We start from the raw sequence: 144,179 nt of genomic DNA on the forward strand, positions 1-144,179 counted from the left end.
GCCAATTAGATGCTCCAGTCTCTGTAGCAGGATGTGATGGTTAATAGTGTCGAAGGCAGCACTAAGATCTAATAAAACAAGTACAGAAGTCACACAGCTGATTGGCGACTAATTTCTCGAGGATCTCAGAGAGAAAGGGAAGGTTGGATATAGGTCTGTAGTTGGCTAGAACCTCTGGATCAAGACTGGGCTTTTTAAGAAGAGGTTTAATGACAGCTACTTTAAAAGACTGGTACATAACCTGCTGATAAAGACATGTTAATCATATCTAATACAGGAGTGCTAACTATAGGTAACACTTCTTTAAGTAACCTAGTTGGAATAGAGTCTAGGTAATAAGTAGAGGGCTTTGATGCTGAAATAGTAGAGGTTAATTTGTTAAGGTCAACTGTAGAATAGCAGTCCAATAATATATCGGGTCGTACAGTTTCTAAGGTTCCTGGGTTTGAAGAAAAATTGGTGCCAAGCGAGTTGATTTTGTCTCTAATAGTTATGATTTTATCATTAAAGAAGGTCATGAAGTCGTTAATACTGATGGTTATAGGAATACATGGCTCAATAGAGCTGTGGCTCTCTGTCTAAATCTAAATCTAGGATTGTTCTTATTCTCCTCTATCAAAGATGAGTAATAGGCTGCTCTGGCATTACGGAGGGCTTTCCTATATGTTTTTAGACTTTCATGCCAAACTAAGTGAGATTCCTCCAATTTAGTGGAGCGCCATTTACTTTCTAATTTTCGTGATATTTGTTTTAAATCACGGGTTTGTGAGTTATACCACGGAGTTTACTTCCTCTGTTTTATTATCTTCTTTTTTAAAGGAGCAACAGAGTCGAGTGTTGTTCGTAGTGAGCCTGCAACACTGTCAACAGGGTGATCAATTTCAGAGAGACAAACGTTAGTGCAGGACTCTTGAATATTAGGATAAGGCATTAAAGTAAATGCAGATGGAATCGCTTCCTTAAATTAGTTATAGCACTATCAGATAAACATCTAGTGTAGACACTTTTACCCAGAGCTGAGTAGTCCTGTAATATAAATTCAAAAGTTATTAAATAATGGTCTGATAAAATAGTATTCTGTGGAAAGACTATTAAGTCATTGATTTCCACAACATAAGCCAAAACAAGGTCGAGGGTGTGATGGAAACAGTGAGTAGGTTCATGTATACTCTGACTAAAACCAATCGAATCTAATAGAGAGATAAACGCAATACTAAGGCTATTATTATCAACGTCGACGTGAATATTAAAATCTCCCACAATGATTACTTATCAGATTTAAGGACTAAATTTGATAGAAACTCTGAGAATTCAGATAGAAATTCAGGGTACAGAGTAGTGGTAATAACAGCTGTGATACAGTGATATATATTACTGATGATGTTTTTATGGCTACAAATGTTATAATTTATAAACTAATGATAGTTTATATGAGTAATAGTGATAATAGCAGCAGGAAGCGTCGTGCAGGACCACGGCAGCAGGCACCACCACGATCAGTAGTTGTCGTTCAGTGGACAAGTGGATTACCAAATGCAGTCTGAAACCCTAATGCCCCGAGCTAATCAGTGTCCATACTGGACACTTTTTCTCCATGTCCCCAGAATAAATTGGAAGAGGCGACAGATTCTTAAATAAATCACCAATGGGCTCCTTCCTTTTGGATTGACTTTGGTAATCCACTTGAATGGACTTTACTATGAGAGGAGCTGGTACAGGGGCCAGTAGGTTGCTGCTGCTTTGTTTTCTGTGTAGGGACTCTTCTCATGCTGCTGCAGAGGTTTGCTGTTATCATGAGCAGTATTAGTGGTTAAAAAGACGTTTTAATGCCTTCACAGTACTGCTCCGAGCTAATCAGTGTTAGCCACATTCGACTGTTAGCGACTTCTGGATTTCTCCGTTAATAGCTGTTACACTGAATAAATTGTCTCGATGACTTATTTAATGAGTATTTGCCAAAAAAGGCTCTGGGATGATTTTACGGCAGAATTTCATTTTAGGTGCACATGCCTTTAATCAAGTTTGTTGAATGTAATCTGTAACTTGACTGTTGGGCGGAGTCATGCATAAAACCACAAGGTGGTAATTTTAGTTTGAACTAGCGAGCGTTCCCTCTCTTTGAGTCAGATGACTATACTAGCTGGATCAAATGTGGCCCCCATAAAGAAGACACTGTATTTGGTGAATATGAAAGTGTTTGGAGGTGCTCTGAGAGGAGATAGCAGAAAATAACATGCAGAAAGAGAAACATCACGCATCAATTTGACATAATTTATTAGCTCAGCTGTTCAGTCGTGATCTTTTTAACAATTCAAATACAGTAACGTATAAAAAGAGTTTCAACAGGAACTTTATCAAAATATACGACTTCAAATGCCCAGATACCAGTTATAAATATTACAAACATACTTTACTGTTAGAGGTGGTTAAAAATGTGAATGTAGAAGTAACGTTCACACATATTTGGCAGGTGATTCAATGTTCAGTGCTACACAGACCTGAGATCATCCCTCCACCCTTTAGATAAGAACCACAGAGAGCATGCAGCTTCACCCCCTCTGTTCTACACTGTGCACAGGGGTCCTCAAGATCACATAATAACACATCTTAAAGGAAAACTAAAGATTATTACAGCTTCGGTCTTCTTTCCTTCCTTTCATTTATCAACACTTTATTCAAGTCAAAGCTGACATCTGGGAACATAATGACATCACACAGAGAAGTCAGACAGGTTGGAAACAAACCTACACTGCATCCAGATGATCTCAACCAAGATCTCAGCTAGTAACTTGCACACTGCACTAAGGGCCCGTCCACATGGAGGAACGTTTTCCTGTAACCCCACAACTTTAGTCTGGTTTTGGCCGACCATCCACTCGCAGAGTGAGAAGATTTGAAAACTCCCCCCATGGTGTCACATAACAACAACAGTGCTGCTGCGTGAGAGGAGAGAGACGGACCCAGAGACTGTTTACTGAACTGGACTCTGAGCCACATGCATCGGAATGAATTAGGCCGACCACAGATTTCTCCCTTTTCCCTGATGCTCTGAATAAGGAGCTAAACTGCTCTCTAGTCTCTTTTTCTAAATCCAGTTCTTAGAAGGTGTGAAAAGTCTCTAAATGTAGTGAGAAAGTGGCGCCTGTGAATGCTTTGGGACGGGGAAGGGGCTCCCAGCAGCACCCTCTGCTCAGTGAGGACACTAACTGCACAGTAATCGGTCCAAAACAGCACAAAAGTCTCCACTAACACCAGAAACAGTGACACATTTCTCTCTAGGATGGAGGAGGATTTGGGAAGCCTCCAGATTTGGAGAAAAACTGGATTCTCCACAGCGTCGCCCCGTCTCTTCTTCTTCTCTGTTGTTGTTGTATTTCTGTGGCAGTTACAGCTCCACATCCAGACCTGGCATGTGTACTACAGTGTTTTTAGTCGGTTTACCTGGTTTCCTTTGGACGCAGATATTTCTTGAGCCGAGTCCGTGTGAAAAGTACAAAAAAGGTTGTTTTCGATCGTGTGGACGTACCCTTAATGAGTGCAGTGTATGATGATGGACAACACAACACACACAAACCCAAACAAAGTTGTAATGAATATGTGCAGTGACAGGTATGTGGTTACAGTAGTGCAGTACACCGATCTGTTTCAGAGTACTGTACAAACAGAGGCTAGTATGGCTTACATAAAAGAACAAACTTTGCCTCCAGCTCCCCAAAGCAATTTCAGTCAGAAGCAACTGGACTTGGTTATTTGTCTAGGTAGACGTTTCACCTCTCATCCAAGAGGCTTCATCAGTTCATGTACGCATCTGACCAGGCTGGGACTGGTCCAACTAACTGGTGTGGAGATCCAGGTATTTAACCTCCCACAAGGCCGATGATGTCACTGAAACCCTTTGTTCTCCAAGTGCCAACGACCGTCGTTAGAGTGACAGTGAGAGGTTACCGCGATCTCTTGCTTTTGACTGAAATTGCTTTGGGGATAACGACAACATTCAAAGGCTTTTGCCTCCAACATTTCTGTCAACTTTAACAAACGCATCTTCACTTCTCCACATGATTTAAAGGCACAATGAGCAGGATTGTCCCTGTGTGTAATGCAGAGAGCCTGCCCTCTGCCTGGATTTACTTTAGGACACTCAACTTTTAGAGAAATGCAACAGTGCTCAATCATGTAACTGGTGATCAGACTTATCACAGTATTGAGGTGGTGTGAGAGTCCCGTACAGTCAACAGTAAACATCCTGCCTCTATCACTGACACAGGAAAGTTTTAAACTTAGTGAGTTAGTGAGCGGCTTGCTCCATAACTGCTTATCTCATCCGTGGAAGCCTCCATGTTGTTTACGCTCAACAGTATCTTCTCATTTCCTCACTTAAATCCACCTCAAAACTAACGCTGATTGGTTCTGTTGCTGGTAAAATTTCTCTAAATTCTCTCTGCTGCACGTTACCAGACTGATCTGAGAGTAAGTTACAATGGAGCTCAGAGATCAGGATGGTCTCTCGAGGCTAAGGTTAAGACAATCACCGGCACACACATGCCCGGTGGACAAGAATGGTCACGTGATACAGTATGTGTTTTCAGATGTGTTAATATGGACGGAGATTATAACAAAGCTATAACACTTGTGAGGACAGAGAACCTTTTTGTTTTGAAATGCTGTTTTAGAATAAAAACGTTGTAGGTTGGATGGAGCCTTGTTTTGCTGTGTTTAGAACATGGGTGTGTGAACCCCCCAGCCACAGCGTGCAGGCTGTGAGGGCTGGACTCTTTAAAAAAATCATTAGCATGCATCCGAGAGGAAGCTACTAAAGGCCAAACACAAATATAACCAGGCAAAACACTGAGCGGACAAAGCTTGTGAGTCTGGTGTAGTCAGTTCGCTGAAGGAGAGGACGGGGAAGAAGAGTAACCGGGGGCGTACACTTCTGATGTCGTTGAGCTGGGGAGGAGCGGCCGACTTTAGTGTTGTGTTTACACACTGCAGCGGACAATTCCTGCTCATTCGGCCTTTTAGGGAAACTTCCAAGAAAAAAACTGTTAAAAACAATCCCAGTTTGTAGGTTATAGGTTACTGTAGCTTTTACTTCTGCAGTCACATTTACTCAGTAAATGAGCTGAAGAGCGGACGCCTCCGCCTGTCTGCTTGTAACTCAGTTCAATCTTTCGTACTTTATGATTATCATATATTATCAACAAAGTTAATGATTTATTAATTAGCATTAAACAAAACAACATCTTTCATAAAATTCTACCACTGTGGCAGGGCAGTATAAAGGTGTGCTATAGTAATAACCATGTCTGGGCTGAAGACAGAGACATTCAAGCACCAGAGGCAGTTGGTGACCTTTGACCCGTGACTTCCTCAGCTTATGGGAAATTATGTTCATAAAGCCCAGTTCAGACCAAAGTTTTGCAACAAAACTGTTTTAGAACATCGCAGGTGAAAGTTGCAGCAGTCTGAACTGACCCGTCCCGTCTGGACTCAAACCGGACGATTTTTGTGACTTGTCAAATATCCAGCGGCTGGTTTTAGAACGTAACACATGTCACCTGTTTCAACAGCCAATCAGGTCTGAGCAAAGTCCACTGATCAAGTCCACTGGTCAAGTCACTTGGAGACTGTCAGCTGGTTGAAAAGGCCGTTATGGAGAGAGGCTCAACGTGTGTGTGTGTGTGTGCGTACGTGCGTGCGTGTGTGAGAGAGAGAGAGAGAGATTTATAAGGAGAGCTGCGCAGTAATCCAGAACAAAGCAGTGAATCAGGGAAATAAAACGGTATTTTCTCTGTTTCATCTCTATAGAAATGCAGCTGTAGAGAGTATCTCACTGCCTCTGTCCTCATTTGTATTTTATAATGCTGCAAATTATATCCAGCTACAAAAACAAGCCTGAAGTTAGAACGAAGTACAGAGAGGCGTTTCTGTGGAGATGATACACCGTCTCTCCTCGTCTCACTGGTGTGAACGAACAGGTTTCAGAACGTTGCAGACCTGCATGTTGAAAGTCGTTTTGTAGTAGTGTTTCAACTATTCTCGTTGGAAATCTTTGTTCTGAACTGGGCTTTAAAGGCTGTTAAAAGTGGAATTAAAACAACGATATTACATTGTTTAGCTGTTAAAATGCCCCATCCCTTTCTGGACAAACAGAGTCATTAATGAGAGCAGATTTAGTGGCCATGTGTTTCCCTCACTTCTCTCTACCGTATACCTACGTTTATCACTCGGAGACGGCAGTCCTCAGATGTCTCTAAAGGCACAGAGCTGCACTCCCTCACGGCTGTAGAGGGCCAGCAGGGCTGGGTCTCTGAGCACGCTCAGCTCATGCTGTCTGTCAGCTGACTGCGAGAAGTCATCAGGGCCTTCTCCACAGCCTCCTTCCTGGGGGTGACTGGGGTAACCCGGGTGGACCATGAGCTCTGCTGTGACCACAGGCTGATTGGAGCCAGCTGCGCTGCTGGAGGTATTGCCTGAGGATGGCCCTGCAGCCAAGGCGTGGCTGAGGGCCCTCTGCAGGTTGGGAACGGACATGTTCTGGCCCAAGGTGGTGAGTCCCAGGTACACATCAGGCCACCTGTGGACATGGAAAAGTTTTAGACCCTGATTTGTTTTCACCAGCCATAGACCAGGAGGGATCTGCAGAGAAGTAATCCATCCCCTCAGTACAGCAGCGGCCTGAAAAAGATTTCATATCATTTAATTATCAATAAAACAGTTAATAAAACATGTACCAATATATAACATGGAACTAATGACGAATATCTGAGGGTTCATATTTATATGAACAGAACTCATCACGACGTGTTTAAAGAGGCTCAGTCCAGGTTGTAAGTTTTATGGCCAGTACCTTGTTTTGAATGCTAACACTTACAGTATATGCTGTGGTATATGATAAAAGTATTTCTGCCAATGACAGTAACAGAATTCATATGTTTATTAAAAAGGCTGCTTCTATCATTGGTTTGAGTCCTGCCTCATTAGAAAATGTCTGAGCTGAATCGGGAGGAGAGTACAGCTAGAAGCCCTTCCTCTCTTTTAAAGAAGAAGAAGAAGAATTCCTTTTATTTATCCCGCAAGGGAAATTAAATTTTTTCACTCTGTTATAATTATTATTCAGGTTACACACATACAGGCCCGAAATACACACATGCACAAACAGGACCTATATACATGCAGTTTATTGGAGAGAGTGCATCTGATTTAAGGTGAAAAAAAAGACAAAAACAGAAAAACTCCAACATGGATCCCTCCATCTCTCCCAACAACCCACGTCAGACACGATCACAATGACCAACCAAGTAACCGAATAACATGTAACAGTGGATAGGTAAAATTATCAAAAAAACAAAACAAAGCAAACAAACACAACTAATAGCAAAAATGAATAAAGTAAATCGAGAAAGAGAAAAACAACAACAAAAAAATGTAAAAATATAGAATAGAAAAAAAAATCTAAAAATAAGGGGCGGGGGTCACTTCAGCATCATCAGCAGTAACAGTAAGACTGTTACTTATAAGAGCCAGCAGTGGGTCCCAGGTTTGGTGGAATGCTGTCAGAGATCCCCTCTGTGAAAACCTTAGCTTCTCTAACCTTAGACATTGTAAAATTTCACATATTCAACTATAATGAGTTGGTTTCCAAGTTTGTGTTAAGAGCCTGTTTGAGGGTTTGAAATATATCCTACCAAAATTCAGCAAGCTTCAGGCACGTCCAGAACATGTGTGCGTGGTCAGCTGGGGACTGCTTACAGCGGTTACAAGCATCACTGTGACTGGGGTATATCTTAGCCAGTTTAGCGTTGGTGAATGGGCTCTATAGAGCAGCTTCCACTGTAATAGGCCGTGCCTGGCACAAATCAAGGATGAGTGGACCAGTTTCAGAATGTCCCTCCACTGGACCTCAGTAATGTCTACCCCCAAATCCTTTTCCCATGCATTTCTAGGTGATACAGTGGGGACTGGGCTCAGAAGATCAATCTTATTATAAATGACAGATATCAGTCATTTGTGTTGTACGTTGAGAGACAGGAACTGGTCCATCTCAGCTTCAGAATCAGAATCAGAAATACTTTAACAATCCCAGGGGGAAGTACTCCACACAGCTGTGGGGGCACAGGCTTTAAGCGCCCTGGGAAATACGCCATCGGGGCCTGCAGCTTTGCGAAAGTGGAGTTTCGTCAGCTGTCTTCTCACCAGGTCAGGCATGAAGGACACTGTAGAGGTGTCCGTTGGTGGAGGACTGAGGTCATCAGGTTGTGGAGGACATGATGTAGAGCAGTTAGCGTAACAGGTTACAGTCCGGGGTGGGACATTGCAACCCAAGCAAAAATGTATGTAGTCCGTGATGTATTCAAAGAGCCCATCGATGTCCTCCCTGTGCGGCTCACAAAGTGCAGGCCAGTCAGTCACTTCAAAGCAGTCCTGCAGTGTCTTATAAGCCTCATCAGACCACCGCCTCACAGTCCTTGTGGTCGTAGGCTTCCTCTTCACCAGAGGAACATGGCAGGGTTTGAGGTGAACCAGGTTATGATCGGACCTGCCCAGAGGGGGGAGAGAAGAGGAGATGTATGCATCCTTAATTTTAGCATACATCAGGTCCAGTGACCTCTCCTCTCTGGTAGGACAGCTCATGTAGGCTACTGTTGGAAGGGCGGCAGAACTCTATCCAAGTTGATTTAGTTAAAGTCTCCCGACATGATGATGAGGGCACTGGGGTGTTGTGTCTGGAGTCACCGTCTGGAGATGGTGGTGTGTATGGCAGAGGCAGATGTCGGGTTTGCAGAGGGAGGGATGTACAGAACAATGTGATGACATGCGGGATCTCTCTAGGCAGATGGTATGGACGGAGTCCAATGGCCAGCAGGTCAACATCCGGGCTACAGAGCTGTTCTTTAATGTTGATATGACCAGGATTACACCATCTGCTGTTTACTAGAACGGAAAGCCCCCCTTCTTTCCGCTTACCGCTCTCGGTGCAGTCCCGGTCAGCCCGTGGTGTGGAAGCAATCCACGGAGACGTTCTGGTCCGTAATGTCCCTGTGCAGCCATGTCTCCGTGAAACACATGAGACTGCACTCAAGGTACTCTAGCTGGCCCCGCATTAGCGCTGTCAGTTCATCCATTTTGTTATACAGAGACTGTACATTACCCATAACAACAGAGGGGAGACATGGCTCACATCTTCTCTCCATTAGCCCGTTGCGTCGCTCTCTGCGTCCCTGGTGTGTTTTTCTCCAGAGTTCGGGTCGAATCTCAGCTGGTCTGGCCTCTATGCCGGCCGGCATTAGGGTTATCGGCTGTTCTCTGGGATAAACAAAGACAGCGTGTCCCGGTGGAAGCGGCATTGATAAAAACAGCACGAAAAGAAACACGAAAACTAGCGAAAGTAACCTCATTGTGGAAGGCAGAACTTCACAGAAGTTAGGGTGAAGAAACAGAACGAACAAAAAGAGAATGAAAGTTAAAAAAAAGCAAACTCAAAGACCAAAGCAGCAACAGGCAGCGTGCAACTTTCGCACATGCGCACTAAGGGGGGCAGTTCGTAAAATGCGGGAATTACTTTCGGATAAAATGATTTGAAGGATTGAAATTTGAAGGTACCAAAAAAAGTGTATATTAGGAAGGCTGTATTTGTCCGACATAAATGCAAAGGATGAAAAAACACCTTCGTCATACAGGTCAATAAGCTTTCTGCGGCCCTTATCTGACCGTATGTGGAATGCAGGGTCGGTGCAGGAAGGGAAAAACACATAGTTATTCAAAACTGGGGCAAGGATCGAAGCCCTTTGCAAGCCATACTGCTTCCTGAAATGGATCCAGATTTTAGTGGTATTGGAAACAACCGGATTAGGTGAGACCTTATGAGCAGTTATGGGGAGCTGTGAACAAATCGTAGAGTGCAAAGAGCAGGAGAAAGATGTTATCTCAGTATGAGCCAAGGGCGGGCAGGCGTCTGCAACTTCACCGCAGAGCCAATATAAAAGTTTATTAATGTTGCAAGCCCTGGAGTAGTGGCTGAAATTAGGGAGTGCTAGTCCCCCTTCAGGTTTAGGGAGTTGAAGAATATGTTTTTTGATACGGGCTGGTTTATTTTGCCAGATAAAGGCTTTAAGTTGTTGGTCTAGGTAAGTGAAAACTGATTTATTAAGAAAAATTAGGAGATGTTGAATAAGATACAGGAACTTTGATAAGATTAAAAGTCTGACTTGCATCCAATAGCAGCTGGAAGTTCTTTTGAAAAAGGTCCCTGACGGAGCTGGTGACAAACACCCCCAAATACTTGAACCCCTTATCAGCTGTTTTAAAGGGTTGTGGGAGTGATATCGCCAAGTTGTTGACAAAGAATAACTCACTTTTCTGAATATTCAACTTATACCCTGATAGATGCCAAAACTGATCCAGGACTGATAAAACTGGGGGGAGAGAGGATGTGGAGTTTGAAATAAATAAGAGGAGGTCATCAGAGTTTGTAGACCAGGCCAAAACGAATGATGCCTTCAAACTCTCTAATCCAGATGGCTAAAGGCTCGATGGCTATGTTGAACAACAAGGGTGAGAGTGGACAGCCCTGCTGGGTCCCACATTTGAGGGGGAAATATGCTAAACAGACACTGTTAGTCTTTACAGATGCAGGGGGGGTTACATACAGAAGCTTAACCCAAGAAATAAAATTAGAATCAAAGCCAAATTTCTCCAAAATGAAAAATAGAAAGCCCCACTCTACCCGGTCGAAGGCTTTCAGAGCCACTACGACCTCGGGAGTGTCCGACCCAGGTGAGAATATGATGTTGAGCAGCCTTCTGATGTTGAAGAATGGATGTCTACCTAATATGAAGCCTGTCTGGTCTTGTGAAATTATCGATGACATCACGCTTTGGAGGTGGAGGGTGAGGACCTTAGCAAGGATCTTACAATGTATGTTTAAAAGTGAGACAGGCTGCCACATGAAGTAGTACTCCTTCTCGTTCTTCAGGAGTAATGAAACAGATGCCTCATACAAAGTCGCTGGCAGTCTCCCTTCAGTAAAGGAGACATTGAACATTCTCACAAGGATGGGAGCTAATAGCATTGAGTACGCCTTAAAGAACTCGACTGTAAAACCATCGGGACCAGGAGATTTCCTGTTCTGCATAGACTTGATCACTTCATGCACCTCCAACAGAGAGAGGGGTCTGAGTTCCCTAGAGATATTTATATCAATCTGAGGCTACGTTAAATGGTTTAAGGGGTTAGGGGTTGCTGCAGTAATTGGGCTGCATTCAGAAGTATATAGGGCGGTGTAGAAATCAGAGAAAGACATATTGATAATCACTGGATCAGAAGTGTGGCTACCGTCTGGTAGTTGAATTATAGAGATTAGTCTGGAAGCACTAGCTGCGTGGGCCTGCTGTGCCAGGAGTCTCCCTGCCTTATCTCCCTGCTTAAAAAACTTTTGTTTGAATTGTCGCAGCTGTCTCTCAACTTCGTGTTTCATTAAGAGGCTGTGTTCCGAATGTAGTAGTAGCCGTTTCTTATATAGCTCTTCTCATTTGAGAAATATAAGATATCACTTGTCCTCGAACAGTAGCTTTAAGTGCTTCCCACAGAGTGCCGCTGCTGACCAGGAGTGTCATTAAACTCTATGTAAGAGCGGATTTGAGTCAGGGGCACTCTTCATGAGGTAAAGGTTTGAATCCATGTAGACCGTACGGCCTCAGACAGGGGCGCTCTTCATGAGGTAAATGTTTGTCGTTTATTCAGTTTGTTTCCAAAGTTGAAGTTTCCCACTGCTGTTGGAGCAGCAGAGAATTGCACAGGTTCTTCAGTACAGGTAAAAGTAGAAAAGGTTCACTTATTATGACAGCTCCCATTCAAGCGTGCGCATTCTGGAGGGAGACACCACCACAGTAATGGCGGCGCCGCTAGATGGAGAAACACACAAACGGCTCGCCGGATTCTTCTATATGTTGTATTTTTATTGCATGTATATTGCATATACTACTACTTTACTGGCCTGGTTTCCTACTTGCTTGTAATTGTCCCTTTATTAACTGATCATTTGAAGTCATTGTTTTTAGTGATATCCTCTTGGAACACTGGAGCGGCAGTTTGTTTTGTATGTGCTGTCTTCTGTTATTTGTCACTGTGCAGGGCGACTGGGCTAGTTTCCCCTCTGGGGATTAATAAAGTGACCTGATCTGATCTAATTTAATAGGATTTATATATCTAGACCTCTGTGTGCTACATATGTATAGGATAAAACAATTCCTGATACAAGCGTTATGATTTAATATAATTTGATATATTGTGATACTGTAAGCAAGGTGATATATTGCAATTTTTTAAATCTAATTGTAGGAGAACACACCAACATAAGCATACGTTGTTAAAATGGAGTGGAAGAGTCTGAGGCCTATGATACATTACAACACTGCTATCTAGCAACTGGGGCTTTAAATAACACAAAATGAACCACTGTCTGCCACAAATGTGTATTAATATTAAATCGATAAAGGGTTTCTGAGAATTGATACAGTATAACAAAACACAATATCACGATACTATAGTATATCAATATTTTCTTACACCCCTAAAAGCAGAGCTGTGGCCTCTGACTTCCTCCATCACAGTTCAACATAAATGCACCTGCTACAATTGTGCCTGCTCACCAGTGTGCAGGACTATCAATGAAAAAATAACAAGGTAGAAGCACAATTTCACAGATGTTCTGTGTTGTATCAGTAATCCGACATGGCCAGGCAGCTGTCTTTACACACAAACATTACGTGTGGCTGAGGCTAAATAGCATTGGTTATTATTAATGCATTACATTTAGCTGCAAGACACCAACAGCAGTGATATCATCATCACATGTTGGCAAGTTAATCAACTTTTAAGGTAATTATGCTCATAGCTCTCAGCTCACTGTAGAAAACACACGTCTGAAGCACCACACTTTTGGTCTTCATAAACGGTCTATGCGGTGAAAGTGGATGCATGGATATCCACCTGGCCCCAGACCAGAGAGAATGAACCTTTTTTCAGACTAGTGAAACCCCTGTAAGCAAGATATTCTTTTAACACACACAAACACCTGATTCCATAGCGTGCGAAGACAGGGATTGAGTCCAGAGCATCCTTCTCCACCTGTGTGTAGAATCTTTGGAGGTGTGCTGGCAGTGTTGGGCAGCTGTGTAAACCTGGCTCCACTGGAACACGAGTATATGGAATCTTGAGATCGGACAGGACCTGGGCAAACACCTCCCGCACCTCTGCAACACACAGCAATCCAACATCATTACTGCCAATGTTGCTCCAAAGACTTAAAAGTGAAATTCTGGCGTATAATCATCCCAGGCTCATTTTCGGCAAATACACTCATCAAATTAGCCATTGATACATTTTTTTTTCGTGAAACAACTATTAACGGAGATATTCCGGAGAGTCGCTAACAGTCGTTAACAGCCGGATGTGGCTAACACTGATTAGCTTGGGGTATGGTGAACACATTAAAACGTCTTTTTTTAACCACTAATACTGCTGAAAATAACAGCAAACCTCTGCAGCAGCATGAGGAGAGTCCCTACAGAGAAAACAAAGCACCAACAACGTAGTTAGTGAACCCAGAGTTTATTAAAGAGTGTTTTAAAGACTTACCTACTGGCCCCTGTACCAGCTCCTCTCATAGTAAAGTCCATTCAAGTGGATTACCAAAGTAAATCCCAAAGCAAAGAGTCCATTCATGATTTATTTCAGCAAAACACGTAAACGTTGTGGTTTGTGGCAGTTTGGTGAGATAGAAGTTAATAATAGATGTAAAAGGTTTGGAAAAGTCCCAGACAGAAAATTTCCCTGCAGCACTGAAATGTCACACAAGACGGTTGAGAAGTCTGTTGCCCGAAGGGGCTACAGGTAGAGGTAGAATTACACATAGCATCAGCCTCGGTGTGAAGGCATATTTGTGGTGTGCCTGTGGGTACTGTGAGCCCAAGGGCACCGAAGAAGAATGTTTATGCTGCCAACAGAGTGACATTTATCACTGTGGCCTGGAATCATTTAATACTGCAACACACAGTGTGACTGCTCTGGAGGATTCCCCATCCCTCATCAACCACACCGTACTGGACACTGTTTTCCATGTCCCCAGAATAAATTGGAAGAGACGACAGATTCTTAAATAAATCATCGATGGGCTCCTTCCTTTTGGATTGACTTTGGTAATCCACTTGAATGGACTTTACTATGAGAGGAGCTGGTACAGGGGCCAGTAGGTAAGTCTTTAAAACACTCTTTTAATAAACTCTGGGTTCACTAACTACGTTGTTGCTGCTTTGTTTTCTGTGTAGGGACTCTCCTCATGCTGCTGCAAAGGTTTGCTGTTATCATGAGCAGTATTAGTGGTTAAAAAGACGTTTTAATGCCTTCACAGTACTGCCCCAAGCTAATCAGTGTTAGCCACATTCGACTGTTAGAGACTCCTGGATTTTTCCGTTAATAGTTGTTACACTGAATAAATTGTCTCGATGACTTATTTAATGAGTGTATTTGCAAAAAAAAGGCTCTGGGATGATTTTACGGCAGAATTTCATTTTAGGTGCACATGCCTTTAATCAAGTTTGTTGAATGTAATCTGTAACTTGACTGTTGGGCGGAGTCATGCATAAAACCACAAGGCGTTCCCTCTCTTTGAGTCAGATGAATATACTAGCTGGATCAAATGTGGCCCTCATAAAGAAGACACTGTAGTTTATTTTTGGTGTTGTTGGGCAAAAACTCCATAATGATGGAGGAGGGAAAGCTGCAGGAAGATGTCTTACTCTTGATTCTGGAGTTTTGTTTTTTGCTTTTGATCTACTGCAGTTCCAGGAGCTGTCTCACCAACCACCACGGTTCGTTTTTAGCTATGAGCAGCTCATCGGCTGTGGTACATCAGTGTCCATCAACAGCATCAATAAACAAACTAGCAAATCTATTCTGCAGACTCAAAACTTGTGAATGCTGGGTACTATAGACTGGACAGATGCTACACATAGAAACAAAGTTGAGACGGCACCTATCATATAGAAACCATCATGTTCTCCGTGACCTGCCTGTTAACATTCTGACATTCCTTTATTTGGTTCTGATGTCACTTATTGAGAAATGTGTAGCTTGTTGATGTCATGTACCCGTCAGTGGATGAGTGTACAATAGCAGTTACACTTTATGTTTTCCCTTGAAATTACCTGGCAGTACATGGACGTGTTGGTGTCCGTCCATGTGCTGGGGGAGGTGACCTGTCAGTTCCTTGAACAGCCTGACTTGGGCCCTCAACTCTAGCTCCACCTGGGAAGGAAAGAACACACCTGGAAGGTACTGTAATGAAGAAACACTACTTCCTCTTCTTCTCTTGGTATATGGCTGCTAGTTCTTTTTTGAAGTGCGGTTGTTAGCATGCATAGAGTCATCTGCTGTAGGTAAATCATTTTTCATTTTAATAACATTAGATAGTTATGAGTTACTTTGCTCAATGTGTTCTTCAACTTTAGCAAACAACTGAATGCATGACTCTGAATAGGGATAAGTAAGAAAATGAAGTGACATTAGTATCATTGTTCCAGTAATTGATTTTAAGCCAATAATTATGTTTGATAATGCAGAGCAGAATGACAGAATGATGGCAAATGGACTCCTGGATCCTGTCGAATCCTGGCTTCTGTGGTGAGGAATTTTAGCCTCTGTATAAGGAACGCCTGCTCTAACCACTGAGCTACATCCCCATATTGAAATTTAATGATACACAATTACGTTGTCAAAATTGACAACAGGCAAAGTAACGCAAACCTCTCCAAAAATGTTATCTAAAATACCTGGAGGGATGTAATTTGCAGTTTTGGTTTCCTAATCAAACCTACATACGTCAGTGTTTCCTCTACATAGACTAATGTGTGCAAAATGAAGGATTTTTTTTCAACGTGATTTTTAAATATAAATATCGTTACGTTTATTCATCTGACACGCACGCACGCGCACACACACACACACGCGCACACACGCGCACACACACACACACACACGCACACACACGCACACACACGCTCTCTAACTTCTGGTTAAAATCTGAGCTAGGGATGTAACGATGCATCTTGAGACGGTTAAAATCGATTCAAATTGGTTGAGATGAAAATTAAATCAGATGGCGCTATCTACTTTTGACTTTGTTTGTTGACGTTCTCCGTCAGTCTTTCAAGATGCTGCAGCCGCAGCAGGTTGCTCCGATCTGTTTTATCGGAGGTTCTAACTCAGTTTTGTCCTTAGAAGTGAAAGAAATTGTGTATCTTCATCCACTGATTTCCTGTCCTACGCGCTGTCAGTGACACAGGCTGGCAGCGGTGCAGAGCAAGTTATTACGTAGATCATTTCAGGAATAGCTCCGTATGCTACAGAGGCTAGTCTGTGTGTGCAGGTGAAGAGAGAAGGCGGATGAACTCAGAGCAGACAGCTGTAGCCGCTAATGGTCTGGGCAGAGAAGAAATCCGCAGTTAAGTTGTTCAGTTATAGTAAAGGTTTCATATGTCCCGACACTGGTTTCTTTCTGTAAACAGCGCCTCTGCTAACAGAATGGTATTCATCAAGTGTACGAGAACATGAAAAACCTGAGTTCTCTGTGCTCATGTTAACACCATATCCTGAATATGATCATAAGCCTCATAAACTGGCTATTCATGTCCATGTAAAGCTCTTTGTGAATGTGCAGAGATCTCAGCTTCTGAAAATATAGATATGTTGATATAACTTAAAAAAAACATGTCAATTCCACACTACAAAAAAAACGAATCACACAGTAAGCATACATTTGTTGATGACTGTAACGGTGAACTTGCATGGGTGCAGCATAAAGCGGGAGATGGTGTTTTCCTGTGCAAAGTGTGCAGTACATGTTGGTTTGATGTGGTCATCATTCCTGCCTGGGCCTGACATTCACGTGCCAAATAATGTTTTTGTGCATTAAAGAGACTTAGACTTAGCAAGACGAGAGAGGTATAAAAAAAAAATACAGTATAGGATAAACAATAAATTCTTAGCTAAATAAATACAGAAAATAAAAAAACAATATCCTCTTAGTCAAAAGAGTTGTTTTAAAAAATATGTTTTTTTTCCTCTTCTCCTGATTGAAATTGGCGATAGTTTGGGAGACAGATGGTTCATCCAATCAGCTGCCAGGTTCCAATGAGGACGAGTCAGGTTAAATGCTCTCAGCACTCATCTGTCTGAGGCCTCTACCTTAGTGCTGCTGTGCGTTTCATCTTTCTTCATATTAAACAAGCAAGTTAACAGTTTTAATAGGTTTTATACATGTTGAGCCAGTATATCTCCTCTTTCATCTTTGAACAGTTGATGGTGTATTTGCAGATTCTATGAAATAAACTGTTTTCTATTTGTATTCATTCTGTTGCATTTCTTTATGGGAAAACATTAACATATTTATTAAATCTAGATGGATTACATGCAGTTGGATAAGAGATGTATAGGCTCATATGCATGCAGGCAACATGACTAGATGATCCTGCAGTGTACCTGCTTCATGCTGAGCTGACCTCTCTCCAGGGCCTGACGAAAGCCCATCTTTCCATGGAAGAAGCAGCGCTGGTTTATCAGCGTGGAGGCCTGCTGCAGGCTCTGACACACTGGGATGCCCTCTGTCAGGTTGGCATGGAGGCCCATGGGGATGTTGTGCCTGACAAGAACAGAGAAACTCCCGTCAGATCATGTGATGTTGGCTGAAAATGTCTTACAAGTTCCAAGTAGAATTGATTCCATCATTACCAGTAGGGCTCAGTGACAAAAATTTCACATCACGATACATTTCATTTAATTTCACGATATAACATTCGTTTTTTTTTGTAAATCAAATTAATGAGTAGTGAGTAGCATGTAAAATCACCACATAGAAAGGCTCATTTCCTATTACATTGTGATTTATATACTTATAAAGAGATATTCATGTTAGATTTAGGGCTAGACCCGAATATTTCAATATTCTTCCATTTGGTAGGTGTTAGATTTTCATTTTTAGTATTCGGATAGGCCTATTTTTTTATTAATATATATATATATATATATATATATATATATATATATATATAATACTGTACTATATATAGTATTTATACACTGGAGATCAAAGTTAGAGGACAAAGTATAAATTCTTGATTTATTCTCAAATAATGTTTTTTTTTTTATTGTCATATGGTTATTCATGTCCATGGAAAGGCACTCACTGGTCCTCATTTATCAAACGAACGTACGTACGACCATTTCCACGCAAACTCCGGCATTTATCAATTTGGACGTGAGCGGGAGCTACGATCAATTCTCACGGCTGGTCTGAGATTGTGTACGCAAATTTGAGCCTGTGTATTTGCGGTGCAGCACAGCAAAATCCGGCTGAAAATAATAAACAAACCTCAGCTGTCATTAAGCATAAGCAGTCACATATTAGGAACAGATCAAAACGGATTCTTAGAACGAATAAAAAAAAATTAAAATTGAAGCAATTGATTGTACTCATGTGCGTCTGAAGGCACCATCCATGAATGATTCCGCATTCATCAATCACAAAAACTACCACTCGATAAACGTACAGGTGATTTGTGATGCCAAGCTGTCGCTTTTAAACGTGGTGGCCAGGTGACCAGGGGGGGGACCTACGATTCTTTTATGTTTCAAAACAGCTCGGCTCCAGCCCCCCGCGACCCCGACAGGGACAAGCGGTTGAAGATGTATGAATGAAAAGGAAAGCGCACTGCAGAGCCAAAGTCATCTCCTCGGTCAGTGGCTACCCTCGATAAATTGCATTAAATCAAACAAGGTATCAGATGATTAACATTTTGGTATGGTTCTTCTAGGTGACAAAGGTTATCCTCTAACGGAATACCTAATAACCCCGCTGGCAAACCCCGCTACAGAGCAGGAGCGCAAGTTCAGCAGTGCGCACACACTCACACGGGTCACAGTGGAGCGCTGCTTCGGGTTGACTGCCTCCGTTATTCTTTTCCATACAGCGTTTTTATGGGCCCCTTTTATTCCACTCTTAAGACTGCCAAAAAGCCCATCTTTATTTTGCTCCATCTCGGATGTTAGGATGCCGATCGCTGTGTCGGAAAAGTTTCTTTTTGTACCAGCGTTCTTCCTCTCCATGATTAACCTCAGTGGGCGAGGCCTCTGAACCAGGAATATTTAAGGGGGTAACATGTTAAAGACGATTGAAATCAGCTGCTGCATTTATCAAGGCCCGCTCATTCGTACGCTTAGATTGGTCGGATACCAATGTTTCATAAATCACACGTGGGTCCTGTCATACGACCAATTCTGCGCTCAGAACTGCGCCCGTTTTCACGCAAGATTGATAAATGAGGGCCACTGTGTGTATTTAATGTGTGGATTGTGTGTATAGCTGCTGATTATTTGTACTCTGAAACTGTGCCGAGTGTGTTTGCATTTGGATACAAACACACAAACCATCAGGACTTTGACCTTTGGTGCTTTATTTCAATGAGGCTGTTCTTTACCTTAACCTACTGTAAATGGCTTGTTAAATTAGGCTTTTAGGGTTCCACTTCTCCCAAGGTTTCTCAGTCCTCCCGTAATGTCATCCAAAGGTTTTCACCCTGGGTTGCAACCATGGCTAAGAGATCATGGGCGTGCGTGAGCTTTGGCCAGAATGTCCAATACTTCCAGGAATAAGGCGAGAACAGTGAGAAATGTTATTTCCCTGGTGTTTATCCCCACACGTGTTTTTGTATTTCTGTATCTATTTTTATTGATTGGGAAGAATAAAGTTAAAAAAAAAAAAAAGAAGTTATTTTTCTTGTTAGGATGATATATTTTTTTGCTAAGCTAATTTCTTTTAGCCCATTAATGGTAATTCCCCTTATGTGTTAGCATTGAGCTCACGTCTGTATCAGTTTATGGCTTGTAAAACCGTAGTTCTGGCTTTTTTACCCTCTTGATACTACGTCCCATCACACAGCAGCTCTGAGGCATTTGTCTTTTGCGAGCAGACGGATGTGACAAGGAGGCGCCCTCAAACAACACAAAGTCAATGGAGAGCGGTGTGGGCGGAGCTTTCTGTCTCTGTGGCTCCAGTGCTCACAGAACCATGATTTCAGGCCCACCCACAAAATCCTGAACCCAAAAATCCCTGATCCAACTTCATAATTCAGTATTACATGAATTACAGTCTTTTCACATGTTGAGGCAATCATTTTCCAACATGTAGAATGTGTTTTGAAACTTATCTCTGAATTACCTTGACACGAACATTAATAAAACTTTTTTTTGAGTACCTTTGCAGAGTCATGTCAGTGCACAATCCACATAGTAAAGGTCTATTCTCATTTCAGCTCAAAAAATAATAATACATTTTTCTGCCGTACAAACAAGCCTTTGCTCCTTTCGTTCCGGGTGCTAACAACATGTCCCATTTACTGTTGATTTCACAGCTACAGCTAAACTATAAATTGTATTTGGAGCAGAGCGAGAGGGGTCTCAATGTGGCATCACGCTATAGATGTTTGACCAGTTATGTGAAGGCGGGAGTATGAAAAAATACCCTCTTAACAAGCAGTGGACACGGAGCCAGGTCCGTCCCCACTGGCTGTTACGAATGTCTTTAAATGTTTCCTTTACAACAGCATCTAATATGCACGACCCTACCTTTTAGCCAGATCCGCTGCCTCTTTGGCAGCAGAGGCGTTAACCAGCAGTGACACATTAGAAATGCCTCCGGCCTGGAAGCAGTCAACTATCCCCTGGTTTCTCCTGGGACAGTAGCCGAAATCATCTCCCGTCACCACCAGCATCATTCTGGGCTGTGGCATTATTGCTGGTCTCTGTGGAGACACACAGGAGACAGATCAGCACTCATCACATGATCCAAACTGCTCGTTGGTTAGGACAGTGCCTTCCATCTGAGTGTTGTTTGATAAAGAGTGCTGTATTAATGCAGTCCATTTACCATTCCATTCATCACTACAGCAACCAGCCAGTCAGACACACACATCCAACAAACAACGCTTTAGTTTAGCCACAGTAAGCTAGTAAATTCCTTATTTGTCTTATTTTTGACCATTTCTTTATTTGATGATGTTGTTGTTCTTCTCACTCCATAAACATACCACAGTATGGAATTTAATTTGAGTATTTTCAGGTCTGGATAAGTATGGTAAGTAAGTATATAATATACCTACCACAGTCCAAAGACATGCAGGTGTTAGGTTAATTGATGACTATGTGCCCTGTAATAGACTGGCGTCCTGTCCAGGGTGGACCCCGCCTCAAGCCCAATGTCAGCTGGGATCGGCTCCAGCCCCCCAACAACCCCGACGGGGACAAGAGGTTGAAGATTGATAAATTAATATATACAAATCAAAACAAGTTTACTAACGCAACACAGCCGACCTGTAGATGGTATGAAACTAATCAAGCTAGCTGTAGAATGATGTCGGGTTACCATGGTTACTGTTTGCCTGCGGTTCTCATTTATTATATTATAATACTATAACTTTTTATACGTATAACCATACGTGTCGTGTAAAGACTTGTGTTTCCTTCTGTAGTTCCTGGTTAATTGTCCATCTCTACTGTTCCTGTCTGTAGAGTTACAGGTTCAGTTATTCATTTCACTCTTTTAGCATTTAGCTTGAATAAAATGCTAAAATGTCTCAGTTTAGAGTTCATTCATATGAGCTAAAATACATAGGTAAAAATGTCTTGTAGTTACTTGAGAACATAATTGCATACCTTAGTCAGAATTTAACATACTTGTTAAAGTTGGATTTTATAACCATTTATTTACATAACAAGCATCTAACAATTAGAATTCAGATGTTTAATATTGACTGAAAAATCCTCTGAGAAGTCTCGAATTTAGAAATGGAAAATGTGTAGGAACCCTGGCTTTTTATATCACTCCAGACTGCCAATTGCATTATTATAGAGATGAAAAAATCATACATTATCCTTTATGGGTTCACTGTTTTGGTGACCGAAGTAGTGGCCTGCTTTGAAGCATGAATAACAATATAAAACTATTTTTCATGACTACTCATAGTAATTATTTGAAGAGATGATGGTTAAGCCTAAATTTTATACTCTATTACTGCACTATAGTTCTGTTTACGTCTGCTCATTACACACATGTATCATGTCTGACCTCATCTGAATCCGATCACTGTCCACTTATATCTTTTCTGCACTACAGTTCTGTTCATACCTGTTTTAACAGTCTATGTGCATGTTTACATTGTTTACATCATATACACCCGTTCACATGTCTTTCTACATCTCACGCCGACGATGTTCTCCGTATCTAACCTCGTTATCTGCTGCTCTGTGTGCCCTGAATTGCCCCCCGGGGACAAATAAGTTTTTTGAATTGAATTGAATTGAATTGAATTGAATTCAGGGGACAGATTAACAAGTGGGTCCTTGAATGCCAGACTGAGCCGGCACGTATTTGGTGAAGGTGGTTTTCAGCCATGGGTAAATAGAGTAACCACCTAGAAATTAAACAGTACTAAATCCACAATAGCTCAGCTAAATCTTAAAGGGAACATATCAGAGCAAACTAAACGTTCGCAGGCAGAACATAATACATCTGGCGAGAGTCAGGTTACTAACGTTCAGCCCCGTTGGGAAATGTCTAGATCAGTGGTTCTTAAACTTTGTACATGACGTACCGCCTCAGAAAATATCAGGCTCTCTCAAGTCCAACCACTAAGATCAATGTTTAAATACAGCAGCGTAGGCCGACACTATTCAGCCACAGGCAGGAAGCTTTATTCCTAATCAGAAGATTATTTATTGTTGACTGTCTTCAGCCACAGCCACGCTGTAGGAAGAACATCAGAACTGACATGTCAGTGTTTTCAAACCAGTCATTTGACTTCTGCTCACGGCAGTTTAGCTCGTAACCACGTAGCAGGCTGTAACTGAAACTAAAATATGACAGCAAATACTTAACTTATTTTAAATTATATTTCAAGGATCCTAAAAGTTTAAAGATGTAGAATCTTTATTAAAAGTTATATTTAAAAACAAACAAACAAATAATACACCCTAGGGGTGTTTTGAGGGGTACAGAATGAAAGTAATTATTTTCCATAAAAAATATTTAGTCTGAATTAATATATATTTTTTTTTTTGACAGATTTGACAATGACTTTTTGTCCCGTTCTGTTTCCATTTCCATTTCCAGCCACAGCCCGAGGTATTTGTATGAGTCCACAGCCTCCACCTCAGCTCCCTCTAGCAGGACTGGTCGCGGTCTTGGTGTGGACCTCCCAAAATCAATGAGCAGCTCCTTGGTCTTGGAGGTGTTGAGCTGTAGGTGGTTAGTGTGGCACAAGAGAGCAGAGAGAAGTCCCCCACCAGACTCCGATACTCCTCCTCTCTGTCACCCATGATGCATCCCACGATGGCTGTGTCATCGGCGTACTTCTGTATGTGACACAGCTCCGAGTTGTAGCAGGAGTCCGAGCTGTACAGGGTGAAGAGAAGAGGGGCCAGCACTGTGCCCTGAGGGGCTCCAGTGCTGCTGACCACAGTGTCAGACGAGGTGTCCTTCAGCCTGAGGTACTGTGGCCTGTCCATTAGATAGTCTCTGACCCGGTCCACCGAATAGGGGTCCACTACCATCTTGTTCAGTTTGTCCTGAAGTATAGGGGGCTGGATGGTATTAAAGGCACTGGAGAAGTCCAAGAAGAGAATCCTTGCTGTGTCGCTTCCCTTATCCAGAAGGGAGTGGACTCGGTGCAGCATGTAGGATGGCATCCTCCACACCAACATCTGGGCTAGGGCTGGTTAAACCTGTTGAAGAAGTCATTTAGCTCGCTGGCCCTCTCCATTGTCCCCCCTGTAGCTCTGGTCTTTGTGTTGTGATCTGTGATGTTCCTCACACCTTACCAGACCTCCCTCATGTTGTTCTCCTTCAGCTTCTGCGCCACCTTTCTCCTGTAGCTGTCCTTAGCTTCCCTCACAGTGTTTCACCTCCTGCTGTGCTGCCTTCATGGCCTCCCTGTCCCTGCTCCTGAAGGCAGCCTCCTTCTTGTTGAGGACAGCCTTCTTACCAATGGCTTGTTATTAGGGTAACAGTGGGCAGTCTTGACAGGGGAGACTGTTCAGGTACTCAGGCAGACAATGTGTCATCGCCTTTATGTCCTCATCGTGCAGGTCGATCAGCACATCCCAGACTGTGGTGTTGTAACAGTCTCTCAGGGCACTTTCCATCTCCTTTGATTTTTCCGCTCGCTTTTGTGTCTCTGTCAGCACGGATAGCTTGTCGCTCTTGTTAGGCAGCGAGTTCACATTCCCCATGATTATGGAGGGAATCGATGGCTTGTAGCGCCTCCGATTCTCCGCTCGCCCCATGGTCTCCTCCTCAGCTCCGCCGGGACGGGGTGTCGTATCCCTGCTCGTCCCTTTATGTGCAGAGCCAGTAGTTCCTCTTAAGTAATTGAAAAAAATTGGCTCTTGGTTGCATTTTAAAGTTAGACATATCCATAGGATATATATAAAACACACAATCTCTTCACAAGAGGAGCAAAAAAGTAGAAAGAAAGAGGTCAAAAGAGGGGGTAAAGGAGCTAAAAACCGGGGAGCTACTGGAAAGGCAGTAGTCTCCTACAGCGCCAGTAAATGTATAGGATGAGTGGTTCCCCTGTATGATTCATCACTGACATGGAGCAGGCTGATCGCTGACACACTCGGCAATAAACCTGGCAACCCGACTGCTGGAATCAGTTTGTTGTTGTGACTTCGATCTTGAGACACTAGATGGTGGTGTTCTGCTCATTCTCCATATTAAGTATTTTCTTATATATTATATTTAATAATTAATGTTTTATTGTTTTATTTTGGAGACTCCTTCAAGTACCACCAGCGAGAGCTCGAGTACCACCAGAGGTTCAAGAACAACATTTTGAGAACCATTGGTCTAGATAATTTCAGCCTTACATAAAGCTAAAGCCTGTAAACATGTTCCAGTACAAACAACAAACACAGGTATGAACCATATGTCCCCTTTGAAACATCTTCTCCAGTTTGACCCTCCGTGCACACCGGACCAGCATTTCCCCACCGAAAACGCACTCCGGAAGGGCAGGACGTGAAAACGCTCTCCGGTTAGGGCTGGACCTGAAAACGCTCTCCGGTTAGGGCTGGGCGTAAAAACGCTCTCCGGTTAGGGCTGGACGTGAAAACGCTCTCCGGTTAGGGCTGGACGTGAAAACGCTCTCCGGTTAGGGCTGGACGTGAAAACGCTCTCCGGTTGGGGCTGGACGTGAAAACGCTCTCCGGTTAGGGCTGGACGTGAAAACGCTCTCCGGTTAGGGCTGGACGTGAAAACGCTCTCCGGTTAGGGCTGGACGTGAAAACGCTCTCCGGTTGGGGCTGGACGTGAAAACGCTCTCCGGTTAGGGCTGGACGTGAAAACGCTCTCCGGTTAGGGCTGGACGTAAAAACGCCGGCCCTGTGTCTCGGTGCGGACGAGGAAACCCTGCTGTTGAGCGTCACTGGGACGACCCACTTTACGCTACAGACAGGTTAGCTCCGCCTAGAAGAATATTATTCTATTTAACGAAGTCAAATAAATGTCAATCTTACCCATTGTACAACACACTTTTGTCCATGTGTGAACGAACACACGAGCGCGGTGGAGACAAACCGGGCTCCGGACGAGCAGACGGTGTAGCCTGGACTCCAGAGCTCACTTTATTACCACACGACGCCTCTGCTGCCTCTCACCCAGCACCAACTTCAAAATAAGACGCCAGCCGTTCTTTCCAATGGATACCGAACCACAGATCTGTATACTATCAATAAGTCAGGGAGTGTTGTCTTTACCTACTCTGTCAAGTCTCCTGGGATAACTTTTGTTATGGTTTGTCACTGTAAATAAAACTGAATTGAATATACTGAGGGGTCAAATGAGTGTATAATGATTTATACAGAAATACAGCTTTACTTAAAACACCTCTTGTATATTATTATATTTCAGAACATATTTATTTTGCCCTCGGTTAAGGTGACCGGATTTCTAAGACAAAATCCGGGGACATTTTTGGTTCAGAGGCGTAAAAACCTCCAAAACATGACCAATATGAAGTCAGTTGGATAAACATTCATTTGATATTTAGAATAAAAAACTATTATGCATTTAAACCATTTCATTGAATTATGTCAAACCACCTGTGCAACTTAAAGACTAATATTCATCATGCATCACAAGGATTGTTTTTGAAGAATATAGACTTTTATGATTTTTTAATTTACAAATCTTAAATCTATTCTGCTTCCTTCTCTTCTGACCTGGAGACGTCAAACCACTTTGGCTCTGGCCTGTGAGTAGTAGGGTGCGCAACTACACGTGTCGTCGGATTAGCATTCACGGTTTTTTCATTTTCCCCTATATTCCATCTTCGGATCTTTCAGTGCCAGTGAAAACCGGGGACATTTCCGGGGACAGTAGAAGCTGGGGACGGGTCACTGAAGCAGGGGACGTGTTTCAGATTTTACTCCCAAATGCTATACTAACACAGCTAACGGTGTTGAATAAATGCTCGGCGTATTGGTTGTTAATATTCTAAGTGAAAAATCCCACTTTGTAGTGAATACCGTACATTTGACGAAGCTTTTCAGAGCTTTTATTATGAAAAGATCGTCACGGAAGCAGTTTTTTTCCCCACAGAAGGTGATCCTCTTGTCTGGAAGTGGAAAGCCCGGCTACTGTCGGAGAGTAGCTTCTTCTTATAAACGCAGGAAGAACTATAACGGTAACCACGTCTGGGATATGTAGAACTGTTCACCGGAACTTTAACCACACTTCCAAACTTCTCAAATAAAAAAAAAAATCAGATTTTATAACCATTTCCTAGCTGTACCGTGCAATGTACCCACACCAAGAAGAGTTTATCTGAACATACCTTCCACAGTGAGCAGCCTGAATGCTGTGCTCAGTAGTTACTGTGTTATGTCACAGTGCGTGGAGCAGGTGTGGCCTTCCTCAGGAGCTCTCATGCTGTGACGCCTGACTGACACCTTCTTTCCACAGGATCCAGGACCTGGAGCCAGGACTCCCAGGCTGCTGCCACCACTGAAAAGTCACAGTGGCCTTTGTTTTAACATACAGCACTTGAAGGGTGCAGTTTGGGTCTTTATGTGAAAAGGTGAAATACAGCAGCTCTTTCTTGAAATATTTATTAATTCCTGTTAACAAAAGTAAAAAAAAAAAAAAAAAGATTCCCACATGACAGGATTGCGGGTGACTGTGTGGTGTGTTGGGCAGCAGGCCAATGTTTGTGGTTATTTGGTTTAATGCAAATTAATTTAGCATCACTCGGCGTACATCGCTGGAGGTATGGCAGATTGTTCTGAGGCGGTCATCCCTGTGTTCCCCGGTCACATAAGCCTCTGCTGATTTCATTCAGCATTTTGTCAGGGTTAGATGTTATGGGGAGGGTCAGGGTTAAGGGGTAGTGTTAGGGTCTACATAAGCCTATTTGCTGGGGAATTCGTCATTGAGTGTGAAAAAAAGGACCAGGACACATGGAACCCTTAGAAAAAGGTCACATACAAAGCAGGAAACATAGGTACGCTCCCATTTTGAGCAGGGGGCTTTCTAGAGGGTAGCCTGGAGTGGGTTTTAGACAGGTGTGACACTGTAGCAGGTGAAGGAATTATCATATGAAAACTTACAAAACATGTCACATTACCTTGTCAGCAAGGGAGCAAAGTAAAGCTCTAAAGTTTTCAAAGTTTTGGTGAGGTTAAAACTGGCATGGCCATTTCCAAAGGAGTCCCAAAAACCCCCCAGGAGAGATGAGCTAAGAATGGACAGCTGGGGCACAGATTTAAGCCTCTAATTGCTGTCTGTGGTTCTAAACATGGGTCTGAACATATATGCAACTGAAATCTTTTTTAAACACGTTTATTTCCAATTAAGTACCAAAGACTGTATTGTCATTTTGCGGTACTGCGAGTAGACTGAGAGTAAACAAGAGACCACAACACTTAAACATTGAAGTCATTAAAGTCGAATTCCGGCGCAAAGTCATCCCAAGCATCAATGGGCTCCATCCTTTGGGATTGACTTTGGTAATCCACTTGAATGGACTTTACTATGAGAGGAGCTGGTACAGGGGCCAGTAGGTAAGTCTTTAAAACACTCTTTTAATAAACTCTGGGTTCACTAACTAAGTTGTTGGTGCTTTTTTTCTGTGTAGGGACTCTTCTCATGCTGCTGCAGAGGTTTGCTGTTATTTTGAGCAGTGTTAGTGGTTAAAAAAGACATTTCAATGCCTTCACCGTACTGCCCCGAGCTAATCAGTGTTAGCCACATCCGGCTGTTAGCAACTCTCCCAGATTGTACTGTTAATAGTTGAAAAAAAAAAAAAAAAACCTGTCTCGATTGCTTATTTGATTAATGTAAGTGCCGAAATAGACCCTGGGATGATTTTTGCGCCGGAATTGCCCTTTAAGTTTGAATACTCCACTGCTCATGCTGTAATGCTTGTGTTCACAAACCATAAAGTACCAGAAGCCTAACAATACTTGATATCTTACAGGAATACAAACATGCTTTTATACAAAAATGCAATACAAATGGCAAATAAGATGGTCACCAACTGCAGTGGCTAATATATTTTTTTTATAATTAGGATTCCTTGTTTCCCTGGCACAAGAGGGAAAAAAATAAAAACAAAAAGGTATCCGCCCAAAACGTCGACCGGTTCATCCTTAATTCTTACACTGGCTCTCAGCGTTGTTCGGAATTGGTACTAGTTAAAACTATTGGTGTGCCTTTGGGCCCAATAAGCTGATTTAGACTCCTTTCACTTTTACTTATTTTGGTTAATTCTCTGTCCTCTACCTCATTACTTCTTACTGCCATATTTTCAGTTTTATGTTTGGCATGTTGTAAACTACTTGGGTGAAGTGCTCTGTAAATAAGGGTCATCATTAGATTTGGTATAATAAGGGTTTAGGTTTCAAATTTAGCCCTAACTACTGTGTGGTTCTCCCTAGGAAATGGTGATAATGCTGTTTTCATGTGGTCATTTATTTATTCAAAATGAAGTCATGATTGCAGCAGTAAGTGTGTGCTTTGACTTGACACTAGGTTTTTACCCAGGTTCAAAAGGATGTCATGGGTAATAGGGGTCTTCTAGGGTTTGTTACCGTTGTGAAAAAGACATCCATCAGCCATTTGAGACAGAGTTGGCCCAGCAGCACTTCCTGCTAACTAGAGGCAGGTACAAGAGGCCACTGAAGAAAGGGATTGGAATTTAAACATATCACCATCTAAGTGATGGAAAAATCTATGGAAATAAATGCAGATTGGAAAATGACTACAGTTCATTTTTAATTGTCCAAATAACTTTTGTCGACAGTCCTGCCGGCTTCTAGTTATGGTCCTTCATCCACTGCTCAGTCCACTGAACTATCTGCTCCAGGTTGCGCTCCAAGTCCTCAGGAGAGTTGCTGGGTAGCTGGTGGACAATCTCCTTGCTGTAGGCCTCCATAGCCTCCTCGTAGATGGTCTGGAAGATCTCACACTGAACGTTGTCCTGCAGCTTCTTCCCTGTGTAACCCCTGTCAGGCACACAGAGGACAGAGTCAGACAGGAGGAGGGAGACTGACTGCAACAGCTGTGCTAATGAGACACAGCTGGGGTTCAAAACGGTTCCCACTTATGCTGCATGCTTAATGTCTCACTGACTTTGTCGGTATACAACATTGGTATTGAATGATAGTTGATACTATGGAGGAGATGCGTGGCCAAGACAGGCCACTGTTTGAAATAAGACAAACAATTATAATGGTTTCAAAAACAACAACAATAAAGCGTTAGCTTTAAACCAAGGGAGGACTTCGCCATGGCAACTAACATCACTACCAAGAAGGCCCGTTTTTATCCTAATTCTGTCCAAAAGTCGGCCATTTTCCCCCGCTTGTGATTTTGACAAAGGTGAACCAGAAAATAAAGCTGTATTCAGAACATCTGTTTGTTGGTGGAGCTCCACCTACTGTACCAGAGGAAGAGTTACTCCATCATTTTACCATTCAACCCCCTTTCATGTATATGTGGGGAACTTTAATAATCTCATCATTCCCTTAACTGGGGTAAGGCCATTTTTATTTACTTATGTGCAACCGTGTGTTAGGATGCATGTCATATTTAAGTGTTATATAGCAGTAGATCCGCAGTGGTAATAGAGCCCCAACAGTGACACACCACTATAACCTACATATGCCACTGAAACTGGGTGGACTACCATTGGACACTTTTTGATCTTTGTGCCCACGAAAAGTTTGAACTGTTCAGAGCTCTAAACCAAAATCTGAAATCATGCATGGTTAGCTGGTCTACAGTCAGATACATTCACTTAGGTTTATGAAGTGGAAGTTACCTGCTCTCTAGCCTTGTGTACAGTTGGGAGTTGTCTGTGCGGAGGACAAAGACGATGTGGAACCAGCGTTCGGGGAACAGGTCGCAGCCGTGATAGTCAACGATCACACCACCTTCCACCATCTTCTCATCCAGCTCATCCACCACCTGCAGGATCACAATACGTCACAATATTTACATTTAACATCCAACCAAGCTAATTCAATCTTGTAGTGATCATTTACTTCGCGTTGGTTCAGCGCTACCCCTACAATCTCCTTAGTTATGGTGTGGATTTGTGAAAACAGTTGTATGTCTTCTGTATCTGTGGAGGAGCTTTGCCTAGTCTGAGAAAGTATCCCTGATGGTGTCGCACTGATGTCATTAGGGTTATCTCAGCTTGGCGACACGCATTTATTTATTTAGCAGAAAGCTGAGTTAATAACTACAGGTATGGAGTTTGGAGACTTCAAGTCTCTTAAATTGCATCCATGCTTCCCTCACACCAGGATGCACGGAGAGACACAGCAAGGAAGAGCACACACACACACGCACGCACTTGCAGTACATGAGTTATTTTCACATTTTTAGCAACAGTATTTATTAATAGGCTTATATTTATACCCAAATAGGCTATTTATCATGGTTGATTGGGAGAAACTAAGCATCTATATGTCAAATCAGACATTCACCCCCAGAGCCCATTGTTTCAGAACCACAATGTGCGATGATAAGACTGAGTTTGGCAGTCAAATCAGGCTCCTTGGAGCGAATCCTCGAATAGTCACCCCTACTTGTTTGTTTTTACACCACCCAAAATCAACGGGACTATCCGCAAAAAATAAACCAGGATCCGTTTAATGAGGATCAAACAGCTTAGGTGTGAAAGCGACATTAAACTCACCCTGTCCTCATCCAAAATCGGGCACTGGTACTCTTCATCATAGCCATCGTAAAGTTGTCCTGGGGAGAGAGATCAGGATCATTACAACAGCCTTTGGATGTCTCTGACATTTAACTGCTTTTATTTGCATACCAAGTCTAAAAGGAACTCAGTGAGTGAAGACTAAGACCAGCACAAAGACAACGGCCAATAAGGGTTTTGATTGAAAGAATGAAGGATGCTCCATCCTGTAGGTGTATCTTCCTGTTATTAGCCCTTTTCACACAGAGATTCCGCAGTAATGAAGGTACGCCTCAACGCTGTTTTTGTTTATTCACACTGGACCAAAGAAAGGTGTCGTAATGCCGCCTAAGTGCGTGATTTCACATAGCAGCTGGTATTCCAGAAGCAAAAGATGCACCGGTGTCTTGTGTGTGAGAGCAGTTAGTCAATCCATCTAACCTGACCCACAAACTGCCAGCTTTATAAATTATAGTAGCACAACTGTTAGATGAGAGAAGGAGCGAGACGGGCTGAATGCCGCGGCAAGTGTTTGTGTCAATGGAGTGGGGGTTGAGTGAGGGGAAGAGAAGCTGGACTATTGCGCGCTATGTTTCTGTAAGTTATTAATAACTTATGCTACTCTGAATGCTGCGTTGTCAATTCGTGACCTGCCTGTGGGTTGACTACTGCGCCCTGCTGGCTGACCCTTTCACACAGACGTCAGTTTGGCATGGCTGTGACTGCCTCAGAGGCGCAACAGACCTGCCTCTGTACCTTTCACACAGAAGGCAGGGTGGAATAATTATTTCCAATTTTATTTACAGTGCCAAATCATAACAAAACATCTCTCGAGACACTTTACATATAGAGTATGTCTAGACCACACTATAGTTTATTTATGACTTACAGAGACCAAACAATTCCTCCATGAGCAGCAGCAAGAGTATCAGCAACAAAATCTTCCCTTTAAAGCTTCCCACACAATCTAAAATGACCTTTTTTTTCTCTCCATCAACGGACTCGGCTCAAGAAATATGTGCGTCCACAGGAAACCAGGTAAACCAACTCCAAACGCTGTAGTACACATGCCAGGCCTGGATGTGGCGCTGTAACTGCCACAAAAATAAACCAACAACAGAGAAGAAGAGACGGGGAGACGCTATGTAGAATACAAACACAAATCTGGAGACTTCCCAAATCCTCCTCCATCCTAGAGAGAAATGTGTCCACCGTTTCTGGAGTTAGTGGAAACTTTTGTGCTGTTTTTGACTCTGATGCACCAATCACTCTGCAGTTACTTTCCTCAATGAGCACAGGGTGCTGCTGTGAGCCCCTTTCCCGTCCCAAAGCCCTCACAGGCGGCACTTTCTCACTACATTTAGAGACTTTTCACACCTTAGAACGTGAGAGGGAGAAAATCTGTGGTCGGCCTAATTCATTCCCATGCATGTGGCTCAGAGTCCAGTTCAGTAAACAGTCTCTGGGTCCGTCTCTCTCCTCTCACGCAGCAGCACTGTTGTTGTTATGTGGGGCCGCGGAGTTAAAGGTCGGAGGTGGGGCGATGACGCCATCCTTTAACAAAGTCTGAGGTTTCACCGTCCAGACGACAACACCATGGTGGGCGTTTTCAAATCTTCCCACTCTGGGACCCGGTTACAGAAAAGACCGTTTTCAGGCTCCGATAACGCCGGCTGTGTGTGGATGGTCGGCCATAACAATACTAAAGTTGTGCGGTTACAGGACAACGCGTCTCTCTGTGGACGGGCCCTCAGTCTATCAGCCTTAGGCCTGCATAGAAATTTAACCAATGGGAGCCATCTGTCACGGAAGGCTCCCATTGGCTCGTACCTTCCATCCAATCCCCTGGTTTGGGACTGAAAACAGATGCTGAGACAGCATACCTTTTGTTTTTTTTTTAGTTTTATTGTGGTAGATGTTCCATAAACAGCCTCCATTAGTCTGTGCCAATACTGGCTTCTTACTGAACGTCCACGTTTTTTTGGGGGTGGGGGCTGGTTGAACACTGAGGGGAGGGGTTTGGTTGGGGGGCTTTTTTTTCTTTTGAATCTGTCAAATCTGTCTCTGAGGCCCAACTGATTTCCAGAATGTACACCATAGCTTTACAGGCAGGAACATTAGAATAAAGGCACAACAGCCCACGAGGAACAGGCTAATTAATAGTGTGTTTCTAAAGCGTTTACCTTCCTGGGCCAGGACTCCTATGTTGACATAGGAGAGCCCTGTCTGCTGGGCCAGCTCCTTTCCTAAGGTGGTCTTTCCAACACCAGGGGTTCCTGTGGGACAGAGGATTAACATTCAAGACGCCTTTCAAGAACGTATCCATTCAGTGTTGCCCTCTTTTACAAGGTGAAGTAATACATACGACATCATCTCATGTAGTGAGCTCTGTTCTGCTCTAATTTATTGAATATGTATGATGTTGAGCAGTTGTTTAGTAGGGTCGTAGAACAGCACTAGTGTTACAACGTCATCGATCTGCCTGCCAGCTAATCATTCACTCATCCATGTTTAGAAATGTGGCGCTCTCTTCATTAGCTCACGATGGTCGTGATGCTAATCGAAAAATCCACAAACCTGCGCGCTCACATCCCAAAGCTTACACCTGCTATGTCCTGATGATGAGTGCAACTGACTTGAATGCAACAGCCGTTTCTATCACCTGTTAGCAGGATGTTGGGTCGCTTCTTCATCTTCATAGCTTGCTAGCAGCCAACACGTGTCGTAATGACGTCCACCTGAAAGACACAGCACACCTGTTATCTCTTAATGCCCTCTTTATATCTTCGACTATAAGCGAAATGTCGAGAAACAAACCTGAAAAAGAGGAAGCTCACGAAATGGAAGTCCTGGCTAGAAGTTTGCTCTCACGCTCGTATGTCAGCACACTTCCAACAACACTGCAGTGAGTGGGCTGGCTTCACGTCACTTTTACGGCAATGAGCAGTCGGTTTGCGGCACTTGGAATCCCCGGAGTTTAAACAGGCGAACTTCACTCTGCCTCAGAGCTGCGTTAACTCTGTATTAGTAACAAAACTGTTCCCCCGGGTTGACTCACAAATGACTTCTCGTTACACCCGAACAAGAGTGTGAGGTGACGGATGCGTCGAGTGTGCTTCTGACCCGTCAAATCGAATCGAACAAGGTACGTTATTACAGAAAGAGCAAATTAGCTCAACGTAAACCAACAAGCTCACTTAACTAACGGTAGCTAACCTAACCATCACTCCGCTGTTGACATGTGAATGCAGTTACAGTACCTTATCACCCAGTGACACTGAAATAGACCAGAATGCACTTTTAGCAAGTATTTGCCGCTTAACGGGGTTGTGTTGGAGGCGTGATAAGCTTTTGGCAGCACAATAACAATAAAACAGGTTCAGTTCAGATATCCAGCCACGCTTTCTTCATGCTGTACCCTAGGATAACTATATCCTGTTTCTGCTGCCCCATGTTAGGGCCCTGCTAGAGCTGAAAACATCCCCACCAACAACGGCTCCCCCTGTTCCAGGTTCCCAGCCCAGCCCCCAATGTGAAGCTCCACAGTGAAGGATGGACAAGCTGTCCGTGGGAGAGAGAGCTGCCTCAAGCAGAGTGAGTGCTATATGATGGTATATTTACATACATTTTTTGCGTGTTTAGATTCCCATAAGGAAGATGTTCTCAACAACCATGGGTGCAGAGATGAATGTGACCCCACATCCATCTCTGCACTCCTCCACCTAAACACACATGAACCTGTGGTTTCTTACACAGAGGCTGATGATCAGCGGGCTTTAAAAAAAGGGTTCATATTTTCATATTTATCCATATCAGTGAATCATGCATAAAGTAGTCCCATACACTGGGAGGAAAGGAAGAAGGAGAGAAGAGCTGGGGCTGAGGAGACTTTACATGAAGACCCTTAAAGACCCTTAAAATTATGATTTACTAATATAACAGTTCAGTAAGCAGTGGGACTCTATTGGCTGTTTAAGGACAAATAAACAAGAAAGGTAAGAACAGGAAATTATTCCATGTGCAGTACTTTTTGATGATGAGCCTCTATGAAGTTGTGATTTATGGTGGCATAGTATGAGTTGCATAAGGGCAAAAAAAAAAATCTCGGATCTGCACCCCTGTCAATAACCTATGTGATGAGTATGTCCTGTACATAGTGCAGTTTATAAAAGTAATTAAATGCATTCTCCCAATGATCTTTTACTAAACATGTGTTATCTTTCTTTCTTTATCGTTGCCCCATGTTACCTATTTTCTCAGTCATGGCACACATTTCATCACATATAATGATCTTCAGGAGTATCTTTCTCTGCCTACCTAGGTTACCAGTGGTCAGGTACCAGCTTGTCACTGAGCACACTGAGCACACTGCCTCCTCGGGTATTGTAGGGGTGTCACAATTCTCCAAATCCACGGTTCAATTACCTTTTTGATATAAACATTTTTTTCAGCACTGATTGCTATTCAATAATTAGTCTATGGAGTCTTGTTTTATAAAGATCAATAGATCAACCTTCAGCTGTACTGTAGCATGGCATCGGCAAACTAATACATAACCTCTCAGTTCATTTTCCATTTTCAAGGAATTCCTGAAATCATTTCTAGGCAATAGGCAATACAGAAATAGAATCTTGATTCATATTTGATCTGTGCTGCCTAGTGTCACAGTTTGATCTGGGTTTTGTGAGCCAGGTAAGCTGCACTGGACCGACCTGCAGACAGGACGATGACACTCCTCTGTCAGTCACCGTCTTAAACCCCCACCACGAGATAAACGGTTGTGATTGGCCTGTCGGCTCTCATGACACTGGAAAATTGTCGAATAGAGGGGCAGCCAGACTCACCTACCAGAGCAAATGAAACCTGAGCTCAGCAGATTAATCAAAGGCACGTTCAATATGAAAACACCGTGCACCGTTTTGCTAAGGTTTCCTGTTTGAATGAAATGTTGCCTCAAAACGGTGTGCAACGGGCTTTGAGGTACATTTTCTCTCGTTTGATGGTTCAGAGCTTCTACCTAATTAGCAGCGTCGTGTATGTAAACTTGTAGTATTTAAAAGGCAGTGCGTTTGCATAGACAACAGGGTGATCGACGCACCACCGTTTGTTTAAATAAACGTGTTGTTGGTGCTGAACGTTCGTCTAGTTCACAGGCTAGCTGTACTAACAAATAAAGCCATAAAATAAGATATTGTTAGTTTGATGCACTGACAACTGGTATTCACATTTTCTAATTTTCTGTTAAAAAATATAAGCTTCATATTGTTAAGTGTCATATGACTGTCATATTTGGAATTAACCACACTAAGGCCACATGGCCAAATAAATAATGCATTTAAATTGAAGATGCTGCTTTTGATTTCAATAATTAAAATTGAAAGCTCATTTAGATCAATTTCCAATTTGGGATTCAATTGTGACACCCTTACTGTCTAGTATCATTTTTAATAGGGCTGTAATTTATCTTTGACCTATTGTAGACATCCTCCTTCAATTGTTTCTTATAAATATAACATAATTTTTGTTTGACTGTCTTTCACAAAGCTGAACCGCTGGGTGGACCCGTCCTTCACTGATTTGCCAGGGGAAAGTTTTGCTCTGTCTCGAAGGAGAAAGGGAAGCCAAGTTTTGTACTCCGAGGCGAAGCCTAAGAGGCCCAGAAAGAGGACAGGAGAGGCCAACAGAGCAGACCCTCACACTTCCTACCTGCTCAAAGAGTCAGCCCAGAGGGACCAGGATGAACCCTGGGTGGACAGATACTCGCCCCATTCACAGGTCAGCATCATCACTTTTGACATTTGTTCTTGTGTCCATGAATACATTTGGATACAAACACTGCTGGTCTAAATCCAAACGGCTACCTTCTGGACATGCAGAGTTTGGTTATACACACTGATGTTGGTGAAGCCCTGTGTTATCACGGCGAAGCCATGAGGGCGCTGAGCCTCCGAGGGACATAACTTATAACGTCCTCCCCATGGATATTTACAAATACATACACTGGAGATCAAAATTAGAGAATAAAGTATTAATTCTTGATTTATTCTGAAATAGTTATTTTTTTATTGTTCATAATTTGATAGAATATCAGCCGTGTCTATACCACTGCTGTACTAGCATGTTTTTTAAATAACCAAGGCACTTCAACGAAAACCTTTTTACATGGGGCCACTGCTCAAACTACTCAGCCATCGGCTGCCCCACCAAAAAGACTCTTGACTGAAAAGTTGTGTGTCCTGTCTGTGATGCGACAAAATATCTGTTTCTTAACAAAATGTAAGGTAAAGTGATTCCAGTGGTTTCTGTGTGTGTTTGTGTAGGCTGAGCTGGCTGTGCACAAAAAGAAGATGGAGGAAGTGGAGAACTGGATGAGAGTTCACTCAAACATGTCAAAGGTAAAACAAGTTTCTTGGTTTTAGTAACTGAACCCTGGCTCCTCGTCTGGGTTTTTATTTAGGTATGTGAAAAACACTTTTTCCTGGTATACAAAACAAGCAGCTTTGGCTTGGCCGTTGTCATCCACAGGGTGGCATCTTGCTGCTGACGGGACCATCGGGCTGTGGAAAGACGGCCACAGTTTGGGTTTTGTCTCAGGAGCTGGGCCTCAGGGTTCAGGAGTGGACCAACCCCTCTGGCCTGGAACCATACAGCAGCAGTCAGCATGGTGAGGAGAACCCCTTACTGCCTGTGACAGAAATTCTCCCAAAAACAGAGACTCAAACACGGTGTAATGAATCAAATCTTTACTTAGCTTGACATGCTGGCATGGAGAGTCACTGTGCCCATGAGCTCTGAATGTCTCATCAAAACCCCTCTCCTCATATACAAACAGACACCCAACACAAGCAAGCAACACTGACAAAGTTTGTGACCCACAGTAAAGTCGGTTACAGCCCTCGGGTGTTTGACACCTTCCTATTGTCGTTGTTATCCCCTCCTGATGTTAATCAACCCTTTTACAACCCTTTCTCACAGTTTACCAACAGGTCACCTTTTGCTAAGTCTCTCATACAAACACACTTCAACGGAAGGAGTTTTATCAAAATCCGTTATCAGTTCAAGTCAGCATTGCACCTAAAAATGTATTTACCATATGCCCTACCTGCCTCACACCTATCAGTGTCACTGTGCCAAACTAAATGCTAAAATTAGCATGACTAAAATTACCGGCAGTGTAGAAACAGGAAATTGCTTTTGTTGAGACTGTCAGATAGGAGTTGTAGGTGTTTCTAATATTTTGTCACTGCAATGTTTTTAAATGAGGATAAATATTTTTGGGTGTTGCAATGTGATAGGTGATCTTAGTTACCTACACCACTAATATGAGTAAGTGTACAGGCTTCTCCACCCAGTTTTTCTCACGTCTCTGATTCTCCGTCTTTCGTCAGAATGGAGGATGAACAGCTTCTCCTGCAGCTCCCAGTTAACTCAGTTCCAGGACTTCCTCCTCAGAGCAAACAAGTACAACTGCTTGAAGATGGTTGGTGACGGAGGAGCGGCTGACAGGAAGCTCATACTGGTGGAGGTACGTACCACACCTTCAACTGAGGGACCATCCACACAGAGACAAGTTTCCCTGTAACCGCACAACTTTTGTATCGTTTTGGCCGACCATCCACATGGAGGCAGCATTTTGTGAGCCTGAAAACAGTATCTTCTGACACCGGGACCCAACAAACACGATTGCACAGCCTAACTTTCCTATAGCCCAAAGAAACATGGCCTCAATCACAACAGAAAGAGAAGTCTTCTTCCCCAAGGACACTTTATAAAGTCCAAAGACTGTCCAGTTGTAGTAGATGAGGTTGCTGCTGTAATCGTCTGTCTCACTGGATGTAGACTGTTGGGATAAAGCCTGCCATTGGACGCCTAATTCAGCCACCATTCTCCTCAAGGTCGTAGTCGCAACAACAAAAAAGAATTCCAGCAGTCGGGTTGCCAGATTCATTGCCGAGTGTGTCAGTGATCAGCCTGCTCCATGTCCGTGATGAATCAAACAGGGTAACCACTTATTTGGACTAATAAATTAATTTGACAACAGTATTTAACGTCTTTAACTGGAAGTCTTTCTTTGAGTGATGTGTAATCCATTAGCTAGCTCTCAACTCAAAATGATTCCTTGTTTCTGTAGCAACAGCAGACAACCCCCTGCAACCAGCAACGCCCAACACTATTGGCTGCTACAATGGAAACAGAACGGGACAGAAAGTCATTGTCAAATCGGTAAAAAAAAAAAGTAAAATCGCGCTGACACTCTGCGGACTGAGACACTGACTGGGTATCTGGTTGAGGCGACCCTACAGGCCGATATCACACACGCATCCATGGTCACTTACATAAATATATGCAACACAACCCCCTCACTCACCCCCCATCCAACGCCTTCGTAGCTTTCACCCTCCTGGGCGACAGGCGTGGTCCCCCGATAACGGCTGCCTGTCGACCTCGCTGACCTATTCCACTCACCCAATATGCAAACTCTTTTGAGTTTTCTGTTTTATTTGCTGTATTTTTTTCCAAATCCTGCACTGTGTTTCCCACAGGAGCGCAGAGTGGGGAGTTTTACCCCACCCCCCACCCCTCCCTCACCCTCATGTGATGTACCCCTTTCCTACCCTCTTTTGTAAAAGAATTTCCCCTCCCAGATTAAATATATTTTTTTATGGAAAGCAATACTTTCATTCTGTACCCCTCAAAAAGCCCCGTGGGTTGTTTTTTTCTTCAAATAAATTAATAAAGATTCTTCATATTCAACCTTCAATATATATGGGAACATATTCATTGAGAGTTATTGTTGAGATACGGAACAGGAGTGCACCTACATGCATGCTATTTTCTTACCTGATGTATTAACTTCTGTCTATTGTAATTTCTGATAACTGATACATTGGTCTGAAGCTGCTTTCTGTCGATTTGGATACACTCCAGAGTTAACACTTGGTCGTCACTTGTCCCTCCTCAGGACTTCCCAAACCAGTTCTACAGGCAGCCTGGCAGCCTGCATGATATCCTGAGGTGACTGACTTTTAACTACACTTCCCTTCATGCGTTTACCCAGAAAGCCAGGAGAAGTCACTATGATGACACAGCTTTGAAGCCACTGTGTAATAGTCAAGCCAGAAGCATTGTGACCAGCACTACTGAGGCCGGGAGCCAGGTCCACCCCTCAGGAGGTTTTTTTGATACCTTTTCACTATTATTTCCTATTATCTCATACCTTGGGCCATCGAAAATCAATAATGACCTAAATATATAAAATATATATAATATATATATAATAGTGAAAAAAGGTGACAAAAAACATCCTGGGGGTGGACCTGGCTCCCGGCCTAATGGTTTTGGAATCTTTTCTACATAATTCATCCTCAACATTAGGAATTGGTGTGTCTGATGAAAGCTTTTCTACAGGACATAGTATATAGGCTGGTCATAGTTCTAATTATGTGTCCATGAATGAGTGCTGTCTAATCTGTGCCACCTGTGCATTTCCCTGGTTTATGTGAGCTTATGTCCTGCTGTGTGTCTTCCAGGCGCTTTGTGAAGACCAGTCGATGTCCCCTAGTGTTCATAGTGTCAGACAGTCTGAGTGGAGACAGCAGCTCACGCTTTCTTTTCCCCAGAGAGATCCAGGAGGAGCTGGACATCAGCACCATCAGGTTCCAAGCATCACACACTACTGGCTTTGATGAACATGTTACAGTTCTCCTCTCATTATGTGCCTCAAATGCATATGCAATGAGGAGAGAGACACACATCTTACAGACTCAAGACTCAAAGAATAACATGCAGGGCTGTAAACTCAGTTTTTGGCTCATCTGCCAAGAGGATCGGTAGATGAAATAATCTACTGGCCAAAATAATAAACTGCCTCTTTTTGTAGCATATCCATCTGTTTCAGTACTTTTCATTGAGATAACATTATTATAGAGCAATACATGCTTATAAAAGTGGCCAAAGTATTATTTAGAAATACATTTTAATATTATTGATTGAGTTTCAAAACATTGCAAATGTAAAACTTTAACCCTCATTAATGACTCATCAGAACTACAGATGGGACCGATCCAGTCTGCATCTCTAATCAGAACTCCTCATCCCTGTCTTCAGCAGACTCCCTCTGTGCACCACCATCTACTGGACAGTCAGCTCTCACCCTCCTTTCCACTTATCTCCTCTGTGTGTTCCTCTGGGGTTCAGTCCCAGCAGGAATGTGCCGCCACATAACTGCGCTCGTATCAAAGTCTCTGCGCCAAACTTTTAAAGAGCGGTGACGCGTACGCTATGGGCATGTATGTGACGTTTGGGGGAGGGAGATACGTCCATCCGGTTGACGTTTACCACCGGAGAAGTGAGGGCCAGAGGCTAGCTGTCACTCAAGAGGCCACGCCCCCAATTATTCATAAATAAAATATAAACTAGCCTGGTAGTTTTTGGCACTTCTGTATTGGATCAACCAGGAAGTCGCTGTGGTGGGGGCTTTGAATTAACAGGATATTGAATAAAACTGTTGCTCATCCTGTTGACCTCTGTAAAACCTTTAAAGGGGGAGCACTGGATACCCCTGAACATTTTTTTGTGTGTTCTTTGTTTCCAGTTTTAATCCAGTGGCTCCAACCACAATGATGAAGGTCCTGACTCGAATTTCTTCCCTGGAGGCATCAAAGGTGAAAGGAATCCTTGCAATTTTTTACACATATTGTTGCTTTTTATGCCTTTTAAGTGCATTTTCCCACAATTCTAAGCAGAGCAGTGGAAGGATGTGCGTCCCAGACCAGGCAGTGTTGGAGACGCTGTGTTCAGGAAGCTCAGGAGATATTCGCAGTGCCATCAACAGCCTCCAGTTTACCTCGCTCCCAGGTCAGGGTCAAATACACACACCTGATACCATGACCTTTGCTAAAAATACTGTTTGATTTTAATCAACACACCTTTCCTCAGAACTCAGATTGTTTCCCTGTCTCATCAACTGACATCAAAGAACTTCTATCATCATTGTAACTTTCCAGACACATCATTGGAAAAGGGGCTGTGTGGGATGAAGAAGGACAGACACGTGACCTCACTGAACAAAGATGTTTCCCAAACCAACCAGAGGAGGAAGAAATCCAAACTGACAATGAATAAGGAAGAGGAGCTGGCTATTGGAGGGAAAGATGCTTCTCTGTTCCTGTTCAGAGCACTTGGAAAGATCCTGCACTGCAAACGTGAGTCATATCTTCATATCTTTGATTTTCTATACAAGCCATTCCTTTGTTTGGTTCCTTGTAGAATTTCTGCAAACGAAAAGACCCAAATCAGCAGTGAATGTACAATGTATCTACTAATAAGAATTGTGTGTGTATCACAGCCTAATCAGTCTCCTAACTCTGTGCCATAGAGCTCCATTGTTGTTAAACACTCCCTCACACACCATTCTGCTGCCACAAAAACACACTATAGCCCCAAATGTGGATTAATCTGCTGCTTAAAGTGAAATTCCGGGGTAAAATCATTCCAGGATCTTTTTCAGCAAAAACACTCATGAAATAAGCAAACGAGACTGTTACTTTCGTGTATAAGAATAGAAATACTTTATTGATCCCAAGCTGGGAAATTGGAGAACGGAGAAATCCTGGAGAGTGGCTAACAACCGAATGCGGCTTACACTGATAATAAACTCTGGGTTCACTAACTGTGTTGATGCTGCTTTGTTTTCTGTGTAGGGACTCTTCTCATGCTGCTACAGAGGTTTGCTGTTATTTTGAGCAGTATTAGTGGTTAAAGAACACGTTTTAATGTGTTCACCATACTGCCCCGAGCTAATCAGTGTTAGCCACTGTTAGCGACTCCCCGGAAAATCTCCGTTAATAGTTACACAAAAAAACTTGTCTCGATGGCTTATATGATGAGTGTATTGGCTGAAAAAGACCTAGAGATGATTTTACGCCGGAATTTCACTCTAAAATTGTCCCCAACCATTGCCTCCTGTTTCTGGTACGTCTGACAAAAACCACTACAGCTGTTCTTTTTTAAAAATTAAAAGTATATGAGCTGTTTTAAAGGATTATGTCTTCAGTAGGAACTAATTGGCTTAAAGCTGAGAGCCACAGACAGGGTAGGGTTGTCAGAAAGTACAGAGAGTTAAGGCCCTTTTCACCGCACAAACTTCCGAAGGCACAAGGAACCTTTTGGGAACTCGATGTAGAGACAAGGCCAGGTCTAAATTCAATTCTGAGGACATTTACCCACAAAAAGTACCCGATCAGAGGGTAGTACTTTGTGAAACAACAGAAACCTTCTGGGTGGGGTGTGCATTGACCGTAGCTGATTGGTCCAAAAGCATAGCTGGTTCAACTCTGTACCGCTTCATTCATAAAAAAGAGAAGAACTCTAGTATTGATGTATGACCATGACCACCAGGACAAGGGGAGAACAGTTCTCTGATATTACTGTTTTATGACAAAGTAATTTTGCTCCTTAAAAAAAAGACAGGGCGAGAGATTAGATTGCTCAAGCCAGAGTCTACACTGAACCGCAGGCTGGAGAAGTGTCTCAGGGAGGAGGAGAGAGAGAAAGAGTGTGGAACAGAGCTGTGAAGGAGAGAAGTAACAATATTTTCTGATAAACTCAACAGATCAGATTTACTGCATTTTATTCTTTACATCCAACATGCAGCAGTAAATTTCATCAAAGTGAGACAAATCTTTTTGTGTTTTTAGATGGAACAGGTGGCACACACACTGAACTGCAGGCTGAGTGTGTTTACTGCTGCTTTTTCTGTGGAGCAATTTGCTAAATCTACACAAGTTGAAACACAGACAACTGGCTGAAGTACCTGAATAGTACCTTGAAAGTCAAATTAATTTTAGTTAATTGTATTTTCTGACCGAAGTCATTTAATGACCCATCCTGTTGAACAGCTCTTTGGTCTTTTATTTTTTATTTTTAGATATGTTGACAATAAGACATAAATAACACCAGTCAGAGGCAAATAGTTGACAGCCTTGCATGTTTGTCATTGTCAGGAGGGAAACAAGAAGGTGCTGAAGCAGCTGAACGTGCCCCTGGACCTGGTCTACCACCTCACCTTTCCCATCATCACAGAGAAGCATTACTTGTAGACCCTGAGGTGCAGACATGCTTTTTTTTCTAGCTTTAACAGGAATGTCATTTTTGTGTTTAAGAGCACTGAGAACTCGACTGTCTGTGTCTTTGTTCAGTCGGTTATTGAGCGCTCCCACATGTCCGGAGATTTCTTCAACCTGTACCTCCACCAGAACTACCTGGACTTCTTCTCTGAGGTGGAGGATGTGGAGCGAGCCAGCGAGTATCTGTCCGATGCGGACCTCCTCACTTCTGATTGGACGGTCAGTCTCTCCCCAGACATCAGTAGAATCTGAACCGATGTTCTTGTTGTTTGCATAAGAGCCTGATCGCTATGAGATTTTTAAGACTAATACCAATGCCGGTTTTAGAGGGAAAAAAAATTCAGATTACAGATAAGACGATGTAGTGAATTTTTGAGCTGGAATTAAAACAAACCTTTTCTCAGGGGTTCACATGCGTCCAGGAAAACCTGGACATTTAGAGACTAGTTTTCCAGCCATGAAAACAACTGAAGATTAATTGAAAATGATCAAATGGAAGTTATCTATGTTGTCCTAGACAAATGTAATTGTAATTGTAATTCATTATTAAATAATTGTAATTGTAATTGTTTCGCCGCTCACTCAGATTGCCTACATAAACCTAGGTGTGTATCTACTGTAGTTGGAAACTCAACTGTTGGTAGGATAAGCTGCACAGTCTCGGACACCTCGAGGCAGGTTTATCAAATGCGAAGCAGAGCGCTCCCTTTTCATTTTGGCTCTCATGTCAGCTAATCTGCGGAGAGGAACAGATTTGCAGCCACCTTTTCTGGGTCAAGTATTTTCCCCAGAGCTGTGGGCAGGTTGAATGTGTTACTACTAGGCCTACAGGTAAATCATACGACTGACTCTGATATGACACTGCAGAAGTACTCACAAGGCTGCTTTCAAATAACTTTATAAAGAATATTTACATTATTATACATTATACATACTATTACATTGTCAACCTGTTCTAGAAAGGAAAACTGAGAAATAAACAATAATAATAATAATAATAATAATAATTAGCTAAATAAACAACATTCAGTATCAGTCAATTACTGATAATTTGAAAAAAATACATCAAAATGAAATAAATTTCGATATGATAGTTTGTAAATCACACCAAGCATCGTTTTCCACATTATATGTTCTGTTAAAAGTTTTCCATATCGGAAAAGGGGCCGATACCAATGAATAGGGATATGTCTGTGATGTTAATATCATCTGACCGATGTCTCAGTCCGACTCTAGTTTGCATATTAAATTTAAGGAGTTGCTTTCACATTAATATAGCATACCGCAAGTTCCATTCCCCTACCTACAGCAATATTTTGGAACTGCACAAACCTGAAATCTGAAAATAGCACTACGTTAAAAAAGATGGTGGTGAGATGACTAAACAACACTCAGGAAGCCCATTTTAAGTGAATACAGGGTTTTAGAGCTTATCAGACGTAGAATATTATGAGACAACACTGTGATCCATCCCTGGTGGAGTGTCTGAACAATAATATGTGTCCTCTGTGCTGTGCTGTTTTCAGAGTCGCAGCACGATGGGGCATTATGGGTCTTCAGTGGCCACCAGGGGGCTCCTTCACTCCAACTCTCACCAAGTTTCTGTTGGATTCAGACCACTTCACAAACCCAACTGGCTTCTGGTCAACAAGAAGGTGAGACACGTTGGGGCTGTCGCTCTGGTTCTTAGCTGTGGTTTAGGGCTGATTTTAAACCTGTATTGTCTGGAACAAAGACATGGAGCCGTATTCATAAAGCTTCTGAGAGTGCTCCTCACAGCTCCTAATTTAGCCTAAACCTTTCTAGCAAGGACTCCTAGCTTAGGAGTGATTCAGGAGCAGTCTCAGAGCAACTCTGAGGAAGGGAGGACAGAAACGTTTATCTTCTTGTGGCTAAACCCGATGCTAGGTGTGACGCATTATTATAAAAAAGCATAACATGAGCGTGAAATCAACATGCCTGACCATAGAATTAAGTTTATTAAGCTTATCTGCTTTCACATGACTGTGATTATCAACCCAGGTAGTCAACCAAGGCTTTTCCAATCTAGACATGAGCATGTTCACATGAAAAGAGCGGGCTTTGCAGCTTATGACCAATCACAAGCATGGACGAGTCCACTGAAAGCTAAAGCTACAGGCTAAAAGCAAGACACCTGACAAAATAAATCACCTACTGTGTGAATGCCTGAATGAATATTACAATACCACTGTGTAATGGAAAGTAGTAGAAAGCACTGCTGCATGTTGGACAGTGTATCCTTTGCACTAAAGGAGAGAAAAGAAGAAGAAAATGAAATGATATTTATGTCATTCACTACCATACATGGCACTGTGAGTGTTTGTGTTTTGTTTCCTTTCTAATATCACTGCCCATATAGGACACACAAGATCTGACTCTAATTTAATTTGGGTATTCCATTAAATCAATGTGTTACTGAGCTGTATACTGTAACAGGGTCTATATGGAGGTGAATTTGGTGCATAATGAATTTGTAGTTGTAGAAAAGAGTCACACACCGTTATCAGTAACGTGCAGTATAAAATGCTTCAGGAGTTGCAAACTTGTCGATTTTTCCCCTCTTCCACAAACACAAAACTAAAGTTACACCTTCTCAAATACTTAATTACAGGCACAGGCTTTTCTATGAATCACACATTCTGAAAGTGATACGCTGACATTTTGCTATTGTTATCATTGGGCTGTGATTATGGATTGCTGTGACAGTGGCTGGCTTGGTGCTGGCCAAGCAGCTAGCTAGTATGCTGATTCCACCACGTACCGTGCATATATAAACATAATGTTCTATGATTCCACCATAATTTCATGCTACATTGGTTAGTTTCTGTTTCAAAGTGAAGTTTAAAGTCCATTTTGATGAGGTCTCTCTCACTCATCCCATGGTCTTTTTCAACACAACTTTTTAGAGACAATTTTTTTCATGCATTAACTATTAACGGAGAAATCCAGGAGAGTCGCTAACAGTCGGACGTGGCTAACACTGATTATCTCAGGGCAGTACGATGAAGTCATTCAAACGTCTTTTTTAACCACTAACACTGCTCAAAATAACAGCAAACCTCTGCAGCAGCATGAGAAGAGTCCCTACACAGAAAACAAAGCACCAACAATGTAGTTAGTGAACCCAGAGTTTATTAAAGAGTGTTTTAAAGACTTACCTACTGGCCCCTGTAACAGCCCCTCTCATAGTAAAGTCCATTCAAGTGGATTACCAAAGTCAATCCAAAAGAAAGGAGCCCATTCATGATTTTTTTAAGAATCTGTCGCCTCTTCCATTTTATTCTGGGGACATGGAAAAAAAGTGTCCAGTATGGTGCAGTTGATGAGGGATGGGGAATCCTCCAGAGCAGTCACACAGTGTGTTGCAGTATTCAATGATTCCAGGCCACGGTGATAAATGTCAGCATAAACATTCTTCTCCAGTGCCCATGGGCTCACAGTACCCACAGGCACACCAAAAAAATGCTGCACACCGAGACTGCTACTACTACCTCTACCTGTAGCCCCTTCAACAGACGCCCCAACCTCCTTGCGTTACATTTCGGTGCTGCGGGGAAAGTTGCTGGCTGGGACTTTTCCAAACCCCTTTACATCTATTATTAACTTATATTTCACCAAACCCTTTGAAAAAACTCTGGGTTCACTAACTACATTGTTGGTGCTTTGTTTTCTGTGTAGGGACTCTTCTCATGCTGCTGCAGAGGTTTGCTTTTATTTTGAGCAGTATTAGTGGTTAATAAAGACGTTTGAATGCCTTCACCGTACTGCCCTGAGCTAATCAGTGTTAGCCACGTCCGGCTGTTAGCGACTCTACCAGATTTCTCCGTTAATAGTTGTTACACCCAGAAAAACTGTCTTGATGGCTCATTTGATGTATGTAGTGTTGAAAGAGTTAAAAAAAGACCATGGGATGATTTTACGACAGAATTTCACTTTAATATGCATTTCAGTTAAACAGTTCCTTTTGAGCTGCTGTAGCTTAATCGGCCCATCAGGCGAAGCAGGGAAATGTGGTCTGATTGTCCAGTGAGAGAGAGCTTTGTCGCTGCCAGGAATGTTTGTGTAAACATGGTCCATGGTATTGTTTACCCTGGTAGGGGTGTGGACAGATCTGAGGTCTGTGTGATGAAACCACATTTCCTTTCCAGTTTGTTTCCTCTTGCAGTTTACGTGAATGATATCAGCTGACAGGAAGTGAACAAGGGCCAAAGCCGTTGCCTCACAAAACAATGCCATTGAAAAGGTCTATAAAAAGGTTTTGTCATGTGACTGCTGATGACCTCACATAGTTCTTGTAGGGCTTTTTTTTAAAACAGACACAAAATAAATTATCTTAACCTTAAAATGGACATATGCTAATTTTCTGGTTCATACCAGATATACGTATTTTGTGTTTCTACTAGAACACGTTTTAATGTTCAAAAAACTCTTAATTTTTCTCATACTGCTCTCACGCTCCCTAAAAAAACCCAGTCAGCTCTAATTGGTCAGTGTGCCCCAGTCTGTTTCTGTACTGTTCGCTGCAGCCAGGGGAATGACTGGAACAGAGTATTGCATCACTTTCTACTATGAAAAATCACCAATAAAGGCTTCTAAACAACTACTCAACCGGACATGTTCCCGTAGGAATGTGATCAGAAATTTGGGAGACATCAGCAGCAAAGATTACAACCTTCCCTGGTGTTAGCGTGTAGCAGCATATGTGATGTTAATATTGCAGTAGCGTGCCTGGAGCAGATATATAGATATAGAAATCCGGCAAAAATCGATGTCACCTCGAGCCAAGAGTTAGGCCTGATGTGAGCCTGATATCTGAAGCTTTTGCTCACAGGGAGTTCTTTTACATGCATACATTAACCTCAATATTTGAAGCTTTGGAGACATTTAATCTGAAAATACAACATTGTAAACACACAATAAATGATCAAAAAGAAGACGGATCAAGCAAAAGCAAGGACAGTAAGTCCAGCAAAACAACCGGACAGTGTTTTTGTTCTTCCGCTAATGTGTTTAATGTAGAAGTAGAATTTAAATGCAGCGCAGTAGATACGACTAATGAGACTGATGTTGTTCCTGTCAGCACCGAGAGAACTGCCTGGCTGCCCAGTCCCTGTTCAGGAGCTTCTGTCTGACACCAGTCAGCCTGCAGACTGAACTGCTGCCCTACCTGGCCAAACTCACCAACCCTATGAGGAACCAAGGTAATGCACGCACGCACGCACGCACGCACGCACGCACACACACACACACACACAAGAGTCAGCCACTGGACATCTAACGCTGGGTTCCATTGGACATCTAACGCTGGGTTCCACTGGACATCTAACGCTGGGTTCCACTGGACATCTAACGCTGGGTTCCACTGGACATCTAACGCTGGGTTTTCAGGTTTTCACAGGCAGCTTTTTTCAACTGCAACTCTGCTATTTCACTGACTTGCAGCAAATACCGAGCTGAATTGTATCACCGCAACATGGGGCCGACAGTTTACACTTTTTGCCAACAATTTGGCAAATTTGTGGGCTTTGGTGGTGCTGATACAAATCTGTCAGTTTCCGTCTGGCCTGTAACTCCAATCACACATTTATCCGCTTCAAAGTTGTGTTTAGTTAGTTGCCCAGTCTTTCACTCTTTGCGTATCATGGATCGTAGAAAGATATGTGTTGCTAGCAGCTAGATAGTTGTTATTTCAAAATTGCTTCTACAATGCTACTACTAAATAGAATATATATAAAAAGTCACCAAGAATACCAACTGCCTGGGAACCCTCTGCCAAGCTAGCTGTCTTTGCTGTAATTTTTAAGATATATTAGAGAATATATTTGAAACCCAGTCTAAACAATATGTCCAAGTGTTGTAAGGCCTATGGGCCTCAGCTAACTTTAAGTGCTTAAAAATAATTGTTGTATTGCATTTTGAGGGGCTTTTTATTTTGCTTCTTTCATATTGGTTCTGTCATTTTGTCCTGGAAATTCAGACCTACATCTATCCAGACGTAGGGTCTGGTAACGAGCAATAGACCTTCCCAACTCAAGGGGCAGCACCAACGTGTGCATTTCAAAATACCACTGCATGCAATTGGATTGCACTGCGACCCGCTATGACCAATCAGAGCAATGAACAAGGTGGCGTATCTAGCCGACTTCGACGGCGCATCACGGTCGTCATCGGTTAGGCCCACCAATAACGGTACGATTTGATTGGTGAGTTGGGATTCTGACACAGTTAATAAGCTCCTACGATGCGTGCCCAGAGGCAGCTGCAGAACTAATTTAAATTTGGTAGCAGTGCGTCTGTATTTCCAGGATTCTGTGGTGTAAATCACTGCTGAAGAATGTCGTTTGACTGTTAACAAAGGTAGTTAATGTGTTATTATGATCCTTTTTTCTGCGTGACTCAACAGAGTTTTGTAAACTCATTTGAATAAATGTGTCTGTTAACAAAGCTGGAGGGTTCATTAACAGAAGGGTTTTATACTCCACTGTGTCTTCCAGCTCAGATAGCTTTTATCCAGGATGTGGGTCAGATGTCACTGCGGCGGTTCCCCGGCAGGTACAGTACATATTTTCTCCTGCCATAATGCAGTTGGATTCAATCAACTTCACACTCAACACTTGGGTCTTCGGTCATACACCTGCCAAGCGTGAAGACGAACAGATGAAGGGTTCGTGAGACACTTGAAGGACAGTCACACATACATACTGGACACACAGAAATTCATTACTTTATGCTGCTACAGCACCACCTATGGGCCAAATGGCACCAAATCTGTCATAACCACTCAGACGTAGACATCATATCTAAACATGTCCACCAAATGTAATTGCAATAGCACAAAGTGTTCAGGAGATAGGACACTGTTAATATTTCCCCTGCCCACAGCATTTGAGCAAATGTTGAGGGCCAGCTGTAGCAAAACTGTATGGAACATACAGAACATGACAAAGATACTTTTATCGGGCTTAGTCCAGAGATGTTCTGTGATTTGATAATGGTTGCTCAAAATATGTAGACAAAGTAATGAAAAAACGGATTTGAAAAACTTAATTCAAAATGGCAGGAAAATGAACTAGACAGAGTTCAGGGGAAAACATGTCTGAGCAAAAAGTTACAGGCCAAAATGTAAAGTTTGTTCTTACAGCGCCACCATCTGGATACATTACACCAAAAACATAAAAGCATGCCATTGGGTCCCCAGCAATACACCCTCCATGTTTGAAGTAGATCGGATGAACCGTTCTTTAGATATGCAAATTACAAGCACATACAAAGACTCTTCACTTAGAGATAATACCTGAAAAGAGTATCATCTAACTAAGTGCTGTATCTCGATCAATGAAATAAAAGCAACATGAATAAATGTTTAGTGGGGTAAGAACATTAATAATACAGCAATTTACACAGTATTTCACAAGCTCTCAGTCCAAAAAGTCTTAAAGAATGAGACACTGTGCAGAGACAGATCCTTGTCCTGTTCAGCACTGAACTGGAGACCAACTCCAGCTGCAGTGTTGAACTGATTCCCGACTGAAAGTCTTCTCATAATCCTGTCCTCTCGTGCACTTGTTTTACGTGGACGACCGGGCTTTTTGAGGGACTTAAATTAATCTGTGTCCTTGTAAAGTTTCAATCTTCTTGAAATCATAGACTGAACGCCCAACCTCTCTCTGATGGCTGAGAGGGTCATCCCTTTGGCCTTCATCTGGACAACCTGCTGTCTCAGGGTTTCAGTCTCCTTAGAGCAGCTCCCCATCTTTCAAAGTAACCAGGAGAGCTGCAGATAAATAGGGTGAATCCAACAATGAAGTCAACTGTCACCAGGTGCAGATTAATACCAGTAACTGGGAGGGATCTGAAAGTGTTCTCTAATTTTGATCACTGTTTTTTTTTTGACAAAATAAAGGTTTTTTGTTGAAGTGCCTTGGTTATTTAAAAAAAAATACTAGTACAGCATTGGTATAGACACAGCTGATATTCTATCAAAATTACTCAAAATAACAGTATTTCAGAATAAAACAGGTATTAATAACTCTGTTCTCTAATTTTGATCTCCAGTGTGTAGTTTCAAGGTGTCAGAATTTTTTTTCTTCCCTGGAGGGCCAATCATGTACTTGTTTTTCCAAATCTATTTTTATAAGCCAACGCATCTTCCTGCAGGAATAATGATGTACAGCAATACAGCTGACCCAACACCAACTGCTTATTCTCAACCAAAGCAGTCACAGTTCCCCTTTAAGAATTTATGTTTCCTTACCAAAACGTAATTAAATCCACATTCTCATTCTGTCAATGATCAGTCTCACTGTGGAGAACAGGGGCTCCTGTGGCATAGAGGTGGCAGGGATCAGCAGCTGCTGCTTGATAGGGAATAATTCATTTTCCCTGGACAGTTTGTGTAGTTAATGAATCAATCTATCTTTATTATAGTGGAGAGCTAAAATAGCAGGACTTCTGTTAGATCACTTCTGCCCTGAAACGCTCTGAGGAACCTGCTATGGCCATGATTTTTCTTGGCGTCTTCTCTCTCACTCTCTGCAGGCTCCAGACCAGCTGCTGTGAACCTTTAATGTCATTTTTATGCATTACAGACCGTGAGATGTGAGCACATCTCTTGCTGTCTCGGTCGACTGTTTTGGTATAAGAATCTGAACTTAGGTGTCTGAGCTTTAGAATTGGGGGACTTCACGCACTACTTAGTGTACTACTTTTCTGTTCTCCTAGATCAAGTATAGATAAACTCCTCCGTCCTGTACGCAATGCCTTTAATTGTTACTATGGATACCTGTGGTTTAACATACAGTTAAGCATTGGTTTAGAATAATGTTGAGGTGTGCTGTTTATCTATTATTTATTTTTCTGTTCAAACAGATATTTGACTCTTACATGTGTACTCTTTGTTTCTGTCTTTGGCCTGTGTTGGGTGCGTGCAGATTAAAACTGGAGGCTCTGACAGACAAAGAGCCAGCCCAGCTGGAGAATGACAGTGAAGAGAAAGAGGAAGGTCAGGGTGGGGGTGAGGAGGGTCTGCCAGAAAGTCAGCCCCAACCTATTACAAGCCAAGACCTTCTGGAGGAGGAGGACCTGATCATAGAGGACTATATCAGTGACTAACACACATAATTCATACACTGTCATACTGTGATGCGGTTTCACTCTTTCATTGTCAACTTTTTGTTTTCGCTTTGTATTTTTGTAATTGCGTTCTGGTTTAGTATGGAGGGAGATGAAAATAAGTTCTGTGATTCATTGTTGACATGTGAAAAAAAAATATTTTTACAGTTAAAAATGGGACTTTTTTTTACAGTTGTAAGACTGACCCCAGTACTTAAAGTTGTACTCCATAAGATTTGGGATTGTTTGTTTCTAGCGGCCTCTTTGGCTGTAAGATGTAACTGCAGGTGAGCACGACGTTCATGGTCACTATTTATTTAATTTAATTTTTTTTCTCTTTTGTAAACTTTGTCAACACATTCCCATGTCTGCTTCCAGTCCGTCCCCATATGTTCCCCTCTTAAATCCATACACACACACACACACACACACACACACACACACACACACACACACACACACACACACACACACACACACACACACACACACACACACACACACACACACACACACACACACACAAACACACACACACGTTCCTATTATACTTCTGTCCTTACTACAAGCCTGACTCAGAAGTTGAGGTTTCCGATTTCAGATTACAAGTGAACGCAGCATAACTGATGTGGGCAAACCAGCTTATTTCCATCTAGAGAGGGAATGTCTCCACAGATACACAGATGTGAATACTCAGCAAAGAGGCAACAAGTGCTTTCATTAGTGGGTCACATGATCAGTCCCCATTGTTTTAACTCACTCTGTGATCGAGAGGAACTTAAAAGACAATTACATAGATGAATATCCTACGGAGTGCAACTTTAAATAATTTCTATGTAACCGTGGTGATGACGGCTCTGGTATTACCAGTATCTTTGCCTCACTGAGGTGTCATCTGTACAAAATACGGTCATTTTTTCAAACAAGCTTGTTGTCTTGTAGAACCTGAACTGAATGTGACCCTACAGCTTGAAACAGGCTCATAATGTAATATGAAAGCACGGTGATTAATTGTAATAATCTCCTTTAACAGTTCAGTTGAAATATTGTCAGTATTTATTTGTTTCTGTTCAGCTCTTGTTTTTTGTACACATCATTTTGTTTTCCTGAGTGACTGTTGAGCCTGGATGAGCCTGTAATTGAGATCTGTGGGGGAAAGCCCAGCCTGTAACTGACATCTTTGAAGTCAATGCTTATTGGCAGATGCATGCTTTAATCTTAATAAGCATTTGAATAAAAGTAATGTGTGTAACGCTGATCACTGGGCTCTTTACTTGAACATAATGTGGTTGTTACACTCTCCTCTCACACACCCCTTCATTCAATATTTACTCAGCAGTTTCACATGAGGCTCTTTGAAATATCCCCTCTGGCCATGGTGACTCACTAAAGTACTTTCAATTCATAGAAATAAATGAGTCTTATTTTTATTTTATGTATGCAACCCCAACAATTCATATAATAGGCCACAGGTAAATAAGGTTTGCATTTTTTTTTTTAATATTGTGTATATATAATTGTTTTATAGCCTACCGTTTTCTGCCATAGTTTAAATTAGGTATTTTAATTACTGTAAGTTATCGTTCTGTGAGGAAGCTAGTGTTATCGTCCAACTTTGACTTCGTATTAAAAATATAGGGACTTTATTTTTCCAAGTATCGAGCGGAAGTAGTTAGTGTTCGGCTGCTGGCGTTCACACTCCGCGGCTGGTGGCGGAAGCTTTCGCCTCGCAGTGACTGTAATGCGGCCCTGGCTAAACCTGCTCGCGCTCTCGCTTTGAGGGAAGGACGGGATCGAACTTTACCGAACTCCCGAGGACACAGCGGCCACTGCATCAAGGGTCCAGGTAAGAGGAAGGAGGTCGTTTTAAAGTAAAAGGACTAACGTTAGAGCAGCATGTGACACATATTCTGTTGGTGTTCCATGAAGTCTTAACATAAATTAATCGTCATCCACAGTCGTTAGGGTTCTGAACAGTACTGAAATCAATACTGCTGTAAGAATAAGGTGTTTATAAAATGCATATGTTCAACCTGAACTAAAACAGAGAAGAATGTATCCCATAATACATGTCCATAGGTCCAACAGGTGGAAACAACAATACAGTCCGCTGTACAGTCAGTTGGTCTTTTCACCAACAGCCTAGTCACAGTGTGTTTACCTAATGATTTGGCCAATATGCCATGTAGCTTTTTACATGTCATTATGACGTATGGAGAGTTAAGGGTTTAAAATGTTAAAATGAGGCTTCAAATGAAAAGAAGAAGAAGAAGTCCTTTAATTATCCCGCAAGGGGAAATTCAATCTTTTCACTCTGTTATTATTATTATTATTATTATACAGGTTACACACACACAGGCCCTAAATACACACACATGCACACACAGGACCTATATACATGCAATAATGGAGTGATGTCAGAGCGGGGGGGGGCTGCCAATGGCTCAGCACCCCGAGCAGTTGGGGGTTCAGTGCCTTGCTCAACAGCACCTCGGCAGTGCCCAGGAGATGAACTGGCACCTCACCAGCCACCCGTCCACACTCCATTCATGGTCCACGCAGGGACTCGAACCAGCGACCCTCCGGAAAAGGCTGTACTGTAGTTTAAGTATAAAAAGGATTCATCTGGAGACAGAAAACACAGTGGTGCAATACTGCCTTACAGAGCCTAAGTGCAGGAACTACAAAATCAGACATAACATGATTTATTATTATTATTTATTGTTTATAGCACACTGTGCACTGTATATATACACTATGTATATATTGGATTCTATTTATGTTAAAAAAGTGTTTATTTGCTGACCCACTACTACTGCTGTTACAAAATAATTTCCCAGTCTGGGATCATTAAAGTAATTTTATTCTATTCTATTTCTGCACAAGTTTAGGCCTGAAAGTATGGATGTTAGGATTGATTTGGATAAAAAAAATTAAATCGCAAACTAGTAAACCATGCTCCATCATCAATGTGCCAAATATTAAATTGTTGGGACAATAAACAAACTTTAAAGAAATTTTTTAGGGGTTACTGCACTTTGTAGGGCAGGATATCAGGGTATCTTTTTTTTTTTTGCATTTGTAAACAAGATCATTGAACATAGGGCTGGCTGACATTTCCATGTGATCAGTTATCGTCCTGCAATATAATCTATTGTGATGAAAACCTATTGAGATATTGAGTTGCACACTTACTAGTCGCCTAGTCATCTGCATTGATAACATAATATACTTACCCAGAATTCTCAGGAACTATGATGTGAAATATTCTGAGTTTGTATTTTGCACTAAAGTTCTTAATATAATGAGAAAGTAGCCTACTCAGTATTATTCATTTGTTAGGTATTCAATTCACAGCGTAGTGTACCAATAGGCTTTACCATCTGGTTATTTTATACAGACCTCTAGTATTTATTTATTGAATTAACAGAGAACATGCTATATTGTGATATGTCTGGATGAAAGAGCCCGAACTGAACGTTTTACTAGGTTTTCTGTATGATGAGGCACTCATCTTTCTGCTACTGTTTCACCCCATGCCTCATATTAAAGTGGAATGCCGCCGCAATATCATCCCATGGTCTTTTTAGGCATTTGCATACATCAAATAAGCCAATTGTGACATTTTCTTTAGTGTGTAACAACTATTAACACAGCAGACCCGGAGAGTCGCTAACAGCATGACGTGGCTAACATGAAGCACCGACAAAGTAGTTAGTGAACCCAGAGTTTATTAAAAGAGTGTTTTAAAGACTTACCTACTGGCCCCTGTACCAGCTCCTCTCATAGTAAAGTCCATTCAAATGGATTACCAAAGTCAATCCCAAAGGAAGGAGCCCATTGGTGCTTTGTTTTCTGTGTAGGGACTCTTCTCATAAAAAGGCTGTAGTACACCGGCCAGGCCTGGATGTGGAGCTGTAACTGCCTTCCCAAATCCTCCTCCGTCCTAAAGAGAAATGTGTCACTGTTTCTGGTGTTAGTGGAGACTTTTGTGCTGTTTTGGACTCTGATGCACCAATCAATCTGCAGTTAGTGTCCTCAACGAGCAGAGGGTGCTGCTGTGAGCCCCCTCCACGTCCCAAAGCACTCCCAGGCGTGCACTTTCTCACTACATTTAGAGACTTTTCACACCTTCTTAGACCTGGATTTAGAAAAAGAGACTAGAGAGCAGTTTAGCTCCTTATTCAGAGCATCAGGGAAAAGGGAGAAATCTGTGCTCAGCCTAATTCATTCCCATGCATGTGGCTCAGAGTCCAGTTCAGTAAACAGTCTCTGGGTCTGTCTCTCTCCTCTCACGCAGCAGCACTGTTGTTGTTATGTGACACCGCGGGATTAGAGGTCGGAAGTGGGGCGATGACGGCATCCTTTAACAAAGTATGAGGTTACACCGTCTTCCCACTCTGGGACCAGGTTACAGAAAAGACCGTTTTCAGGCTCAGATAACGCCAGCTGGGTGTGGATGGTTGGCCTAACAGATACTAAAGATGTGCGGGTACAGGAAAATGTGTTCTCGTGTGGACGGGCCCTTAGGGATGCCTCTTTCACACCACTGACCAGGGACGGATCAGGGTTATTTGACCCTTCTTTTGGCGATTTAAACCAAGCCAGTGAGCAACTCCCTGGTCCTTGGAGCATTGCACACTTTACCCAGTATGAACACTGGTAATGTGCCAATTATATGAAATCTATCCTTGTCCAATCTGTGTCTGACCCAGCTCTTGACCTGGATTGTGAAGCCAAGTCAATGAACATGGGTTAACCCTTTCAAACACAAAATCAACCCTGGTTCAACCCTTGTTGTGAATTCCTACAGTGGACCAAATCATAAAGACACTGTTCATACAGCAGATGAAATAACTAGACACAAACGTCTGTTTTTGGCGAGCAAATGAAATACCAATTTCTATATTCGGGAACATTTATAGACAAGAGGACTTGGAGATTTATCCAAATGTGGAATTCATGGTGAATATGAAATTGAGGTTTTGAGCTCTGTGTAGGATTTATGATCTATTTATATAGTGTGACATTTAAATGATCATGGATAACTTATTGCCCATGAAGGGAAAATACAAATCCAGTGCAAATCCATTTCATTTCATTGATGAATCCAACAATTTAAAATGGCCATAGAGTAACCCTGTCCACACTGGGTTCATGCCTTTTTATACAGTCTATGGTTCACGTGCGTCCTGGAAATCAGTTGACCAATTTCCCAGTCATGGAATATGAGAGAAAAAGGAAAAATGTCCTGGAAAATCTTGTGTGATCCTGGAAAAGTATTTATTTTAGTTGATATTGATACTAGCCTCTCTATCAGAGCTCCTCGGAAATGTTGGTAACATTTCCAACTGAAAGGGCTAAGTTATGGGCTAAGTTATGTTAAAGGTTTGACAATGACTTCATGTCCCGTTGTGTTTCCATTCTAGCAGCCAATAGCGTTGGGCATTACTGGTTGCCAGGGTTGTCTGTTGTTGCTACAGAAACAAGGATCATTCTGAGTTGAGAGCTAGCCCATGGATTCCACAGCACTCACAGGAAGACTTCAGTTGAAGACTGGCTAATGTTAAATACTGTTGTCAAATTCATTGATTGGTCCAAATTAGTGGTTACCCTGTTTGATTCATCACTGACATGGAGCAGGCTGATAGCTTTACACACTTGGCAATGAATCTGGCAACCCGACTGCTGGAATAATTTTTTGTTGTTGCGACAATGATCTTGAGACACTAGATGGTGGTGTTCTGCTCATTCTCCATATTCAACCTTTAAGGATAATATTAATGTTCAAATTTGAATAGCCTGTCATGTTATGGAAATGCTGTGCACACACCCCCAAGTCACCTCACATAATAGTCTGTGAATGTTCTCATTTGTCCAGGTCATCGTTATCCCCAGAGCAATTTCCGTCAAAAGCAACTGGACTTGGTTATTTGTCTAGGAAGACGCTTCACCTCTCATCCAAGAGGCTTCATCGGTACGCATCTATAGAAAACCAAAGTGGTTGAGAAAGAAAAAAGAAAACAAGAGAAACAACATAGTCATTCTGTATGTGGCTGAGATATCAGAGAAACTCAGGAGGATCTTCAACAAACACTGCTTCCCTGTGTATTTCCAACCCAGTAACACACTCAGAGACTTTTCAATTCAATTCAATTAAATTTTATTTACAGTGCCAAATCATAACAAAAGTTATCTCAGGACACTTTACAGAGTAGGTAAAGACCACACTATGACTTATTTATGATTTACACAGACCCAACAATTCCCCCGTAGAGTACGGTGGCAACGAAAACCTTCCCTTTAACAGGCAAGAACATCAGACAGACCCAGCTCTGTGGAGGACAGACATCTGTCTTGACCAGTTGGGGAGGAAGAAAAGGAGAGAGAAAAGACGGACAGAGAGAGACAAAGACAGACACAAAGACAGTGACAGACACACTTCCAGTAACTATAATAATATCTATAGTAATGTGACTTATATGTTATGGCAGTTAATACAGCAGAATAGTAGAAACAAGCACAGCTAAGGTAATAGATTATAATAGCAGCAGGAAGCTTCATGCAGGACCACGGCAGCAGGCACCACCACGATCAGCAGAGACCTGCGAGACGACAAAGCCCAAACAACTCCGGGGAAGAAGTTGAATTAGTAACATGCATTGATGAGACATGAATGATACACACAGAGAGGAGAGAAGCTCAGAGTATCTGGAAAAGTATTATCCCTGTCGTGGAAATTTTCTGCTCTTGGTGAAGAATGAAATAACGAATTATTGCCGGCCGACAAAGTTTATTTTCTTTGCAAAGAAAAGGTCAATCGACATGCGAGCTGTTCGAATGAGGAAAGACCGTGAGCATGAAGAAACGTTGAACATTTATACCTGAGGGAAAGCCCACCCCTTGAATGTGTATTACATCCTTTGTCTACTGTGGGGTTGACCAGCCCAGACATCCTGTGGTTTGATCAAGAGGTCTAGTCAACACGGTTCACACTCTTGTCCTTTCACAGACATCCTGCCATATAATTAAGAGGTCTGATCAACACAGTTCAGAATGCAAAAGGGTTGATTACATCATGAGACAGTGAGCGGTTGACTGTCTCTGAAACTTGAAATGCCATTACAAGGTCTAGACATTAAAATACACAAATGGGTAGAAAAGAAAAAGGGATCTGATGTCTTGGGGGGAAAACCTTCTGTTCTGCCTGTCTGAAAGGCTTCTCAATTAAAAAGGAATATTCAAATTTACCATTACATCCCCCAGCAGACTAGGCCTATAGCAGCATAATTAAGCAGAAAAAAATCAGCTTAAAAATAACAACATTGCTAAGGGCTCGTAAGCCCTAGCTGTAAGCTTTATCAAAAAGGAAAGTTTTAAGTTTACTCTTAAATATGGGGACAGTGTTTGTCTTCCGGGTAACACTTGGGAATTTGTTCCACAGGAGAGGAGCTTGGTAGCTGAAGGTTCTGCCTCCCATTCTATTTTTGGAGACTCTAGGAACGACAAGTAGCCCTGCATTCTCAGAGCGCTGTCAGACCCAGGGCAGGAAAGAGGACTCAGATACGGAGGTTTGCGGATCAACACTGAATTTATTAACTTGATGACAGGGACGTGTCACAGGAAAAAAGCCACAAACAAAAAATCACTCCGCACAGGAGGAACAAAACCAAAGGCAAAGTTAACAAATAAATCTCAAAATAAGAACGCTCCATAGGGGAGGAATAAACAAATACAAAGTGAACAAAATAATTAATTAAATAAAAAAGACACTCCAACCAGGAGGAAAAAACAAAGTCACAAGAGAATTCAAAAAGGGAAAACTTACTTGGACCAAAACAAGGAGTACAAAAACCTGAACAATGAAACAAAGATCTCAAGAGCATGAACAATACTGTGGGACAAAACGCTGGATACATTCGACGCAGGGTACCAAATAATGTGGTACAGAGCAGGGGTGAAGACACGGACAGGGAGGGAAGGGGAGCCACAGGTTGAAACAATCAGTAATCAGGTAATGACGTCAGACCGGTGACACAAGAGGAAGTGACCTTGAACGAGAGGAGAGTTATCTTTCAAAATAAAACAGGAAATTCACGAGACAAAAAACCCAAAGACAGGACAAACCTCACCGCAGCGTGACAAGCGCAGCGATCTAGTCGGGTAATACGGCACTATGAGCTCTTTAAGATACGACGGAGCCTGACCAATAAGAGCTTTGTAGGTAAGAAGAAGGATTTTAAATTCTATTCTAGATTTTACAGGTAGCCAGTGCAAAGAAGCTAATTCAGGAGAAATATGTTCTCTTCGATTTGTTTTAGTAAGTATGCTGCAGCATTTTGGACCAACTGGAGACTTATTGGAGCAGCCTGATAATAAGGAGTTGCAATAGCCCAGCCTAGAAGTAACAAATGTATGGACTAGTTTTTCTGCATCTTTCTGAGACACAATGCAGGTGAAAATATGAAGTCCTTGTTTCCTATTATATTCCTATTATTATTATTATTGTCCTATTAAAAGGTCGTTAGTAATTTTTACCAGTGCTGTCTCAGTGCAATGATTCATTCTAAATCATGATTAGAAGTCATCAATTAACTCATTATTATGTAAAAAGTCACACAGCTGATTGGCGACTAATTTCTTGAGGATCTTAGAGAGAAAAGGAAGGTTAGATATAGGTCTATAGTTGGCTAGTACCTCAGGATCAAGACTGGGCTTTTTAAGAGGAGGTTTAATTACAGCTACTTTAAAAGACTGTGGTACATAACCTGTTGATAAAGACATGTTAATCATATCAAATACAGGAGTGCTAACTAAAGGTAACACTTCTTTAAGTAACCTAGTTGGAATAGAGTCTAGGTGATAAGTAGAGGGCTTTGATGCTGAAATAGTAGAGGTTAATTTGTTAAGGTCAACTGGAGAAAAGCAGTCCAATAATATATCAGGTCGTACAGTTTGTAAGGTTCCTGGGTTTGAAGAAAAATTGGTGCCAAGCGAGTTGATTTTGTCTCTAATAGTTATAATTTTGTCATTAAAGAAGGTCATGAAGTCGTTAATACTGAGGGTTATAGGAATACATGGCTCAATAGAGCTGTGGCTCTCTGTCAGCCTGGCTACAGTGCTGAAAAGAAATCTAGGATTGTTCTTATTCTCCTCTATCAAAGATGAGTAATAGGCTGCTCTGGCATTACGGAGGGCTTTCCTATATGTTTTTAGACTTTCATGCCAAACTAAGCGAGATTCCTCCAATTTAGTAGAGCGCCATGTACTTTCCAATTTTCGCGATATTTGTTTTAATTCACGGGTTTGTGAGTTGTACCATGGAGCTAACTTCCTCTGTTTCATTATCTTCTTTTTTAAAGGAGCAACAGAGTCGAGTGTTGTTCGTAGTGAGACTGCAACACTGTCAATAAGGTGATCAATTTCAGAGAGACTAACGTTAGTACAGGAATCTTGAATATTAGAATAAGGCATTAAATTAAATGCAGATGGAATCGATTCCTTAAATTTAGTTACAGCACTATCAGATAAACATCTAGTGTAGACACTTTTACCCAGAGGTGAGTGGTCCTGTAATACGAATTCAAAAGTTATTAAATAATGGTCTGATAAAATAGTATCCTGAGGAAAGACTATTAAGTCATTGATTTCCACGCCATAAGCCAAAACAAGGTCGAGGGTGTGATTAAAACAGTGAGTAGGTCAGATACTCTGACTAAAACCAATCGAATCTAATAGAGAGATAAACGCAATACTAAGGCTATTATTATCAACGTCGACGTGAATATTAAAATCTCCTACAATGATTACTTATCAGATTTAAGGACTAAATTTGACAGAAACTCTGAGAATTCAGATAGTAATTCAGAGTCCGGACCAGGAGCAAGGTAAACTGTACATCCCGAGGACAAAACACCACACACCCACAAAAGCAATGTGGTTTATGCTGTCCAATGCAACGAGGAATGCAAAGACCTCTACAATGGAGTGACCAATCAACCACTGCATAAACGCATGGCAGGAGAGCTAACTCCTCCGGCCTGGGGCCTGTTTCACAAAGCAGGTTTAGTGAAAACTCGAGTATGTTAACCCTGAAATGAGGGAAACTCTGAGTTTTCCGTTTCACAAAGGGAGGTAACTCAAACCAGAGAGAGAGGGGTAACTCTAGCCTGTTTCACAAAGAGAGGTAACTTAACCTCTTGGTCAGTTACCATGGTAACATGCTCTCTGAAACTAACCTGGTCGGGACCAGGTTTTTCTCAGAAAACCTTGAGTTTCTCTCTGTCTCCGCCCTCTTTCAGCCACACACGGCGTTTGATTTCCTCATTCATTCAGTCAGCACGCGAGTTTTGGCGAAGTATAGTTCTGTCTGTTTTTTCAGAAAATCACTGCAAACATCAGTCATTAGAAGTTATATTAGGTGGTGACTATTTCACTACCATGGCGTGTCCTTCTGATAACAATCCCGTGGATGAAGCTGCAGCATTACTGCGCAGGGAATTATATATTCGTCGGGAGATGATTATCAAACTATTGATTATAGATGTTCTTGCATTTCCAGGCAATTCTCTTTTTGAGCGGTACCGTTTCATATCACAGCAGATATTCTGTGTTGCGCTGCGTTTTTTTTGCAAATGAGAGTTTTTTATACAACATTTATATGTTGAATAAAAAACAGCCACTTACGGTGATATTTACTTTACCATGTAAAACATGCTCAAAATGAGGCGTCACCATCAGACTGTGCTGAGGTTTTACCTGTTTGAAAAATGTTTTTATGTTTCATCTTAAGCTGCGCTTCTCCCCCGCGGGGTTGCACTTAAATGAAGTAAACTAATAGGCTCCCACTCAAGCAGTTTCCCCTGTGATATTACTGTGATTGCAACAGGACTACATTTAAACTTATGCACTGACCCGAGCCGCAATGTTCTCCCGCAACGTCTCCCTCTCTTTTGCCGCTGCAGCGGTGTAAACCTGCACAAACTCTCCGTATGAGCGCATTAATATTTCCAAATTCCAGTTGTAGCGTAGCCCTTCGCTTCCCTGTTGCCATGGTGACTCGTCGAATCAGGGCTCCATTGATGCTGTCTTTTTTTACTTGTGGTGCACGCGCTTAACTCCAGGTCAAACTACTCTGAGTTGATCAACCTAACGCAAATCTGCTGTTCTGGAACCGAAAACTCAGAGTTTCCTATCTCAGAGTAGATCAACTCAGAGTTCAGGGTTAAACTCAGAGTTTTTTGAACCTGCTTTGTGAAACGGACCCCTGGACTCTGCTGTCCACTTACATCTCATCTCTTAAGACTCAATAGAGTACTAACGAAAATAAAACCTACTTCCCACCAACGACTGTCACTCTAACGGCACTTGGAGCACAAAGGGTTCCAGTCACATCATTGGCCTTGTGAGAGGTTAAAAACCTGGATCTCCACCCCAGTTAGTTGAACCAGTCCCAGCCTGTTCAGATGCGTACATGAACTGATGAAGCCTCTTGGATGAGAGGTGAAACGTCTTCCTAGACAAATAACCAAGTCTAGTTGCTTCTGACTGAAATTGCTTTAGGGACACATAATAGCAGATGCAGATTGGAGGACATTACAACTTAAGTGGCATTATACGGAAATCAAATGGAAATATTAGTCACTGCTTTCCTGAAAAGCCTGGAAAATGATCTTGAGAGAAGAGTGGGAACCCTGTTTGGGTATAAATGGTATGTTAGTGTTTAAAGTCTGCTGGTTGAATTCAGTAGCACTTAAGGTACATATGGGTTAACTATTGATGGTCGAGTAAATTAATATGTGGTTCATCAGGTTGAGCAGATCCATAATGTAGTGAATGTTTGTTTATTTATTTGTTTATTTATTTCGGGCATGTCAGTTAGATAAATAATCATTACACATTATCTTGGTTTACAATTCACATGTCCGAAAGGGAAAGCAGGAGAAGCAAAAGCTTGTCTGTTACCCACAGAATACATTATCTTCATCATACTATTTTTCTAATGACATTTGACATACCATGTTTCAACAGCAGGCTGTAATCAGAGCTGCAGTCCAGCTTTAGACAGTCAAACAGACTAATTGTGTGTCTGCACAAGTGTCCATGTTATGTCAGCTCTGACTTGGTGCAGATGTTGGAGGTCGTTGAGGCCTGCGGCCTGGATGATGACATGGTGGATGGAGACCTGGGTGATGGGACTGAAGTCAGAGCAGCACCCACTTCCACAAGGAGTAAGAGCCAAAGCTTTGCTGGTGTCACGGAGACCCTGCTGTCCAGAACAGAGCTGCTCAGGTGCAGCAGCCAGGCAGGAGAGGCAGCCTGGATCCCTGCACTGAAGAATGCAGAGACACAGCAAAGAGCCCGTTGGAAGCTGACATGCTCCGGTAGGAACAACTCATTTCACCTTCTATCACCTGCCATCTATTATTTCACACACATCAAACCATAATAAAGAGATACACACTAGTCAAGCGAGCAATATAATGAATAAGGAGAGCTGTGCAGTAATCCAGTACAAAGCAGTGAATCAGGGAAAAAAGCGGTATTCATTCAACGGTTTCATCTCTATAGAAATGCAGCTGTAGAGAGTATCTCACTGCCTCTGTCCTCATTTATATTTTATAATGCTACAAATTCTATCCAGCTACGAACAAAAGCCTGAATAGTCAGAGGTCAGAACGGAAGTACAGAGAGGCGTTGCTATGGAGATGATACACCTTCTCGTCTCATTGGTCTGAACGGGCAGGTTTCAGAACATTCATTAAATCATTAATCGTAAGCAACTTTGTATTTTGCCAAGGTATGATTTAGTCTTTAAACTGACTGAACAATAGGGGATTTTGTGAGTGTATAAGTCGTCAGGAGACAGGTAGGTTATTCTGAGCAATTCTGTGGCTTTCATATAGTTTCAGCCAAGATAATTCCTAAGCATTATTATAGTCTTAAGCTGCATTTACATTATATCAGAATGGGTGACATTTGGTTGCAAGGCCTGATTAATTGATTAACAATCACTGTGCATACACTGCAGTGTGTGAAAAGATGTTGTTTTTGTATATTTCCTGAGCCGTCACTATATTCTGACATCCCACTGAGACAGATGATCTGTGAAACGTCATGTGTCTGTACCCTCTACTTTCTTTGCCTGTCTGCTCTCTGTGCATGCTCCTAATGGCATCTGCTGGATCCACTGCGCCTGACCATTGACCAATCAGAGCTGAGGTGTCTCAGTGTCGATGATATTATATTATTATTATTATTATTATTATATTATTATATTCTCAACTCCGATCAAACTGTTAAACGAGACAGCACTGATACAATAGGAATCAATATTCTCTTACTGTATTGCATATTTCTCAAATTGTGTTTTCAGAGAGATAAGTAAGTGTACTGTTTAGTGGTAAATTGAGAAAGTTTGTCTGGTCGGTTGGTCAGTTTTTTGGCCAAAAACTTTTCAGATCAGAGTTCAGAGCAGTCACTGAGCGGCATAGGAGACTCCTCGGCTCTGAGTGGTGTTTTTTCTTTGGGCACAGTGCAGATGCCATTAGGAGCTGACAGGAACAGAAGGTGGAGGGAGAGACACATGACATACAAGAGATCTCAGTGGACAGTCAGACTATAGTGATAGTTTCATCTAATATGAAAAACAACTTGTTTTTTACAGAAAGATACTGACTTCAGCTCTAAGTTCAGTACTTGAGTAAATCTACTAAGTAACTTCCCAACACTAAATTTAAAGGTTGGATATGGAGAATAAGCAGAACACTGTCATCTAGTGTCTCAAGATCGTAGTCTCAACAACAAAACATAATTCAAGCAGTCGCGTTGCCAGGTTGGTCAGACCCGGCCCAGTAGCCTATAGGAGATCAGAGTCTGTTTGAGCCTGTTTGAACCCATCCCCTCCAGCAAATCACACCATAAAAACAAGGATTAGAGGAGTTTGACTGACAGTTAGCGTTAGCCGCTATTGGCTGCTACAATGGAAACACAATGGGACAGAAAGTCATTGTCAAACCCCTCAAAAACATTTAAAATATTAATTCAGACTGAATATATTTTTTTATGGGAAAAGCAATACTTTCATTCTGTACCCCTCAAAACTCCCCGTGGGTGTATTACTTTTTTTAGATTCTACATATAAGTCTTTTTGAAGACGTCCCTTTGCAAAGGTGTCCTTGCTCTGAATGTATAAAGCTCCAACTGGTTCTTCACACACAAAACTACAAGAAAACACAGACACACACACATTTTCTATGAGCTCTAATGCTTGAGTACACTTTTTGTGAATCAGCAGGCTCCCTGGTTGACTTGTCCAAAGACGAGCTGAAAGACAGACTACGGGAAGCAACTGAGGTAGGAAAATAAAGACAAAATAATTGATATAAATAACGTTGTCTACTTGACTCCAGCCTGGCAGACTAGCCAGGCTAACTAATGCTTCTGCTATGTTGACAGGTGATAGACGTGTTATGCTGTGAGCTTGAGGTGGCACAACGTTACCTTGAAGGCAAATATGAAGCTCTGAAGATCTTACAGGGAAAGGTAGAGCAACACACACATACTGAAGTACTGTGTCCTGGCCACGTGACCCCTGATGTGTTTTTAACAACAACGGAGCTCTATGGAGGAATAACATATGTCAGGGTAGCTGTTCTGGAGCTTTAGATCATGATCATGTCATGCTCATGTACTTGTCAGCGTGTGTGTGTCACAGAAGAAGAGCTTTTCATTTCAGCCCCCATGTAGAGCAGCCACACTGAGCAGCGTCGTTTGGCTGTGGTTCATTTACAGATTGGATGTGTTCCTTTTTTCCGTGTGGTTCTCAAAAACAGACTGTGATAGTCATATTGGCATCATATCAACATTATTACACCTCTCACTACAGTTATAAATAACTTTATATGTTAGAAAATAATTTAATTTCCCTGGACAGTTTGTGTAGTTAATGAATGTCCCTTTCTATTATAGTGGACAGCCATACTTACAGGACTTTCTTTAGATTACTCCTGTGGTCAGTTAATCTGCCCTTAACTCTCAGAGGAACACGCCAAGGCCATGATTTCTCTTGGCAATTTCACTCTCTCTCTTCTATCTCACACACAGCTGTAGAGTCACAGTCACTGTGTAACACTTTGCATTTCCTAGCTGCTGTGAGTCCTTATAGTCATGTTTATGCACTATAGCCAATTGGATGTTAGCACATCTCCCCTTGCTTTCTCGGCCCACCTATCTAGTATAAGAATCTGAACTTTGCTGTTTGAGCTCACGCACTCCTTAGTGTGTGGCATCACAACAAATTCCTCCCTAACACATATTATAAAGTCTATATACTGTATGTAGAATATATCGCAGACAGGAAAACATAAATATCTATTTTGAAGTTGGTTTGGTGCCTATAATGTAATTTAATTCCAGTGTAAAATCATCCCAGGGTCTTTTTCAGCAAATCCACTCATCAAATAAGCCATCAAGACAATGTTTTTCCTCTAACAACTATTAACGGAGAAATCTAACAGTGATTAGCTTGGGGCATCAGGGTGACGGCATTAAAATGATTAAAATTACTAATTATAAATGAACCACCTCTGCAGTAGCATGAGAAGAGTCCCTACACAGAAAACAAAGCACCAATAGGTTCCTTCCTTTGGGATTGACTTTGGTAATCCACTTGAATGGACTTTACTATGAGAGGAGCTGGTACAGGGGCCAGTAGGTAAGTCTTTAAAACACTCTTTTAATAAACTCTGGGTTCACTAACAAAGTTGTTGGTGCTTTGTTTTCTGTGTAGGGACTCTTCTCATGCTGCTGCAGAGGTTTGCTGTTATTTGGAGCAGTATCAGTGGTTAAAAAAGACGTTTTAATGCCTTCATCCTGATGCCCCAGCTAATCAGTGTTAGCCACGTCCGGCTGTTAGCGAGTCAAACAGATTTCTCCATTAATCGTGCATACATGAAAAAAACTTGATGGCTTTTCTGATGTGTGCAAGTGTTGAAAGACCATGGGATGACCTTATGCTAGACTTTCACGTCGGGCTGTTAGCGACTCTAAGGAATTTCTCCGTTAATAGTTGTTACACGAAAAAATTGTCTCAAAGGCTAATTTGATCAATGGATTCCCCGAAAAAGACCCTGATTTTACGCTGGAATTTAAGGTCCTGCTCCTGATGTAAATGACATAGTTTTTTGAAAGTCCACCGCAGAAACCCCGCCTCAACACACATTTGTCTTTATTTATTTTTTATTGTTACTACCGGTATTTGCTATTTACAATTGAGCACATGCTTTTTTAAGCTAAATATAAAAGACATTTATAATGAAGTGAACTGAAATATTATATTATTGATAGCATTTCTCAAAAGCAAACTAGTAAGATAGGGCTGACCTTTCGCCGCAGCAGTGCTGTCTGTGTGGAGGCCACACGTATGTGAGCCGCAGCGGTTCAGCGAGTTAGCTGTCACACAGGTAGAGGTAGGCGATGTGGCCCGGGTGTTATCCATGTTGACACAGTAGTTAATGATATCAGAATCATATCCAGGCGATGTGGGGAATGTGCATGGATATAAAATGGACATGTGTGTTCCAGAGGTGAGATTAGTTCATAAAAGATGAGAGCACAACACTTTCATTCACCTCACGAACAACTCCCATGGCTTCATCTATATCCAGCTGTTAAGAGTGACGTAACGCCCTTTCAAAATATGATTTCCGGGTCCAAGCCGGCCCAAGCCTCGTATTTCTACGACGCCTCAGTGCCGTGTTCCCCTTTGTTTGAACAGATCTGAGTTTTTAAAAAACAAGGTAATTGTCATTTGACCTCTTTCTTATTGATGAAGAAGATGTCTTAAGTGATGAAAGTGGTGATGGTAATTGTACGGCCGTTGTTGTCTGTTTTGTTTCAACGGAGCGCTTGAACCCAGAAATTGTATTTCGAAAGGGTGTTACGTCAGACTGAACAGAAGGATAAAGTCTCTTCTTGTTCTTGATAGAGTTGAGGCCCTCGGACAGTTCTACATCTGCTAGTGTGACATCATATTATATGTGATCATACTGTGACAGAGGCAAAGTAACACATCTTTGTCGCTGAAGTCTTGGAGCAGTTGCCTTCAGTCAGAGAGAAGGAAGTAATACATTGAGATAAAACCCTGTCTTAACCTGTTTCGGCTGACAAATCTAAACAGCTCTTCTTCACACAGACCATTCTTGACAAAGCCACGAGTCACACTAGAATCCAGCTGCAGAAAAGTGAGGCGAGGGCCAAAGATCTGGAGAAGGTGAGTGCAGTGCAGGCTGCTCAAATAAGGGCTTGGTCTGTTTGCTTTAACAGTCTCAACAGTTAGAAACTAACTGCTCTCATCCTGTTCATCGAAGACACAAGGGAACACAAGTGTCGATTCACAGGGACTGTGGGTATAAAGACACATTTCTCTGTTTTCACTTTCACTGGGACTGATTTCAACTGGTCAGAGATTGGAGAGAGAGTGATTCCAGTCCACAAAGTGAAAACATTTTACGAGAAATATCTGAAAATATGAAATGAATCAAGAATGATGAATGAAGAAGAACTTAGCACAATGAGTATAAAAAAATAGGTTTCACTTAAAAGCCACATTTCAACAAAACATGTCAGGGTCCGTTTTTTTTTTTTGATACAACCAAGTGTTGTGTCAGAAAGATGAATAGTGTTGAGTTTGGCCTTGGCTGCTACCGTTCGTGGGCAATGAATGTAATATAATAGAGGGCAAGTCCACCCCCTGCTCCCCTGTCCCAAATTCACCCATTACATCTGGTCTACAAACTATAAATGTAAATTGCATTGTGGGAATGTTAGCAGAAAGCAGTGTGCATGCTTCTCTTTTTACTTTCTTTTATGCTATATAGTTGAATCGATCTACATTAATTAAGCCATGCTTGCAGAACAGCGGCCAGGATAAAAAGAACATTGTGAATATGATCATGGAACTTCATATAATAATATAATACAATATATAAAAGTAGATGCATGTGGCCTGGTGTTATGTAATCAAGGGAGTAATTATAATTAATATACTGTATACTATACACTACTGTGAAAAAGTTTGAGACAGGTGTGTGTTTTAGACATGCTGTAAATTAAGAATGCATTCAAAAATGGAAGTGTTAATAGTTTGTTTTCATCAATTATCAACATGCAGTGACTGAACAGAAGAGAAATGTAAATCAGATCAATATTTGGTGTGACCACTCTTTGCCTTCAGAACAGCATCAATTCTTCTAGGTTCCCTTTTACACAGTTTTTAAAGGAACTCAGCTTGTAGGTTGTTCCCGACATCTTGTAGAACTAACCCAGGATCTTCTGTGGATGTAGGCTTCCTCAAATCCTTCTGTCTCTTCATGTTATCCCAGACAGACTGGATGATGTTGAGATCAGGGCTCTGTGGGGGCCACACCATCACTTCATCAGGACTTCTTCTTTACGCTGAAGATAGTTCTGAATGACATTGGCTGTATGTTTGGGCTCGTTGTCCTGCTGCAGAATACATTTGGGGCCACTCACACGCCTCCCTGATAATACTGCATGATGGATAAGTATCTTCTGTATTTCTCAGCATTGAGGACAACATTAATCCTGACCAAATCTCCAACTCCATTTGCAGAAATGCAGCCCCAAACGTGCATGAACCTCCATCATGCTTCACTGTTTCCTGCAGACACTCATTATTGTAGCGCTTTCCAGCCCTTCAGTGAACAAACTGCCTTCTGCTACAGCCAGATATTTCACATTTGGACTCATCAGTCCAGAGACCCTGCTGACATTTTTCTGTATCCCAGTTCCTATGTTTTAATGCACAGTTGAGTCTCTTGGCCTTGTTTCCACGTCGGAGGTTTGGCTTTTTGGCTGAGACTCTTCCATGAAGACCATTTCCGTCCAGACTCCTCAGCACAGTAGATGGGTGGACCTGGGTCCCACTGGTTTCTGTCCAGAGATCCTCAAGACAGTAGATGAGTGGACCTGGGTCCCACTGGTTTCTGTCCAGAGATCCTCAGGACAGTAGATGAGTGGACCTGGGTCCTACTGGTCTCTGTCCAGACTCCTCAGGACAGTAGATGGGTGGACCTGTCCCACTGGTTTCTGTCCAGACTCCTCAGGACAGTAGATGGGTGGACCTGGGTCCCACTGGTTTCTGTCCAGACTCCTCAGGACAGTAGATAAGTGGACCTGGGTCCCAATGGTTTCTGTCCAGACTCCTCAAGACAGTAGATGGGTGGACCTGGGTCCCACTGGTTTCTGTCCAGACTCCTCAGGACAGTAGATGGGTGGACCTGTCCCACTGGTTTCTGTCCAGACTCCTCAGGACAGTAGATGGGTGGACCTGGGTCCCACTGCTTTCTGTCCAGACTCCTCAGGACAGTAGATGGGTGGACCTGGGTCCCACTGCTTTCTGACAATTCTGAGATGATGGCACTGCTGCACATCCTCACATTTTGAAGGGAAATAAGCTTGATGTTTTTATCATCTGCTGCACTAAGTTTCTTTGATAGATCACTGTTTCTACAATCCTCAATGATGCCTGTTCTTCAAAAAAGCTTGAACGTCACATCTTGAAACCCCAGTCTGCTTTGAAATCTGTGTTTGGAGAGACTTTGCTGATACAGTATAACCACCTTGAATCTTCTTGCTGTGCTCAGTCTTGCCATGGTGTATGACCTGGGAAATCAAACTGTCTCAAACAACCTCACCTTGGTAGCAAAATTAGGCTGTTCCTCAGCCAGTTTGAAGCCTCCCACACAGCTGTTTCTGTTTCATTTAATGACCGTTTCAACCTACATGTGAAATTGATGATCATTAGCACCTGTTTGGTATAACTGGATGATCATACACCTGACTATAATCCTACAAAATCCCTTAATTTGTGCAAGTGTACCTGTAAGAATTGAACACCAAATATTGATTTGATTTAGATATGTCTTTTCTTCGCGCACTTTGCATTTTGTAAATTGATACAAAATAAACAATATTTTTGAAAGCATTCTTAGTTTACAGCATTTTTTCACACCAACTTTTGCACAGTAGTATATTACTATGCAATAATACCATATCGTGATCTGTTGCTTCCATCTCTTGCAGGAGGTGAACAGCTTGCAGTGGGAACTCAGCTTCAACCAGGTCCAGATGAAGAAGTCTCAACAATCCTGGGAGCAGAAATACAACAGGTCGGATTACTTTACAAACACTAATGTCTGTGGTATCTTCTTTGGGTTTGTATTGTAACTTAATTGCTGTCGTTGTTGTTGTAATCAGAATTTCGAGTGAGAACAAGACTCTAACTGACAAGCTGGAGGAAAGAGAGAGTGAGATCCAGCAGCTCCGGGCAGAACATTCTGGTAAATGCTGAATAATGTAGAATCATTTTGAGGCTTTTGCTGGCCCATTTAGGAGATTTTTTAAGAGCAATCAACCGCATCTTGTTGACTTTTTCAGCAAATGGGATTGAATTAGTTATCATCACAAACATTGTGTGTGTGTGTGTGTGTGTGTGTGTGTGTGTGTGTGTGTGTGTGTGTGTGTGTGTGTGTGTGTGTGTGTGTGTGTGTGTGTGTGTGTTTGCGTGCGTGTGTGTTTGTAGCGTGTAGTCGGCAGTGCTTGGAGCTTCTCTCCATGTTGAGTGTGAAGGAGAAGAGAGCTTACCAAGAAACAAAACCTCAATACAGCCCCGAGAGAGACGCAACTGTTCTGGAGGTGAGAGAGCATCCTTCACTTAAGTAAAAGTACCAATACAAAGATGTGAATGAAGTAAAAGTGCTGTATCCAGAGTCCTACGTTAGTAAAAAAGTGTCAACAGCTTTATGTCCTTAAAGGTCCAGTGTGTAACTTTTTACATACATTCATTGTCTTTTATTGCCCAGAGTTTCCCGCAGCACTTTACAGCTTGTCAGCACAGGCCTGCTGCCTTAAATCGTAATTCCAGTGTAAAATCATCTCAGGGTCTTTTTCAGCAAATCCAATCATTAAAGAAGCCATTGAGACAATTTCACAACAATGTTCTTACACAATGTTCTTACACATACATAGGGCATCATAGGACCTGGGGAACACACAGCTCCCTTATAAATGTCTCATGCCAGACTCTGATTTACCAATGTCTCTTTGGCATTAAATACTAACCAGCTAACAGTGTTCCCTCCTAACTGCTTTATTCCTCCACCAGTTCCCCTCACGGTTGCAATCTCTCCCCCTTCTGTACATCTTGTACACTAATGAGTGTCACAGCAGCTACATGTAGACACATGTTATTTTGCTGATGATTCTGTTATTGTTAGTCTTCTTGAAGGGGGTCAAGAGGATCATGGCACGGTGGTGAGTTGCTTGGTGTGATAAGTCTTATCTCCATCTAAATGTGTAAAAAAGAAAAATGAAAGAAAGGATCATTTAATTCCGAAAGTGACCACCATGCCCACATCCTACAGTTGCTAACATTTACCTCATGGCTATCTACAAATAATTGAATCAGAATCAGAATCAGAAATGAGCATTGTTCTTGACAACAAACTTCAAACAACAAAATCAGGCCAAGCTCCTGCTACCCTGCCAGAGGTCTGTGATTTTTTTATGTTTTTGTGTCGTTGATGTCTGCTTTCATGTGGCTGTGTAACAAATTTCCCCTAGTAGGACAATAAAGAGAACCTTGAGCCTTGAAGCTTGAAATGGAGTCTGCTGACATCAACAGACGACTAGCACCCACCACAACAGAATCCACACATGCTGTGTTTCAGTTATACATTCTTCGGCAGCGCCTCAGAGATGGACCTAAGGTTGGAGGCTGTCCTGTGTAACGGCAGCACCTAGTTTGCGGTTCCGGCGTGAGTTGTGCGCTGGGGGGTCTGGAATTACACATCCGGTGCTGGGGTTTACGCTGGCTGAGGGTCTGCAGTCGGTAACTTTCTATAAAAAATATTTTTTTCCAGAAAGTTACCGACTTCAGCTTCAAGTTCAGTAATTGAGTAAATGTAGTTACTTCTCATCACTGAAATTAAGTTGTATCCTATCGATACGATTCTTTCACTCTCCGTATGTTGTATATGTTGTACATAGTAATTCGTTTTTTATTTTATTATTTTTTTTGGCAGTTTTTCAAGCCTTTATTATGTAGGACAGACAGGAAATGGGGTGAGAGAGAGAGGGGGAGACATGCAGCAAAGGGCCGCAGGTCGAACCTGTGGCCGCTGCCTCGAGGATCTTCAGCCTCTTACATGGGGCGACTGCTCTAATCACTGTGCCTCAGGCCGCACTGTTTTTTTTTAGAATTTTTGACCAAACAAAAGATATTGAGGTCAAAATATACACTGAAACGAAAAGTTTAGTTGTAATTCAAGAATGAGAACATTTTCAACTGTTTTAAACATCGGGCCTGAGGTTACATACATGGCGTCTTACTTTAACTTAGTATAATTTATAATGTGTAATTAAGTTGATTGAGTACTGGTCTTCATCTTTAGCTATAGCACACAGCTACGCTACAAAGACGAATGCAAACATGACCTGAAAGCCTCCTACAGTGACACAAATACCCGGGCTGCCTCAGAAAAAGGCAGAGACACCTGGAAGCTGCAGAGCTTGGAAGAACAACTACTGCTTCAGTGGAATGAGAGGAGGCCCTGCAGCAGTCCAGGAAGCCAATCTAAAAGACCAGTCACACTATACACCTGCAAACAGGGCCAGAAGAAATGACAGACACACAAGGCTCTGCTCCAGCACCACAGATCCAATGGCCCCGGGGGACTTCAGGATGCCTACTAATGTACTTGAGTGAGTTCTAGTCTTTATCTTCTGTGTTTTCCAGCTGGCAGTTCTGGGGGCCTGCAGGTGTCTCGGTGTTGCTGAAGCCTGTCCATGCAGTCGGACTGCTGCGGCCAGCAGGAAGCAGCTCGCCCAGCTACAACAGGAGGTAAACTACACCTCTGCCAAGCTACATCTTTTTTCCTAATAAGAAGTTATTACATATATAAAAACATATAAAAAGGTACTACAATGACAAAGAAAAAAAAAAAAAAATATATATATATATATATATATATAAAGTAAGTGTGTGTGTTTGTGTGTGTTTTCCAGCTGGATGCACAACGTTTGAGGAGAGAGGAGGCGTTGATGGTTGCAGATGCATTTCGCATCGCCTTTGAACAGCAGCTGAGGAAACGAAGTGAGCACTTCCTGTTGGTGGCTGAAGCCAACATCCTGAAATCCCATCACTGCAAGGCTGAAGGCAAGTGTGCTGTCAACACAGCATGCTGCATTAGATCAAACTGGACAGTTTTGACTCAGGCAGTGGCTCCTGCTCATAGTCTGTCAACTTCTAAAAGTTATGCACATACCTGTACCCATACAACCTGTGTAGTTTTCACGTAGTAGTGAATTTTGAAAATTTTAAAAATGATAAGGCTAACCAACTAAGTTCAAGATGGCTGAAAAAAGACTCAGATCTTTTATATCGGTTTAATCACAGACTTACTACAATATGATACACACAACTCAAGTTGTTAGAATTTTAAATAATTTATAAATTAATTCTAGTGTACATAAAAACCTCTTGCCCCCAAATGTGAATGGATCACAGGAACATGCAGCCAAAATCTACACAAAAGAAGAGGTATTCTGGTGATTTTTTTCTTTGATAGGGGGGTGGGTCTCAAACCAGAGTTGGAATTCCTCCTGTCAAAGCCATGGATGTACTGTTATTTGGTTTAACAGTGTCACTTATTTCCTCATGAATCTAAATAATCCTTGATATTAGTGCCTCAAAGTTGTTTTTCAAATCTGTCCTGAGCAATCACATCACAAGTGGTAAACTACAGCTGTGAATGCAGCAGTATGACAACAGGTGGAAGCTATTCTGTCGTTGGTGTACAAGTGAGGACCCGGTACATTGCTCCTTGCCTACCATCTTGGAGTTCCTGCAGTCCCTCTTGGGCAACAGCTGGTCTCCCTCTACCCTTAAAGTGAATGTGGTGGCAATATCATGTCAACACGCTAGGGTTGACAATGGCGCAGTGGGGAGTTACACTCTGGTGTTCCTGCCCCAAGAGCCCAGAGGTCCCCAGCATGGGACCTTCCCCTGGTGCTGGACGCTCTTTGCCGGCCTCCCTTTGAGCTCTTCTCACAGGCAGAGCTGAAGTGGGTATCGGGTAAGGCTGCTTTCCTACTGGCCATTACCTCAGTACAGCATGCCAGTAACCTCATGTCTGAGGTGGAACCCAGACGGCTCAGGTGTCACTTTATGGACGAATACTGCTTTCCTGCCAAAAGTGCTGTCACATTCACACAGTTTGACCCCCCTTCCAGCGAGGGTAGAGACAGGCCAGAAATGCTGTGCCCAGCACCGGCCCTGAGGGCCTATGTTGCAGCTAGCGCTGACATTCGGCAGTCGGAAAGACTGTTCCTCTGCTCTGGTGGCCCTAATAAAGGCTGCACTCTCTCCCAGCAGCACCTCTCCCCTGGGTCATGGATGTCATTCGCCACGCATATGGGAAGTTTGGCCTACCATCTAGACTAAGGTGCCACTCTACAGGGAGTGTTTCCACGTCATGGGTTGCCCTGAGAGGCAAACACCCTTGAAGACATTTGTGACACTGCATCATGGGCATCGCCGGGCACATTGTCCAGGTTTCTGCAGGGTCATTGTTTCCATTCCCCATCCACTGGGGCTGGTCCTCCTTCCAGGGTCTTTTGATCCTCCTCAGTGACTTTGCTAGTATGAGTCATTCACTTCTTTAAGCACCGGGGAGGAAAGATTTAGTTAGAAGCTACAGAAGTCTTGAGAGATGAACACTGACTACATATGATCTAATCACTCAGGGCGGATGTTAAAACCAGGTGAAAACAGGCCCAGAGTTCCCATTTATTAGAATCATCTGAAAACAGTCTGTATTTTCCTTCCAGGTGCTAACAGGAGTCCTTTAAGCCAGAGGTTGAGAGGATTGCTGCCTTCCAAGATGCCTGATGATCTTTTAGAGACTCTCTACAGACTGCTGGACTTGGTCAGTATCTCCTTTAATATCTGCAGTAGACCTGTAATCTAGAGATCACAGCACAGAGACTGTATGAAACTCAAATGGGCGGTCCTTATGTTTTATCACAGTGGTTGACCCTGCAATGTAATTCTTTTCATGTGCCAATGCAGAAACTCCACTTCCCTGTTAATGTTAAAGGGAAATTCCAGCGTAAAGTCATCCCATGGTCTTTCAACACTTGCACACATCAGAAAAGCCATCAAGACAGTTTTTTTCATGTATCAACGATTAATGGAGAAATCAGTTTGAGTCGCTAACAGCCGGACGTGGCTAACAGTGATTAGCTCGGGGCAGTACGGTGAAGGCATTAAAACGTCTTTTTTAACCGCTAATACTGCTCAAAATAACAGCAAACCTCTGCAGCAGCATGAGAAGAGTCCCTGCAATGAAAAGAAGCACCAATGGGCCCCTTCCTTTGGGATTGACTTTGGTACTCCACTTGAATGGACTTTACTATGAGAGGAGCTGGTACAGGGGCCAGTAGGTAAGTCTTTAAAACACTCTTTTAATAAACTCTGGGTTCACTAACTAAGTTGTTGGTGCTTTGTTTTCTGTGTAGGGACTCTTCTCATGCTGCTGCAGAGGTTTGCTGTTATTTTGAGCCGTATTAGTTGTTAAAAAAGACGTTTGAATGCCTTCAGCTGGTGCCCTGAGCTAATCAGTGTTGGCCACGTCCGGCTGTTAGTGACTCTCCTGCATTTCTCCGTTAGTAGTTTATACATGAAAAATCTGTTTTAATGGCTTATTTGATGAGTGCAAGAGCCGAAAAAGACCATGGGATGATTTTCAGAATCAGAATCAGAAATACTTTAATAATCACAGGGGGAAATTGTTTTTTTCTTCAAACTCCACCTATACAAACAACATATTTAACAACAACAATATGATACATATAACATATTTGTAAAAAAAAAAAGAATACTAAAACAGTATGTACTGTATATATAGCTATATATATATAATGTCAAAATTACAAATTACATATACAGATCAAGCGTACCGTAAAAATGTGCAAAGCACAGATTGTTTATGATTGAGTCCATATTACAGAGAGGAGGCTGCATTATATAGTTTAATGACCACAGGCAGGAAAGATTTCCTGTGGCTCTGTGGAGCATCTGGGTGCGAGGAGTCTTCTGCTGAAGGTGCTCCTCTGCTGGGCCAGTGTGTCGTAGAGAGGGTGGGAGACATGGTCCAAGCAGGTAGGTGATTCAGTCCTCAACTCCCAGGATTTTACGCCGGAATTACACTTTAAGGCCTCAATCTGCTTACAACAAGCTGGTTCATACAGTACCACAGATTGTTTGTCTAAAGTCTGAAGTGTTCGTTAATGTTTTGAGTTGCCATATGTGAAGGTGGGGAGAAAAGCCTTTTTCATTGAGAGGGGAGGGCTTGTTTACACACAACGGGTGAACAGGTCAGGCATTTTTGCTCTACTTCATCTGCCTCCTCTTAAACTTATTTTAACCTTGAAAAATTGACAGCCAATTTCATTTTATTCTGGCCTCCCGGCTTCTAAAAATCAATTGTACAATAACAGCGCACACTTGCAAACAGTCTTTTCAGGCCTTTATTCTGTTTCACATTGTTATTATTCACATGGAAAGTATTGTAGTTTTTTGGGGGGTTCATGCAGACGGTCTCCTCTGACCCTCATGGCCAGATGATGACATTTGAGTTGGACGCCTGACGGACAGTATCATTTCTGCTTCAAGATGCTTTCATGCTTTTGTTTACCAGATATAATGTTCACTGTCATTTAAGTTTAGTGTGTTAGCATGCTAAAATTTGAAGAAAACAAACCAATACTTGATGGTGCTAGATTATAGGTATCATCACCAATTTCTTAAAATGTATGCTTTGAGGGTCTTAAATGTGTGTACTAAATTTCATAATGAGCCATCCAAAAATGTGAACCTTATGATTGCGCTAGATGAAAAGTTCTCTGGGAACCATAAATGTCTGTAAAAAATGTTATAGGAATGCATTCAATTGATGCTTAGATATTTATCTTAAGTGATTCTTTATTAAACAGATATACTGTATTCTATATAGCACTCTGACCTGCTTAGATTTGACAAGCACTGTCAATTTAAGTTGCAGCTCTGTCCACCTCTGACAGCAAAAGATACATATAGCAAATTAAAGTGAAAATGATAGACTTATCAAAACAATTAGTAAGTGCAAATATTTTTATTTGATTTGACTTATAATTTATTCATTTAGGTGGGGGAACCGGAGCATCCCGGAGTAAACCCTTAGGGCGCACTCACACTGTCCTTCCGCACCGCGCCCCAGGCTTTAGGGTACTTGTCCCCCCCTCCCTCTCCCCCCGCTGGCCAGCCGTTTGTACTCACACTGCCTGGGCCTCGCGCAAGTGCTTCTTGCCTGTCCATACGTCATCACGCCGTAACACGTCACGCGCCACACGCATTGATAGACATCATCGCGATGCGTCGCTTTGTTTACAAATCTTTCCATAGACCTCGGCGTTTTTGCACGTCTTGTCCGACTGTTTTTGAATATTTTCATCCGGCCAAACCTCCACATCACACAAACGTGAACCTTTCACCACCATTGTTGTTGTTGTTAAATGTCCGCGCAGGGTCCGTCTTTTTTTTTTTTTATGTCCGAACAGGCGCACATAAAATGACGTGAGAGCCGCCGTAGGAGTCGTGCTGGTGCTCATACACGTGCGCACACTCGTGCTTGTACATATGCAAACGCGCTCTACAAAAGCCCACCTCTCTCAAACGGGCTGTGGACGGCCAGCTGGCCGCAGCTAGACGCGGAGCGGTTGCACTCACATTGGTCAAACGCACTAGGATCTACCCAAAAAACCTGTTTTGGCCCGGTGCGGAAGGACAGTGTGAGTTCGCCCTTAAACTCAGAAGGAATCGAGACTTGACAAAACTGACACCAGCTTCTTCAAGTCCTCAGTAGCCTCAGATTACACGCGCTCTTCCCTGGCTTTGTTTTTTGCCTTCATGTTTTGCAGCTCTTGAATTTCTCGTCTCAGGACTTCCCTCAATCGAAATGCTGCATCTCTCTCTGCTTCGGTGGCTTTGCGTTTGTTCTCCAGGCTTTTAAAATCCTGGAGCTCTTTTTGAAGCTGCCCAATTTTGTTGCTGAGAACAGAGTTCTCAAAGATAATGATGTCCTTAGCAGACTGGATTTCATTAATCTCTCTGCCTAGAGCATTTTGTTGTCTGATCTGATTTTGAAAGGACTGTATTTGCTGCATGAGTGTGTCCTTCACACGGGTAATAGCATCCGTCTGAACTTTGATTTGATTATATTTGTTGAGCCATGGTCGAGAATTTTCATTTTGTTTTTTCAAATCTTGGAGTCTGCTTTGGAGGTTGTTGTTCTCTTCCACCTTGGCTGACATTTCGGCTTTTAATGCTGTATACTCTGTCCTCATCCTGTCTTCATCCCTGAGTTCCGTAGTAAACACCTCCACCTGTCGTTCAAGGGAACGGTTTTGTTGGGTAATGTCATTTTTCTCCGCCATCTTTTGTTGAAGTTTCTCCTCCAGGTAATCTTGCCTGATGATTTTCTGCAGGAGGGCATGGACGTTATGCTTCAGCACATTATTCTGCTGGCTCAGGGTTTTGTTTTCATTTTTTAGCAATTTATATTCATTCTCCAATGCTTTGGGGTCCTTGATTTTCCTGTTTATCCACACAATTTCTTGCTGAAGCAAGCTTTGCTTTCTGACGAGGTCTTGTTTTTCTTCGCGCGCAGAACGACATTTTTCCTCCCACGCCATCTGATTCTGGAGTTTAGTGCGGAGATTGTGCACTTGCTTTTCAAGTTGTTCATTTAGATCCATGGCTGCTTTTCTCTCAGCTTTCAGCTCTTTATATTTCTTTTGTGAGCCTTGGCTGTTTGCAATCCTAATGTTAAGCTTACGTATTTCGGAACTCAAGGCTTCATTCTGTTGTTTTATGGCTCCTGTTTCCCCACTAACAGAGCAAAACTTGCAGAGGAGATTTTTTTGTCCGTCTTTTTTGTCATTCACATGGAGAGGGGTTTCGTCCCCTTCAAACTCCTGAGGAATGACCTGTGTCCCACGAAACATTTTGTGTTTAGTCTTTGTTTAGTCTAGCCTTCTTTAAACCACTGTTTATGACACGGTCAAATAAGGTTTTGTAGTATTATAAGTATTACCAAGATAATACGCTACACCGTAAAACTGTGCCAACAACCGGATGCCTGTTAAGTCTGTGAGCCTGTGAGTTTGGAATGGAATCAGAATGGAACATGAATAATAGAACCCTATAATGTAAGATCACTATGATGTCACATCAAAGCACAGAATGTGTCTTAGTTTATAAGCCCCGCCCACAATTTGGAAGAGCAAAATGTGATGTCATGGTGACATCATGATTATGTCACATTCTTTGAAAATATAAGCCCCACCCACAATTAGAAAGATCAGAATATGATGTCATTTATATCTGCTACCACTGACTCAATAACAAAATGGAGTACTGCTATCAGATATTTAGAGAGATAGTCCACTGATGATGTTATCAGCGTATTTTGGGATTCATTTAAACAGAAAGTTGTGTTCCAAACATGGGCCATTAAAAAACATTAAATTATACCTTGAAAGGTTGGCACACACAAAAGCTAATATTTCATTTAACTATTTGAAAATTCACATAATGTATTGCTGTTTATTCAATTTTATTTTATTTTATTTATAGTGCCAAATCATAACAAAAGTTATCTCAGGACACTTTACAGACTAGGTATAGACCAAACTCTATGACTTATTTATGATTTACATAGACCCAACAATTCCCCGTAGAGAAGGGTGGTAACGAAAACCTTCCCTATCACAGACAGGAACGTCAGACAGACCCAGCATAGAAAACTATAGACCCATTATGCTGGCCAGTATACTTTCCAAAGTACTGGAACAAGTTCTCCTGGATAGTCTCCAACCATATGTAATCACCACAGATAACCAGTTTGGTTTTGAAAGTAAACACAGCACAAAGTTGTGCTTTTATGCATTGAAAGAGATGGTTAGTATGTATAGACGAAAAAATAGTACCATGTTTTTATGTTTTCTGGATGCCTCCAAAGCCTTTGACAGTCAATCATGGAAAGCTGTTTGCCAGACTTCAGGAGTGTGGTGGCCCACCGTACATGATAAGAATATTGCATCACTGGTATGCACATCAAAATATGCATGCTAGATGGGGTACAAGTTTATGTGCACCCTTCCTTATAACTAATGGTGTGGGACACGGAGGAATGTTATCACCTGTACTCTTTAATCTGTATTTGGATGATCTGTCTAGACAGTTGAACCAGTGTAGGACTGGTTGCATAGAGGGAGACAGACTCATTAGGTATGTTTTCACTATGGTGGACTTCCCTGAATGAGGCAAAAACGCCCCTAATTTGCATGTGAGTCGCTCAGGAGGCCGTTTGACCGAGTAGAAAGAGGCCCTATCAGAGAGCAGGGCTCCACTTGTGGTGTAAGTACAATGCTTCAAATGTGAGAAATAGTTCGAATATTACTCAGGCACAGAAGATGGACAAGTGCGAATCATATGTTTTATCTTGTAATGTGTCCACTCCTCATGCTCTTCTATTAGATTCAAGTGTCGACTTAACCAAGCAAGCATTAGCATCATAGCGGTACTAGCTACACACAGTGACACAAAATACTTGTCGTATTGTAGGTATTGCAGGTGTCCGTACGTGTTTTAAAATTAGGAGGGTGTTTTTTTTTATCTTGTATTGTCTTCTTTTAATTTATAATGGAACAGAGTCCATAATAATTAAGACTAGCGATCTATCTAAATCCTATTACAGAACTTCATGGATTCTTGAATCTGTCACTAACATGTTCTTTCTTCATCTGCTCATGATATAAAACATTATTTCTAGCTTACTTTCAAGCATAAACTCCTACTGTATGTAGGTCACTGTTTCCACTGTCTCCAGAGAGAATGATTTGTCTACTCATGGTTATTGATGCTGTGTTTCCTGCTGTAGCTGAATGACAAGGAGGAGGCCCTGGCCCACCAGAGGAAGGTGAGCATCATGTTAGCCCACAGTGCAGAAGAGCTGCAGAGACAGTTGCATCTGGATTCACAATGCCAGCCATCACACCCATCAGGGAACCAGAGGCAGTCTCAGCAAACATCTGATACACCAAAGCCAAAGATACGACCACAAGTCTCATCAGAGTCCAACATCCAAGCACAGCAACAACTAGGAATGCCAGATCCCCAGCCCCAGCCAGGACAAACTCCACACCTGTCAGAGACCAGGACTGATCCACAGGAACTCTCAGACCCACCACAGTCCAACCTCCAAACCCTGTCCAACCATAAGAGCCACAAGTCTGAAATCCAACAGTCAAACCAAGTAGACCCCTGAACCACACACAGGATCTACCAGACCTTATTCCAACCAAACGTAGGAAGACATTGATGTGGCATGTGTGATGTCACACAGAGGCTGTATCTGAAGGAATGGTTATGAAAGTGTGTGACCATCACTCACTGCTGTTCCAGTAGCTGCTGGAGTCAAAACACCGGAATGTGATCGTCTGGGAGGGTGGGTAGTAGAGTTGAGGCGGGACAGTGCACACACCTTTCCCACATCACACAAACACCTTTTACTACTAAATTCAATTTGAAAGGCCTATGAAGATATGAATGTCCATTATCAATCTCCCAAGCTGAAGTGAAGAACTTCTTAAAGTCGGTGTTATTGATATAAAATGAAGCCTGGTTTATGTTCAGTATGAAAAGTTGGGGAAAAATGTGTTTTACTGGATATTTTAGATGAAAATTGTCAGGAGTTTTTATGTTTGTTCACTTTGAAAAATTAAAAGCTTCCCTTCATGCAAAGAATGATATCTTCTAGCCTCCTGAGCCCATCCTGATCTCTGAGCTCCATTGTATTTTACTTGCACATCAGTCTGGTAACATGCAGCGGAGAAAATTTGGAGAAGGTTGCCAAGCGACTGAATCGACTCTGTTAGTATGTCATACACTTGATCTGATTGGTTGATTTGGCCCATATGGTGGTGATAGACAGATGGTTTATCCAATCAGCAACCAGTATTTTGGCCCCTTCCCAAAAGATCTACAAACCAGAGTTCCCAGATGGATATGCTGAGAAAACGAGGATCAATCCATCTGGAGGAGTCAGGTTAAATATCTTCTGCTTTCATTTTGAAATTCAGATGTAGATTCTGGAAACCTTAAAATGGTGAGCACAGTTCTAAAAGACAATCACTCGTTCTGTGCTGCAAATACATTTATGCATTGATTCAATGGTGTTTTGCAATCTATTGGACACAAGCAGTCTCTCAAATGATATCTAATCCTGCTATTTTCATTTTAGACAGGGGGATGATAACATCTCACCACTATGTTGTTGAGAAGCTACATATGTTCACTTTTGATGATTTTATGAAATTGATCAATCATCACCGTAGCCATGTGGGCGTGTGTTTTAATGGCGTTTCTCTCCTTTCTCTCAGTCCATGGAGTGAATGCTCTGCCTATATTGACTCTGGTTTTTGCCCGTCTCCGCTCACTCAGCTGCTGGGACAAATAACGCCCCCTTCACTGAGGCTCCGAAGCAGCTGCAGGATTGGCAAACTCCATTTCACCCAGTGCCAGCCTACAGTAGCTGCACCCAACAACAGACAACCCTGGCAACCAGCAATGCCCAACGCTATTGGCTGCTACCATGGAAACAGAATGGGAGAGAAAGTCATTGTCAAACCCGTCAAAAAATGTTTAAAACATTGATTCAGACTAAATATATTTTGCCCCTCAATATATTTGTTTCGCTCAAAAGACCCTGTGGATGCTTTTTTTTTTTTTTTAAATATAGCTTTTAATAAAGATTCTACATATTCGAGCTTTAATTAGAAATAAACACATAAGCTACAGTGATCAAACAGAATAATGACCGTGTGGGTGAATAATGATATACTTTTCATGGAGGTTCTTCACATTGTTTTCCAACAAATAGTTTGGACAGGAACACATTTAGAAACTAAAAAAGTAAAACATGATGTGTGTTCTTTGACTTGTGCACTTTGTCATTTATGTAGATTAGTGTAACATGTTGTTGCTAAGTGCAAAGTGTAGAGAGGTTGTTCTAAAAATGTGCTGCTGTTTTTTTATCACTTCCTGTAATGATATTCAAAAATGTGTATCCACCTACGGTAATGGCATCTGTGAGGCATTTGAAGCCAAAGATGACTTTATGAAACATGTTTGTCAGGAAAGTGTTACTGTTATTATTAACGTTGCTCTTTTGAAATGTTTTTCATGATGAAAATTCAGATGGGACGAGTGTGTTCGTATGGAGTCACAGTTTCTCTACAGGAGAGATGAACAGCATTCTTCCAAAACATATTCCCTCACTTTCAAGAATTGTATAGGATTATTATCATGTTTTTTTTAATGTAACATTTGAATTTAAAAAAAAGTAATAAATAGCTGTCATATGAATAATACAATATTTCATAGGGCATAGAAATTAATTCAAGTACCACTATACTTTTTTCCACTTGTTTAAAAAAAACACTTTCTGAAAGCGCGCGCACACACACACACACACACACACACACACACACACACACACACACACACACACACACACACACACACACACACACACACACACACACACACACACACACACACACACACACACACACACACACACACACACACACACACACACACACACACACACACACACACACACACACACACACACACACACACACACACACACTCAGTGTTACACTTGCTATGTACAGTACAGTATGTAGTTGCAGACATCCTGGTACAGAAATACCTCATATAGCCATATATCTATTGACAAGCTATGCTAAACTAAAAGCACATTGTCTGCATTACACAAAGTGTAAAGTAGAGTAGAATTAAGTAAAATTCTAAGTCACACTTTTTGCAAACTACTACTCAGTTATTGAGATAAGAAACACCATTCAAAACTGAAAGCCTGTGTGTTGTTTGCCATGTCTGCCATTGAAATACCACATCATCAATCACCTGCACCCACAATGCACCTGTGAAAACACCTCTATTCAATTAGAGAAATCAGAGCTTGAACCCAGTCTATGGCTTAGACACGATTTGCTAACTGAAATATGCACATGTAAGTTACCCTTTATACAGTATTTAAGCCTGATACAGTATGCACTATACATATATGTACATATATACACTCATCGGCCACTTTATTAGGTTCACCTGGTGCTTAATAAAGTGTCAGTGTGGTCTTCTGCTGCTGTTCCCTCTCTGTAGAAAGTAGGTGGTGTGTTCACAGATGCTCTCCTGCATTCCTCTGTTGGAACCAGTGGTTATTTTAGTTACTGTTGCCTCTCTATCAGCTCCAACGAGTCTGGCCGTTCTCCTCTGACCTCTGGCTAAAACGAGGCATTTGCACCCACAGAACTGCCGCTCACTGGATCTTTCCTCTTTTTGGGACCATTCTCTGTAAACCCTAGAGATGGTTGTGCGTGAAAATCCCAGTAGATCAGCAGTTTCTGAAACACTCAGACCAGCCCGTCTGGCACCAACAACCACGCCACGTTCAAAGTCACTTCATTCACCTTTCTTCCCTGTTCTGATGCTGGTTTGAACTGCAGCAGACCCTCTTCACCATGTCTACATGCCTAAATGCATTGAGTTGCTGCCATGTGATTGGCTGATTAGAAATGTGTGTTAACGAGCAGTTGGACAGGTGTACCTAATAAAGTGGCCGTCGAGTTTAGAGATGACCAATCTGTGACTAAGTGGGAGAAGATGTTTCTTTGTGACTGAACCAGAGACTGGCTTGTGGTTGAATGACAGCATGCTGCACAAGAAGTGACCAGCTGAGGGCAGTGTTTGTCCACACTTACCCCTCTCTGGGTCAGAATGACTGCTCTCAGTGCACATATCAGAGTGCATTCATGGCTCTGATCGGGTCATGGAGCTTTGTGTTGTGTTCAGCTTCCAGCTTCAATAGAAAACAACTGTGATATCATTACACTTAACATCCAATATGAAGCATTTTTCCAATGCAGATGTAAGATGACAGTATGCTTGTGTCTATAGTCTGTGACTGTGTCCTATCTGATCTTCACTTTAGAAATCCTAACTAGAACTGTCATTTTGATGTTTAGTCGGCACTCGTCCCTATGTCTGTATCTTTGATTAGAATGTACTAATAGGCAAGCTGTAAGATCAATGTCTCTGTTACACTAGTTTGCTATTATAGACGAAAGATGGGCTTCAGTTTTAGCTATGAGGCGTAGGAGGCAGTGTTGTGATGGTGGAGGCGAGGAAACCTACCGTTTTGATATTTATTCTCAATTATCAGCCCAGGACAAAATAAAAAACGTAGTTATTCATTTATTTGATTAATTTAAATGAATGAATTAAAAAATAATTTAAATGCAGAATTCATTGAATTCAAACGAGTATACAGCCATTACAGTTTTTTTTTTTTTGCCAAAACACAAGTTTGCAAATTAGGCTGGTTTTATCAAAATACTCTACACAATTCACAAGAGCACACACTCGAACTGCAAAATACCTCATATATCCTGTAGAATGAAGCACTGCAACCAAAACTACGTATAGCATTACCACGACACACACTTCATTCATATTAGAAGATTGTTGTCTGACCGACTCCACAATGTTGGGCAAAAATGAAAAGCACTCTCAACTTTGGTATGCTTTGCCATAAAACTAAAATAGTCCAAGTTTTAGAGAATTCTTCCCAGTGTTCACACACTTTTTTTTATTTGCAGATACACACACATGCTGTTGAAACATTTTTTTCACAAAACAAGTCAGTGCAACAATGTTGTCAACATATGCACAGCAGATGTATTTACATTTTGATATGGCAAACACGTGACTTTATGTCAGATTGTTGTGTCTTATGCAGAGAGATGTGTTCTGTACATTTAAAAAGTGCCATTTTGAATTGCAAATTTGCATATATATTTGCATATTTGTGCTATGCATGTCATTTTAATGTGTTAGCAGTTATAAAAACTGTTATACATAGTTGGATCATGCAGTTTGAGCATCCTTTTAGTTATTATATTTCAGTGTTCATGTGGTCCCATCCTCATTGTCATTGCCAGACCTAACAACAGTGCTGCTGACATGTTTGGCAGTTATTTTGAACTTGGGACAGGGTCTATGCCATATTCACTTGAGAAGTTAGGACGGTTTTGTTATAGTTAAATTCCTATCCTAAGATAAGACTTTTCCTAAATGCAGTAAGGAAACATGTTTGTGTAATACCAAAAATCCTAAATGCCTACACCAGAGATAAAAAGAATGCAGTATGACCCGGGAGTTCTAGCCTACCACACCACAAATCACCAAACGACTGCACAGCATTTGTTTCTTTTGTCTCATGTCCCACATATTGAGATGATGTCCGTCATTTTGATTGGCTTTAGTTTTCAAAAGTCAAACCACTGCAGCACAGACACTCTTCTAACATCAGGCTTTTATCCAGTGACTGTGAAGAAAGCAGGCAAGGCTGTCATCCCAGGGCTGTTTGACGTCAATCAAACTGCACACATGTGGGTCAAGTGCAGGGGAACCTGTCACTGTCTTTGCTACGTCACATTCATTGTTGATGAGGAGAATCCCTGTACCTTAAACAGTTACTGGGATGGAAAAGGGGAAATGCATGAATGCAAGCCGACTATCACATGAGAGCAAAGATTTGTGAAACTTTAGCTTAGCTTTATGCTTACTGTAGCTACTTAGCATAGGAGTTTGGAAAGTTACATTCAAATAAAATATATGAGTTTAGTCCATTATATGCTAAAGGAATAAGTTGTAACTTGCAATTCAGTGAAGCCTGATTATATGCTAAACAGTGCGTGAGTTAACTAATAGAAATTATTTATACACCGAAGCTGATTTTGTTCTGCTTAATTCTGCTGCTATAGGCCTAGTCTGTAGGGGGATAATACTTTTCCAGATCCTCTGAGCTTCTCTCCTCTCTGTCTGTATCATTCATGTCTAATTCAAGCGTGTTACTAATTTAACTTCTACCCTGGAGTTGTTTGTCCTTTGTCGTCTCTCAGGTCTCTGCTGATCGTGGTGGTGCCTGCTGCCGTGGTCCTGCATGATGCTTCCTGCTAGTTTTATCACTGTTACTCGTATAAACTATCATTGATTTTATAAATTATAACATTTGTAGCCATAAAAACACCATCAGTAATATATCTCATTGTTTCACAGCTGTTATAACTACTACTCATCATCGATCATATTTACCACCATAATTGTGATCATTGTCATATTCTATCACCTTATCTGTGCTTGTTTCTACTATTCTACTGTATTAACTGCCATAACATATGAGTTATAGTCACATTACTATAGATATTATTATAGTTACTGTTACTTTTGTGGTTGTTTGCATCTCTGGAAGTGTGTCTCTGTCTGTCTTTGTGTCTGTCTTTGTCTCTCTCTTTCCATCTGTCCATCTTTTCTATCTTTCTCTCTCCTTTTCTTCCTCCCCAACCGGTGCAGACAGATGTCCGTCCTCCACAGAGCTGGGTCTGTCCCACGTTCCTGCCTGTTAAAGGGAAGGTTTTCATTGCCACTGTGTGAACAAAATTGCTGCTGCTGCTCATGGGGGAATTGGGTCTCTGTAAATCATAAATAAGTCATCGTGTGGTCTTTACCTGCTCCATATGTAAAGCGTCCTGAGATAACCTTTGTTATGAATTGGCACTGTAAACAAAATTGAACTGAATTGAATTGAATTGAAAATCCGTCTCCTCGTCTTGGTGCTTTACATAATGAAGTTGAAAAAGACGAGAGTATGTAGATTAAAAGTACTGTAGTCCTGAGAGCTCAACGCAGATTAGGACAACAACTTCAGCAATTTCAAGACGCACAAAAACATCTGACGACATGCAAAGTGTTTAGAAAAAGTGCTGCAAATACAGTGAAGATCAAAATGAGAGAAATAATTAGAAATACTAAATACTTATAAATACTGTTCTTTTTTATTGTTCATGATTTATAGAATATCAGCTGTGTCTATACCACTGCTGTACTAGTATGTTTTTTAGATAACCCAGGCACTTCAACAAAAACCTTTATTTTGTGAAAAAAAAAACAGTGATCAAAATAAGGGAACACTTTCAGATCCCTCCCAGTTACTGGTGTTAATCTGCACCTGGTGATGGTTGACTTCATTGTTGGACACACCCTATTTATCTGCAGTTCTCCTGGTTACTTTAAAAGATGGGGAGCTGCTCTAAGGAGACTGAAACCCTGAGACAGCAGGTTGTCCAGATGAAGGCCAAAGGGATGACCCTCTCAGCCATCAGAGAGAGGTTGGGCGTTCAGTCTGTGATTTCAAGAAGATTGAAACTGGAAGGACACAGATTCATTTAAGTCCCTCAAAAAGGCCGGTCGTTCACGTAAAACAAGTGCACGAGAGGACAGGATGATGAGAAGACTCTGCTGGACCCAACATGCTAAGGAGCATGTTGTGTGGACAGGGGAGAACTGGTCCAGAGTGACTTCAGCGATGAGAGGACGTTCAGTTTATTTGTGTCTGATGGAAACATTATATTGGGCATAGGACTGGGGAGAGATTGAACCCAAAGTGTGTAAAGAAGTCAGTTAACTCTGGAGGAGGAAGTGTCATGGTTTGGGGATGTTTTCTGCAGCAGGAGTTGGGCCTCTTGTACAGCTACATGGCAGGGTGAATGCAAATGTTTATGTGAATCTCCTTCAGCAACATAAAATACCTTCACTGCAACTGTCTCCCAATCAGCTGCAATTTTAATACAAGACAATGTCCCCTGTCACACTGCAAAACAGGTGAAGCAGTTCACTTAAGTTAAGAATATTGAAACCATGAAATGTCCAGAGTCCAGATCTAAACCCCATAGAGAATCTCTGGAAAATCCTTACCAACAAAGTAATGTCTAAGAAACCCACTACAGTTACTGAACTGTGTTAGAGACTGAGTCAGAATGGACCAAGATCAAACCAGAGCAGTGTGAGAAACTAGTGATGTCCTGTGGGTGCAGATGTGCTGAAGTCATTCAAAGCTGTGGCCTCTACACTTCCTGTCCATTTTTGAATCCTAGAGAAGAAAACATTGTTGAAATCTTCTCTTCTGACACAGTGGGTACTGATCTCTAAGTTTGATCACTGTTTTTTCACAAAATAAAGGTTTTTGTTGAAGTGCCTTGGTTATTTAAAAAACATGCAGCAGTGGGATAGACACAACTGATATTCTATCAAATTCTGAACAATGAAAAATCACAGTATTTCAGTATTTATAATTTGTTCTCTAACTTTGATCTCCAGTGTAAAAGCTCCCAAACCAACAGGGACTGTTTCCAGGGGACACTAAAACTGATGCACAGAGAGTGTTGTTGCTTTGGTTTATGAAGTTATTGAAGTTGCCTGATTTTAATTATGATGGCATGATTCACATTAAAATAATCTTTCAGGACTTATAATGGCATGCTTTCTTTCTTTTTTTCTTCCTTCTTTCTTTTCTTTCTTTCTTTTCTCTATGTTAACAGCAGGTATCTGCAATAATATGTGAATCATGCCATCATAATGTTTAAATAAGGCACAAAACTTACATTTCAGGTAATTTCCCAAACCTTCTTACAGACTTAAGACAATAAGTTAATAATAAACAAACCATGGCAACAATGAGTATCTCCCAGCTGTGTGCATCACTGTTTTACTCTTCAGCAGGACCTGAACTTGTGGCACTGTGCCTCATCAACACCTGTGCTTAATAGGGCTGCTGCAATAGGAAGAGTAAGCAATAAACCTCCAAAGAACAAAGTGAACCACTTGAGAAAGGACCGCACCACCACTGCAGGATCCTGGATCTCAGTCAGATGACCTGCAGGTTTATCTATGGATAGCAAAGACTATAAAAATGGAAGTATCAGGGCCCGTTCTCTCAACTTGATCCAATCCTAGTTGTAGTTGTCAGGACCACCTTTCTATGCTTGTGCTTGTACATGTGCAATCATGCTGTGCTGAAGGCCACCTCTCTCAAGCAGGTCATGGCCCAGGAAGTGTTCTGTGCACACTGGTCAAACGAACTAGACTTTAGCCGTGAATCATGTTTAGGCATGGTATGAATGGTAAATGTGAGTAGACCTCACTGTCCTTACATGTAACTACATATATTAGGGCCTAATTCACAGAAATGTGGGTGTATTCCATTTTTTCATTTTCATTTTATTTAAATTGTATTTATTGTATAAAATGTATAAGAATGCTGATCTTTGCTTAGGAAAGTAGGTAAGGGTGCTGGTTGGGTCCCAAAACAAAGGACTTAAACCCAGTGGACTGAAGTTAGGGGCCACGCCCCTAATTATTCATACACTTTAACCTCCAATAAAATAAAAACTAGCCTGGCACAAAACAATTCACCTCTCTCTGTTGTCATGGAGATATGACCTAAACATACAGACTAGAATTTTTTTTTTGTACCAGACCTTAAACATGTTTCATGATGCTGTGAAAACGGCCTGTTTAACATGGGGGTCAATGAGAAACTGCTCTACTATGAAACCTGCAGTTTTTGGCACTTCCTGATTGGATCAACCAGGAAGTCGCTGTGATGGGTCGACTCTACGTCATCATTGGAAGGTTAGGGCTGATTTAAAACAGTAGGGAGCGTGTTGAGCCATTCTCATCCCATGAAATACTTTATCTATTTGGTGAGAAATGTCAATATTAACATCAGCAGTGATGATTTTCTTTATAGTACAGTCATATCATTTAGATTACAACAGGTTTAAGAGTGCAGTACCTCTTTAAATAGTGTATGCATTACTTTTCCTAAGATGTCATACGAACCTGATGATGACAATATGTGGAACTCTGATATCTTTTGGGTAAAGGCCAGTACCCATAAGGACACTGGCACTAGCAAATGTTCCCAGGACAAGACAGGACCCAGTGTGCCACTAACGTTCTCTGTTCCTGTGTTAATATAATATTCAGAATATAACATAGTATAATCCAGTCCTAAATGCTTTGAATAACATTCTCCATTTTTCAAGACCGGACTGCAGTGTCATACAGTGAACCATCCAATAACACCTTTATACAGTTTTTTTTTGTTTTGTTTGACTGAATGCCACAGAAGACCATTTGGGTTATAAAGATTTAATTTTGTATTAAAATAATAAAAGGAACCAACAATGGGAACTTTGTTAAATTCAAGCATGACATACAGTATGTGCTAATAAATAAGTGTGATGCAGGACAGGTTCACTGATGATGAAATGCACGTAAAGGCAACATGCAGTAAATCCTCCTGCACTGTTGATGGATTTAGGTAGAAAATCTTGTACAAGTGTGTTCAAACAGCCGGGTATGTAAGTGCTCATGTATGGACCCCCTCCTGTAAGCATTGATCAGCCACATCCTCAAACATCCACGCTATGTTGCCAGAATGTTCTGCCAATAGCTGTTTGTTCCAGGGGCAACTGCCTATTTCAAATTTGCTTGAGTAAAAATGGTTGTTGCCAATTAGATGTCCATTACTTGTGCAAGTATGGGATGCTCCCAGCTGTTTACAGAGGAGAGAAATAACCCTTATTTAATTTCTCCCCCAAAGCCAACAGCACAGTCTCTCCAGAAAACATACAAATATTATTGAAAAACCCATACTGTACATTTAAAGAGTGACTGAAGACAGCGTTGTTGAGCCATTCCAACGAATCTGTTCAGAATGTAACTTTTTTTGCAGGCCTTTATCTTATAACACACATGATAAATGACTAAAAATGAGTAATGCTCAATCTCAGGCCGTTCAGTATATTATTTGCATTGGTTTCATAATGCGGAATACTTCATATGCACTGTGAAAACGCTGAAACTGCAAAGTTTCCAGACGGATACTGTGAAATAACAGTAAATACCCACATGAAATTACAGTGTATTTAATGTAATTTAACTGATTTTGACTTTAAACTGACTTTATTTTATTTTATTTTTATTACAATTTATTCCATGTAATTCTGTGATACGATAATTTACTCTAAATCCCCGGTATCCATCTGGAATTGCTGCCAGTCATTTCACCATTTTCTTTTACAGGTTTTTTTTTTTACAATTTGGCTAACAGCGGGAGACATGGCGGTGTGGTGGTTAGCACTGTCGCCTCACAGCAAGAGGTTTCCTGGTTCGAATCCCGGGTGGGACCCTTCTGTGTGGAGTTTGCATGTTCTCCCCGTGTCTGCGTGGGTTCTCCGGTTTCCTCCCACAGTTCAAAGACGTGCAGGTGTTCGGTTCATTGATGACTCTAAATTGTCCGTAGGTGTGAATGGTTGTCTGTCTCTGTTTGTCTCTATGTGCCCTGTGATAGACTGGCGTCCTGTCCAGGGTGGGCACCCGATGTCAACTGGGGACAAGCAGTTGCAGATGAATGGATGAAATGTAGCCACATGGCATTCATGCTAATAGCATGGGAACACTTAGCAGTTCAAGTGGCCTACCAAAATCATCCATTTGAAATAAAAACAGCATAACACCATTGACTGTCTCAGTTAATGACTCAAAATATAGAAAACAGGCTCAATATGACAATGAGTGGGTAATGTGTCAGGGTAACAGGGCGGACTAGGGACATAACTAAAATGTTTGTTTTGACAAACATTATACATTTTGAATAAGAAAAATGTTATGTCTACATTAGAAATAAAGGCACACTATAATACCAAAAAAAAGAAGGATTTGAATCCGAGGCTGGCGACAGGCTAAAATCCTATTTTGTGTTCTAAATTGTTTTTTATCAAGGTTTTACATCAAATATTTTCAAATTGCTATTAGAAGTCAATACATGATTATTACGTATCCAGTTTGGAGAAAGGGTGGTATTAAAGAAGTATATACTTCTTACTACTCCTTTTCGGACATGTTAAATTGGTCAAATATTTTGTTGGCTTATTTATCTGTTTTGTTGGTTCATTAATTTCATTCGTTTATTTATTTACAAAAAAAACAGTTCTTTTTAAAAAAATCTTTCTATTTTTTTTCATTCATTTTCTTTTTTTCACGTTTGTAATTCAAGACTTGGACCTAGACCTAGACTTCTCTTTATTGATGACTTTAGGATGAACTCCTGCAAGTAAATTGAGTTTCCAGCAGCTTACAAAACACAAAAAAAAATTAAAAGACCTAATAGCACTAATCTGGTGGAATGGTCCAGTTACAAATGCTGTATATCTAAAGCAAGAGTGAGTAAGCAGTGTGTGATTCTAAAAGCTTGTTGCAAAGGCCTTGCTGACTTCTTTGTTACATCTATGATATGGAAATACCAGAGTGGCCATGAATTCCTCCATGTCAGACGATGGAACCAGACCACTGCTGCAACCACACTCCAAAGAAGATTGACAACTTTCAATGTTGAAACAATGTTAAACACTCTTAATTCATCCACCTGCTGTTTTGACACCCTGCCAACCAGCTTTTGCAAAAATGTTTTCAGTTGCTTGCAAAGGATTGTGCTGAACATTTTAAATGGCTTGCTCATATCCAAAATCACTAAAAGCTGCAGTTTACCCTTCAAAAGACAGGCAGCCTGGATCCTTCAATACTGAATAATTACAGACCCATCTCTTATCTTCCCTTTACTCGAAAAGTTATTGAAAAATCTCTTTTGATTCATTTCAATACGTTTTTAAAATGTCTTTTTGGACAGATTTAAATTCCAGACCACATCACAGCACTGTACGGAAGCCCTGAACGCACGGTGAAAACATTTTTTTGGGGCATTGTTGGCCAAAGCAGTGGTGTAGTTGGGCTAAGCTCTGGTGTAAGCCTTGCGCTGGGTCCTGTCGCGTAAGGACGGTGCGTCCAGGGCGGCATATCCCTTTCACACGAACATGCAGCGCAACATCCATCTGTTTCCTCTACCATTCCTCGTATGGTAGCCTGAAGTCAGATGGTAAAGAAACAGTGAAGAGCAGACTGATATTCTCCACTTTCTCATCCATCACAGTCAAGCTGGTATGTAATCTCACCCAACTCATAGATTTTCTCCTCCTTTTCTTTAATGTATGTTTTTTTGGTTTGTGTAGGGAAGCCCTAAAATGTCATACATAACATACGTTTTATTTCCTCTGTTTTCCCGTTATAACGAGAAAACGGAGGAAATAAAATGTATGTTATGTATGAGTGTTTAGGGCCTCCGTAATTCAGTAGTGATACTTTGGCCGTGAATAAAAAAATCATAATCACAATTACTTCATTTATTTAGTTTAGGGGGAGAAAATCTATGAGTTAGCTGGCATTACATACCACCATGACTGTGATGTATGAGAAAGTGGAGAAATACCAGTCAGCTTTTCCATTGTTTCATAAGGAACTGTTCACAGGTTATTAGATGATGGTGAATGGGAGTGGAATAATGCTTCATGTTCACCAGTGGCACCAGTGCGTCGCACCTGCTGCATCGCCCTTACCGATGCCTCTGGGCCTAAACTTAAGTTTATGCACGAGTTAAACTTTGAGGCTTAATTAGTAGAGATGCACCAATCGGATACCTGGGCTGAGCGTATACCGATCTGATCCCACTGTTGAATGAATAAAGCGTATACCTGTCCATGTTTTACCTTCTTAGTGGGTTCATGTAGCAGATTGCTGTTGTTTTCAGGTGATTTAAGAAATTTACAGAACCAGTCTGTCTCATGACTGTACGCCTGCTGGATGTCCACGCCCAAAATGATGCAGAGCTGGAAACTGGATGTGAGGACTCACTTACCGCGTTCATTGGTATTAATCGCACTTATAGGCTATATTGTAACGCTAGTTGTCAAGTCAGATGTGTGTGTGTGTGTGTGTGTGTGTGTGTGTTTGTGTGTGTGTGTGTGTAGTGCATCCATGATGTTTGATCAGTGAACTGCATTTTGACCCAACACCTAAAGCTTTTCATCAGATCTTTAGCTGGTGAGAGACGTCAGAATGTCTTTTTTTGTGACAGGAGCTGATGTTGACAAAATAAGCAAATAGTGTGTATTTCTGCGCCACACACACAAACACCCAGACACACGCTGACACACACACCAATGAACTAACGTTATAGCTTATAAATGCAATTAAACCGGAGCGCCACTAATGTTTTTGACACGCCATTGACGAGGATAATGAAGTGAGCCAGCTCCATGCACAATTATGCACAGACAAAGATGGTGTTTAGTTATTACAGGAACAATCCCTGTGTAGTAACTCTGTCACACCAAGCATCCACCTACAACTTAAATAGGATCTATATATTTCATAGTTTAAATACTCACTGTTCTTTGACAAGTTTTGCTGCATGCACCAACTATAGAACACTGTCACATCCACCTACTGCAATGTATATACAGCAGCCTGTTACATTAATTGCTCCATATATATAGCATGTTTATCTTCTTAAATCACCTAAAAAACAACAGCAGTCTGCTCCAGTTCAAACACACAGAACTCCTGTGTAACAGTAATTTCCAGACGCATTAGCTGTGATGTACAAATAATATCCAGGTGTGTACTTAACTTGCTGTTTGTTACATATTGCATTTATTGCATCCAGTTGCATCATATACACATTAGGTAGGTTTACCCTGCCTGCAGGCATCATGATTACATCATCCATGGACGTGAATATTAAGTAGCTATGTGGAACACACAGTCTCTTCACAATATGATTCCATCAGACCTTATATCTACACTGTTTAAGTCGGCACCAATGCACAGTCCCATTATGTTTTACAGACATTGGTAGTTCATTAAGAAGGTAAAACAGGTTGTTAATGTTGCATTTTGCTGAACTTTCATTTCCCTTTGTATTGTGCGTCAAGCACAGCTTTCAAAACAGACTAATATAATAATATATTAATTAAGCTCAAAGTTTATCTCGTACATTGGAGATAGTATCTGCTACGAAGGAGACAGGGGCGGCTGCTGGTCTTTCAAAGAGGGGAGCTATTTTTTCCGGCCTACATCATAAATGTGTTTGTTTATTTATATGTAAATTCTACCCTTCGTTCCTTTTCAAGAAAATGATCTGTGACCTTGTCGTACCAACTAGGCGTCTTTTCCAGGGACTTGACCAGTGTCCTCTCAATGGCAGCAGAGCTAGGCTGCTTTAACGGCCTTGGCCCAGCTGGAGCTGCTGCACCAGGCTACTATGAAGTGTGACCGCCTGTGAGTGTGAGTGAAAGTGACACAACAGAGTCACCAAACACAACGCTAGTCGTTTTTAACAAAGACAAAGTCTCTGGGGATCGGTAAAGTCTCTGGATCAGTTCAGAACAAAGGAATGAAAAACTTTAAAATGCTCAGCTAGATCTTTATTCTTCAAGATCACTGAATGCTCATTTACCTGTCAATCAAAAATGGATTCTGCATCAGACAGCTCATCCAATCATCATGCAGAAGCCGAACGTCTGGGTCAGCCCACTGTCCCATAGACCACCAGAGAAGCTGAGGGTCCGATGGGCGGGACAAAGCCCAGCATTTATCCAATGAGCGTCTAGTTTGGCTGCAGTGGAACACTCTACGCTTCCCCATTAAAGTCAGTAGAAGCTGAGCGTTCAACTGTGTAAAGAGCTGTGGAGCTGTGGGGATGAATGAGAAGGAAGTTGCTCCGGTTACTTGTGATAAGGAGCTGATTCTGAACAAAAGATGAAGGATTCCAGTGTGTATTTAGTCAATGAAATGTACACACAGCAGTACATATTTGACCACTTTTTTTGTTACAATTTAGGAGAAGGTGAGCTTCCCTTGCAGTCTTGGAGCAATCTCACTGGAAGAAGATAAACTTCGAAACTTGTTGAAAAAAATGTCACCTTTCCTTTCAGGGCTCTATAGCACTGAGAATGCACTGATGAAAAAAATATGTTGGATGGATTCAGGTAAAACATCAGCAGCCTTTAAAGCTGTGGACCATTAAGTACTTCTTGACAGACTGGAAAAGCGTGTGGGATTATCTGGTTAAGATCATATCTCAAAGGCAGAGGCTATTTTGTTGCCATTAGTGATTATAAATCTGACCAGCTCACCGTGACATGTGGAGTCCTCCAGGATATGATTTTGGAGCCATTATTATTTAACACGTACATGCTCCCTCCAGGTCAAATTAAATGACGATAACGTTTCTACTTACCAGTACATCGCCTCATCTTTCAAAAAGGCTCCCGAAACCCACCTCCTCATGCTTGCCTTCCCCAGCTATCAACTATCTATCTATGTTTTGATTCCCTGGTTGACTTCCTTTCTTTCTTTCTTTCATTGTGTTAAACATTTTTTCTGTCTTTATCTGCGTTTACTGCTGTTTTACACTTATCCTACAGTATGTAAAGAGTGTTTGAGAAAGTGTGGTGCATTATTTTCATTTCCTTTGTTGCATTTAGACCAACGTACAACTTATTATTCACTCTAACTGCCTTTTATGTCTCTTCTATTTGTATTTTATCTATGTATTATTTTATTTATTTTTTAACTTATTTTATTCATATTTGTATTTTTTTTAAATGTCTAATGCTCTTGTTTGCCAAGTAAAGTGCCTTGAATTGCTTCTGTGTATGAATGCTATGTACCGAAAGCTGCCTTGCCTTTAGGTGGGTGAGCAGATTGTTTGAAGATAGAATTTTAAGACAGTCCACCCAAGTGGAGTGATAGAAACATGTGTGCTGGCTGGTGTTTGGCAGCTTCAAGGACTCAGACAGTCTTTCATCTTGTTTCTCTTGACCTCTTTGGCCTGGACGAGCATTGATCAATGTGTTTGGGCCTTCTGGTCCCACAGTGGCCAGTGGTCCCTGTTTCAGAAGAAAACCGAGCCAAAATCAATCTGGGCCAGCTGCTCAGATTGTAGCTGGTCAATACCAGGGAAGGCCACAGTGAAAAAAAAGAAGAGAAAATATGAAACAGGTGTCTTTGTTCGGTCGCTGGCTGTATTTGAGTGAAAAATAGATGACATAAGCCTAAAAGTGTAAATGTCTGTCAAAAACTAGGTTATTTATAGTACTGTGACAGTGTAGAGTTGTATGTTAGCAAGCCCTTTTTAAGGGCATAAAGTGAAGACATACCAGTCATTTTATAATACAATATTGACCTATTTGATAGCCTGTAATCGTCAGACTAATCACTCGTTCATTTTTTATTTCCAAGGGGTGTTACCAAAGCCTCATGAGTCCAGACTGATCTCTGAGCTCCATTGTATTTTACTCTCAGATCTGTCTGGTAATGTGCAGCAGAAGTTTGCCAAGTGACCGAACCAACTGTGTGACTGAATCAACTGTTCAGTGTAAACAACATGGCGGCTTCCACAGATGAGATGAGCAGCTGTGGATTAAGTTGCTCACCAACTCTTTTTTTCTTCCTTCTGTTGAATATGGACCAGGCTCCTGAAATTGGGCCTTTGATCCATAAATTCACGTTACACAAACGGAAAATATCCTTTACCCACATGTTGTTTACTTTCTGAGCTTTGTCTTGACACTGTTTTCACGTGATACGCTTTGTTGATCTGATTGGTTGATTTGGGCTGTATGTTGGTGATCGACAGATGGTTTATCCAATCAGCAACCAGGATTTTTGCCCCTTCCCAAAAGATCTGCAAACCAGAGTTCCCAGATGGATATGCTAAGACAATGAGAATCATGTGAATCAATCCATCTGGAGGAGTCAGGTTAGTGTTACCAACGGTGCAATCAAAATGCCTCTGGATGCAATTAGATATACCAATGAGTGCAACCAAACAACATAGCACTGAGCAACACATGCAGGTTGGGGCAGGGCTTGGTCTGTATTGAAGCAAGTAGAAAACTCTGCAGATTTGTCTTATATAATAATATAATAATAATATTATTTATTTCCAACAACAGACAGAATTTTGATTGGGGGAATGGTACAGTATGCATATTTAAGGGAAGGACATTCTGCACATTTCGACACATTTTGACAAACCAGAAAAAAAACACTTGGTCAAATCCTACCAGTACCTAGATATGTCCTGTACACAGTCGTTGCGACAGTAAAGCCAGTAAGACAGATGTCAGTCATCACGAGTCACCAGTCACATCAGCTGGATTCTTTTATTAGCTTGGGTACATAGTTCCCTAATTAATACCCAGGAACTGACCTGCATTACCACAGCCACTGTATCATTTTCACTGCCCACATCTGCCCCATTAGCTTTACATAATGGCAAAGCTTTTCACACTTGAGATGGTCCATGAGTCATTTGCATCTATAGGTCCTTGAAGCACTAAGCATCAATGATTGCAGGCATTTTGGGAATTGGACAGCGAGCAATAGACATAATAAGAATTGAATAATAATAGCAGCTTATGCCAATGACCAAACTCATTCTAAAATGGCAATTTATGCTCAGTACAAATAATATATCAAGTCCAGTGGGAAAAGGGATGAGTGTTATGTGGCATTGCAACCTCTTTACTTATTCTTTCCATTTCACTTTCTGAACCTTTTCCCGTAGATTTTCATCTCATCTTCAACCGCTTATCCAGGGTCGGGTTGCGGGGGCAGCAGCTTTAGCAGGGGACCCCAAACTTCCCTTTCCCGGGCCACATTAACCAGCTCTAACTGGGGGAGATATAATCTCTCCACCTAGTCCTGGGTCTTCCCCGAGGCCTCCTCCCAGCTGGACGTGCCTGGAACACCTCCCTAGGGGGGCGCCCAGGGGGCATCCTTACTAGATGCCCAAACCACCTCAACTGGCTCCTTTCAATGCAATGGAGCATCGTCTTTACTCCGAGTTCCTCACGGATGGCTGAACTTCTCACCCTCTCTCTAAGGGAGACTCCAGCCACCCCCCTGAGAAAACCCATTTCGGCCGCTTGTACCCGCGACCTTGTTCTTTCGGTCATGGCGTAGATTTTGCCTTAAGAAATTTAAAATAGGAAAAAAAAACATATTCCCACACTGTCCCAGTCCCAGCCTGGTCAGATGCGTACATGAACTGATGAAGCCTCTTGGATGAGAGGTGAAACCTCTTCCTAGACAAATAACCAAGTCCAGTTGCTTTTGACTGAAATTGCTTTGAGGATAACGATGACCTGGACAAATAACAACATTCACAGGCTTATCCCACACTGACAGCTTTACACACACAGTTCCAACTTTTAGGGAAGTATTCCGTTTCCCTAGACAGTTTGTGTAATTAATGAATCAGCCCCTCTCTATTATAGTTGACAGCCATAATTACAGGACTTTCTGTTAGATTACTTCTGTGGTCAGTTAATCTGCCCTAGACTAGACACAGCTGCAGGGTTAGATGATAACGCTCACTGTCACTTTGCACTTCCTAGCTGGTATGAATCCTTAATGTCATGTTTATGCACTATAGCCAAGTGGATGTTTAAACATCTAATATTGCCGTCTTGGTCCACCTTCTAGTGTTAGAATTTGAGCTTTGCTGTCTGAGCCTTAGAAATGAGTATTAAGTATAAATAGGCAAGGCAAGGCAAGGCATGGCAACTTTATTTGTATAGCACTTTTTATACACAAGGCAGACTCAAAGTGCTTCACAGCACAACATGTCACAAATTAAAATGCATTACAGAAAGATAAAGAGCATAAAAACATAGACAATAATAAAAACAGTGTGGACGTTAAAAGTGCAAAGATTTAGCAGAAAGCTAAGGTGAACATAAAAATTTTCAGTCTACTTTTAAAAGTGGTCAGAGTGGGTGAAAGTCTTAGAGTCTTCCAGCTGTTTGTTGCATAATGACTGAAAGATGCTTTCCCTTGATTTGAGTTTACTCTGCGAACCACTAACAGATTGGCCTCAGAGGATCTTAGTGATCTAGAAGGCTTATGTAGTGGGAGCCCATCAGTGATATACTTCGGCCCTAGACCATGTAGTGATTTATATGTGAGCAGGAGGATTTTGAAATCAATTCTCTGACGTACAGGAAGCCAGTGTAATGATTTAAGAATTGGTGTAATGTGCTCACATTTTTTGGTCTTTGTTAGAACTCTAGCAGCAGCGTTCATGCTGCTGCTGCCTGACAGTTTTTTGGGGAAGACCTGCAAGGAGACCATTACAGTAGTCTAGCCTACTGGTAATAAAGGCATGGACAAGTTTTTCTAAGTCTTGAGCTGACATGAGCCCTCTAAGTCTTGTTACATTTTTAAGGTGATAGAAGGCCGATTTTGTTACTGATTTGATGTGACTGTCGAAATGTAAATCAGAATCTATAATAACCCCAAGATTTCTGGCTTTATTTGAGGTTTTCAGGGACAGTGATTGAAGGTGTTGGATGACTTCAAACCTTTCTTTCTTAGCACCAAAAACAATTATCTCAGTTTTATCCTCATTTAATTGAAGGAAATTTTGGCACATCCAGTGTTTGACTTGCTCAATGCACTGGCACAGAAGATCTATGGGGCGATAGTCATTTGGTGATAGCGCTACATAGATTTGGGTGTCATCGGCATAGCAATGGTGGTCAATGTTATTATTTTGCATGATTTGTCCTAGTGAGAGCACATGTTAAATAAAGTCGGCCCCAAGATTGAACCTTGGGGGACTCCACACGTTACGTTGGTTTGTTCTGATACAAAGTCGCCAATGGAAACAAAATAGTTCCTATCTTGTAGATATGACTTGAACCAGTTTAAGACTGTGCCCAGTTTTCCAACCTGTCCAAAAGTATTGAGTGGTCGACAGTGTCAAATGCAGCACTGAGGTCCAATAGCATTATTACTGAAGTTTTGCCAGAGTCTGTGTTAAGACGGATATCATTTATAAATTTAATAAGGGCCGTCTCGGTGCTATGAAAAGGTTGAAATCCTGACTGGAGGTTGTTGTGACAGCCAGTAGAAGCCAAGAAGTGATTTAGGTGTTGGAGTACAACTTTCTCAATTATTTTACTTATGAATGGTAGATTTGAAATTGGTCTGTAGTTGTTGATAATAGAGGCATCTAGGCTCCGCTTTTTTAGAAGAGGTTTAATGACTGCAGTTTTGAAGGCCTTTGGGAAATTGCCCGATTGAATAGAGTTATTAACTATTTGCAATACGTCTGTTGATAGGCAGTCAAAAACATTCTTAAAGAAGTTGGTAGGTAAAGCATCAGGACAGCAGGTGGTTGGCTTTAGATCTGTCACTGTTTCCAATGGAGTTTTAGAGTCTATGGCATTAAAGCTTGCCATCATTGCTGTGTTATTTTGGCCTAAACAGGGTGGTGATCCAACTTTTTTGTTTGAGATATTGATGGCACGTCTGATGCCTTCAATTTTATCAGTATAAAAGAATGCAAACTCATATCATTTCTGTGTGGAATAGAGTTCGGCTGGTATATGTTGTGATTACAGTCATCAAGTAGTATGGAAGTTATCAACACAATACAATTTAAATACATGTTTGTTAATAAATATTAATGTTCATAATCAAATAGGCCCTCCTAGGTCGGCTGCCTACACGTACATGTACCGATGAAAGGTAGCCTACACTAGCAGCTAGCATTCACCAAAGTTACACAATGCATGTACACAGAGCTCTCTCCTGCTCACAAGACAACAAAACTGGATCCAGCAGACCAGGTGCTGCTAGCACAGGCTGTTCTCTGCTGCTAAAGACAGATAGGGTGCATTTCATCTGCATATACTACCTGCACTGCAGTGACACAGTGACTTTTTAGGGGGTGTGAGCACACTGAACTCACTCTATTAAGTAAGGCCGGTCAGGAGGTTTTAGCTAGCTTGCTTGTTAGGCTAGCAGTATGTTACTTTTTTTTCTCAGATGCAGGGTCATACTTGTGCTAAGGAATTAGATGTCATCTGTTGTTCTATATATATATGCTTGTCAGGTGTACAGTGTTAGGATTTGTGAAGGAGTGCGAAGCACATTTGACATTCATGTAGAAAACTAGCAATGTTCACCTTTTTATTAACCATAACCATGCAATCTACCAGTCAAACTTGTTTATGCAGTGCTTTTTCAAAGCTGTACTAACATATATATATATATAAATTAAGATTGTTGGTTTAAAAAAAAGAATATATATATATATGTATATATATATATATATATATATATATATATATATTTTAATATATTTATATATAAAAAAACAAAAAAAACAATATATATATATATATATATATATATATATATATATATATATATATATATATATATATATATATATTGGATCTTTTACCTTTATTATAGCACAGCTGAAGATGGACGGGAAACAGAGGAAAGAGAGGGGATGACATGCAAGGGCCGCAGGTTCGAGTCACACTCGGGCCGCTGCAGTGAGGACTGTCAGCCTCTGTATATGAGGCGTCCGGTGGCTCAGTGGTTAGAGCCAAACAAAAACAACAAAATGTTCTAATCTTGACTAAAACTTTATTTCTATTTCTGTGAGTTGGAACATTGCTCTCCTGCAATGGGCGGATCTACATCGGGGCAGCTGCTGCCACCGCCCCCCCAATGGTCACATTGGCCATCATGGATGGACCAACTAGCCCTTCCGACAAACCACCACATGAAGGTGTGTGCCCTGAGCTTTTTCTGACCGAACCAACCTCCTTTAACTCAGCAGAGCCTTTTGAAGCCCCCTTTTCCTCCTTACTCTTGCGCAGCGCCTGGTTGTGTTCTCAGGGGCTATGCAGTGAGTGGTGATATAGCCGTTCTCGCCACAACGGTAGCAGAAAAAACTTTCAGGGTCTTTTACAGTGCATGGTTTAGAAACTATCTGGCTCTTCCATCTCTCTTTTTTGTGTCCGTTGACGTTGCACCATGTGATACAGACGTGACAGTTAATTGCTGTTTTAACTGCTGGACTTCACTTTCTGCTCAAGTATCTGTAACTTCCTTGGTTGGTTTTACTGTTAACTCAGTTTGTGTGACTTGTCGCTTGTTTGATAGCTCTTTAAGCTGAGAAAGTAACTCTTTAATCTCTGCTTTTAATTCTTGAACATCTGCTGATTTGGCTTTTGTCTCCTCGCCAACTTTTACTTTTCTCAAAATACATTCATTATTTAAGCAAAGGCTACCCTGATATCATATCATTTACTAATACAGCTTTAGATGGCAGAGATCTGATGTTTAAAAGTCCACATTTTATTTGACTATTTTGTTGCAGGGGCCAGGGGTCAGGGAGAGTGTGTTACCGGAAGACACACAGTGAGTGCAGGCACGGGTAAAGACGACTAGCCCGCAATTTGAAGTGAAGAGAGACAGAACGGTCGTGTTTGTATTCTTTACCGTCTGCGAAACAAAAATGAAAGCTTACAACCTAGAAACTTTTCCTAGGCTGTCATTGCCGTACTCTGACCGTGCTCTGATAAACCAGTGGCTTATTGTTTTGAATCTGGAACAATAAGCCAGAAGAGCTTCTGACCCAACCAACCCAAAGAAGGCGTGCTTGAAGAAGAATGCCATTCCATGAGTGCAGCAACTGACTACGTATAGACTGGAGATAAAGATATTTCACCAAACTGCCACAAACCACAACGTTTACATGTTTTGCTGAAATAAATAAATAAATAGGCTCCTGTATTTGGTAATTGACTTGAATTGACTTTACTATGAGAGGAGCTGGTACTGGTCGAGTTGGTAAGTTTTTCAAAACACTCTAATAGACTAATGATGTCACATACTACGTTGTTGGTGCTTTGTTTTCTTTGTAAGGACTCTTCTCATGCTACTGCAGAGGTTTGGTGTTATTTGGAACAGTATAAGTGGTTTAAAAAAGCCGTTTAAATATGTTATATAATATAATATGTTCAACTACCCCCCCCCCCCAGGCTAATCAGTGTAAGCCGCATTTGGCTGTTAGCGACTGTTAGCGGCTGTCCCAGATTTCTCGGTTGTTCGTGCACAAAAAAATTGTGGCTTCTTTGATAAGTGTATTTGCCTAAAAAGAGCCTAAGATGATTTTACACTGGAATTTCAAATTAAGGCTGCATTTCATTACATATGTTGAAATAAAATGTTTACCAATGATTGAGAGTTTTACATCTGATTTCTTTAAAATGTTATATGATCCCACATCATCAAATGAGAGTGAAAAACTGTGTTTCAGTATGACTTCTGAAGTTCTTTGTGTCAAATGAAATGTGTCGTGGGTGCATGCTGAGCCACAGGCGGACCTGACCCAGCTCTGCGGGTCACAGCATTCTCCTCTTCGCCCAAGTAGCAGGAACAAAAGAGCAGAGTAGCAAGGCAGAGACGCAGGCTGCAGTGCAGTCAGGGGCTTTTTGGGCCGCCTGCATCCTCAGGGCACTTTATTTGGGGCAGCCATTAGCCTCTAGGACTTTTATTTTTTGCACAGTGGAAAATATTGACACTCCCTAAGCTCTTGACCCTGCGCCATTGATTGGAGCTTAAGCTACACGACTGGACTCTGACCAAAGCTACTCTGTAGTATCGGCGTGATTAATTAAAAAGAAAATGGTTTTTATTATGGCTGGCTGCATGGAGAGTGGCAGGAACACTGAGAGAGGGGGGAGGGGGTGGGACACACATTCACACACACACACACACACACACACACACACACACACACACACACACACACACACACACACACACACACACACACACATACACACACACACACACACACACACACACACACACACAAGCTGATTGCAGTGACTGCTAGCTTAGGGGAGGTGTATGAAAAACATTAACCCATAATGCACTGCTGGGTTTTGACAGATCCCTGCTCCAGGGCTGTTGAATTTATGAGCCATTACTCCTGCCGGCCCGGGATCTAGTTGGTGCATTATGTTCCATGTCATCCGCCATTAGTGGAGCAGTGACTGACGTCCATTGAGAAAGCCAATGCTCCCTCTCACTGGACCGGCTGACAGGGCCAGCGTGGCATGCTTGGACTTTAGGATATAGCCACATTGTTGTTTTGTTTCCAGGCCCCCCTTCTCTTTTTCTTGTGCATCCAGTTGAGTTCATGCCTGCAGTAATCAGCTAACAATACTGCAACCTCCAAACCCTCACATCAGCCATTGTGCTCTACAGTAAGCTCCAGCTGGCCTGTTTCTACCCTGTTTTTTTAGGACACTACGGACTTTGGTTACCTCCATGAGAAGGATTTACTTTAGACTGTTTATGTCATCTTTAGTGGGAAATATGAGCCATATTTAGTCATATTAATAAAAAACTATACTGAGGAAATGATTCGTTGACTTTTATGAATTGTTGGAAGGCTAACCATTTCTGATTATTTCTTTCATATGTCTCCTGGAAAGGACTAACTTTGTAGTAACTCTATAGTATTTCCACATCTGATTCTGTTGGATGAAATACAGTATAATAATCATATGGACAAATTTGACAGAGGTGCAGAAAACTATACTAACTGTTTTTTAAAATCAAGTTAAGATGATATACTGTACATAAAGATAGCGCTGCCACCTACGATTATTTAATAAATCTTTTGATTATTTTCTCGATTAGTTGAATTGGTTTTTTTTATCAAATGTCACACAATGGTGGATCATTTTTTCCTAAAACCCAAGATGATGTCCTCAAGCGTCATTTTTGTCCACAACTCATAGAGATTCAGTTTACTGTCATAGAGGAAAAAACAGAACATGATCACATTTGAGAAGCTGGAATTAGAGAATCAAACCAATTAATTGATTAATAGTTGATTAAAATAGTTCACAACTTATCGATTATTTGATTAATGATATTAATTAATAATTAATAAATCCTGTGTGTGTGTGTGTGTGCGTGTATGTTTCGAGGGAGTTGAGAGATATATAATAAACACGATAAGGCCCTAATAGAGAGCTTTGAGGTACAAACTGAGAAAAAAATGTTGGAGTAGAAAAGATGACGAGATTTGAAAAGGGAAGTGTAAACATGTTTTAATATTGTTTTATGTTCATGCTCTCATGATCAAAACAAACAAGCCTGTTCCAGTGTTACATGTTTGCTCACGTTAAACAGCATAGTAACAGAGCAGCAACCCTGGCGGCCAGTCTGTCCTCATTAGCCTACAGTCTAAATAGCTCTTAAATGTGATGGCAGAGGTTAATAATGGCATTCAGTCCTGTGTGTTGTTGTTTACACACTTCTTAGGGAAGGTCAATGTATTGACCTATCTGGATATGGGAGCATGCATGACAAAACGCTGACAAATAATCTGTGTGGCCTTGATGTTCCATTAAATGATCGATTCAGTTGGTTTGAGGGGGGTCGCGGTGGAGATGGTGGGAGGTGGGGTGGATGCTGCTCGGGGACTATGAAAAGGTCAGTATCTGTTAGTTCATTGGTGGTGATTAATAAATCAATAGGAGCTGGAGTGAAGCCCAGTGAATCAAACAGTTCCACAGAGACTGAATGCTCTTCAAAAGGACTGAGAGGAGGGTGAGTGGCAGGAGAAGTTACTGCCACATGTCAGCACTGCTCCACCAAAGCACACTCTTTTAGCGCTCTCTTCCTGTTTTCTCTCAGGCAGAGTCGAGCCTCTTCTTTTTCCTGCTGTCCTTTTATCAGCCTTAGATATCTGCTTAGCTTCCATGGGTCAATGGGATTGTCAAAGGGTTAAAGTGTACCAGTGTACACACATGTTCATCTCTTGAAATCTTTTGGAGAGAACCTTTCAAAACACTCTCAGATATAAGTTAGATCTAAATGGAGCCTGATGCAGTACTACTTTTTCACCTGAGTTGATTCAGATTTGAAAGACTTGAGGTTTGACTTGATTCAACTATTTTTAGTTCATTAACAATGTCAGGAGAATCATGTCCACACATATGGTCCCGTCGTTTTATGGAAAAGATTGAACAAATTGCAACAGAAGCAAACTCAACTGATTTTGTATCCTCAATATTTCCAGAGTAAGGGAAAAAGCCCTGAAGAATCCCAGTAGAGGAAAGTTTCTAAAAATTCCCAAATATTCCCCATGATTCACCTACTCATTATTTTTCTCTCAGGAATAGGGAAAAAAATAACCTTCAGATATCACCATGAAAATGACTGAGTTGATTATTTACATCAAGACAAACAAAAAATGAATTACAGGTTTTTTGAAATTGTTAAGCAGTGACCCAAGTCCCTGCTTTAAAGTCCTTCTTCCTGCCTCCATTTATTAACACTCATGGGTCGACTAAATGGGTTCATTCACACCTGAACATGAAGTCTTTTACTGTTCTATGTCAACAAGATTCACCCAGACATGTTCACCTGTCTGTACCCAATGTTCACATCTGCTTCGGCTTCTCCGAACTCCTCCCACACCCGCTGCTTTGCCTCTGACACAGCAGAGGCTGCAGCCCTTCTGGCCTGTCGGTACCTTGCAACTGCCTCCGGAGTCTTCTGGGATAGCATATCCCGGAAGGCCTCCTTCTTCAGTCGGACAGCTTCCCTGACCACCAGTGTCCACCACGGTGTTCGAGGGTTACCGCCCCTTGAGGCACCTAAGACCTTGAGGCCACAGCTCACCGCTGCAGCTTCAGCAATGGAAGCTTTGAACATTGCCCACTCCGGTTCAATGCCCCCAACCTCCACAGGGATGCCAGAAAAGCTCCGCCGGAGGTGTGAGTTGAAGATCTCTCGGACAGGGGCCTCCTCCAGACGTTCCCAGTTCACCCGCACTACTCGTTTGGGTTTACCTGGTCTGTCCAGAATCTTCCCCCATCCTCTGATCCAACTCATCACCAGATGGTGATCAGTTGACAGCTCTGCCCCTCTCTTCACCCGAGTGTCCAAAACATGGGGCCTCAGATCAAATGATACGATCACAAAATCGATCATCGACCTGTGGCCTAGGGTGCTCTGGTACCACGTACACTTATGAGCATCCTTATGTTCGAACATGGTGTTAGTTATAGATAATCCGTGACTAGCACAGAAGTCTAATAACTGACGACCACTCGGATTTAGATCAGGGAGGCCGTTCCGCCCAATCACGCCTCTCCAGGTGTCTCCATCATTGCCCACCTGGGCGTTGAAGTCTCCCAGCAGAACTATGGAGTCCCCTACTGGAGCCCCATGCAGGACTCCATTCAGGGTCTCCAAGAAGGCCGAATACTCTGAACTGCTGTTTGGTGCATATGCACAAACAACAGTCAGAGTTTTCCCCCCTACCACCCGCAGGCGTAAGGAGGCGACCCTCTCGTCCACCGGGGTGAACTCCAACACCGCGGCGCTCAGCCGGGGGTTTGTGAGTATCCCCACACCCGCCCGGCGCCTCACACCCTGGGCAACTCCAGAGAAGAATAGTGTCCAACCCCTATCCAGGAGTATGGTTCCAGAACCGAGACTGTGTGTGGAGGTAAGCCCCACCAGATCTAACTGGTAGCGCTCCACCTCCCGCACAAGCTCCGGCTCCTTCCCCGACAGAGAGGTGACATTCCACGTCCCAAGAGCCAGCTTCTGCTGCCCGTGTCTGGTCCGTCGAGGCCCCTCAACTTCACTGCCACCCATGCAGCAGCGCACCCGACCCAAATGGTTCCTCCTGCGAGTGGTGGGCCCATAGGATGGAGAGGAGGGAGGTGCCACGTCACTTTTTCGGGCTGTGCCCGGCCGGGCTCCGTGGCAAACCCGGCCACCAGGCGCTCGCCGGCGAGCCCTCCGTCTGGGTCTGTCTCCAGACGGGGGCCCCGGGCTTCCTCCGGGCAGGGTCTCTCTTCCTCTTTGTTGTTTGTCCATTGAGTCTTTGTGAACCATTCTTCCTGTGAGAAAAAAGGGTGAATAGTTGAATCATAGGGAGTTTTGGGGAATTTTTAGAAACTTTCCTCTTCTGGGATTCTTCTGTTTGTTTTTACCCTTACTCTGGAAAAATTGAGGATACAAAATCAGTTGAGTTTGCTTCTGTTGCAATCTGTTGCAACATTGACCCCAATTTTGGCTTAAAATGGTTGGACTTATAGTCCAGGGATTCCCTTTTACACATGCAGCACGCGACAGAAGATCGTCAGTGTCAGATGTGTTCTGGCTCCTGGTAGAGTGCAGGAGGCAGGGCATGACGCAGACATGACACCGTTCCTTGAATTTGTCTGAGGATTTCGTACCCACAGAAGTTCATCATGCCCTCTCTCCAGTTTAACATTTTCGTTGGCATCTTCGTCTTCTTCTGGTGTCGGCTACAGTGTGATATAAACATCCACAGTGAATACACCACCATATGAGCGATGTGTAACGATACACTCAAGATACAATATGAGTCACTGACTCGTCACTGAAGTTCACAATACGATTTTCAATTCCATTTTTTCTTACAAAATGATATTGAAGACTTATTGTCTATAAAATAAAATGATAAATAAAACGAATAAAAAGATCCCTATATTAAAATCAAACAAATATTTTTTTTTCTATTGACTAATCTGTCGACTATAATTGAATAATCGTCCAAAAATTCGAATTAATTGTTTTATTTAGGCTATGTTCATTTTATTTTGACAAAGTGTATGTAATTGTTTAACGCAGCAAAAGCAAAATATACTGTAAACCAATGTTTACAGATTAAAATGCAAAACTGTAGAGTCAAACTGGCAACAACACAAAAAAGAAACAAAAAAGAAAGCGCATTCATTCAAATTCCTACAATATTTGATTATAGGATGTAGTCTAAAAATACAGATTGGATTCTGTGTGCAGCCATGTTCTTTCCCGTGGGTAAACACCAGCCCTTTGACGTCCAGGTTGGTCCTGAATCCCTGCAGAGGAGTTCCAGTACTCACTATTAAAGCCCTGCACCTGGTGTTAGATTGATGATGTCATCAGTGTGTGTCTTTGGAGGAGGACCACAGGGTTTACTGAGCTCCAATCAACCATGTTGTATTTTACAGGTGGGTGTATTACTTATTGGCTCTTGCTGTTAGCTGAAGTGTGTGTGGCTTCTACACTAAACCACCACAGGAGCAACATGTGATTTCTCCAGCACAGATTCAAGTAGCTGATTGATTCTCTCTGTGTAGGCCTCATTCACTGTTTATACATATGACTACAAAAAGTGATATATGAAATTTGTGTGTATTCAATGTATTTATTACTGTACTGCACTGTAATTTGTGTGTATTCCAAATAACTCAGGACTCAGGACTGAAGTTCATGTAGCGTTGGTGTTTCTGTTGGTAGATGCTAGTTAATACCCACTAGATGTGTTGACGTCATGCTACTACTGCACAGGCGTCAACACTCAATGCCATTTAACAGCTTCAGCTACGGAGTATAGCAACACTTTTTTACCATGAGTAAATGACAATTAATATAATATAAACGGATAACTACCAGTGATGGGAATACCAGTGTTAAAAAATAAAGGCATTACTAATGCCGTTACTTTTTTCAGTAAGGAGTAATCTAATTGATTACTCTTCCCACTGTTACTGCCAAAAAATGCGGCGCGTTACTATAATCATAGCTCATTGAAGCTGTATTCATCAGACCAGCTAGAACTCTAAATCGGCGAACCGGGACAGGACAACCGCATAAATGATGATGATTGGCTGAGGTAGAGTAAAATTTCATGGTAAGTCAATCAAAGGTAGAGTTGGGTGGATGTTGTTGACACAAAATCGAAAGCATACATGGTTGCACACACAACTACAAAAGTGTGTCTTCTTCTCTGTTGCTGGTGTATTTCTGTGACAGTTACAGCGCCATATAAAGGCCTGGCATGTGAATTACAGCAGGTTTTTTTTTTTAACACGTTATTTGTAATTTTCCAATTATCATACAAAACAATCATTCTCTCTATTTTACAAATAACCATACAAAAACAATCCCAACAAGAAAAAGACAAAGAAAGGCCGAACCCAAAAACATCCTTACAGACTTGTCACAGACAACAGATGGACATAAAATATAAAATAAGATAAATAAATAAATAATGAAAAGAATAATACTCAAAACAATTAAAAGTTTAAATTGAAAGGAGAAAAAAAAGGTGGAAGGTGCAACTAATTTTCCTTATTACAGGATGGACCAGTCAGAGATCCAGTTCCAGACCCGGTAAATCGTTCCCATAAGATATCAGAGGGTCCAAGGTTTTGGATGTCCCTAATCCAGTGGTGGTGTGTATTACAGTGTTTTCAGTCGGTTTCAGTTGTTTCCTGTGGACGACATTTCTTGAGCCGAGGCCGTGTGGACGGAAAACTTTTTAAGAACGGGGGTGGGAAACAGATGTGTTTTTGTCCGATCTGTTTTCGTGTGGATGAGGCCTGAGTCAATGGGCAACAACAGGAAGAAAGAGCCCAGGTAATCCCAAAGTACTGTGTTATTTTTATTGATGCACTGTAAACATAGTAATTGAGATATCTGCAAAAACACATTAAATCTGATTAGAGACTAGTCTCACTTTGTCCCACAGCAACATTAAAATAGTTTAGATTTGTGTTCACTGTTTCTGTTAATAGTGTATTGTATTAAGAGTCTATTTCATTATAATACTCTGATTCATCATAAAAAAATTCAACATGTACATATATTTTAAGTTCCATTAAAGAGGGGTGGAGGCGGGATTCAAATTCTTTGACATATTTCAGCATTTAAAAATGTACTTGATGTTAACACAACAGTTACTTCCCATAGTAACTACTTATTTTTATAATTTGTAACTCAATAACTAATTCAGTTACTTTTTAAGAGAAGTAACTAGTAACTACTTTTTTAAAGTAACGTGCCCAACACTGATAACTACATCAACTTTTTAAAAAAAAGGGTCACATGTTCCCCGGTTCCTCTAACTTACATGTAGCTACATGCTAACGTCAGGGATAGCTTTATTCTTGGCTGTCAATGTTGTTACTTTCTCGCCAATTCCAGATTTTATTCCTACAGGGAAAATGTTTGATTCTATTGTTTTTGGTTGAGAAGCCGTTATTTGTGTTTTCTCGTTTTAAAAAAGTGAAAAAATTGTCGCTATACTCTATTATGGTCAGTCTAAAACAGTCTGTTGCATGTTGTTGTACCCAGCAGCTCCTGTGTGGGTACTCCTGCCTGCCTCTTCAAACTGGAGGCTAACTGTCATCACCATCCCCAACAGGGCTGAACTGGTAAATACTCTCTCTCTCTCTCTCTCTCTCTCTCATGCACACATACACACACACACACACACACACACACACACACACACACACACACACACACACACACACACACACACACACACACACACACACACACACACACACACACACAAACCCACACACACCCACACACACACACACACACACACACACACACACACACACACACACACACACACACACACACACACACACACACACACACACACACACACACATATTTATTTATTTCTTTGTCATATCAAAATGTTTATTTACCATATGCCATTTATACAGGTGCTTTGCATCTCTACGCATTTATTTATGTTGATTTTACATTTATTTAATCATATATATATGTGTATGGGCCTTTAAGGCAAGTTGAATACTAATTAAGCTTTCATTTTTCTCACATTAATAAGCTGGATGGTTGGACAGCTTCCAGAAGCTTCCAGCTTCCAGAAGCTTACAGCATTGTGTCCAGAGCCGCTCAGTTCTGTCTCAGTAATGGCATCAATCAAGACTCTCCTCCTTGGTCAAAAGCATCTTACTAAAAGCTTCCGCTAAAACACAGGTAAACATAAAGGTCAGCAGTGATTTACTGGATGTCACTGTGACAGCACACATCAAGGTTCTTTCCACTATCGTCACTCCTCAACACAACTCGCAAATGGTGCAGTGTGTGGTCGAAAGGTGGTCGAATCCACTGCATTGATGTAAATAATTAACATGGAGTAACATTTGGAACCTGGATGAGGATATCATTGAAGAAGCAAACATGCAGATACCTTAATACAGTAACAATTATAAGACATTTGAAATAATAAAAATGGTTGAGCTGACAGGTGCAATAGGTACAACACTGTCAAAGCTACAGATGCAGTTTCTGTCCTACAGCCTTTCTCATAGCCCTGATGTAATCTAACATGGACAAGAACATGGACACGTGTCATTCTCTATATACTACATTGGGTCCATGTGATATATTTTATACAGTGTTTTTATTTTGGGGCTGCACATGGATCTCCATAAAGTCCAGTGCCCACATCCAAGGAACCGTGCTTACTGACATTTTTCATGATGTATTTCTCGTATAATTCAAGCTAAATGCATGAAATGCTGCACTAAATGTGTCCAGCAGAATCAGCTGTAAACACATCACTGACCTAACCTTACACAGTTGCCTACAGATCCAGCAGACACAGAGGAACAGGAAACATTATTTGGAATGGTGTTTGTCTCACATATTTTAGGTAGTTCTTTTTGTTCAGGGGTTTTCTGGTAAGTTAGGTTTTAATCGGTTATTTGATGCTATAAAAACGGGATGAAACCTCATGATTGACAGCTGTGACGGTTGGGCAGGTGTATGGGTGGGACTTTGATACTGCCTGATCAATACTGCGCACACTCTGGCTCTATAATTATAACATGGCGGGGCCCGTATCCGGGATATTTTGGCATAATTTTTGTAAAGCGGGAGGAAGTGGAGCTGTGTCGTCCATCTAGAGTCTATGGTCTCTACTAACTCCTAAGGGAAATATCTGTCTCTTTAGCTGCTCAATGTTCCATGTTCATCAGCTAGGTTCTAACTGCTCCTGTCTTGCTGCTGAGAAGGTAGTGGACAGTAATAATAATGTTACAATAGCTTGAATATTTTTTGTCTCTCTTTTCAAAGGACCCAAGGATGTTCTTTGTTTAACCAAAAGGCAAAACAGAAATTTGAGGCCCAAAAAACTTCTAGCTTGGTCTCGAAAAAGATTTCCTCTCTGAAATAATTTTTGAGATTTGGCACACAGACTTTCACATAAGCTAAATGTTCACCCAGATTATAAATTCAACACGTGTTCTCTTAAGTGGCTCTAATTTAGATGTTGTGTGTCCAAATTTGATATCTGTCTGTAAGATTTCTGTCTCAACCTTAGCAGGCTATAATGGAATTACATTTTTTTGTAGTTTGTCATTTTTGTTCATTTTGTAATTGTGTGCACCTACGGAGCGTGAGCTTTTACTGTGGTTGTTTTACATAAATTCAATTCAATTCAATTTTCAGTTCAATTCAATATTATTTACAGTGCCAAATCATAACAAAAGTTATCTCAGGACACTTTACTGAGTAGGTAAAGACCACACTATGACTTATTTATGATAAACATAGACCCAACAATTCCCCTGTAGAGGATGGTGGCAACGAAAACCTTCCCTGTAACAGGCAGGAACAGACCCAGCTCTGTGGAGGACGGATATCTGTCTTGACAAAATCAAAAATAACCAGCATTGTCGTTTTTCCTGGAAAGAACAGTCTTGAAATATCTAGTCAGCTGTTTGTATGGGTTTAGCCACATCCACAGAGAGCAGATATAACATGAGCATAACTTTAAAACACATTCATATTACCGATGTTCACCATTCACCATGGGGGTTATTGTGCAGTAGCCACTGTCTGTGAATTTCAGATTAAGATTAAATTGAAATGACAAGTTAGTGAAGGCAGTCTGGAGCCCTGTCTGAATATGACATGAGTGAATTTTCCAGCTGGGTGGATGTGATTATTGATCTCCACACACTCCAGCACTGTGCTCATATACAAGTTTGGGTTTGCCAGTTATTTATTCTGAAGAAGTGGGTGTTCCTATCTGAACACTGACTGCTGATATTTATAGATATATAATGTATGCATTTAATAACTTATTTATTTTTTGTAAGGAATAATTCATGAGTGTTTTAGCCCCATGACAGCAGCCATCAGTCCGTCTGTCTGATATTCTGGTCCAGCGTGTGATATATTCACAACTAGCGACCATGTAATTAGAATGGAAAACCACCTCGTACATGCAACCAAGAAGATGAAGTTTAGTGATGCCCTGGCCCTTTACCTTTCCTCTGGTGCCACCATCAGGACAGAACTTTCCAACTAACTATCTCACTATAAAGCAAGGAAGCTCTGTCTGCCCGTCCATCATTTTCATCTGATCTTCTTCACACTTGGTGGGTGTATTGCCAGCCTGTTCTCATTCCAAATGCCACTGTTTTGTCACGGCCCTTGGCGTTTCTCTGATAACTTAAGATCCAAACATCCAATGACTAAAATCCTTCATCCGGTTAAAATAAAAAATAGAAATAAAAACGACCAAGATCTTAAAAGTGTTTTGTGAAAATGTGGCTTAAAACTGGATAAATAATAACATCTTCTGGCAGACTACCACAACCCTGATGCATGTTCGACAGGGATGATGCCATTGACAGACGTCTGCAACCAAATGACACAGACTTTGAATAAAAGGACAGATTTCTTAGGACTGACATTGTTGGAAACAATTGGGATAATTAAACTCAACAAAATATATAGCATAGGTCTAGTCATTTTTAGACATTTTAACATACGTATGATATTTAAAGGTTGAACACGGAGAATGAGCAGAGCATCACCATCTAGTGTCTCAAGATCGTAGTCGCAACAACAAAAAATAATTCCAGTGTACGGGTTTCCAGGTTCGTTGCAGAGTGAGTCAAGCAAGGGGACAGGAGACCGGAGTCTGTGTGAGCCTGTTTGAACCCATCCCCTCCAGCAAATCGCACCATAAAAACAAGTATTGCAGAGGAGTTTGACTGTCAGTTAGCGTTAGCCGTTAGCGTTAGCTGTTCCAGCTAAGTACAGATGAAAAGGAGAACCGTAGCCATTCAGGCGTGCGTTAAATGGCGTTTCTCTCCTTTCTCTCAGTCCATGGAGTGAATGCTCGGCCTATAGTGACTCTGTTTTTTGCCCTTCTCCGCTCACTCAGCTGCTGGGACAAATAACGCCCCCTTCACTGAGGCTCCTACAGTAGCTGCACCCAACAACAGACAACCCTGGCAACCCACACCCTGGCAATTTAAATAAAGATTCTACATATTCAGCCTTTAATAGTATTGCTACAAAATATAGTCAGCAGCTTGACTATAAATACGAGTTGCAGCCCAGTGTCTCTGAGGGGTGGTGTGTAGCTCTCATTATTACAGATATAATCTATATAGAGTATCCTGCAAAGACACACAGGGCCTGTCTGTCATGCCACTGAAGCAGCTAACAGGCTGTGATTAATCACAGGAGAAATCTGCCTGTCACAACTGAGGCAGCGGTGAGACGTATCACTGTTGGTCGCTGGTCTTTGTCCAGGACTAATCTCTGTGCAAGATCGACTTCAAAGTAATGGCAGCGATCCCAGTGCACTGCTGCCCACAGGCAACAACTCTACCTTCAGCACATAAATCTAGGATCTGGTCACACTGACAAGTTGTTATTAATCTGAGTAGCTTGTTTGATATCTCTATGGATGACATCAAGGCTTACACTGGGTAAAACAGGGATCATGGCGTGGATCCCTGCAGTATTCGATTACATGTGTATGCATGGACAAAGAGTCTGCTTACACACAAAATATTGAATTTTTACAGCGGTGAAAACATTAGCGTAAAGAGGCATAATGGCAGCAAGAAGCCAAATGTGTTCACCACCTCAGTGGTTATCATCTGAATAATAACACGATGTGCTCTTCAAATATCAAAGTATAAAAGGCAATACAACAGATTCATGTGAGAGGAATTCATTTCATTATGTAAGAGGAACATTGTGAATACATCTTTACATGCCCTAAACACAAAAGTCAAATTCTTATTCTTGTAAGGTTGAAACATGAAGAATTCAGCAAAAAATGAAACAAAATCAAATCACAGGTCAGATATCACACTAACTGATCAAAGGTTGTGGCTATCAGAATCGACAGATGGACAGTCAAAAAGAAGAGTGAAAATGAAAAATGTAAAATAAGAGCATCAAAATGACCTTAAATATTGAGTATTGCTGCCTTTAATTCACATTCACACCCCACTGTCACCTACAACTGGTCAACAATGTGACACAGTTACCCTGCTGCAGGCACCATCTAAAAACACGCAGGGGCCTGTTTAGAATGTTTTCAAGGGATCTCAGCTATTATTTTGGTGAATGTCAAATGTGTTATAAATGTAGCTTTGCGTTAGTTCAGAATCAGAAATTCTTTAATAATCCCAGGGGGAAAAGATTTCCGTTACAAAACTCCAAATCTACAAATAAGATATATTATACAGACAACATATATTAGAAAAACAAGAACATAAATATATATATAACTATATATATATATAGTTATATGTATATATATATATATAGTTATATATATATATGGAGAGCTCTTTTCCAAAACGAGATAAAAGCCAAATTAAAAATTAGTTTGTCATGCCACTTTGCTGTATACGGAACCTTTTCACTGCTTCATCAATGTTTCATGCCAAATCACTATATTTCCTTGTTTAAAATGGTCCTCAAGATGCAGTTCCTTTCCAAACCGCGACCAGCGGCACACCTATTTTTAGCCTAAATGCGATACGTCCTCTCGACCAATCAGAATTCAGTGAGCGTTCTATGCGATCCAACATGGCGGCGCTCTGAAGCGGGAGAGTTTTTTGTTTTGTCCGTCCGTTCAACACGTTCAGACTGAGCCATAAACTATTTTGACAAGATCAATTGAATATTAACCAAATGTGTGGGTCTAGGTAAAAAATTTAATTTTCCTGAAAACTATTAAAATGGATTTATAGCGTTTTGGAAAAGAGCTCCTCATATATAAATATATATAGTTATATGTATATATATTTATATATATATAGTTATATATAACTATATATATGTTATATATATATATATATATATATATATATATATATACATATAACTATATATATATCTATTTATATTTATACATAAATAAATGAAATATCAAATTTAAATTGACAGAAATTAATTTTTACAGTAGTAAAGTAAGTACAGTAGTACAGTTAATATATACAAGATCAAAAATACCAGACTAATGTGCTATAGAACAGATTGTTTATATTTGAGTTTAAACCACACAGAGGAGGTGACAGACTCTCCTAAGGATGCTTTATATAGTTTAATGACCACAGGCAGGAAAGATTTCCTGTGGCGCTCTGTGGTGCATCTGGGTGCGAGGAGTCTTCTGCTGAACGTGCTCCTCTGGTTCAAGCAGGACACAATACTCGCCCCAGCCGTAATCGGCTGACAGACACTGATTGGATTATTACCATAAGCCACGCACCAATCACAGCCCATCTCACACAGGGCTGTTAATATATATGACTCCCACAGCATTGATCTCTGCACACCAATGCTATTACACAACGCTGTTGTGGCAAAGCTGAAAAATGCATTTTAGACAGTAACCTTGGACATTACAGTACAATGTAGTGAAATAAAATAAAAACTTTGCAAAATTTGCAATACAAAATACACAATGTATTCTCATCAACAGGTTTTTATGATATCTTATGAAATATGACATTCTATTTAAAGCTGTAAAACGTCGCATCAGTGCAGGATACATTTAGGCAAGGAATCTTATCCTGACTTCAGCACAAACTGCATGTTGTCCTGTGGAAAAATTTTAAGAATGTGTCTTTGTCTTTTTTATATTGAACGTGTGCATTTTATGTCCCTTACTGGAGTCACAGGGAGGTTGTTGATGTGGAAGTCCAATACGCAGGATTTTTACATCCCATTCTTATCATCTAAACTCATCTGTGGTTAGGTTTAGGCAACAAAAGCACTTCGGTTAATGTCAGAGTAAGAATGTGGAGTTGGTGAAATGTAAATAAGACTTTTCCTCTTTCCCTAACCAGTGTTTAAACATTACCATAAAAAGGTTAAAAAGGGCTGCAGTCACTACCAGCAGATATTGTATTGCAAGTTCAGATTTAAAAAAAAATTGTCTGTGAACATTTAACCGACACACTCTGTTTCATCATTTTTGTAACTTGTCAGATTTAGAATTAAGGTTAATTACCATTTCATCATCATATTGATAGAAAACAAAATCCAGTCGGCTTGTCATTTTCTCCAAAATGTATTTGATTTATAAGGCAAGAGTTGTAAAATAACTAAAAATTCTGCAACAAAAAATTTGTATAATATCTTACGAAACTGAGATGAACCGGAAGTCGACCGCGACAGTTGCTTTTGGTGTGGGTTAGATTTAGGCTCCAAACTACCCTTACATGATGGGTTTCAGCCTTCAAAAGATGACAGTTAGGGTTAGGCATTCAGGATATCGTATCACCATTTAATGGATCTTATGATAGAATATTACATATACCAGTAATAAAGGATCTTAACCATCATCCACTCCTAATAGCAACAGAATAACAGTTATTACTGCCTTCGTTCATTTTGGATTGACATTTTTTTTGGCCTTTTAGAAGACTTAAATTCCTCTTTCTTTTTATTTTACACCCCACAGCAAACAGACAAAAACTGAAAAAACACTCGTGCAAAAACATAAACAGTGTGGTTTTAATCCTTGGGTGAGTGGACCCCTGAAAGCAGATCAGTCAGTACCCACTGTGACCCTGGCTGAGGTTTTGTCATCTGGCCCCTTGCCATATGGGGGTGGAGTGTGTGTGTGTGTGTGTGTGTGTGTGTGTGTGTGTGTTTGTGTGTGTGAGTCTACATGTGTGTGCGGAGTCTTGTTCCACAAGCAGCTGTTCAACTATTAACCCCCCACCACACACACACACACACACACACAGATTGTGCCCCCCCCCCCCCCCCGTTGCCTCACAGCATGCTGCTCTTCAGGTTGAGAGGTCCTGTGCTACATGCTAAATGGTTGAGCTGCTGGTGGATTAGCAGCCTGAGACCAAGAGAGAAAGTGTGGATGTGTTTATCCCCAGCTCATAGCAAGCTGTATGGAAAGCTCCTCAAAAATAACCCCAATCCCTTGGAGATCAGATGGCTCCATGAAGATCAGTTTGGACGTGATAAATTCTTTCATGAAAAAACACTTTCAGTTTTTACTTACACGAGAACACATAGCAGAATGTATTCATTTTCAAGTACCTTCTCTAGCTGCTTCATCACACAGCAAAGAGATTCTGATAATCAGTACAACTCTTGCTAAATATGTTTGCTGAATGTGTTGCCACTGTCAGCCCCAGTGCAAAATCTTTTCGGTTTTCTATTTACTGTATACAGATGCAACTCCAATATGCCAATGTTTGAGCAATTAAAAACACTAAAGTACGTTTTAATTGTTTACTGAAGTCAAATTGGTCCAAAAATCCCTGCTGCTTTGTTCTTTCTTAAAGTCCCCCTCCACCCAAAAATATGTTTTCTCTCTTGTTGATGTTGGTGTTTGATCATCACTGTGCAGAATGATGTCTGCTCAGAGTTTGACACAAATGTATCTGCAGAAAGTGGGAATTTTCTCTGTGCTCACTAAAAATCTGGTATTAAGGGGCAGGCCACAAGCATGATTTGTGACATCACAGCTAGTTTGAAAGTCAATGCTGGCCAAATATTTAACCTGTGCGTATGTAATGTAGAAACTTGAGGTGTGCATACACTGAAAATGGGCAGTAAAGTAGGAGACATCTTGTGTCTGGCTGGAGAAATTAGCAAATGAACAAAATCAGCATATTCATAGATTTTGTAATTTATAATAAGGGAGAAGGAGTGGCTGCTTTTTAAGGATTTCTGAAGGGATCTTTACATCTGCAGCTATGACCTATGCGGTGACAGTTGCCACTCACAGAGATCAAGTGATTTCTAGACTGAGTAAAACTAGTTTGGACATGTGAACTCAATACAGACGATTCATGACTTGTTTATTCCAATAACACCAATAAAACAAAACAACATCTCGGTCTCCAATCACGTCCACCTGTGGGGAGCTCACCTATATGCATTCTTGCACTTATACTCCTCCCAGTGTTAAAAAGACAAAATATAAATAATAGAATTAATATATATATAATAGCTGCAATATGGAATTTATATGACAACAGATGCCTCAATTAATAAACAGAAATCTAAATACGTACATAAATTACATTCATCAAATTTGATATAACTTGGCTCTTGTTATTGCTCTTACAACTGATTGTTACTCTTACTCACTTATTGTACAGTATATAATTGTTATGTTTGTATTTATCAATTTATTTATGATGTTATGATCTCATTACTGCTTATGCATTTTTTGTAACAACCTGTTGTGTGATAGAATAATATGTATTATTCAATTGTTTTTCAAAGCTACAGGTATTTTTAGTCTCAGGTGCATTAAGTTGAAAAGACTATTTTAGAAGAGGCCATCTCTCCATGAATAATTCTATTAAAACTTTATAGTTTTTCTTTTTATTCACTATTCTGTCAAGTTCCATGAATAGTTTCTCTAGTTCAGACAGTAGTTTGCATATATTGTCTCATTCTTTTATGTTTCTGAACATAATGTCTCATTTGTGAAAAATAGATGAAAAACTAGTTGAAACTTTATTTTGTTTGCACCCTCTTCATGTTATATTGAATATTATATATATATATATATATATATATATATATATATATATATATATATATATATATATATATATATATATATATATATATATATATATATATATATATATATATTGTCATCATTTCCACTTCATCATCCATTCATTATTGAAGTGAACAATAATGGTCGAGTTGGGCTCTGTTGTTACTGATTTTGAAATCTACACTGAATCCTGTTATTATTTTGGGCTCCCCCATGGGTATCATTAAAGCTTCATTTGATTGTACATTGTGATTCAGCATGTTAGTTACTATTCTATCTCCTCTAAGTTGTGCATTTCTATGGCTGTAATAGCAGAGGAAGGGGTGGGGGTGGGTGTAGTGGGTGGAGAGGGGACTGTCACAGTAGATCAGTGTAATTCCTGCCCGGCAGATGCAGGCCAGATTGAGCTGGAAGGATAAAGATGTTACCCAAGAGCACCGGCTACAGCCCTACAACAAATGGCTGCCTGTTGTGTGGCGTGTGAATGAGTGTGTGTGTGTGTGTGTGTGTGTGTGTGTGTGTGTGTGTGTGTGTGTGTGTGTGTGTGTGTGTGTGTGTGTGTGTGTGTGTGTGTGTGTGTGTGAGGGAGAGAGAGATAGAGAGATTTTGTCCAATTGTGTACTGACTGCATTACCAGCAGGCCACTTTTACAGGGTCCTACTAAGAGTTGCCAGGGCCTCTTATAGAGTCTGTCGGGGCCCTGGGCAGAAAATCCTACTGGGACCCCTCCAACTAGATCCCCATTATATTATTTTATAATCTGAAACCAAAAAAAAGTACAATATATTATATTATACTTACATACATATATTATACTTTACCATTACCACATGACATCATATTTAAGCAATAGCCTAGCTCACAATAGGCGTTGTTCACAAAGCAACTGGCTAGCTGTGATATAATCCCAACATATCACAGCCTGATGTGAGCTGTTGCTTTTATAAAACAGTTGCAGACTATGGCAATATTAAATATTATTAACAAAAGTCATTCATAAAGCATTGTTCTTCCAAAGAAATCGGCTTCATGCCTGGCAGTTGATTTGGAACGTACTATCTTGATGTCATTTAGCCTGTTGCTGCCCGTTAGTTTAACCGAGCGTAGCCTAGCGTTAGCCTAGTTTGTAGACATAGTTTCTCAAACTGAATAAAGACCACACATATAACAGAACAAGTGAAGACAAGTACAGGGCCTAATAAACAGCCAAAAGAGATTAAATAAGGTAAGGAGGACACATACGACAAAAAAAGGGGAATAATAAAAAAAAAAAAAAAAAAAAAAAAAAATACAAACAAAAAGCAAAACAAACAGGGAATACAGCATAAGTGTAAACTGGTGTGTATTTAGCAAATGAGGCAGAAACAGAGGTACAGGGAGGCATTCAAAAAGGCTCAAAATATACTCATAAATATCTCTATATATAAATACACATATATGGAACACATACTCTTAGTTATATATATATATATTCAATGTAAAGAGGAGAGAGAGAGGTAAAGAATGGAAAGACAGAGTGTTTCTCAAATGCTGTAGCATTTGATCTGTGAATTATTTAACATATTGATAATATTAAAGGCTCTTCAGTGCTTCTCTGTAGTCATGAACATCTGCGCTGTTAGCCATGATGTATCCATTTGGTCCGTGTTTGACCTCACAGGCTGCTTCAGCACAGCATGCACATAGTCACAACAACAAAAAAGAATTCCAGCAGTCAGGTTGCCAGGTTTGTGTGTCAGAGATCAGCCTGCTCCATGTCAGTGATGAATCAAACAGGGGAACCACTCATTTGGACTAATCAATGAATTTGACAACAGTATTTAACGTTAGCCAGTCTTCAGCTGGAAGTCTTTCTTTGAGTGCTGTGGAATCCATTAGCTAGCTCTCAACTCAGAATGATTCTTGTTTCTGTAGCAACAACAGACAACCCTGGCAACCAGCAACGCCCAATACTATTGGCTGCTACAATGGAAACAGAACGGGACAGGAAGTCATTGTCAAACCCATAAAAAAAAAAAAATATTATTTCAGAATAAAGCTTTCAATAAGTAAAATTAAGTGGGATTAAATTGATGTGAGCTAAAAGTCTTATTTGTTGTATAAAAGAACATGTTATATGACTGAACTGATTGCTTTATTAACAACCATCAACCATCGGATTAATGACATCATCAGCCACTTTTTTACATCATCCAGACCTGATGTCCACTGGGATGGATGTCCAATGTAGAAAAAATCCTGCATTCACTATATCAAGGACAATTTTGAATGAAATTTAGACTGTCAATATTTCATCCGATTCAAGAGAGCCAGGTCTAACACTGATAAATATATGCAGTGTCTGAAAGGGTTCTAAACGATTCTATTTAACATCTTTAATGTTTTTGGTGAACAACTGATAAGTGATGGATTTTATAATTCAATTCAAAGTGATCTCATATCATTTTGGAGTTGATCTTTTCTTGACATCTTATTAGTTAATGTAAAAAGTGTTTTTTATATACAAAATTTTAACATCAACATTTCAGATCTTCAACTTGATCAGCCTTATCATGTATTCATATGAATATTACCTTTCTGCATTTTGGGATATATGCTTGTGAACAATGTGGATCGTAGAGGAAACCTACTTGGAAAGGAACATTTCATTATAGTCAGGCACAATGTCCAACAGTACAGACTGCTTTCAGATGGAGAAGAAGGTCATTTCCTAAAAGCACTCGGTTTGATTTGGTTACAGGCGATGTAGCTGCTTGACATGAATCAGATTTCTGGCTGTGAAGAAACAGAAATCAGTGTAAAAGCTCCCAACTTCAGCTGATGAACCTGCACCGTGGAGGCCAAACATCTGGAAATGTTTACTGAACACCCAAAAGCTTTTCCCAATATGAAATTGCACAATCCCCATGAAAAGGAAAGGACCAGTACTCATGATAAAAAAGGGATCAAATCCAAAAAGAAAAGGAGATAAAATAACACAACTATACAAAGTGTATCTGGCATCTGCTGGGAGGCTTGATGCTTGCCGGGAGTGAAAGGAGATTATGTTAAAGCCTAAATGAGGCTTTTACATTTTCTCAAATCCTGCAGGCATAATCTAATCTTATCCGTCTCAATCCAATTTTTAATGCTGGCTACACATAGGATTAAAGTAGTACAGTTTGCTTTGTAGGCCATTTGACAGTGGAGCAGCATCTGTTGCTGATGGCTGGAAGATGTGCAGGTTAAAGTGAGATGAGGAAAGGTCAAGCTGGGTTTGATGTTTGCAGCAGCATAAGAATTATGATATATGTTAATGTCTCCCTAAGAACAGTGATCACTAGTTTAGCCATATGTTTGTCATGTTGTTTCATACATAAATCAATATTTTTGTCACAAGCTTTTCATGTCATATATATATATATATATACAGTATATACATAATACATCTAAAAATAATTTTAATAAATACATAGAGTAAAAAAGAAAGAAAGAACAAGGACAGCAAGTGGAGGGGAGGATTAGTCTGGTGCCAACTTTAGGAGTTGAAAAAAAATCAATTAATGAAAAAAACAAAACAGCAGAGCTGCTTTTCTATTTCTTTACTCTTGCAAAGAAAATATTCACTCAATCTCAGAGGTTAAAACAATATTTGTAGTAGAAGACTTACAAAAAAGATAAAAAAGAGTAACATATTTTCCATCCATGGACATGCAAGCCCCTGTTGTCCAGTTGTAAACAGTCAGAATGGAGTGTGAGGGATGAACCAATAATCCATCTGTAAATCACACTGATATGCTCTTCTTGCTAAAAACATTAAAATATCTAACAGCCGTATTTCCATTGTTTTGATAAATTAGCTTCAGGACATGGAGGCAGCTTTGAGTCAGGATCTGAGGGACGAGTGTTCCAGGTCATCTTGTGCAGGTCAGATTTCTTTGGAACAGATGGCTGTTCTTCTAACTGCAGAGCTTTGCTGTGTGGATGATACAGGATTAAAGCCAAAATGATTTTAATCAGGTAAACTTACATACTGCACATTTAGTGCAAACTGAGCAGGACAAAGTATCCAGCAGACAGAATCAACTACTGCCAATAGAGATTGGACATTAGGGCTGCAACTATTGAATGATTTTGTAATTGAGTATTCTTCCATTGGTTAATCGAGTAATTGGATACAAAAAAATTGCAAAAAAAGAAAAATCTATATCATTTTGCAAAGAAAATGTATTATAATTTGCGTTATATTGCAAAAAAATATTATGCCTGGGGTAGGCCTATTTGGTTTGGCAACCTAACAGGTGTGTGTGTGTGTGTGTGTGTGTGTGTGTGTGTGTGTGTGTGTGTGTGTGTGTGTGTGTGTGTGTGTGTGTGTGTGTGTGTGTGTGTCATTCATAAATTTACTATTTAGACAGTTCAAAGTGGTGCATAAAATTCTCTCTGTTTACTCCAACAGGTCTAAAGACAAACAGATTCATTTATAAATGAATTAGAGATGGATATATTCAGGAAGAACTCGCTCTCTTCCTGTTTACTGTAACAACAAACAAAACTCCACTGACACATTTACTCAAACAACACTATAAAGACTGATCAGGGAGGTGACGTTCTGTTTAACATTCAATTTGAACATCTGCTATCACTACTTTCCATTGCTGCCATTGTTGGCATGACAGGTATGTGGGCATACATTCATTGTCCAGTCATGGAACTCATATTTAGTCAAGGGAAAATTGTGTCCATCCATCCACCCATCATTCATCATTCATCCTTCCATCCATCCATCCATCCATCCATCCATCCGTTCATCCCTTCATCCATCATCCATCATTCATCCTTCAATCCATCCATCCATCCACCCATCCATCCATCCATCCATCATTCATCCTTCAATTCATCCTTCAATTCATCCATCATTTATCCTTCCATCCATCCATCCATCCATCCATCCATCCATCCATCCATCCATCCATCCATCCATCCATTCATCCATCCTTCAATCCATCCATCCATCTATCCATCCATCCATCATTCATCCTTCCATCCATCCATCCATCATTCATCCTTCCATTCATCCTTCCATCCACCATCCACACATCCATCATTCATCCTTCCACCCATCCATCCATCAATTCATCTATCCATCCATCCATCCATCATTCATCCTTCCATTCATCCATCCACCCACCCACCCACCCACCATTCATCCTTTCACCATCCATCCATCATCCATCCATCCATCCATCCATCCATCACTCCATTCATCCGTCCATCCATCATTCATCCTTCCTTCCATCCATCATTCATCCACCCATCCATGCATCCATCAATCATTCATTGTTTCACCCATCAATCTTCATCCATCCTTCAATCCATCCTTCCATCCATCCATCCATCATTCATCCTTCAATCCATCATCCATTCATCCTTCCACCCACCAATCCATCCATAATGGATTCATCCATCCATCCTCCTATCCATCAATTAATTCATTCATCCATCCATCATCCATCAAGCATCCTTCCATCCATCCATCATTCATCCAACCATCCATGCATCCATCAATCATTCATTGTTTCATCCTTCCACCCATCCATCCATCAATTCATCTATCTATCCATCCATCATTCATCGTTCCATTCATCCATCCACCCAGCCACCATCCATCCATCATCCATCCATCCATCCACCCATCCATCCATCCATCCATCCATCCATCCATCCGTCCATCCACCATTCATCCTTCCTTCCATCCATCATTCATCCACCCATCCATGCATCCATCAATCATTCATTGTTTCATCCATCAATCATCATCCATCCTTCAATCCATCCTTCCACCCATCCATCATTCATCCTTCAATCCATCATCCATTCATCCTTCCACCCATCGATCCATCCATAATGTATCCTTCTTTCCATTCATCCATCCATCCATCCATCCTTCAATCCATCCATCCATCCATCCATCCATCCATCCATCCATCCATCCATCCATCCATCCATCCATCCATCCATCCATCCATCATTCATCCTTTCATCCATCCATCCATCATTCATCCTTCCATTCATCCTTCCATCCACCATCCGCACATCCATCATTCATTCTTCCACCCATCCATCCATCAATTCATCTATCCATCCATCCATCATTCATCCTTCCATTCATCCATCCACCCACCCACCATTCATCCTTTCACCATCCATCCATCATCCATCCATCCATTACTCCATTCATCCGTCCATCCATCATTCATCCTTCCTTCCATCCATCATTCATCCACCCATCCATGCATCCATCAATCATTCATTGTTTCATCCATCAATCATCAACCATCCTTCAATCCATCCTTCCATCCATCCATCCATCATTCATCCACCCATCCATGCATCCATCAATCATTCATTGTTTCATCCTTCCACCCATCCATCCATCAATTCATCTATCCATCCATCCATCATTCATCCTTCCATTCATCCATCCACCCACCCACCATTCATCCTTTCACCATCCATCCATCATCCATCCATCCATCCATCCATCCATCCATTCATCCGTCCATCCATCATTCATCCTTCCTTCCATCCATCATTCATCTACCCATCCATGCATCCATCAATCTTTCATTGTTTCATCCATCAATCATCATCCATCCTTCAATCCATCCTTCCATCCATCCATCATTCATCCTTCAATCCATCCATCCATTCATCTATCATCCATCCATCCATCCATCAATTTATCCAACCGTCCTTCCATCCATCTTACATCCATCATTCATCCTTCCATCCATCAATACATCCTTCATTCATCCCTCCATCCATCATCATTCATCCTTCCATCCATCCAACATCCTTCCATACATTCATCCTATCATCCATCCATCCATACATCAATACATCCTTCATTCATCCTTCCATCCATCATCCATCCATCATTCATCCTTCCATTCATCCATCATTTATCCTTCCATCCATTCATCCATCATTCATCTTTCCATTCATCCATCATTTATCCTTCCATCCATCCATCCATCATCCATCCATCCATCCATCCATCCATCCATCCATCCATCCATCCATCCATCCATCATTCATCCTTCCATCCATCCGTCCATCCGTCCATCATTCATCCTTCCATTCATCCATCATTTATCCTTCCATCCATTCATCCATCATTCATCTTTCCATTCATCCATCATTTATCCTTCCATCCATCCATCCATTCATCCATCCTCCATCCATCCATCCATCCATCCATCCATCCATCCATCCATCCATCCATCCATCATTCATCCTTCCATCCATACATCCATCATTCATCCTTCCATTCATCCATCATTCATCCTTCCATCCATCATCCACACATCCATCATTCATCCATCCATCATTCATCCTTCCACCCATCCATCCATCAATTCATCTATCCTTCCATACATCATTCATTCTTCCATTCATCCATCCACCAACCCACCATTCATCCTTTCACCATCCGTCCATCCATCCATTCATCCATCCATTCATACGTCTATCCATCATTCATCCTTCCTTCCACCCATCATTCATCCACCCATCCATGCATCCATCAATCATTCATTGTTTCATCCATCAATCATCATCCATCCTTCAATCCATCCTTCCATCCATCCATCATTAATCCTTCAATCCATCATCCATTCATCCTTCCACCTATCAATCCATCCATAACATATCCTTCTTTCCATTCATCCATCCATCCATACTCCTTTCCATCAATTCATTCATTCATTCGTCCATCATCCATCATCCATCCTTCCATCCATCCATCCATCCATCCATCCATATTTTATCCTTCTTTCCATTCATCCATCCATCATCCGTCATCCATCCATCCATCCATCCATCATCATTCGTCCTTCCATCCATCCATCCATCCATCCAACATCCTTCTATCCATCCATCCATTCATCCATCCATCTATCATCCATCCATCCATCCATCCATCAATTTATCCAACCGTCCTTCCATCCATCCTTCATCCATCATTCATCCTTCCATCCATCCATTTATGCAACCTTCCTTCCATCCATCATCATTCATCCTTCCATCCATCCAACATCCTTCCATCCATTCATCCTATCATCCATCCATACATCCTTCTTTCATCCTTCCATCCATCATCCTTCCATCATTCATCCTTCCATCCATCCATTCGTCCTTTCATCCATCCACCCATCCATCAATCCGTCCATCCATCCTTCCATCCATCATCCATTCATCATCCATCCATCATTCATCTTTCCATACATCAATCATTCATCCATCCATCCTTCCATCCTTCCATCCATCCATCCTTCCATCCATCCAGTCTTCCATCTATTTATCCATCCATCCATCCATCTATCCATCACTCATCCATCCATTTATCCAACCTTCCTTCCATCACCCATCCATCCATCTGTCATTCATTCATCCATCCTTCCATCCATTTATCCATCCATCCATCTATCCATCATTCATCCATCCATTTATCCAACCTTCTGTGGAAGGTGTGTTGAATGGATGGACGACTGCCAATTTCCAGACATGCAACAGGAAAGCCAATTGGCCATGTGTCCAAACGTATATGTACATTTTTTAATGTGATGTTGGTGTTTAATGTTTAATTGTTTTAAATTACAGAAATATAAATTATAGAGACTGGAGTTCACAGTGAGTTAGTAAAGAAGTCAGAAAGTAAGTATGTCAAATTTTCAAGTGATTATCAAAAGAAATAAAGCTACCAACATGACAGTCTACATAAAGCAGACATCAATACAGACTAAGTAAGATTAAAACACTATAAAATAGAAACAGATCATCCTCTTTTCATTTTCTACTCCATCACCGGTTGTGAATGATTCATTGCCTCATGTTCATTCAGGGTGTCAAGCATTCTGCACGGCTGTCATGAACTTATGGTGCTATCTGACCTGCCCACGTGGAGTTAAAAGTCCTGGCCCCATTAAACATCGTATCCTGGAACAACTCATTCTCAGTGCCCTGGTCAGCTTGTGGGTCATGTGAGAGGTGTTTATATAAGCTGTTTGGATAATGATACGGGGACATGATGGCAGATAGCGAGAGTGAACCAATATTTGACAAAGGATGAGCAGCTGTTTGTCAAGATGCCATTAAGCCAGCAGGTTGCATAGCACCTTCGACTAAATGCTTTAGTTTGTCCCCTCTGACAACAGTCCCACAACTCACTACACGTTCAAATATGACAGACATGTGTAAAACATGTCGTAAATATGCAAAAAATGAGTCCAAAGGCGAGAGTGTCAACAAATGATGAACACTCTGGCCATTTGAATTCCTTGTGTGCTGTGCTGGGAGGATAGTCGCCTCATTTTAAAAAGCTTTGAGGAGCCGGTGGCTGAGTGGTTAGAGCAGTGGCCCCATGTAAAGAGGCTGAGGGTCCTTGAGGCAGAGGCTGCGGGTTCGCCTCTGACCTTTGCTACATGTCTCCCCCTCTCACCCCATTTCCTGTCTGTCCCATATAATAAAGGCTTGGAAAACTGCCAAAATAATCATCTTTAAAAAAAGGGCATGTATGTGACGTTGGGGGGAGGGAGATACGTCCATCTGGCTGACGTTTACCTCTGAGGAGAAGTGAGGGCCAGCGGCTAGCTGTCACTCAAGAGGCCACGCCCCTAATTATTCCTAAACTTGAATCTCCAATAATATAAATACTAGCCTGGTCCAAAATAATTCACCCCCCTCAGTGTTGTCATGGAGATATGACCTAAGCATACAGACTAGAATGTTTTTTGTCCCAGGCCTTAAACAGGTTTAATTATGTTGGGAAAACGGCCTGTTTAACATGGGGGTCAATGAAAAACTGTTCTATTATGAAACCTGCCCCTAGTGGACACTCGCAGAACTAACGTTTTTGGCACTTCCTGATTGGATCAACCAGGAAGTAGCTGTGGTGGACACCCAAAAATTTGTTCACGTCTGTTTTAATCTACACAGTGTTATTGTTACACCTTTATGAATGAGGGGCCACTCAGTCTTGGAAAAACGCATTTACTTCCTGTAGGAAATATGAAAACACAGTAGGAGCTGTAGCATACACTTAAACTCGCTCATCACATTCTGACGACTTCTTCTGGTCAATTGGCGTCAGCTACAGATACCCAACAAAGTATCAAGCTTAGAGTACCTTCTGCTGACGAAGATGAGTTAGGCAGCACTAATATCACCCATTCAAAGCACATTCATTCAGAATTATAGACTATAACTGAAAACTGTTTTTAGACTTTAGCTTCACAAAATTTAAAGGTGGGGGGCAAGAGTTATCTGTCTTTTAAAACACAGTGCCACATCACGTATATGCATTGCTAAGCTCCTCCTGTCACTAGAACGGAGACCTGTCAATCACAAAGTAAACACGCCCTTAAGTAACTCCTGCTTTATTCTATTCAAGAGTACAAGTCTGTTTTACTCTACATGTGACCATAATTTACTAAATGAACATCATGCTGATTCTTATAGAAAGAATAGAATCAATAAAGTATTTCTATTCTATTCTTTCTATATGAAAAGATACTGCACCTCAGGAAGCACCAGTGGAATGAAATGGTACTAACTTCCTGTCTCCTAAGTGGGTGTGGCCTCATTTGAAAGGGTGGTGAACATCATGTGGATGGATGAAAAGATATTAATTAATTTTAATAATAATTTAAATCTTTAAACATATATAAACATTGGATATTTACAAAGCTAACAGCCATGTTCAGTACTACCATACATATTCATCTGAGGCGTTTGTGAATGTCATTTGACATTAACTTAGCTGTGTTCACAGATCTAGCAAGACTCTGTTGCTGAGACGGAAACAGGTCTCAAACAAAGTACATTTTCTTCTGATCTTGAAGAATCTTCTGGAGATACGTGTGTCTTGTGAAAAAGTAGTCCAATGTTTACTTGGGTGATTATTGGGCTATGGGAAATGTCTGTGTTCATGTTCACTTAAAGGAAAAACAAGGAATTCCAGTTTGCACAGCTGTGTACTATGAGACAGGATTCTACAACCATGGAAAGTTGTCACAGCGATCATCATTTTTACCTCTGTTGTGCTGATGGCAAGGTATATAGAAGAATTACACAATTCATGTTAGAAAGTATTCTACCAAGAATGTGTGCTTGTGCTGTACATATTTCTATTTCATTGGCCAAAAGAGTGTGTGTGTTACCTGATGAGGCTGAATTGCTGCAACCATTGAGCCAGGGTTAATGTTATGCTGTGAAATGTATTTTTCATACTGTACTTACATTGATCTGACATGAAAAACTGACATGATTGACTGCAGTTTCACACACAAATCCATGTGGCTATACGGTGCACACCACCCCACTTCGTGTCTTTAGTATGCAGAGTCACAAACATATTTTTGAATTGATGCATTTCACTCTTACTAACCTCTAGCATGCTCCTACCTTTGACAATTGCATGCAATGTTGAGACCAACAGGCACAGTAAGAAGAATAAAATTAGCCAAATGAAATTAATTAATAAAAATATTCTACCATTCAAAATATATTTTCAAACATGTTTAAATTCCATTATTTGTTAAATGGTTGGTGTATCAGGATATGAGTTAAGAATTAACAACAGCACACACTGAATGAGTAATACTGACTGAATGAAATACCTATCACAGGATACAAAGATTGTTTCTTTAACTAAATGTCTGACAAATGAAGACAATACTAAGCTTTTGAAAATGCATTTTTTTCCCTCACCAAGCTGTATTCCCTCTACACTCAGAAATGGCTGACCTTTGAAAATTGCTGTGTTTAAGCCTTTGCCTTTTAGCCTTCTGTAAATGTCACATAATGTTATTGGGCTCTGGCAGCACAGGATCATTAATCTTTCCTGTGCAGGCTGGCTGAGGGAAATACGACGGGTAGAGCAGCTATATCACTAAGTAGGGACATCAGAGCAGAAGTGTAAACATCATTTGGACACTGCAGTTTTTCTGCTCAAATGGGTTTGATGTTGATGAAGAGAGACCTTCTTTTAAAGTGCAGTGATGCACAGTGTTTGATCGATACTTCCAGGAAGGTTATTAGTTATTGCACCACTGAAAGAGGTGGAAAAGATGGAATCCTCCTCTGCCATAAAGATAGAGAACAGAAGTTGTCTTGTGTGCTCCATTTTTCCACTCTAGCAGGTAATGATGCTTGTAATGATGCTTGTAATGAATACGCTGAAGCAGAAGGCAGGGATTCTTTCACTGAACTTTTTGTTAATAATTATGTCAGCTTTGATTGAGTTAAAATAGATTCTACGGCTGCAATTATTGAAACATTTTGAGAAATCACATAAATTGGACAAAACCAGTAATTATGAATGCTGTTCAGCCGCATGTTGTGTTGCCCCAATTCACAGTTTTGCCTAGTTTTTCTAAACAATATACTTTAGATCTTTTTTTGTTAACTTGTAACACAGTTTAAAATTGAAATATTTTGAATATAGTGATACTTTCTTCTCCTTACTGTGTAATTAAATTGTAAAAGCAATTCCATAATAATCGTGTTCTACTGTATAACAGCCATTGTATACAGTAGCCAACAAATTCCATTCATATTTAAAAAGTCCTTACAAAAGCTTGTTATCATGTCATTTTACAGTGGAGGCTGTTCCCCAATGACTAGCAACAAGTCACACTATCTTCAACAAAAGTAATAATTATTATAGTTATTATATACAGTATTAATCCAGCAATCTTGTGCACACAGTGGCAACGGAAACCTTCCCTTTAACAGGCAGGAACGTGGAACATACCCAGAAAGAGAGAAAAGACTGACAGATGGACAGAGAGAGACAAAGACAGACAGATGGACAGATAGCGACAAAGAAAGAAAGACAGACAGTCCCAGAGATGCAAGCAACCACAAAAGTAACAGTAACTATAATATCATCTATAGTAATGTGAATATGACTTATGACTTATGTTATTGCAGTTAATATACCAGAGTGATATAAAGAGTAGAAACAACTATAGCTAAGGTGATGGAATATGTTTAGATTATAATTATGGTGGTAAATATGATATGATTAGTGGTAATAACAGCTGTGATACAATGAGAAATATGGCTGATATTGTTTTTATGGCTATTAATTTTATAATTTATAAGACTAATGATAGTTTATATGAGTAATAGTAATAAAAGCAGCAGGAAGCGTCATGCAGGACCACGGCAGCAGGTACCACCACGACCTGAGAGACGACAAAGCACAAACCACTCCGGGGAAGAAGTTGAATTAGTAACATGCATTGATGAGACATGGATGATACAAACAGAGAGGAGAGAAGCTCAGAAGATCAGGAACAGGATTATCCCCCGGCAGACTAGGCCTATAGCAGCAGAATTAACTATAATTAATTATATTATATTAATTATTAATTATTATTATTATATTAACTATGAGCTTTATCAAAGAGGAAAGTTTTAAGTTTACTCTTAATACAGGGACAGTGTCTGCTGCCCAAACAATACTTGGAAGAAATATGTTCTCCTCGATTTGTTTTAGTCAGTACTGGAGTTGCAGCATTTTGGACCAGCTGGAGACTCCTAACCGACTTATTGGAGCAGCCTGATAATAAGGAGTTGCAGTAGTCCAGCCTAGAAGTGACAAATGCATGGACTAGTTTTTCTGCATCTTTCTGAGACACAATGTTTTTAATTTTCGCAATATTACGCAGGTGAAAATATGAACTCCTTGGCGTTACTTTTATGTGGGAGTGGAGAGAGACATAGATAAGTCCTTTGTCTGAAGCTATTAAAAAGTAATTAGTAATTTTTACAAGTGCTGTCTCAGTGCTATGATTTATTGTAAATTCCGACTGGAAATCCTCAAATAAACCATTTTCATTCAGAAAGTCACACAGCTGATTGGCAACTAATTTCTCGAGGATCTTAGAGAGAAAAGGAAGGTTAGATATAGGTCTATAGTTGGCTAGAACCTCTGGATCAAGACTGGGCTTTTTAAGAAGAGGTTTAATTACAGCAACTTTAAAAGACTGTGGTACATAACCTGCTGATAAAGACATGTTAATCATATCTTAATTTGTTAAGGTCAACTGCAGAAAAGCAGTCCAAGAATATATCAGGTCGTACAGTTGTTTCTAAGGTTCCTGGGTTTGAAGAAAAAATTGGTGCCAACAAGTTATAATTTATAATCTTTATAATCTAATAGTTATAATTTTGTCATTAAAGAAGGTCATGTAGTCATTACTACTGAGGGTTATAGGAATACATGGCTCAATAGAGCTGTGGCTCTCTGTCAGCTTGGCTACAGTGCTGAAAAGAAATCTAGGATTGTTCTTATTCTCCTCTATTACAGTTTTTCTAAATTGCTAAAACACTAAACCCTGTTGTCTGAACCAATTTCTCTGTTGCCTTGAACCCACTGATTGAATCGATCACTCTTTTGGCAAAACCATGAGCACTTTTCACCTGTTTAGACACAACTTCCCAACACATTTTCATTGTGATGCACCTGTGCTGCATAATGGTTTGCACAGGTGGCAAAAGTCAAACACAATTAAAGCATCACAACTCAAAATTGATCACACTTGTGGCTAATGATGTGAGTGAATATATAAAGCCAGTTCAGAGAGCACTGATTTGTGAGGCACTACAAAGGATAGAAATCTGAGAGGAAGAGTTTGTGTGAGAGGAGGTTGAGGAGGTCGAGGTGGTCGAGGTGGTCAGCGAAGACAAAGAACAGTAATATCTGATGAAATCAGAGCTACTGTGATTGACCATGTTCTTGTGCATGGTATGAGCATGAGGGAGGCCGGACAAAGGGTACAACCAAACATTGGTAGATTCACTGTGTCCACCATAATCCGAAGATTTAGAGAAGAGAATAGGTAATAATCTTTTTTGACATTATAGTACAGTATGTAAATGTTGAGAGCAAATTACTGTATGACATTTTACAGTATATACTGTACCACAGTATACTGTAAGTAAATATATGTTTCAGTACATCACTGTGCCAATGTACTGTAGTATTGTAATGGAGGGTTAACTGTCTGTAGGCCTAGTATTCCATGTATATTTTTTGAAACAGCATGTTCTCTTTTTGTAGAATCGAAAGATTGCCACATGGGGATGAGAGGACAGGTATGTTCTCCCCCAGTATCAACAGTTTCAGCCTCACTACTGTTGATCGTGTCCTCAAGCGCAACAGACTGCACATGAAACAGCTGTATAGATTGCCCTTTGATTGGAACTCAGACAGAGTCAAGGAGCAAAGCTTCCAGTATGTACAGGTTGGCATATATCCAGACACATTCAATCTTGATTACTGTAAGTAGTGATTTACTGTAGTGGCCTAAATCACTTTTTCTGTATCACTTACAAAACTATATCTATTTCTACAGAGACTTTTTCAACTGGATGCAACGGAAAGACCCCATGAATACATCTACATGGATGAAGCTGGGTTCAATCTCACCAAAAAGAGAAGGAGAGGCCGTAATGTGATTGGACATCGGGCAGTTGTTGGTGTTCCTGGGCAGCGTGGTGGCAATGTCACATTATGTGCTGCCATCAGCAATCATTGGGTTGTCCACCATCATGCCAACCTGGGGCCCTACAATACTTACCAGCTCCTCATTTTCCTTAACAACATGCTCTGTTGGGGCAGCAGGATGAGCATCCCATGTATGTTGTTGTGTGGGACAATGTGAGCGTGACATGTTGCTGTGGCTGAGTAATGCAATTATGTGTATAGTTTTGTACTTTATTTTTTACATGGGCTTACTACACACAAGTGGCAAATGCATACGATTTCTGTTTGTTTTGTACAAGTCCTACGTGTACTGTAAATGCACAAGATTTTTGTTTTTTGTCTTTCTGTACAAGTGCTAAATGCACAGGTTTTTGCAACATGCATTCAGCTTCATGTCCTGAGCATTGTGTTTTCTATTTTTCTATGTAGTGTTTAGTGACACGGTGGTGTAGTGGTTAGCACTGTCGCCTCACAGCGAGAAGGTTCCAGGTTCGGAGAGAAGCTTTCAAGAAATGTGAGTAATAGGCTGCTCTGGCATGACGGAGGGCCTTCCTATATGTTTTTAGACTTTCTTGCCAAACTAAGCGAGATTCCTCCAATTTAGTGGAGCGCCATTTACTTTCCAATTTTCGCGATACTTGTTTTAATATACGGGTTTCCTCTGTTTCATTATCTTCTTCTTTACTGGAGCAACAGAGTCGAGTGTTGTTTGTAGTGAGCCTGCAACACTGTCAACAAGGTGATCAATTTCAGAGAAACTAACGTTAGTACAGGAATCTTGAATATTAGGATAAGGCATTAAATTAAATGCAGATGGAATCGCTTCCTTAAATCTAGGTACAGCATTATCAGATAAACATCTAGTGTAGAAACTTTTGCCCAAAGGTGAAAAGTCCTGTAATCCAAATTCAAAAGTTATTAAATAATGGTCTGATACTGTGTACATACATCTACTGATGCCTAGTCTGGACACATCATCAGTGATGTTCCTGGATTCACTGGACGTTTCGGGTCTTTCAACTATCATACACCCTCCTCCAGGTGACCCAGCCGGGGTTGATCAAGTCCCGGCTTGTGTCCAGACGGCTAGCTAGCTACCATGACTCCATGGATCTCCTCTTTTGAGCCACAGCCATCTTGAGGCCCTTTCTGCCGCCTCCGTGGTACTGCGGATGGCTCTCCTTCTCCTCTCTCCATCGATGCCTAAACTACTGTAGGCTCTGGCCAAGGAACGGGCTGCAAATCCTCTGCAACCAACCTCCACAGGGAAACACCTTGCTCTCCAGCCAGCCAGCTGACAGTCGCTGACCAGTCCTGCGTACTTGGAGAGCTTCCTCTCAAAGGCTTCTTCCAAGCCATCTTCCCACGGGACTGTCAGCTCCAGTAGCACTGCTTGTTTGGTGGACTCCGACACGAGGACAATGTCTGGTCGCAGGGTGGTAACTGCAATATGGCTGGGGAACTTCAGCTGTCTTTCAAGGTCCACCAACAACTGCCAGTCTCTTGCAGACGTCAGAATGCCTGCAGATGATGTTCTTCTGGCCGTGGTGGGCTTGTCCCCAGCTCTGACAAAGGCGATGGTTTCATTGGAGGGGCGGAACTGTTTAGCCCATGCCAGTCCTGCGGTGATGGCTTCCGCGATGGTCTTAAGGACTTGGTCATGCCTCCACCTGTACCGTCCATCTCCAAGTGCCCTTGTACAGCAACTGAGGATGTGTTCCAGGGTTCCTCGCTTGGAGCACAGTGGGCATGCTGGTGTCTCTGCTATGCCCCATGTGTGCAGATTTGAGGGGCTTGGGAGCACATCATAAACTGCCTGGATGAGGAATTTGATGCATTGAGGCTCAGCTTTCCAAAGCTCTGCCCAGGTCACTTTCCTCTCAACTGCATTCTCCCATCTTGTCCAAGCACCCTGTTGCTTCATCCCCACAGCCTTGCAGGTTCTCGTCTCCTCCACTGTTGCTCTCACCTCGTCCTGGACAAGACGTCACCCGTCCTTCCCCTTGGTGTTCAGCTGGGGAGATGGAAAAGATCCTAGCCCAGCTCCACCTCGTGTGACCACTCCAACCAGGCACCTGTGCCGGAACCTTGCATCAGCTTCTTCAACCGCTTCCTCTGCCCTCCATTTCCTGCCAGCCCTCACTTGGATCCCTGCTTTCGCCACCTTCGAATCACTTGAGTCCCTGTACTGAACCACTTCTCTGGCTCTGGTGACCTTGAATTCCTCCACCAAGGATTTGAAGGGCAGTTGCGGTTTTTTTGCTGTTGCCGTAGAGAGCGATGCTGCTCAGGCTCTTTGGCAGCCCAAGCCATCTCCGGAGGTGGCTGCTGACCTTCCTCTCTAAGGGCTCAACTGTCGAGATGGGGACGGAGTAGACCAAGAGGGGCCACAGGATCCTGGGAAGAATGCCGTGCTGGTATACCCAGGCTTTAAACTTCCCCGGTAGGCCCGACTTGTCCACGGATTTCAGCCAGCCATCCAACTCAGTGCATGTCGACTGGATAGATGTTGTGTCTCTCAGAGAGCAGTCAAAAACCTTCCCTAAGCTCTTGACAGGCT

General features: G+C 41.3%; 4 protein-coding genes across 5 annotated transcripts; 2 read left to right on the forward strand and 2 right to left on the reverse strand.

The window, feature by feature from the left end:
- Positions 1–2,302: 2,302 nt before the first annotated feature.
- ydjc (YdjC chitooligosaccharide deacetylase homolog) lies at positions 2,303–25,730 on the reverse strand. The gene is made up of 6 exons (XM_083913206.1): positions 25,624–25,730; positions 20,677–20,852; positions 17,536–17,695; positions 15,204–15,303; positions 13,073–13,250; positions 2,303–6,574 (listed from the first exon to the last, which is right to left on the reverse strand). Exons 2-6 carry the CDS (start codon positions 20,838–20,840, stop codon positions 6,241–6,243), a joined length of 936 nt encoding a protein of 311 aa, XP_083769332.1. The 5' UTR covers positions 20,841–20,852; positions 25,624–25,730; the 3' UTR covers positions 2,303–6,240.
- A 3,637-nt stretch (positions 25,731–29,367) lies between these two features.
- On the reverse strand, positions 29,368–34,225 carry ak6 (adenylate kinase 6). The gene is made up of 6 exons (XM_083912997.1): positions 34,128–34,225; positions 33,973–34,048; positions 33,494–33,586; positions 31,311–31,369; positions 30,429–30,574; positions 29,368–29,610 (listed from the first exon to the last, which is right to left on the reverse strand). Exons 2-6 carry the CDS (start codon positions 34,007–34,009, stop codon positions 29,421–29,423), a joined length of 525 nt encoding a protein of 174 aa, XP_083769123.1. The 5' UTR covers positions 34,010–34,048; positions 34,128–34,225; the 3' UTR covers positions 29,368–29,420.
- A 66-nt stretch (positions 34,226–34,291) lies between these two features.
- On the forward strand, positions 34,292–54,766 carry rad17 (RAD17 checkpoint clamp loader component). Of its 2 annotated transcripts, none has more exons than XM_083913100.1 (17): positions 34,292–34,455; positions 34,769–34,904; positions 36,855–37,085; positions 37,631–37,705; positions 37,836–37,974; positions 38,699–38,835; positions 40,273–40,325; positions 40,841–40,966; positions 41,905–41,974; positions 42,056–42,167; positions 42,317–42,514; positions 44,315–44,418; positions 44,510–44,656; positions 45,964–46,092; positions 49,539–49,659; positions 50,953–51,010; positions 53,389–54,766. In XM_083913100.1, the coding sequence occupies exons 2-17, from the start codon at positions 34,863–34,865 to the stop codon at positions 53,567–53,569; spliced, it is 1,923 nt and encodes a 640-aa protein (XP_083769226.1). In that variant the 5' UTR covers positions 34,292–34,455; positions 34,769–34,862; the 3' UTR covers positions 53,570–54,766. The 2 variants fall into 2 exon arrangements, with proteins under 2 accessions (XP_083769226.1, XP_083769227.1); XM_083913101.1 differs by having other exon boundaries at positions 34,822–34,904.
- A 554-nt stretch (positions 54,767–55,320) lies between these two features.
- On the forward strand, positions 55,321–85,173 carry ccdc125 (coiled-coil domain containing 125). The gene is made up of 12 exons (XM_083913123.1): positions 55,321–55,415; positions 65,700–65,952; positions 67,863–67,924; positions 68,027–68,113; positions 70,764–70,841; positions 73,676–73,761; positions 73,850–73,932; positions 74,175–74,287; positions 76,389–76,493; positions 76,658–76,814; positions 78,482–78,579; positions 84,634–85,173. The coding sequence occupies exons 2-12, from the start codon at positions 65,700–65,702 to the stop codon at positions 85,018–85,020; spliced, it is 1,509 nt and encodes a 502-aa protein (XP_083769249.1). The 5' UTR covers positions 55,321–55,415; the 3' UTR covers positions 85,021–85,173.
- Positions 85,174–144,179: the final 59,006 nt, after the last annotated feature.

The sequence above is a fragment of the Echiichthys vipera genome (assembly GCF_963691815.1).
Source record: "Echiichthys vipera genome assembly, chromosome: 4".
In the NCBI taxonomy this organism is placed as follows: domain Eukaryota; kingdom Metazoa; phylum Chordata; class Actinopteri; order Perciformes; family Trachinidae; genus Echiichthys; species Echiichthys vipera.

Coding starts and splice junctions, on each gene's coding strand:
- ydjc (XM_083913206.1), bottom strand. CDS start 20,840: ATGCCACAGCCCAGAATGATGCTGGTGGTGACGGGAGATGATTTCGGC. Junction 17,696..20,676: donor GCAGCGGATCTGGCTAAAAG/GTAGGGTCGTGC, acceptor TGTTCTTGTCAG/GCACAACATCCCCATGGGCC. Junction 15,304..17,535: donor GTCAGCTCAGCATGAAGCAG/GTACACTGCAGG, acceptor TTTCCTTCCCAG/GTGGAGCTAGAGTTGAGGGC.
- ak6 (XM_083912997.1), bottom strand. CDS start 34,009: ATGAAGATGAAGAAGCGACCCAACATCCTGCTAACAG. Junction 33,587..33,972: donor ACCCAACATCCTGCTAACAG/GTGATAGAAACG, acceptor TCTGTCCCACAG/GAACCCCTGGTGTTGGAAAG. Junction 29,611..30,428: donor TACACAAGGCTAGAGAGCAG/GTAACTTCCACT, acceptor TGTGCCTGACAG/GGGTTACACAGGGAAGAAGC.
- ccdc125 (XM_083913123.1), top strand. CDS start 65,700: ATGTTGGAGGTCGTTGAGGCCTGCGGCCTGGATGATGACATGGTGGAT. Junction 65,953..67,862: donor TTGGAAGCTGACATGCTCCG/GTAGGAACAACT, acceptor TTTGTGAATCAG/CAGGCTCCCTGGTTGACTTG. Junction 74,288..76,388: donor GAGACGCAACTGTTCTGGAG/GTGAGAGAGCAT, acceptor TGTGTTTTCCAG/CTGGCAGTTCTGGGGGCCTG.
- rad17 (XM_083913100.1), top strand. CDS start 34,863: ATGGACAAGCTGTCCGTGGGAGAGAGAGCTGCCTCAAGCAGA. Junction 37,706..37,835: donor TTCACTCAAACATGTCAAAG/GTAAAACAAGTT, acceptor TGTCATCCACAG/GGTGGCATCTTGCTGCTGAC. Junction 42,515..44,314: donor AAAGATCCTGCACTGCAAAC/GTGAGTCATATC, acceptor TGTCATTGTCAG/GAGGGAAACAAGAAGGTGCT.